Source organism: Microcebus murinus, chromosome 13 (assembly GCF_040939455.1).
Source record: "Microcebus murinus isolate Inina chromosome 13, M.murinus_Inina_mat1.0, whole genome shotgun sequence".
In the NCBI taxonomy this organism is placed as follows: Eukaryota; Metazoa; Chordata; class Mammalia; order Primates; family Cheirogaleidae; genus Microcebus; species Microcebus murinus.
Window position 1 is genome coordinate 28,301,790 of NC_134116.1, and position 144,179 is coordinate 28,445,968.

The window sequence follows — 144,179 nt, forward strand, 5'->3', positions numbered from 1 at the left end:
TAAAAGAAATAACTTTGTTGGATTGTACTATTTTTAAATTTCCTATTTCCAAACATCACTATTATAAACAATTTTAATTATTATGGATATATAATAGTGGTACATATTTATGGAGTACATGTGAAATGAAAATCGCATTGATATCATTGCCTTTTATAAAATTACATTGTAATTTTTTAAAAAATTCATACGTATTTTATTAATTGTTATGTACCTTATAGTCTTTGTTTCTAATAAAATTTGTCTTTTGATTTCATTACAAACAATTCTTAATATGCATTCATAATTCAAATGTTAACTCCTTCTTTACAATCCCCTTTAGCACTGATCATGCCTAAATTTTAACAATGAACATTGTGGTTTTTGACATGAACTACAAATTTTGAATGTGATATTCAATGATATTTAATTTATAGATGATTCTATTTATAATTTGCCATATATATAAAAGTAAATAAGAAGTAATAAATGAATTGTGAATGCATAGCAAGGCATGTTTTAAATTCATAGGCTAAAACCTGTAAGTATATATCTAAGTAATACGTAGGCATGCAGGTATTATTTCCAGAGGCAAACAATATATAAAAGACCAAAGTTAATATGAATGCCTTTATATTTTTGTAAATAATAGTTTTCCCATATTCTGCTCAGGGAAATGTTTTATATTCCAAATGTCAGGGCTACATAGTAGGAATTATATTATTGATAAAGCTAATTAAAATTATTTAATGTCTGTATTTTAGTTTTTTCATTTGTGAATGAAAATAGTAATAATGACTCTATCTTACAGTGATACCATGAGTTCTGTATGATTTAAGTTATTACAAAGGACTTTAACCACCATAGAGCATCATAGACTTAATTTAAATGTAAAGAAATGAATGATTTGAGATAAACTTTTCAGTTTACAAAGGGAGAAAGTTAAGCACAAGTAGCTTAATTTTTTTCAAAGTCACAGTAATAACATGACACTCTTTGAAAACTAATCTCCTCTGAAAACCATTTTGTAAACTATCATGATTGATTTCAGAAAAGTATATTTCAAATATATATTACATATCATGTAAATAAGACATTTAGTTTAGTTAACATATAATTCTTTAAAGTTTCAGTATTCCAGATAAATCCAGTACTGCCAAAATTAAAAACTATATATATGAAAAATATGTTTTCCATATTTCCAAAACAGAACCTTTATCCTCAGTAAATTTGAAAAATATTTTCTTTGAATTTACTTGAAAATTCCAAGTCTAGAGAATATTTTGATTATTCACACCTACAAACAAAATATTTTAAACAGGTTTACTGTAGGTTTTCCTGTCTCCATCCTACCTGAAATAGATGCTACAGGCATGGGTGACTAGGGTTTTGAATTGTTTCTTCAGTTGTCAGATTGCTGCATATAAACTTGATTGCGACCAATTTAGATTTGGATTGTGACTGACTACGCTGAACTCAAGGAATGAATTTAAACTGAAAATTATGGTTCAATCTAGTTCATCCCAGTGGGACCAGCACTGTTACAAATATATCTAGTCTTGCTACTTTCAGTTTCAACTAAACCTTGTATTCACAACATTGGTCCATGTGAAAAATCCTCTTTGTAGTCTGAGATTTCACGTCTCTAAGGAAATAGAATAGGTAAAATGAAAACTTATAAGCATAATGTAACTGAAACAGAGTCATTATCCAAAGCTATATTCAAAATGGAAAGAAGCAAATTTTGCAAAAACTGATAGTAAAACACAGAAAAAAATGATAGTAAAAAACAGAAATGATTTGAGCATTTAATAATAATTTTATCAAAGTTCATATAGATTGTCCAAATTTCATTGTTACTTTATACAATGACAGTCTTAATGTATGCTAAGTATTAGTAAAAGAGAAAGCAATATATGGAATATGTTTAGTTGCTTACAACACAGATCGTTTTTTTTTTTTACTTTTGAGTTAAAATATATGATATCAAATTAATTTTTTGTGATATATATTAACATATGACAAAAAGTAAAATGTTATAAAATACTATAGGTTGAGAGGTCTTGCTCTCATCCTTTTCTGACTCTTACTATTCTCCTAAATAGTAGGGGCTATATTTAAGAATAATGTTTTTTGTATATCAAAATGGCAAAAGGAAAAATTTTAAATGTTCTTTTCACAAAGAAATGATAAGTATATGAAGTGATAGATACATATAAATTAAGCTGATGTAATCATTCCACAATGTATACATGTAGCATAGCATCATAGTGTACCCTATAAATATATAAAGTTATCTTTTGTCAGTTAAAATAAAATATTCAAAACAGACTTAAGTAGCCTCTTTTAAAACTAACTAGACTTCATTAGTGCAAATATGGATACATTTTCTTAAACTCCCTTTTTCACATGTTAGCATATTGTATACATACTTCTGTAATTAGTTTGATTTTTTTAAATCAGTATGTCATTTTAATTTTATGTCAGTACACAGATCCCTAATTTTTTTAAGATTTATATTTTCCATTGTGTAAGTACAGCTTACTTTATTCATCAAATTTATTGTGGCATTGTGGATTGTTTCAAGTCATTTTCTATTATAAATAATATTATCATGAAGAAATGTGTATATAGACAATTATGTGCATGTGTATTTAAACCTACAGGGTACATTTTAAAAAGTGGTTGGTGATTTGATGGATAAATGCATTTGTAATATGGGTAGCTATTTCTAAGTTTATTTCTGTAATGGTTGTTCCATTTGTACTCAAAACAGCAAAATTTGAGTGTCTACTTCCTTACTGCCTTGTCAACAGGATCTGTAATTGTCAATCCAAAATTTATGACAATTTTTATTTCTTATTGTGAGTATTTTTCTCTTATAAGAGAAAGCAACAGCTATCTCTGTGAGCACTTATATTTGTGATTATAGTCATGCAAGGAATAAGCCTCAGGAATATCCATCACTGCCTGATTTGACTGCCAGTGTTGGTTCTATCTTCAAAGTACCCTTTTCTTACTGCCTTTGTCATAAAAGATCTCTCCTTGTTTTGGTCATTTACCCAGGGAATGCTACTTAAGCCACTGGTTCTCAAATTTAGGTATGTGTAATAATCATAAGAATTTCAACACTTGTAGAATCTGAGGTTTATATATCAATTAATCTAGGCAGATACTAGGAATCTTACGATTCTGCAGGGAGGTCAGATGATTGAGCTGCAAGTGTTCCATAAACTATACCTTGAGACATACTAGTTTTTGAGCAATCATTATATTAGCTTCTGATTCTGGAATATTGCAGAGCAATATTTATGTTTAATGGTTCTCAAACTAAAGGTTTGGGGTTTATTTCTCCATACACAAAATTCAAAATAAGAGTGTGTCATAAGGGGCATCATTCTCTGAAAATTTGCCACAAAATGTACACTTATATGACATAGGTAAAACTCTTGTTGATATTGCAAGGGTCAAGTGATCCCATGACTACATTTATTGCTGATGTTTTGTACTTTGTATCGATCACGATATTTTTATAATAGTTGTCTTCTAATCAATCTATATTATTAAGCATGTCTCTAAGTCTGATTAGTACTAATGATTAAGTGTTTAGCCTAGGGGATCAATATGAAGTGTTGGAATTTCAATTCATTTTCCTACATCAGACTCTAAATTGTGTTATATGGCCTTTGAGGTTAGTTTTGATAATGACAGATTTCTGGGTAACATTATTGAATGGTTACATATTTAAGATGACAAGAGAGCATGGTGTAATCTGTGTGCAGACTTGGTACTCCACAGAAGTAAATTGTCAGAATAATTTAAGACAATCACAAGTAATCAATTCAGTGATATGGTCGTAAGATTCCAAGTATCTTACAAAACATGGATTTTACATGGTTTTTACATGGATTTTACATTTATCCCAGAATATATTAGTCAAGTGTCTTGACTATAATAATTAGTTTACATTTCATGCAGTTGAATTTGATATAAAGAAGTAAAAGGATAAGGTGATATATTGATCAAAGACAGAAAAATCGTACCTTGCAATAAAGAAGAGAAGGAAAAAAAGTCATTACATATTAGGCACTTGTATGCCTAGCATTTTGTTTTTTGTTTTACTGACATAGTGGTTAACTTTAAGAAGAACCTGGAGGGTTATTACAATTAAGATTTGGAGGGTACTAAGTTTTGGTTACACAAGATGAATAAATTCTAGAGATCTACTGTACATCATAGTGCTTATAGTTAACAGTGCCGTATTGTGTACCACAAAATTTGCTGAGAATAGATCTTTTTAATTTTTTGTACTTTTGTTTATCATGGGCCTAAATATCATGGTCTAAAATATTTTGATATGTGAATCAGACAATGTACATACTTTTAAATGGTAAAACTTAGATTTGATTACAAATTTGATTACATAATAGTTGTATATCTTTCTGGGATGCTGGTGCCTTTTTGATATGGTAATACAGTGTGATTCAATCAAATCAGGGTAAGTGCAATATCTGTCACCTCAGGCATTTATCATTTCTTCATGTTAGGAACATTCCAATTCCACTCTTAATTATTTTAAAGTGTGCCCTAACTTATTGTAGATTATACGCACTTTGTTGTGCTATCAAGTATTGTTGTTCATTATAACTATATATTTGCGTCATTAACCATCCCCATTTAGACGCATTTTAGACCATCCCCATTTATTCTTTGTGTCTATATAATATTCCAAGGTGTATATGTAAGGAGGGTAGACCTTATGTTAAGTATTCTTGTCACAAAATATTATCATAAGGCAGGAGGAAACTGTAGGTGACAGATATGTTTATGGCATAGATTGTGATTATGATTTCACAGGTGTTTAGTTATCTGTAAAGTCAAGTTGCATACATTAAATATGTACAGCTCTATGTATGATAATCGCACCTCAATAAAATGATTAAGATATATATCTCTTAATATTTTTTGAAAAAAAATTTTTTTTTTGAGCCAGCATCTTGCTCTACCGCCCTGGCTAGAGTGCAGTGGTATCATCATAACTGGCCATGACCTCAAACTCTATGACCCAAGTGATCTTCCTGCCTCAGTCTCCTGAGTATCTGGGACTATAGGTGTGCTAATTTTTCTATTTTTAGTAGAGATAGGATTTTTTTGGTTTTCCAGGCTGTTCTTAAACTCCTGGCCTCAAGTGATCCTCCTGCATTGACTTCCGAAGTGCTAGGATTACAGGCACAGCCACCACACATGGCCTAAAATATTTTGATATATGAATCAGACAATGTACATACTTTTAAATGGTATATCTTAGATTTGATTACAAGCCCAAAGCCTAGGCTCATTAGATGTTTTGGCTCTTGATTCTTATTTTTATGACTATTTTTGCAAAATAATTTTGATAGTTAATTTATTTTTCTAAAAATACTCTAAAAGGTGTTTTAATTTCACATAAAACATTCAAAACAACAATAACGTCTCCAGCATTAATGCTCAAAAAATCAAACTTTGTGTGTATTCTCTTCTTCTTGGTTGCTATGTGGCATGCTAAATTATACTGGCATTGCCTGTCAAATTTATAATGAGAAATGCAAACACTGTATAAGACAAAATTGTAAAGTTCTTAGAGCATTTTTATATCTAGACGATTTACTTGGAAACCTATTTGTTAGAGAGAGAGAGATGAACTTTAAATCAGAACAGATATTTATAAAGCATTTCTAAACTAAACTGTTCAGTCATTTACTTGTTGACCCTTTCTCCCTCTTTCACGACCAGAGGAAAGTTTTCCTTGGAGTGTTTCTTCATAGGTTTAATTAAAGTGCCTCACATGTATTCTTATCATATATATAGATATTACCAAGAGTTTTATACATAAACATACATATCAAGTGAATAATGAGCACAGGATATATAATAGAATACAGATAACTGTAGCTGAGGAATGAAGGAGAGGAGATGGGAAAGGACCACGAAGTGGTTAGGTTATTTAATTGTCCTTGGTCTAGCAATCAAATATATGGTACATTTTAGAGGAATAGATAGATGACAGATAAATACATACATGCATACATACATAAATACACATACGTACATAGTCTTGCACAAAGCAATGTTGGATGTGAGTTTTGAACCTGAATTAATCCAACATTGTGAACACAATATCTGTTAAAAATTAAGGTGAATAAAAGAGAAAAATATATAGTCAAATTTTAGCTAACAAAACATAATGATGAAATCCTTGAATGAGTTTCCATGAGATTGCTGCCAGAAAACTATAATTATAATTTTAGGCTTCCCAAATTATTTAGCATACATTGATAAATGCTTTATTTACAGAGATTGTTAATAATGTCTATAGTGTCAGATTTGCCTAATTTATTTTTTTAGACGATAACTTAATTTATCTCCAAGTTCTTGGGAAGGAAATGCATTTTAATATTACCACTAGATATTCTGTCTGAAATATATCAGTTGGAAAACCTGGTCAGTAATTCAAACAGAAAAAAAAAAAATGAGGATCAGAGAAGCAAATATTGTCAGTGTTATTCAAGTAGTATAACCAGAAGAAGATGTATAACCTCACTAGTTTTGGAGGCAGGAATATCTCTACTATGGAAATAGATGCATCAGACTATCAAATTTTAATATTACTAAAAATTCTTCTCATTCAGATTTCATGACTATCAATCAATTCTTGAATAATGTATCAACTTCTAATGCAAATCTGTCTTCAATGGAGGAAATATATTAATCAGATAAGAAATAAGTTGTATTTCTCATTGCAAAATAATAAATTGACGTTTGAACCTATATATTTGCATCTGAAAGAGCTCTATTAAGTCAGCTTGCCCCTGAGAAACAAATGTACTTCCACTGTACTGGTAAAGCTGATTTCTGTCCCAATGGTGCTTATAAAATGAGGACATTTTTGCCAGAGTAAAGTTGTCCTGTGATGTCTCATGGTTGAAAGCCAAGTTATTTTTTTTTTCTGATGACACTTTGACTTCCTCTGTTCTTCCTATTCACACTTCAACAGGTTCTACTTGATTGAAGTGCCCCCTCAAGCCTGCACAAATGGATATAACACTCTTAATTAGAGGTCTCAGTGTGTGCCTGAAAATCTTCTGTAAAGTCAACAATAACAAACCTTCAAAGAAAAAGAGAATCAGAAAATGCCTACTAGTGACTGCGTCTAAGACCCCTCTTCTCCTCTGCCTCCTGTCTTCTTTTAGTTTGCTTGTTTGAGTAGTCTATATAATTTCAAATTCAGATCTTGTTTTATCTTAGATTTAATAAAAATAGTCTTAGACAAGTACATGTGAACTAGTAAAGATTGCATTCTTTGTTTCAATTATAATCCCCTAGCATTTTATTGCATTTGAATTAGGGGAAAATTTTGTTAGGTACTCATAAACTATGGCTTTTCCACATATATGAAAAATTATTCCACATTTTGAGTGACTGCATCAAACTCTACTCAGCTATTTTGTAACGAATATCTTGACTTGTAAGAAAAAAATAATTTTTACTAATTCAATGAGGCCATTTAAAGGGATAGATATATACATATATTGATATAAAACTTCTTGTGCCATAATATTTCCAAAAATATTAGGGGTCCATCACGTGGATATGGCATAAACATTTAGGTTTACAGATAGTTTTTATTTTATTTTATTTTGGACAGAATCTCTCTCTGTTGCCCAGGCTAGAGTACCGTGGCACCAACCTAGCTCACAGCAACATCAAACTCCTGGGCTCAGGCAACCCTTCTGCCTCAGCCTCCTGAGTAGCTGGGACTACAGGCATGCACCACTATGCCCAGATTATATATATATATATATATTTTTATTTATTTATTTATTTTATTTATTTTTTTTTTTTAGTTATCCAGCTAATTTCATTCTACCTTTTTAGTAGAGATGGGGTCTCACTCTTGCTAAGGCTGGTCTAGAACTGCTGAGCTCAAACTATCTACCCGCCTTGGCCTCCCAGAGTGCTAGAATTGTAGACGTGAGCCACTACACCCAGCAGGCTTAGTTTTTATTTTAAAAAGTAAGTAATGTGAATATGTGTATATGAAAAATAATTCCTCAGTATTGGTTGACAAAGATATCACTAGAGTCTCACAGAAACCTAACTGCGCTCATGTTCAGGCAACTCGAACATAGCTACTGGAAATAACTTGACTCAACTGTAAACACACACGACTTGAAAGTTTAATAAAATTTATTGTAATGGGACAGAGTCTATTTATATTAAAATGTTTTGTTTTTATCCAGGTTAGTACTTTATCTTCTATTTCCTAAATAAATTTAGAGTTTATTTGCTTAAATTATGCAATTAATAATAGATAATTTACTCAATACCAAGTGTATATAATAATAAAATATAGCAATAAAATACAACAAATATAAACTACTTATTTTAAAAATTATTTTATGGTTGGTATTGCTGCAGTTCTCCTTACTGTTCCAAATACAAAGAACCTGCTTCTTCTCAGCTTTATAAATTCTTTTCCTCTGGCCACAGCTGATTGGGCCAAGAGAAAAACTTTGACTCAAGAAAAACAACAAGGAAACCATACATAGAACATAAAAAAAAAAAATCACATGGATTGTGAAGCACTAAAATGAAGTGTTAGAACTTGCTGGTGTCTCCAAAACAACCTTAAATTTAGAAACAAACTGAATATGGCCAAGCTTATTATAGTCCTTTTACTTGGATTAAGTGAAGTTTTTCTATACATTATAATAAACTACAATTTTAGTTATTCTAATGTATGCAAATTTATGTTCTACCAAAATTTTTGGTTTTGTGCTGGACTTCTTTACATTAAAAATAGTCCTAATCAGATTTGGGTCTTTCACCAGGTGGTATTTAAATTCTAATAAAGTTGTTTCATAACTTCTCATTGAAGACTTTAGAAGGAACCAAATATATAAGATTTTGATACCTCATGTCTAAAGGAAAAACAAAAGAAATATGAAATTATGAAGCAGGAATTAGAAAATTACATTTTTTTCACACATTTAAATTATTTTACTGTTTACTACCAGGTCATGAACCATGGGATACTATCTCAGCTGCCGTATCTAAAATATGAAATGCAAAAGAAAATAACCCCCCTACTTATACTACAATATTCGTATTGAGAGTAAATTAAATAAGGAAAATGTGATATAATTCTTGATTTTATAATCATTTACTTGACATTCTCAGTTGCTTCACTCTGAATAATATGTGAGTTAATGTAATTGATGAGAAACTTTGCTCTGTTTATCCATCCATCTTACTCAATATAATAAGGTACTTGTGTGTGGTGGAAAGAAAATAAACATGAGCTAATGTAGATACGACTTTAATACACATGGACATGTGACCCTAGGCAAGTTATTTCAATTGTGATTCAACATCCTTGATGGTATGACATAACAAATAGAGCTATTCCCCATTATGCCATCATCTGTTACTCATTTATAATCACCCTTCCAATTTTCAGCTGGACAAATTAATATCCAGAATAAATACATATTTTACACTCTTTGATTAAAAGAAGGGTCATTATAGTAATACGTTCAGGCTAATAAAATATAAGTGGAAGTATTGTATTGCAGCTTAAACCTTAAACAAAGAGTCAGTATACACATTCTTCTCATTTATGCCTTATTTCTGTATGAAATTTGAACCTAGATCACGGGATCTGCAATAGATATAGAGTTTTTTTATTTCATAATATTACAGGGGTACACACGTTTTGGTTATATAATTTGCGTTTGTACAGTTTGAGTTAAAGTTTTAAGTGTGCCCTTCACCCAGGATAGTGTGCATTGTACCTGTTAGGTGTGAATTTTGCATCCCCTCCCCCCTCATCTACTTGCTTTCCATTGAGTTTTACTTCTATATGTTCACATAAGTGTTGATCTATTATTTCCAATTTAGTATTGAGAACATATATTGGACCTGATCAAATTAAAATGTTTCTGCACAGACAAGGACACAATCTACAGAGCAACTAGACAACCTACAGAAAGGGAGAAAATATTTGCATGCTATATATTCGATAAATAGCTGATAATCATAATCTACAAAGAACTCAAGCAAATTAGCAAGAAAAAAAATAAAGAACTCCATTAAAAAGTGGGCAAAAGACATGAATAGAAACTTTTCAAATGAATATAGACTAATGGCCTCTTGACCAAACCCTGGACAGCTCTGAAGGCAATCATTGCTCTAAAACTCTCTGTACTATCAGAAGACACATTTTTAACACTGTCACAGCCCAACTCATCCCAGCTCAATTCTGTTTCCTTTCTTTCCTGCTAAGACATAGATCCTAAGAGTAACTGTCAATAAATTTCTTGCACACCAATCTTTATCTCTGAGTGGATTCCAGGAAAACCCAACTTGCATGATTTTAACTATCAGAATGATGTCATCCATCAGGCTCAAGGAATAAGACCTGAGTTGCAAAGGATTTTATATGGTGGAAATGTCATAGTAGTCCCGGAATAAACAAAATCTATCTTGTTTATATCTTTTACTATAAAGCTCTATTACTCACAGGCAAACATAATCCTAAAACAATAATCATATAACATATTATTTTAAAATATTACAAAAGCCAATATTTCTAATTTACATAATACAGTATTGGGGATATAGGAAATTTTCAATGAAAATTCCCATTCTTACATCTCAATACATTTCCTATAATGCTGTACATTGAATAATTATTAGAATATTGATTGACATTTTAACATATTTAATTTTATCATAAACGTGAATAATTTAAAGGAATTTGCTTTTATTTAGGGACATATGTATTGTTTAGTTATAAGCATGCAGTAAACGTATTTATGAGTGTTCAATTGTTAATAAAATTTAGAAATATGGACCGAATTTTTAAACTAAGAAGTAGAAAGTAAATAATAACTGTAGTTTCAAATGAGTTGATTTTAAACCATAGCTCTGTCACTTACGGACTGTATGACCTCTGGCATATTATCCAAACTCTAAATCTCCATGATTTTGCCTATAAAATGAATAAAATAGTTATCTTCTTTTAAGGGGTTGTTGTGGTTATTGACATATATCCAATATATAGACATCTTTTGTACCTGTATATTTTTTATAAAAAAACTTGTAGTTAATATTTCAATATCACATCATTCTCAACCTGATTTGTAGTGAGTTGTGGGATGTAGAATACTATTTCCTAATCAAAATTGAACAACTCTCCCCAGTTTTAGAACCTGTTCAAAACTTCTATTTATTTTTTATGTATTCCTTATAGTTTGATAGACTTTATTATGTAGTATGTTCAATACATATTTAATCTATTATTAAGCTTTTAAAGGAAAGCCTGATTACTATGTTTAAAAAGCATCAAGTTCCCCTCTAATTTTAAAATTGGTATCCTAAGTTATTACTTGATTCTTAACAACTTTTTCTTTATTAATGAGCTTATAGGGAATCAAAGTAAATAAAGGCTAAAACGTTAAAAGATCAGAATTGATAAAAACAATTGCTTATAATGGGAATTCATCATTATGATGAAAAGAAGTTGTTTTCTTGAAACTAATTATTTTTCTTAAAATTTAAGAAACGACATATATATATACATATAAAAGATGTATTTTAACCTGTGTATTTAAGACAGGCAAGACATTGAGGAATGACTTGGCCAATGTCTTAAAATAGGATCAGAGCTGGAAAGCACTCTGATCGCTAATCCAGTATTTGTTCCTAGTGTTTGAAAATACATTTATTTGAACGTATTACCTCTTCGTTCAATCTTCATACCTTTAAAAAATTGTAATGAATGATGATGATATTGCATAAAACAGTAGAATAGTGGTTTTGATTACTTTCTAATGATCTTATCATTCTCTGTCTTGGAAGTAGTTTAGTTTCTTTCTTTCTTTCTTTCTTTCTTTTTTTTTTTTTTTTTTTTTTTTTTTTGAGAAGAGGGTCTTGCTTTATTGCCCAAGTTCATCTTGAACTGCCCTCAAGTGATTCTCAGCCTCCTGAGCAGCTGGAATTACAGCTGCAAGCTACTACAACCAGTTCTACTTCCAAATTTAGTTGTTTATCTAAAATAGTGCATGTATCATTCAGGGGCCAAACAAGTGACAGGAACCATAAATAAATTTCAACAGAGAAAATTTAATATGGAAAAATATTAACTAATAACTAAAGGTTAAATGTGAAGGAATTAAAAGAGCACTAATGAATAATAAAATATTAAGCATAGAGAAGAACCACTCCTTTAAGGTCCTAAACAGAACAAACAAACAAACGACAAAAATCAAATGGAAAAGCTCCTCCAAACTCAATCACAGCCTGCATCTCAGACTTTGCTAGAGTTTACAGCCATCAATTACTGCATGAGAAAATCCACCGAAGTACCACAGACTTGGACAGCCAAGCAGGAAACAGTCCTTTAGTGTGCTGTTTAAATTACCTCTGAGATACTGGTGTAACTTGCCAAGAATTCACAGAAACTCACTGGGAAGCCATCTCCTAAGGAGATGAAACTCGATGGTGTATGAGTGACAATGGCCATTCACCATACATACCAATGCAAATCATGACATATGAGGAAGAACAGGAACAAAGGCACCTTGGAACCAAGAAGAGAAACTGATTTCTCTTTCAGTGACCCTCCAATACTTTCTACTAATAAAGTTTAAAATTGTGCCAGGTAATATAGGAAAAATGTTTAGAGATCCAAGCTATATTATTGCACTGGGAACAAGGAAATAAGGATGTGGAGTTGAGATTCAATAAATTGATAAACAGCGAAGTTTAATTACATGAAATATGATGTTCTTAAAATTATAACAATGTGTATCATTAACAATATCCCTGCATACAAAAAAACCCCTTTCTTTTTAATTGTAACATTGCCTTTGCCCCTGATTATCACATAAGTAAAGTGGAATAGAGATCCTACTGAATTATAGTGGTTGAGCATCATACCATCAAAACAAAAAAGATTGTTTGCTAAAATTTAGAACTCATTAAGTTAATATTCTGCAATATCCTCAGATAACTTCAGATCCATAACTATAAACTTTTTAAATTAATAGGATACTATAATTCCAGAAACAGGCTTGACATGAAATTTATAGAAGTGCAATAAAATATAACATACTCAATTAAAAATTAAATTTATACAACTCAGTAAGGCTAATGAAAAAGTTTTAAACATATATAAATTTATAGCAGGGTGCTTATCGCATCCTCAATATGGAAATGAATGTTATTGTTGTAAATTTAAAAAATAGTATTCCTGTATGAAATGAATTATACAATACTCAAATTAGTAATGTTTTTCTGTATATATGGCTTAAAGATATTTACTTTGAGGATTTTGATACATACACTTAATAATTATGTACCAATATTCTTTTACTACTCTTATGCAAGACAAAATGGACATATGTTACTAATAAAAACCATTATTCTTATTAATTATGTATTTTAAATTAGTCTATAAGTCATTACAAAATGGATCTAGATGAATATCTGTCTCAGAGAAAAGTATCACATGTGAATTAACAATCACTTGGCTCCATGATTAATAAAATATTACATTGTTTCTTATTTTTGGATCACTAATTTATTTATAAAGGATTATCCTAAAACAAATACCATAAATTATATATATGTGCAAGTAAATTTATGAAATATTTTATTTCAAAATTATAAACTGCTGTTGCTTTTTAAACATGAAGCCGAGAATTTGATAGCATCATTGCCACTGTAAGAAATGGTTTGCAGAACAATTCATTTGCTTCTCAGATGGTTATTTTTCTGTGTAACTCCATTGGAGGTAGACACACAGATAAGCCTGAGGAAATAACAGGTCATTTTTATTTACACTCCACAGCAGGGTGACTCAAGTAGAAGCAGGGCTCCATATTATTTTGAAACTTCCTAGTTGACTACAGATACACACACACACACACACACACACACAAACACAAACACATGTTCAAAAAGGACACAAGAGGTACTTCAAGAGTAAAATAACTAGAATATTAAGTGTTTTGCTTGAAATATGATAAAATCAATTCTTAGATAATATTGTAACAATGAATTGGGCTTCATCATTTTCAATTAAGTTGATAATAGCTAATTCCAGGTATTGCAATGGCTCACTTTATATTTCTTTTAATCTGCCTACTTTTGACACAAACAAATACAAAAAGGAAGAAAAAAGAAAAGCTTTGGAAATTTCTTCATGAAAGGAATATTCTAATTAGGTAAACATTACTGTTTATAATGTAGTTAAAATATCTAAACTCTAATATCATTCTCTGTATAGTAAAATTATTTATGTTTATATTATTAATAATGTGATGTTTTAAGGTGATCGTGCAAGTCTTTCAGTAGCTGTTTATTATATCCAAAAATGAACTGAATGATTAGAAATATTTAATTAAGAAGTAACAATGCAGAAATCAGATGTCTGCTTTTAATCCAAACCCTCTGCAGAATTCCTAAGATATATCATGCAAGAAGAAAGAGACCAATAGTTAAGATGAGAAGGAATAGCTATCTAATTGGTCTAGGCAGGAAGGTAACAGTCCCAAAAGGAAATACTGTTGTGATAATAACATCCTAATGATTTTTTGAGCATGAAAAAAAAAAAAATAGGCTAAGGTTGAATAGAGGAACTTTACAAAAAGAACATCTGGAATCCTGCTTGATTTTTACACAGAGACATTGACTATAGCTTTCATATTCAAGCTTTGTTTACTGCAGATGGAAGTATCCAAAGAAGGGAAATTGCTTAAAAAGGCAGCTAGTAGAGAGAAGAGAGGTGTACCACTCCAAACTAAGTGAAAGTTGTCAAAAACAACATAGAATTAAAATAAAATTAAATAAAAAATAATTTTAGTCCTTGTACAAGATGATAAACCACTTAACTGCTACTAGCAATTTATTCAATGTTCTTCCTATTAAAATTCATTTCTGAGATGCTAAACTCCTAGGTGATGAGAGGCCTAGGAAAAGAGCAGGGAGGAAACTAATGGCAGGGTAAGAGTTCCTGATATTCACATTGAAGAATCCTGTAAAGACACCACACAGAATACCTGAGTTCTCTTGAGTTTCTGTTATATCTACAATACATGAAGTATTGGACGTCCCACCCAATAAAATAAAATTAGAGAAAAATGTATAAATGTTTAATGTCCTCCTAGGCAGGTACGAAATGGTTTGAAAACGGGCCAATCCAAAGTCTGAATATAATCCATTATAAAATCAATTCCCGGAATATCATAGTTCCTCTTTTTACTAATAAAAATATACAAAAGTACTTCTAATATTTTATTAATATAATATAGGAGTAATTATGAGCAATTACAGTAAATGTTCCTTAATATAACATAATTATCATAATCAAAACTAGAAAATGCTTACAAAAATACCACCCACTTTGTAATAGAAATATGATTTAAAGAGAATATATATATATATCCCCAAAAAGAAATGCATAGTATCATAAAATTATTTTCTGATTATTATAATAAAAACAAAATTACTGAACTTGAAAATACAGAACTAATAGTTAGCAACACTCTGTGGCAAAGCCACCATAATCAGTTTTAGTAATCTTCCATAATTCAAAATAAAAGATTCCCACAATGACACTGATGAACCAACAAATAAAGTTGTAAAATAGTTTCAGGGAATGCAGTATTTTTATAGTAGATATTACAGAAGAGAAGTAAATTCACAAATCAAGAACAATAACACAATGAAGAGCTGAAGATAATTTTCCTGTGCTAAAGAAAGATACACTTTATATGAAAACATTTTATGGGGCAATAAACAAAATCAATGAATGAGGTAGAAATCAGCAACTAGACATCTTTTGGCAAAATTTCTGAATGTCAGCATCGAAACAAATATCAGCATGACCTCAGGCTTCTCTATCATGATAGTAACTCTACATTTATAGCACAGCACATTTATAGCACAGCAAGAAAGAGAGAGAGAGAGAGAGAGAGAGAGAGAGAGAGAGAGAGAGAGGTAGTTACCATTTAGGTATACATGAAGTATAAATTAATCCTTTATTTATATCATTGTTAAATTATCAACTCATAAAAAAAAAAATATTTGGCTGGGAGCAGTGGCTCACACCTGTAATTTCAGCATTTAGGGAGGCCAAGGAGGGAGGATGTTGAGGCCAGGACCGCAATAGCAACCTGGGCAACATAGCAAGACCCATCTCTACAAAACATAAAAAAAATTAGCTGGGCTTAGTGGTGTGTGCCTGTAATTCCAGCCACTTGGGAAGCTGAGACAGGAAGATCAATTGAGCCAAGGAATTTAAGGCTTCAGTGAGCTATGATTATGCCACTGCACTCCAGCAGCTTGGGTGATGGAGTGTGACACTTTTTAAAAACAAAATAAAATAAATAAAGAACTCTTGGTACTTTACTAAAAAGGAAAGGCCTATACTTGATTGAAAAGTTATTTCATGACATTATAATAGGTACTTATTTATTTTATTTTATTTTGTTAATTTTTTATTTCATATCTTCTTCAACTACGATATCAGTATCATATGAGCGTGAACTCTGTAATTCTTTATTTAGACCAATTTCTGTCATATGATAGTCTTTACAAAAAATAGAATATATAATAAATGAAAAAACTAAAAAATACAGTAAGTTCAGAAGATGAGCTCAACAACAACAAAATGGAAGTGGCAAGAAAAGAATTGGTGAAATACAAGAAAGAACAATAGATGTTACTTAATAGGTATAACATAGGGAAAATACCGCAAGAAAAAAAAATGAAGCTCCTTGGGGACCTGTAGGAATGTGTGTAACATAAGATCTAAATTGCGATCATTGGAAAAAGAAGGGTAGGAGAAAGAGAGTGGGGGTGAAAATGTATTGTAAGAACTATGAGCTGAAAGCTTCCCAAATATGGCAAGTGATATAAAGAAAGGTACAAATTCAAGAACCAAAATAAACCCAAAGAAATCTATACTAATGTACATCATAATTAAACCTATGTAAACTATAATTAAAGATAGTACTTTGAAAATAGCTATATATAAAATGAAATCAGAGGAAAAACAATTTCTCACCAGTGGATTTCTCACCAGAAACCATGGAGTTCAGAAGGAAGTGACACCTCTTCCAGGCTTTGGACCGCTTCTTTCAAGGAAAAAATATTCAATTCTCAACAAGCTGTATAAAACGTTTTTGGCAATTTCATTTCCAGTTGCTCTCCAGGCTTCTATGCTGCTGGCATAAATGAGCTACCATTAAGATGGAAAAACTGTATTGATAGTTTAGGTTCATACTTTGATTAATTGTATTGCTTCTGGTTTGAGATTATGTTTGTAATACTCCAAAAAGAAAAAAAAAAAAAAGGAAAACAGGAACCTAAGATTACTTGGAAACTTTATGTTTCAACTGTGTCTTTTGATCACTCTGTCCTTTGTATTACTGATAAAATTTAATAATGACTAAAATCTCTAATTCCTGTGAGTCTGATTTGACAATCCAAATATGTATGTTCTATCAATGTCATTTATATACTTTTAAAGAGTGGTGACTTAATAAGGAAATTACAAATGTGGTTTTGTATTGAAAAAGCAAGAAATCTCTCTCCATAATTACCATAAGATAAGATTCCTTTTGGTAATATCTAGTCCCATTTGTATTTGAAATTCAGCAAGGAGGAAGGAGGCCTGGAAGGTTTGAAGGAGAATAACTCATTCAGTACTGCTTACGTTGACAATGTCTCTTGTACCCTTTTATAGATTCAATTAAATAAAACATAAGACTGATTATTTATAATTGAAAAATTTCTGAATTCACCATAATTGTTCTCCAAATTAGTAAATTTATTTATAAATCTGAAATTTGCCATAGAAATCAGCTTGCTTAACTTTGTGAAATATGTATACAATAATTGAGTGGGGACCAATAATTACAATGAAGAATGATAAATATTTTAAAGTGGAGGAGAATGGTTTCAACTCTTTTTATTTATTTATTTTTTAGAGATGGAGTCTCACTCTGTTGCCCAGGCAGAAGTGCAATGGCATAATCATAACTCACTATAACCTTGAACTCCTAGGCTCAAGTGATCTTCCCTCCTCAGTCTCCTAAGTAGCCAGGACTACAGGCATATGTCACTATATGCAGCTAATTTGGGGCAGGGGTTGTTTTTTATTTTTGGTGAGACAGGGGTCTCACTATGTTGCCCAGACTGGTATTGAACTCATGGTCTCAAGTGATCCTCCTGCCTCAGCATCTCAAAATGCTAAGATTATAAGAGTGAGCCATTGTGTCTATCCCCTGGTTTCAGTTAAATGTTCCAAACCCACTGTGCTTGTATAAGTTTAAATTATCCTTTATTAAGTATAGGATTGTTTTGTTAGTATCTATGAGTGTATAATTGCAACATTTGATATTATATTAACCTTTCAGTCTAGATACAGCATGAGAAAATAGACATCATGGTGAAAAGATTTCCAAAATTTTGATTCTGTGTAGGGAAGTTTTTTTTTTTTTCTTTTCTTTCCTTTTCTTTTTTTTTTTTTATCTTCACCTAACATAACAGGAGAAAATGAATGAAAATATACACAATAGAATATAGTATAATATAGGGATTGGACCATGGAAGATAAACCATAAAAACTCATTAAATTTCCAATTCTTTACATTATCTTTCAGGAAAAATTATTCAGTTATAGTTTCTTGATATTTCCAGTGACATTAAGAGAGGTTATGGAATGTTTATATTATAAATGGAAGTATAATAAAAACACCTGATATATTATATTTCTTTTATTGTTAAATATTAAATTAACATGAACTGAGCTGAGCCTTTAAAACTTACATTATGAATTATTTAACATTTTAGGGGAAAGACTGCTATGTACCAACCTAAAATTAAAAAGAGAATTTCTACTCCTTTGCATACTTAGATGGATGATTATGGCATGAGGATGTCATGTTCCAGTGTTCTTGCCTAGTTTGTTTATGACAGCAGCTGTGCTCCCTACACCAATGCCATCATGCTGTTATAGTAAAACAAGAATTAATTTATAAGATTAAGTGGTATAATCATTTTTCTCTTTTTCTTAAACATTGCAGTAAATTAACTGTATGTCAATTGGTTTTTACTCTGGTTACAGGAAAAAGGGTAGGTCCTGTACTTATAACTAGAACAGTTCTTATCACTAGGTGCTACCAACATATTTCTGCTAGAATAAAATTCAAAAAAAGTAATTTTATCTAATACACATTACTTAGCCTAATAGGAGTATGTGTAAATTAATTGGAAGGGGTATTTGAATCTGTCACATATTAGTGTCATAAGAGTTGACCCTTACTTTGAAGGAATAGGCTTCAAATATTGCAAGAAGCAATCAATATACTTGAATCTTTTCTTTATCCTACATAATTATTAGCATGCCCTATGAAAATACATATAGATAAAGCACATAAGGGTATATTATACATTGAATATCCTTTCCTATTATGCTTCATTGAAAAATCAGATGGAATTTTAAGCTAGCAAAATTTGCAGGAAGTGGGTAAATTATAAATTGGCACAAATTATTTAATGACAAAATTATTCTTAAACTCTTGATTAATCAACATATAATTTTGAAAATGTCTATTTATTTGTTCATTTGTAGCCCACTTATTCTTTTCATTTTCAGGGATTATAGATCATTAAGAAATGATCTATAATGTGCATAATGTGTAATTTTTCTTAATCACCTTAAATACAGTTCAGACCCAGGCTTATTTGGCAAATTCCATAGAAAGAACATTCTTGGTTGTACCCTTGTTTTCAGATCAGCATTTAACCTGCCTTGGGCTTCACATTTTTTATAGTGACATCAGTGATATTAGGCATGGCATAGTTTTCACTCTTGAAGAAGAATCAGAAATGATTTTTTATAATTGGGGAATTGAGGAAATATCTGAATTATTAAGTCCAGAATATTATGAGCAATATATACTTCAGGAATAAGGGAAGTTCTACAAATGGCATGAATTACTTCTATGTAGGCATTTGTTATTTATTTATTTATTTGTAGGAATCATCTAACTTATCAGCACTGAGCCTATGATGCAGAGGCCACTGAGTTTTAAAACACAGGAAATCATATTGGACTTCTCTCTTTTAGGCTGTTCAGAACTAAGTAAATTGATTTTGTTCTACCTATGGCTGGGTTTTCATCTGCCTGCATCTCAATGATCCTGAGAAACTCTGTGTGTGTGTGTGTGTGTGTGTGTGTGTTTGTGTGTGTGTATGTGTCTGTGTGTGTGTGTCTTTAGTATGGCATAAACCCCTTTTCAGAAACAGATTGCTAAAACTATCTCAGATTTATGATTATATCCTTATTACAGTATCTTGACTCATACCCACATACGGAGCATATAAAATGAAACTCTGGCCTGCCTCTTGGAGATGTTCATTTTCGTGTATCATAACAAAATTTCTAAACTAGTATTGGTGACTTTTAAAAAATATATATTCTTGAGAGGCGGAGTGAAATCGGCAAATAGAAACCTCCAGCAATTGTCCCACCATGCAAACACCAAATTCAAAAACTTTCCACACAAGGAAGCACATAAAGAAGAACCCCAAATCAGTAAGTAATCATATTACCCTGTTCTAACATTGTATCAAGAGACACTGAAGAGGGCAGAAAAGACTGCCATGCACTGCCTACACCACTCTTCAGCCACGCCTTGGCAGTGCCCCCAGAGCACGAAGTGGAGAGACAGCCTGTGTACCTGGGGGAGGGAGAGTGAAGTGACTGTGGGACTTTGCATCGGAACTCAGGGCTGCCCTCTCACAGGGGAACTTTTCAACTGTTTCTGTTGTTTCTGACAAGTTTTGGAAATAAAACTTCAAAATGTATAGACTGTATATTGTATTTGACCTTCAGAAATATTTGGTAATTCTTATACTCCAATGTAGAATTTTTATCTGTTCTAATTATTTACACATGTATTATTTTCCGTCACTATTGTTTTCTTATAATTTTACCACTTTTTAGATATGTGTTTTGTGGAGAGTTTTATTTTTTTAAATACTCTTTAAATCTTTTTGTGTAATGTCAATAGATCATTTATGAGAAACAACACAAAAAGTAGAGTTAACATTGTACTCTGGCACCTTCTTGAAGAAAGATAATTTTGGATTAACGAAAAAGTATGTGATGAACTGGGGAAAATTTACCAAGGTAATGAAGCATAGGATTCATGGATTTCTTTCCTTTTTCAGCTGCAGTATCTTATTTTGTTGTTATCCCCCCAGCTAAGTGGTTCAGTTATAGTTAATGTGGCCACTGTGCTAATCTGAACACAGCATATTATTTTATACCAACCATTTAAATCTCTCTTAAAATTTAAGACTCAATTTTTCTGTATCTCCCTTATTTATATTCATTCTTACATATTTAGAAAAATAATTTTTATCAGTGAATTACCATAAGGTAGTAAAGTCTATAATCTTTTAAAAATTTCATATGAAACTGGCTGAGCATGGTGGCTAATACCTGTAATCCTAGCACTCTAGGAGGCTGAAGCAGGGGGACCACTTGAGCTCAGGAGTTCAAGATCAGCCTGAGCAAGAGCAAGACGCTGTCTCTACTCAAAACAGAAAAAAATTACCCAGGTGTGGTGGCTCCCACCTGTAGTCCTAGTTACTCAGGAGGCTGAAGCAGGAGGATCTCTTGAGACCAGGAGTTAGACTAGACTGACACTGAGCTAGACTGACACCATGGCAGTCTAGACTGGATGAGAGTGAGACTCTGTCTCAAAAAAATAAAAAATAAAATAATAATAATAATTTCAGATAAAACCAAAGTATTTCATCTGAAAAATGTTCTGATAATCATGATTTCTAGTTTCCAATGATAAAAGCCCTATAATCAAAATAAGATAAAGAAAAAAAAAGCCTAGGAGTTCTCAAATTTTCTTATTTCATTCTTAACTTTCAAAAGAAATGAAATTCCAGTTATATAAACAGATGGTTGATCACCAGAGCAACCAGAGTCTGATAAGAGTTTTTCAGAAGCTTGTCAGGATCACAGCCCACACACTTATACCAAAAAAAAGCTGTAAAACTGCTGTAAGACTTAACACAAATTTAGAATTTGTACAGGAGCTATTAGCGGGCTTTATGATATTAATGTAGTCAATATTCTTGGAGCACTTTTGATTTATTTTCTACCAACTACTAAGTTTAACAAGTATCTAATAAAAATTTTGTTTTAAATTTTACAGCCACTATACCAAGCACAACAATGCATTAGACAGCTAGCTAGCTGTCTAGATAAAAATCTGACTGGACTTTCTTTTTAAAACTATTTAACAATCTAAATAGTGTATTAATAAGTAAATTCAGCTGCAAAAAATAATCATGTTATACATATTTTAAGATTCAACTAATATGGAACAATCTTACAAAGTAAACTTCGATATGTAATATATTTTATTGTATATTATTTATCAGGTACAATGTGATGTTTTGATATATACATACATTATGGAATGATTAAATCAAGGTAATTAATATATCCATCACCTCACTTAACATGTTTCATGGTAAAAACTACTTAAAATCTATGCACTTAGCAATTTTCAAGTATACAGTAAAGTATTATTAACTATCATCACCACATTGTACAATAGATTTCTAGAACTATAAACACTCTATAATATAAATATGATATATATCTAATTATACAACAAATACACATATATATGTATATATACATGTTGTATGCATGTGACTATAAATAATTCAATAATGCAAATAGCATATACTCTGTTACCTTTATTATTTAAACAAAGGTAAATTATTTAAATTCTTTCTCAATCACTTACCGCATTTTGTGAAAAGTGGATAGCCACAGCCACTTTAGTTTCATTGCAGGAATTAATAATGCACACAAAATAATCATGAGCAACATTCCTATATTGCTAATCTGGAGATCATTTTTATTGCTGTTACAACCTATAAAGTGTATTAAGATGCTCAGTAACAGCGAGATTACATTTCCCTGATGAGTCAGTAAAGCCTTCCATGTGTAGGTAGACTGAAGATGGATTGCTAGAACTTAAGAATGGCTATCTGATTTGAAAGAAGTCAGAGGAATTGTCTGGAAGGTACATTCCCATTGAAAGTACATTCTGTTTTTACCAAAAGCTTGTACAATTTTAAAGTTTTGTATGTACATGTGTTTTTGTGTTTACACATGTGTTGGGGAGGCTAGGAAGGGAAGTGTGAAAGTCTCTGTAATCACCTGTAAGTAATGGAGATGACTTTCAAATTTTAGAATTAGGAAAAACTATGAAGTGGAGACTTAAACAGAGACTAGGAAGGATTAGAGTGTGCTTATGATTGAGCAAGTAACTGAATCTGCCTATAAAGCAAATTCAGGGCAGTAAAGGAACATTATATAAAATGACTTAAAGTGATTTTATATGAACATTACTGTTTTGTTGCCTGCTAAACATCTAAACCCCCTTAATATATTATAATTTCCCTTTTTAATTAATGTTAAAAGTCAGTGCTCTGATATTTCAAAGAAAAACGAACTGTTGTGATGTGTCAGATTGTTCTGGAAAACATTTTTATCATAGTTCACAGGTCATTATTAATTTATAATGTGCTACAATCTTAAAGTCTATCAAGTTAAATTATTAAGACCAAGTAAAGGTTTTACAAACATCATTTATTTCAGTGTTCATTCATGTTTCTGGCACATTGTCCTTTATCTATAAGATAGTCATTAACTATATATTGAAGGAATAATTAGATAATAAATTAATACATACATGCATACATTAATAAATGTGTTGGACAAGGTTTAGGTGGCTTTTGCAACAAATAAGGGAGGTACCTTTGTTCAGAAACAAAGTTTCAGCTAGGGAAGAATTATTATATTACAGAGTTCTTGGGTATTATTCCTGAATCAAGAGTAGAGAAAAATAAACTAATAAAAATACTTGACCGAAAAGCACTTAGATGCTTCATTTAACCTTTCCATACAAAGAAGTTCTGATATACATATTTTCTCTCTTAGATATGTTACTTATACTTGAGAAAAAAAACAATACATTATATAATTTAAATTTTTGATGGAGTGATGTCTATTATCTTACCTATAGTTTATTTTGAAAGTATATTTAAACGTTGAAGATAGTAAATAAATTCTAAAAGGGGAAAATACTAAATTGGTACCTCTACCAAAATTGTAACAAACATAAAACCACATATATACATCTTTAAACATTATATGAAATCATAAATTTGGACCAACAATTAATTGTGAGTCCAACTAGCAAGTCCTATCATCTTGTGTTCTAATAAAAGGAGGTTCCATTGAACTTAACACTTGAAAAAATTAATCATAGCTCCTGCCAGATGTACAGATGTATAAACAATAATTTCCTAAGGTTTGGAAGCATTTAGTATCAAACAATACTGAGGATAATGTTGTTGCAGTTTTACACATCATTGAGTATTTTTTTTCCTGTTTTTCTCTATCACTTTAATTTGCTTTTATTCTTTTTGTTCTACATATTACCATATTATCTTTTTTTATCTACTTAATTAACCACATTTATTTAATTTTAAGTTTACTATATCTTCCCCTATAATGTAAAGTCCACAACACAACCTAGAATAGTACTTGTCATACATTAGGTACTCAATAAATAGGTGTTGAATAAATGAATGTATTAAATGAATGCATGAATATAGAAACATCACATTAAATTGGAAACATTTTTCCTGTGTGTGTGATTATGTGTGTATGTGTGTTTGTATTTGCATAATGGGAGGCAGAGAGAGAGAGAGAGAGTAAGAGAAAAAAGATATCACATATATCTTACTGCGATGACCAAAAGAAAGAATAAAAGACTTTGAGAATTCATAATATAAACTTAAATATAAATGAAAAATGATTTCTTATTCCTCACACTCAATAAACATTCAATAACTAATTTTGAATAGATGAACAAGTGTGAGAATGAAATAATAAACAATTTAATTCATATAACTAATAATATGAAATTGGAATGGGCAAAATGATTTCTATTACATATGAAAAATCAAAGTGAGTACTTCTAGGAACGGTAAAATCAAGCTTATTTAATACTGGGTCTAATAAAAAAATAGAAACTAGTAAAAATTATGACTTTATATCAGTTTAAATTATGTAATGTAGCTGAGTAAATACTTGAAGAGTATTATTCATATTAATAGGAAAAAATGCATGTGTACTGAAAAACCACTTTCTTTCTTGAAAGATTTACATATAGATCTTAACACTATAGTTGCTTTTTCACATTAAAAATAACAAAGATTTTTGTCATTTTTATTAAAAGTTAAATGTATAAAATTCAAATTCATTAATAATTCTTATTATAATTTCTCCCTATCTCTATGCATTCAATTTATATGACTTATTATATTAATAGAAAAATATAATTTTCATCTAGAAAATTATTTAATCAATATTCCTAAAGGTTCTGTCCTCATCCTCACACTAAGAAAGTTTTAACTAATTTCATTACCTTTAAATTTTTGATTTTATATGTTAAAATATATCAATCATCATTAATACATTAATAATTATATTTATGGGAAAGCATAATATGGATTTATTTTTCTTCCAAATATTTAACTTGATTATCACATTCATTTTATTAACAAAACTATAAGATAAAATGTTCTAATGGTAGCAGATATTTCATTTGTACATTATCATAGATAATTCATACCTAGTGAAGTTTGTATGTGTATATATACAGTTGATATATATGTAATAATATATGTATATAATGACATATAACTAAGTTGAGAAACTTCTGTTCATGATTTGTTTCTTTCAAAACTAATAAAAGTACTAATTTCATTAGTGTACTCAAAATTAATAATAAATAAGTTTAAATAATAATTTCAATTTAGTGTTAAGTTACAAAAGCTTTTGAAATGGTACAGACCAGGTACAATTTTATGAGCATTATATGCATTACTTAGTTAATTCTCATATATCTTTTTTATATATATGCTTCTCATTACCTGGTTTTCGAGAACAAGACATTTAGATTTCGATAGGTTAGGTAATTTACATCAGGTCGAAGAGCTATGTTGCAGCTAGCACATAGAGGTATTGTGACTCTAAAGCCAGCTTATTTTGCCACTATATATTTACTTATTTTTAAATCTATACTTCATTCTTTATTTTGATTGCTTCCATTTAAATGACAGAAGTATTTAGTTTTTATCTTGCTGAGGGAATTTGGGGATTTTTCACTTTATCACTCATAGCTAAGTTGGGAATTAATACGGGTGTTAGATCACATAGTGTGCCTAGGAAAGTGTAAGGCACTTAGTAAGTGTAGCAGTTTGAATTCCTGGCCTTGGTTCTTCACTGCCCTGTTGTAGTAGTATTATGCATTTATATGCATACCCACCCATGGGCTTTGGGATTGGCCTGTGACTTGCATTGACAGATTAGATGTTTTAGATGTGAAGTGAGCAGGCATTTGAAATATCTTTGTGCAGTTGAGTTTGCCCTGCATTTCAGCTATGGGAAAATGTGTCTCAGTTACCTGCTGATCCAGGAGAATGAGAGGCATGGGGTGCAGACCTGGATTCAATCTATAGCTTGGAACTAAGACCAGTGGAGCCTAGCCTAGATCAGATAAGCCCCAGCTGACCCAGACATAGTTCAAAATCATGCATTGCATGTAGTTGCCATGTCTCTTTTTATTCTCCTTCAATTTCAAACAATTAACCAGCCTTTAGGATCTCAACATTTTTGAGAATTACAGGTCAGTTATTCTGTAGGATGCATTTCAATTAAATCCATTTTGATTAGATTCAGGTTATGCATCTTTCACAAGAAGGCCGGAGAAGTAATCTTGTGTTATTTTCATTGCATTTTATCACATGGCACATGACTTGATTGGTTTCATTACTGATGATATTCATATTGAAACACTTGATTAATGTGCTGTCTGCCAACACTTCTTCACCATAAAATTACTCTTTTGTGATGAGTAGGTATATCGCATAGGGAATATCTGAAACTACACATGCACTTATTTATGTATTAATTTATATTAGTATTGTTAAAGCAAAATTAAAATGGAAACCAAGTCTAAAAATTCCTGAGCAAACAAAATTAATTAGGCTTTAAAAGTAGCCTTAACTTTGCTTAAATTGAAAATATAAATAAAATTTAACTTGGGTCATTTCTGTAAATGTTTGAGGTAGGACAAAACTTAACTTCAGCCAATCATGAGTAGCTAAATAACATATGGTTGTGTAAGTAGGGACTTTCCAAAGTGGCAAATCAGGCAATTTTATCAACTTTTATCAATTTTGTCTACTTCAAACTAATCAAATGTATTTTTTTATGTTGCTTCCATATTTACTTTATAAATACTTGTCTTTAATACTTTGTCATCTGGGTTTTAAACCTGTTTTAGTTTGATGTTTACCAATTCATGAATTGCTGTTTTCTTGAATACTCTTTAAAATGTCATTGTGCCTCAGATCTGTCTTATATAGTATGAAGTCATGGTTTCCATACTTTGTCATTGGGCTATATTGTGTTACTATTTATTTTAACATTTACAGTGTCCCAAATTTTACCAGTAGGATTGCCTTCAAACTGACATCTATCTTTGTTTGACATTTCTGCTTCATTTTTTTTTTTTTAGCACTTTCTTGCTTTCAGACACAAGATGTTTCAGGGTTTTTTGGTTTTTATTTTTCTTGTACTTTCCCTCCCCCAATCAGGGATTCAGCTTTTTCTCCAATATTCCATCTAGTGTTCTTTCTGTCTTGAGTCATATCTTATGAAGAGAAAAGATATGCACAACTATACCTAGTAGCTCCCCAACTTTGTTTCCGCCTTCCCATATCATTTGACTGATGTTCCTTTTCACCGTTGGACAATGAATTTCATGATAGCAGAGCCAGTTCCCCTTAGGGCTGTGATGGTACTGGCTGTGTGCCAATGAGGAGTAACTTTCTAACATATCTGTACATGTGTACCAAGTAATGGTATATTGTGGTTGCTTCCTTTTCTTACCGTTATTTTACCCTGTCCTTAAAAAGTCTCAACACCCCTTACTAATCTTCTTTTTAAAAATTATATACATATATCATATATATGTGTGACATATGTGTGTGTCTGTATATGTTAGTGTGCATGTGTCTTTTTGTGGATATTATTTATAATTAATTAAGAACTTCAAAATTAATTGTCTTTATGTACCTTAGCAGAGTTTTGCATTTTTTTTATATAGGTCCTAGATCTATTTTCTTTTTCTAAGCTAATGCTGCATTTGTAGGCTCTTCATAATAAAGCTTAAAACAAACAAACACACTTCAATTTTTTTAACTTTTTTAAATTGATTAAAATATTTTGTTATTTTAGTATTCATTTTGAGTATAGTATCATCTGCAAATTATTCATTTTGAGTACAGTATCATCTGCAAATAATCTCATTTACAGTGCTCAATTTTAAAAGTACTTTTGCTATCACTTCTGGTATAATATTAAGTAATAATGACTATTATGAATTCCTCCATTAAGAATTTTTTTTTATTTGAGCCAGATATAGCAGTTAAGAAAGTATCCTTTTTCTACTCTATTAAAAGGTAATTGTTTAATTTTAAATCACAACAAAATATTTTATTTACCATATATATATTTTGGTTACCAAGTATTTTTCTTTTGGTTAAAGTAATAATTTTATTTTTCTACCTAAACTCATTAACAATATTAGAAATAATAATAGGATTTTTACATGTTATTTTCAGAACTATTGATATAAGAATTCATAAATAATAGATTTACGTGTTAGGAAATAAGATCTTCTCTCACTATAAATTTCAGAATGAGAAAGAGATACTGGTTAAGGAAAAGAGATAATAAATTGGATAGCAGCTTTCATTTTCGGAAATGAAAAAGAAAGCCTGCCTCATTTGTGTCTGTCTTTAATATACTTTGATTATAACCCACTGCATGATATGAATGAATGATTGTGCTACATGAAGAGAAGAAAGTGTTCCCATACTTTGCTGTTTAATTCATTGTGTTGGATAAGTTGGCTTATTATTCACTATATTCTCCTTAGGGGAGAAAAATTGCTGAATATAAAAAAAAAATCTGATACTTCCATGTAAAAACACTTCAAAACTTCAACTAATGCCACATTTTTTACAACCAGTAAAATGAACAGCTCATACTCTTAGAAATGTTCATATACTATTAGATCCTGAAGTGTCTCAAAGTCATAAGTGGACATTACTAAAAACAATTATCAAAGTTATACATTGCTTTAAACTGAGCTTTCATCCTGTTACTAGGTCAACTGCATCCATCCTAACTCTTAGTGATTTTAAGAAGACGTATACTGCATTTAAGAATTCAAAAAAATATGTATTAAGCTACTCTTGGGCTAGACATTAAAGATAAGCAGAAAACAAAACAAACTCCTTTCCTTTATGGCACTTTCATCTAGTGAAATTAGTTATAGTACATCTTAAATAAAATGATTTTAGCAATAGCTAAATCACTGAGCTATTAATGTTCTCTTCTCTACCCAATATCAAGTCATATCTATGTTTTAAAATAAGTTACTATTGAAAAAGTATTAAAATATTTTTACAAAAATTAAAGTGTCTAAATTTTATCTTTTTAAATCTGTTGTCTTTTACTTCAGTAGAAACACTAGAGGAAATCCCAAATCAAAGCATTTTTGACCAAATATTATTTATTGGAAAACTCACATAATTCTAGAAAATGTGAGAGAGTAGATGATCCTCAGCATCAAATGGAACTTGAATCTTCACTGTGACTTTTTGTTTTTCACCTTATCTCTCATCACTGCTTCCTGTTCCTTATTGGCTTCATTCTCCCAGGCAAGTTTCCAACACATCAGGAAGGAAGGCCACTTGCAGAAACTGAGCATGCTTGTCTCCAGAGAAATACTTGGTCTCTTGCTTAGCTTTGGAAAATAATTTAGTCTGGCTTTGGTGAAATCATGACCCCAAGAGGGGTCTTCAATAGGTCAGTCAAGGGGACAAGAATTTTAAAAGTAATAATTATCAGATGAACCATGAGTGCAGATGCAAAAATCAATGTCTTTGAAGAGCAGCTGCTGAGCAAAGGAAGCATTATAAGTCTCAGGTAATTGCCTGAATCCTGGTTAGTTATTTAGGCTGTCTATTCTGTAGATTCATTTTGGATTTTATTCTTTATAATGGCTGGAGGTATATTGGAATACCCAAACTCAGATTTTTAAAATTTATCCACAACTGTCTTTCTCATTTGTCTCACATTTCCCTAAGAATTCCAAAGGACAGAGATATACTCTAGCTCTGCACTCTTATATTTCAAGTCAATGTAGCAAAACTATTACTTCAAATAACATCACTATCTAATATTTATTAGACATTCTATTTTAGAGAACACAATAGAAGACAGAGAAAGTTATGTTTATTTCATATCAAATCTAATCAGTTTATGACATTTGAACAGATCCTATAAAGAAATTTTAAAATCACGTAACAGAAATCATCTACCAGGAGATTAATTATGCTCTATTCCTGTGTCCACATTTTCTATAATGACAACTCCTTTGATGGCAACATCTCCCCATAATGGACCTCTTGGATATTTGAAATCACTTAATTTTCATTTTCTTCTTTAACAATTACATGCAGGAATTAAAATGAAGGGAGAAGCTCTGCCAGGTGGAATCTATTTTCTATAATATTGCTACCAGGGCATGCCAAATTTAGGACAGCCAACAGTGACCACTTCTGGTCTTACTCTAGTCCCATTTCATGCTATTCTGTCTGTATTACTTAAATCTCAGGAGAAACCCAATAAATTTTGGAATGTATTCTATTGTGTGTCTTTCTTCATTCTCCATCTTCCTTTCTCCACCTGAGTTACTTAGTCCATAAATTCAGCCTTTTTAAAAGGCTTCCCTCTTGTTGGAACATTTGTACCAGCTGGAGAATCATCATTAACAGATTCTGAACTGACGTTGCTTTCTTGATGCTTCCAAATTCTGTAACCTTATGCATCTTGTAAGAAACTACATGTACTTAGCCAGGTGGTCCTCCTCAAAGCATTGCCTTCCTCCAGCATTTAAGTTCCAGGTCTTAAATAACTTGCAATAATACATCAGTTACTGCAAAAACATTCTTTATTTGCAACATTCTTCATGATAGTAATAAAATATGCTTTTAATCTTTTTTTTTATGCTTAATTTCCCTCTGTTGTTTCTCTAATCCTTTGAAGCAGACACAGCTGTTAAAGATATTTTTTAACTTAATTTTCAATTTATCCTTATTCTACCTCTGTCACTTTTTTCCTGGATCAGAGTATTTTCCTCTCTCTTTGTGTATGGGCCAATACATTAATTTTCCTAACAAATCACACCAAATATAGCTTTGTGGAGTTGAGAGGAGGCAGTTGGCAGTTTCCCAGGTTTTGACTGCCTGTTTTCACTATGTTAGCTCTTACTCCACATGCAGGGATATAATGTGGGAGGTCTTTCAACAGTTGAGTCTATAAAGTCTACTTCTACACTATGCTCCAAGGGAAATTATCAATGGATGTGTTTATTGACACAGGGAATCCACCATAAACCCTGACATTTATTAATTGGTCCTCATAAATTCCCACTCTAATAGGAGGCCGGCCCATAGTGACACACTTGGGTCTCTTGGTACCCATGTCACCTCATAAACGTGTGTTCAGTAGTTTTCAAAATGTCTGGAGATTTTCCTTTCTTCAGTTTACAGTTAACTGAGTAAACAGCAATGGTTGCTGCTTGTTTATCTTTTTATGAAGAAGGACTGTAGGAATAAGTGTGGTATAAACTTTCTGTATAGTTGAGAATTCTTCCTCCTAAAAATCCAGTCACCTCCCAGTCAATGGATTCCAGAAGTGAAAAATCAGTTAAAATTGGGGAACCAAGTAAATGTCATTTTTTGTTGAGGTAACCACACTCGGCCACCTTCTCTACCACTATTGTTGACTGGCCCACAGCTAGTGAAGTCTTGCCTGCCTCGCTACCATCTCAGTAATTACAGCCTTCTGGCGTCTGGTAATTAAGTGCTGTCACCTGGCCTCTATTAAGTGTGGGGTCTCTGGGTATTGATGGACTCAGCACTGTAATCACACTCCTAATGTTATACCTGTCCTGCAATAGAGAGACATCAGTGAACTTCCTAGTGATGTTTGCATTTCTTCACTAACACATTCTTAACTGCCTTGGTGACTGGTGTTTTTTGTTTTGTTTTGTTTTTGTTTTTGTTTTGCCTTCCCATTAAATACAATTCTCTGGCAGTGAAGCAAAGAAAACTGTCAGAGGGTCGTGTTGATGGGTAGGCAAAAAGGACACATTATTCCCCAAGGCTGTCAAGAATGTCAGCATGCACATTTCCCTAAGCTTCTCTCTTCTTTCCTCTACTGGCAGCCAGAGCATACTTACATATTTTTGTATTCTCACCCCTTTGATTAAGCAGCCTCAATATCCAATTTATGCAATACTTCCATGATTGACTGTGATATGTGAGGGCTGAGTACTTACATACTTCCTGATTCTGTACCTCTAATTATTTGGCACTTTATTTTCTGCTCAGCTATGCTCATCTACCACTATAGGAGACAAAGTTCTGTTTGGAAGATACAAAATAGATCCTTTGACTCTCAGATTTAATCTTTTTTTTTTTTTTTTTTTTTTTGAGACAGAGTCTCGCTTTGTTGCACAGGCTAGAGTGAGTGCCGTGGTGTCAGCCTAGCTCACAGCAACCTCAAACTCCTGGGCTCAAGCAATCCTTCTGCCTCAGCCTCCCGAGTAGCTGGGACTACAGGCATGCGCCACCACGCCCGGCTAATTTTATATATATATATATATATTAGTTGGCCAATTAATTTCTTTCTATTTATAGTAGAGACGGGGTCTTGCTCTTGCTCAGGCTGGTTTCGAACTCCTGATCTCGAGCAATCCGCCCGTCTCGGCCTCCCAGAGTGCTAGGATTACAGGTTTGAGCCACCGCGCCCGGCCTCAGATTTAATCTTTATGTGGTACTCATGACCTTTAGTCTCTCATTATCTCTCTGTAGAATGTAAGCAATAACCAGCTACCAATGCTTTGGTTCAGATTTCTCAAATGGCTAAACATTTCATCTTGAAAGATAGTCTTCTATCTGTGACAATTTCCCAGAGCACCTCAATGAAGTATTTAGCAAACCTCCCCTGCCACATGATTTGTGCCATACACACGACTCTGGACATTATTCTGTTTGCCAACCAGATGATGAGTTTATGATCTCAGAATGCAGCTTTTTTGCTTCTGACCACCACTGGTGCCATATGCTTTAGTATGAGCCCTCCAAAAAGCTAACACCAAGATAGGATTAAACTGCAAGAGATTTACTGGGTGACAAATAATGGGAGAGAGAAGGAAGAGGTCAAGAAAGTCATCAAACTGCAATGCAGGTCTGACTGCTGTTGGGGAAAGAGGGGAGTGAGGAAATTGGATAGAAAAATCTTGGACTCTGGTCCAGTTTTAAAGAAGATATATTAAGGACAATTTCATCTACTAAAAATGTACCATATCTCCCAGGAATGAGCTAGCTTCAGTAACCCTGACAAAAACATGCAGGCCTTGCTGACATGACTGCCTTATTGAAAGTATGATCTCACTGAGTATGCAGTAATGGTTTTCAGGGCACAGCAACTGGGGCCAATGGTCAATTTTGACCTCCACAGTTAGAGATCTGAGAGGCAAATCTTCACAATGATTCCTGTTTTTCAAGCAGGCTTCATTGGCATGTGTCCTCTGTAGTCAATCACAGAGGGTCTCGAGCTTAGAAGGGCTTGCACTTGTTTTAATGCTCTGATGTTTCCATTCTAAATTTCTTAATGATTTTTTTTTCGGCATATTATGGGGATACAGATTTTAAGGTTTCAATAAATGCCCATTTCCCCCCCTCCTCCCACAAGTCTGAGTCTCCATCATGACCCTCCCCCAGATGGTGCACATCTCACTCATTATGTATGTATATACCCGCCCCCTCCCACCTGGCCAATACCCTATTACTGTAGTACCTATGTGACCACTTAGGTGCTGTTCAGTTAATACCAATTTGCTGGTGAGTATATGTGGTTCTTGTTTTTCCATTCTTGGGAAACTTCACTTAATAGTATGGGTTCCAGCTCTAACCAGGAAAATATAAGATGTGCTATGTCACCATTGTTTCTTAGAGCTGAAGGAACCTCACCTTGTTTTGTCCGGGCTCCAGATATTGTGTAGTTAGTCCTGTTTCTACTGCAACTATAATTAACATTCTAGATTTGTTAAAGGACACAAAATTACAGCTAAATAAGAAGGTTAATTTCTAGTATTCTGTAGCACTGTAGGATTACTATTGTTAACAATGATAATTAGATTTGCAGTCTCCAATTCCTGGTCCACGGATCGCTACAACAGGAGGTGAGCTGCCCGTGAGCCAACGAAGCTTTATTTGTATTTACAGTGGCTTCCCACTGCTCACATCACCCCAGCTCTGCCTCCTGTCAGATCAGTGGTGGCATTAGAGTCTTACAGAAGCACAAACCCAAGTGAAACTGCACATGTGAGGGGTCTAGGTAGCACACTCCTTATGAGAATCTAATGTCTGATGATCTGAGGTGGAGCTGAAGTGGTGATGCTAGCGCTGGGGAGCGGCTGCAAATACAGATTATCATTAGCAGAGATGTCATTAGCACAGTAAATGTAATGTGCTTGAATCATCTGGAAACTCACTCCACCACCTCCCCCTCTCCCACCCTGGTCTGTGAAAACATTGTCTTCCATGAAATCAGTCCCTGGTGCCAAAAGGTTGGGAACCTCTATATTAGATAGTTTCAAATAACTCAAAGGAGGATATTGAATGTACCTAACACAAACAAATGGTAAATATTTGAGATTATAGATATGCTAATTAACCTGAGTTGATCTCACTGTACAGTGCATGTATCAAACATCACTATATGTCCAATTATGTGTAAATTAAAACATTTAAATTTTTAAAAAAATTAAAACGAATAAACAAATTTCTAAGAAATTTTGCCCATTTTCACTTTCTGGAATAGGATATTTTTGAAAAAAAAGTAATCTCCACTTATCAATTCAACACATAAATCAAATCTATACTAGATCGATTATGATTTTATAGTTGTTCTGTTATTGTATTTCATATGCTTCAACTCTAAAATCTGCCTAAATATGTTTCCTCATAGAGGATATAATCCTATTTTCACACCTGCAAACATTACAAAGTTCCATCAAAGTCTGATGATCCTGCAGCAAATCTATCTTAAACTTCAAATGTGTGTAAAGCACATATTTATTCCAGTTTTCAATAATATTATTCTCAATGGATTTCATTTTTACTCCCTTTGGTGTATTTTAAGGGATTCCCTTTCCAAACTTTGCTGTTACTTTAGATTATCTTATCAGTTCATTCTAGTTTTATTTTCAGTCTTTTCTTTTTGCATTTTTTCATATTATTTTTATTTCTGAATATTACGGGAGTACAAATGTTTAGGTTACAAATATTGCCTTTGCCCTGCCTAAGTCAGAGCTTCCAGTGTGTCTATCCCCCAGATGGTGCCCATCGCACCCATTAGGTTTGAATATACCCAACCTCTCTTCCCCCATCCCATCTGCCCAACACCTGATGAAAGTTACTACTGTATGTGAACTTAAGTGATGGTCAGTTAATACCAATTTGATTGTGAGTACAGGTGGTGCTTGTTTTTCCATTCTTGTGATACTTCACTTAGTAGAATTGGCTCCAGCTCCATTCAGGATAATACAAGAGGTGCTAGATCATCATTGTTTTTGTGTCCTTTTGTATTTTAATATATCTTTGGCACAGCCTCCAAAATATAATAAAATATATTAATAACACTGCATAGTCATCTAGAACATGGCTTAGAAGTAAATAGTTTTACTACTTTTCTCTATTGTATAGTCCTAACTTTCCCTGGTTTTCACAAAAAGCGTCTTTTTTTTTTCAGAATGCTGAAAATTCTTTCTTCAAGTTTATTTTTCTTTCACAGTGTTCCTCTTCAGATCATTTATAATTTTCTTACAATTTAAGATTTCCTCTTTGTGTTTAATGTTTAATATTCTCTTTGAAAAAATTACTTAATGATTTCCTATTTCAACTTTTAGTTCTAAAGTCTTTTCATCTTCTCTTTGTGTTTTTATTTAGTTCATAAAACCAGAGTGTTTGCTTTCTTCTTAACTTCTAAAAAAATGTTATGCTAGCCCCCCATTTCTACCTCCAAATACAATAATTTATCTCTATAATAAAAGTTTCCATTTTACATACATTTTTAAATAAAATCCTTTATTGACTCCAGACTTTAGATCATTAAAATTTGTAACCATATTCAAAACTTACTTGAAGAATTAAAGCTAATTTGAAAACAAGGTGTGTGTGCAATGGGGGTAAACTGCTAGCCTGCCCATAGTCTGGAGTACACAGTCCCTGCCACCTGCAGAACATGTGGAGTGGAGTGGACTGTTGCCACAAGAAACCTGAGCGTGAGACTCTGCATTGGCATGTTTCCCATTTAACAGCAGGTTTGAGGAAACCACTGCATCATCAAGTATGTTGTATCAGTGGTGCAATTTTGGTTGGTGTTAGCCAAGCTCGAGTTGAGAACAGGATCTATCCTTTTGCAGTGGTATGATTTTGATGAAAACAAAAACTGCTTTTACATAGTAGGCCCAGTGATATATACACTGATGAGAAATCATGAAAAATACAAGCCCAGCTGCATACCTATTTTGAAATGGGGTCAGAAAAAATCCTTGTGTGTTTCTTGGCTTTTGTTGTTTGCTTCTTGCTTACTCCCATTCCTTGGCCACCATGTTTACATCACCTAAGGGACATCTAATCTCAAAAACTTTAAAGCTCTACTGACAGCCCATCTTTATTTAGTGTCATATTTAGTCTTCTTCTAAAATATATTTTAACATTTTTTACAAACTCATACCACTTTTCCAGAAGGAAGAGATTAAACTGGCTTATTTGTACTCCCTTTAATCCAGACTCATTTGCAATAAATGTAATTAAGTTATTAATTAATTTGTGTCATGATGATTTTATATTTAAAAAGTTCAAAGTAACTGAACATATTCTTCTTTATTTAATATCTGGACATTTGTGTTGTTTTACAGATGGTGAGAAGACTAAAATATAGCTCATAAGCAAGCATATGTTCTGAAAGTGTGGGGCCCAAGTAGTCATTAAGGAAACATTTTTGACTGTGGTCCAAATGATCACTATTAGAGAATCAATGAATTCCTAATTAAATAATATTTCATTTTATCTCTGATTTATAGGATAGACAGATGAATAATTAGCATCCACAAATGTTAATATGCCTGTATAACGAACTTCTAAAACTGTTAACAACATACCAATTAAAACTGCTAGTAAAAGCAAAGATTTCAAGATAACCAGGATTGTACATAGATCTATTCAATGGCATTTGCTTGGTTAATCATAAATTCTTATCTCCTCAAAAAATAAACATACACACAACCATGTTTTATTTATTTATTTTATTTATTTTTTATTTTTTTTTGTGAGACAGAGTCTCGCTTTGTTGCCCATGCTAGAGTGAGTGTCCTGGTGTCAGCCTAGCTCACAGCAACCTCAAACTCCTGGGCTCAAGCGATCCTACTGCCTCAGCCTCCCCATAGCTGGGACTACGGGCATGTGCCACCATGCCCAGCTAATTTTTTCTATATATATTAGTTGGCCAATAATTTCTTTCTATTTATAGTAGAGACGGGGTCTCGCTCTTGCTCAGGCTGGTTTGGAACTCCTGACCTCGAGCAATCCACCTGCCTCAGCCTCCCAGAGTGCTAGGATTACAGGCATGAGCCACTGTGCCCGATCGACCATGTTTTATTTAACTATGTTGTATTTTGGTTTTTATCCTTGAGTTTCTATTTTAGGAACTTTTATAATCAATATAAGAACTTATATAATCAATATAATTTCTATACTTAAAGTATAGAAATTGTTATATTCTATAATTTAAAGATTATCAAGAAAGTGGGATAATTCCAGTTATATAGGCAAAAGTTTTCTAAATTTATAATTCAGAATTAAAAAAGAAGTCATTGTAGCTGGAAATTTTGGAAGAACATTAAGAAAGTAATGTCATGATATAGAAAGGTAAAAAAAAAAGTCTTGAGTAATCAACAGCTAAGGTAAACCTAAACTGAAGCTAAAATGTTTGATTCTAATTTCTGAGAACAATTTTACATGTTCGAGTCAAAAAAGAAACCTAAACAGATAGAAAATTCTACCTTGTTAATAGATTGGTAGAATCAATATTGTTAAAATGTCAATATTACCTAAAGTGATCTACAGAATAAATGCAATCCCCATCAAAATATCATCATCATTCTTTACAGATGTAGAAAAAAATAATTCTTCACTTTGTATGGAACCAGAAAAAACCTTGTATAGCCAAAGCAATCTTACGTAAAAAGAACAAACTGGGAAGCATCAGTCTTCCTGACTTCAAGCTGTACTATAAAGCAATAATAATTAAATCAGCCTGTGAATGGCACAAGAACAAAGGCATGGATCTTTGGAACAACACTGAGATTCCAGAGATGAAACCATCTGCATATGGTAACCTAACCTTTGATAAAGCAGACAAAAATTTACATTGGGGAAAAGAATCTCTTTTCAATAAATGGTGCCAGGAAAACTGGATAGCTACAGGCAGAAGAATGAATCTGGATCCCTACCTCTCACCTCTCACAAAAATCCACTCAAGATGAATAACAGACTTAAACCTAAGGCATAAAACCTTAAGAATCCTAGAAGAAGATGTTGGGAAGACCCTTTCAGACATCAGCCTAGGCAAAGAATTCTTGAAGAAGACCTCCAAAGCAATCACTGCAGCAACAAAAATAAACAAATGGAATCTTATCAAATTAAAAAGCTTCTGCACAGCCAAAGAAGCTATCATTAGAGCAAATAGACAACCTACAGAATGGGAGAAAATATTTGCCTTCTACACTTCTGATGAAGGTCTGATAATAAGAATCCATCTAGAACACAAAAGAATTAACAAGAAAAAATCAAACAACCCCATCAAGAAATGGGCAACAGAAATGAACAGAAAATTTTCCAAAGAAGACAGAATAATGGCCAGCAAACATATAAAAAAAATTTTCAACATCTCTAATCATTAGAGAAATGCAAATCAAAACCGCAATGAGATATCACCTAACCCCAGTGAGACTGGCCTCTATCAAATAAATCCCAAAAGAACAAATGCTGACCAGGATGTGGAGGGACAGGAACACTCTTACACTGCTGGTGGGACTGAAAATTAGTGCAACTTTTGTGGAAAATAATTTGGAGATACCTCAAAGAGCTAAAAATAGAAATACCATTCGATCCAGCAATAGCATTATTATTATTATCTATGATATTATTATTGACATTATTATTATTATTATCTACCCAGAAGAGCATAAGACATTCTATAATAAAGACATCTGCACTGGAATGTTTATGGCAGCACAATTTACTATTGCAAGGATGTGGAAACAACCCAAGTGCCCGTCAATACATGAGTGGATTATTAAAATTTGGTATATATTTACAATGGAATATTACTCAATTGTAAGAAACGCGAGCTAGCACCACTTATATTATCCTGGATTGAGCTTAAGCCCATTATACAAAGTGAGGTGACACAAGATCAAAAGAATGGGTTCCACATATTCTTGCCATCAAATTGGTACTGACTGATTAACACTATAGTGCTTAAATGGTGGTGGTGTTCACCAGGGATTTGGGGGTTGAGGGTAGACCCATATCTGAGGGATGTGGTGAACATTGTGGAGGGGAAGGACATACCTCTAACCCTTGCTAGAGAGAGGCAAAGATATAAAATGCAACCAAAATGTTTGTACTCTCATATTTTCTTGAAATAAACAAAAAGAAAGAAACCTAATGCTAAGTTTATTTTTAATTTCATATGTCACATAGAGGGAAAAACATCTTTCACATTTTCTCAAATGATGCCCATGCACTTTGATATATGAAGACATTTAGTGTGTAATTTTATCTGCTATCATACTGCAGGGAGGGACACACATGTGAACACATGCAAACACACACACCCATATTGCAGTTGATTATACTCTTCCCAAGTATGATATAATTTGTGTTTTGTGACTTTTATTATAATTAATAACTAAGAATTTTTATAAAATTATTACATGAATCTTCTATTCTTTAAAGTTTTTCTTATGTAATATGGAGAGGAGAAAAGTATCAGTGTGTTTTATGAAAACAGTTACATATTTTCTATATGACTTTATATAAAATATGCAAATAATTTGACTAAATAAAAATAACAATTAAAATATTTAATAATAAATTATAAGTAATCATATCATACAAGTTGAGCATTCTTAATCTCAAAATCTGAAATCCAAAGTGTTCCAAAATTCAAAACATTTTAGGCACCAACTGTCATGGCCCATTTACAGGATGGAGGATGAACACAGAACACAAAAGAAAAACTCGGACACAAATAAAGACGATTACATGACTCAAGTGTTAATACACCAGGTCAGTTTATTTTTATACTCTAAAAAATTAAAGTTAGTTTCTTATACGTAACCATCCAGGCATTGCAGCAATGGCCATACATTCCAGAACACGTAGCCTTAAGGACACAGATGTCCCCTGACTCAAGGTATCCAGGTGGTTGCTCTGGGCACCCGGCATAGATCACAGACTGAGATTAGCAAGGATGGACAAGGCAGCCAGAGGGGGCATTTTTTGTCCCCAGTTCCTCTTAGGCTGATCCCCTGTGGCTGTGACTGGCTTAGGTCGTCCCTCTCTTGAGGGATCTTACCCGTCATTGACTAACCAGCCATCTTATGGGGCTAAACAGCAATCACAGAAACAATGTTTTTATCCTGTGGCCTCCAGACCCCCACTGCTGTGGGGCTGGGCAGCAATTGCCTTAGTGCAGAAACTCAGGTCCTTTGATATGCCTCTAGGCTGTTTGTTACAGGGATCCTGTCCAGAACACATTACTTTTAAATGCTCTGGGCAGAGCACATACATTACTCACTAAATTTAATTCTTAAACCAAGAAAGTATAATGTCAGTCCCCAACAATCAATATGACACTACAAGTGGAAAATTTTATGCCTGACCACATGTGATGAATTGTAGTCAAAATGCAATCAAAACTTTATTTTATAAAGACAATTATTTAAAATATTTCATAAAATTATGTGTATAAGGGGTATATGAAACTTAAATGAGTTTTTTTGTTTAAACTTGAGTGCCATCTCCAAGATAGCACATTATATATGTATGCAAATATTCCAAAAAATACAAGATCTAAAACACTTCTGGTTTCAAGCATTTCAGATAAGATATACTCAAACTGTACTATTGCATTTTAAATTTACTTCATGCAAGCATTGGATATAAATTGTTTTAATATTGAAAGAGAATAATGGGGTAATGACAATTAGAATTAAAGATTTACATTGTGAAATGACTAATTGAAAAATATGCTTGTTTTTATAATTTGCATAATGTTAACTATATTCTGTTTATGTAGGTAGAGCTCTCATAAAATAGATGTTTGGAAAGTAAAAGAAGAGAAGTCACATCTCTCATTGTTTTAAATAGTCACAATTCCCTTTCTTATCACACAAATACACTCAAACATATGATATCCAAAACATAATTGTAGCTTGTGGTCCCTGTGTTTTTGCTCATTAAAGAGGAGAATTCCAGAAATAGAGTATTTGGGAACTAAATATTATAGTTTTGTGAAAAATAAAAGATTCCCATTTCCAAACCAATTCTTTAACATTATTTTTCCCGAATGCATTGTATTCATAAATCTCTATAAAGTGGATTAATGATGGAAATCTCACAATTTTCCTTGATTCTAAGTTTAACAGTGTAGCATGTTTTCATCCTCTTAAAACATAAAATCATAAAATGTTTTATTTATATTAATATTTAAAAGAACATGCATATTTTGTCTATGAGAACTATACTAATGATTAGCAATAATTATTTCATTGAAAACACCCTATCAAATAAATAGAAAATAGAAGTTGAAAAGGAAAACCTTCCTCCATGTAGTCCCTGCTTATTAATTGTTTCAATTAAATGCTTCTGGGAGCCCAGATATATGTGATCCTATGGTTTCTCATATACTGATCAATGATGTGGTATTTGCCACAAAACATAAAATAAGGAATTATAGTTCTCTGTTGTGAATTTCATTCTACCAAAAAGGAATTAAAGTAAACAGGAGTAAACCACCTGAGCCCTGAATATGACAATTCCTTCTGGGTTTACAGGGAGCTGAACTAAGAAATAGACATTTAAAATCAATGAATTCATATTAATATTTTAAACTCAAATTTATTTATTTCTATTTTTTTATTTTTGGGTTACTTCAGCCAAGTAATTTATTTATTTTGCTACTTTAAAAAATATTTACTTATTTATTTTTATTTCAGCATATTACAGGGTACAAATGTTTAGTTTATATATATTGTTTTACCCCTCCTGAGTCAGAGCTTCAAGCTTGTCCATCCCCCAGACGGTGCACACCACACCCTTAAGTGTGAAGATACTCATTCCCTCCTCCCCCTCCCACCTGCCTGACACCTATAATGTAACTACTATATGTGCACATAAGTGTTGCTCAATAAATACCAATTTGATGATGAGTACATGTGGCGCTTGTTTTTCCATTTTTATGATATTTCACTTGGTAGAATGGGGTATTTCTTTTGTTTAAGAATATATTTCTTTCTTTTTTTCTTCATAGTAAAAATAATTTGTATTGAAAAGCATTAGCAGAAACACTTCTTTGCTTTATTCTACATAGAAATTTATTCTACAATAGAAATATGGAGTTTCAATATAATTATATCAATAATATCACTGTGAAATATATCCAAGTATCATTGAAGATATATCTGTGGTTTTCATTTTCCTTTCTTTTGCTCCCATAAAGATGTAGATTCAGCATACTGTATTCTCTACTGCTTGAAGTAGTTTCTTTCTCAGTGTAGTTTAATTACTAATTTCATCCATAAGATGGTTCAAGTCTTGCAACTTGGTTTCAATTTTAAGGATATTTTGATTTTCCTTAATTTTATTTATCTTAGTTACCAAATATGGAAATATATGTATATGCATTCAAAAAATCAAAGTTTCATAAACATGCTATCCATACATCTCACATTAATAATTTTTCCCCTTCCCACATATAATAGTTTTGGATTTATTGGTCCAAAAATAAGAAAATCTGTGTATAGATACATATATAAACATATATATTTATTTAATCTTCTTCTTAAATTAAAAAAGAAGCAGAATGTATACATTCTATTGATTTTGTTCTTTTGCTATACAACATTAAATCATTCTATCACTATGTAGATTTCTCATTCTAGTTTACAGCTAAATATTTCTGCATATTGTGAATATACCATCATTTATTATTTGCCATTCATAATTAATGTAAAGTTAGTTTATTTCCAATCTTTTAATATTACAAGTAAATTCAAAGTGAGGAAAAAGTATGCTTACATTACCTACTAATACACTCTTCATGGCTTTATCAACAGAATATGAATTCAATTTTTTTTGTTTGTATCAGACAAGGAATACAATTTTATTTGCATTTCTCATATGGTAAGAGAAATTAAGCTTCTTGTATATTATTACATTTTCTTTTTAAATCTCATTTTCTATCTTTTCCTCAGTATTTAATTAAAATTTTGAGTATTTTCTTTTTGACTTTAGGAGATCTTTATATTACAAGAATCAAGTCTTACCTGAAATAAGTTGTAAATAATTTTTCTATTTTATCATGGATATTGTTTTTTAAAAATTTTTAGCCTGTAAACAATACCAATACCTCTATAGTTAGCTTAATAATCTACTTAATTGCTACTGGGTTTTGCATCCCAGTTAGAAAAATTTCTGCATTTATAGTATATGAATAAATTCACTTGATTATTTCTAAATCTTGTTTATTTGAATATTGTGTTTCTTTTCTTACCTTTAGACCTCTAATCATTTTAGGTTTTTATGATGTGTATAAAGTATGCTCCCAAATTTATTTTTTCCAAGTGACAAATACCCATCATCTCCAAATTATGTATTTCAAAAAAATCTTTTCTACTAATTAAAATATGATTTTATTATATAGTAAATATTTAGTCTATTTTGGGACCTGTATTCTATTTTTCTGCCAATTTATTTCTGTGTCACTATCATATGGCCTTATTTGTAAGAGATATATGCAATAATTTCATTTTATTGTTTGAGCTAGTCCCTTTCTGCCCCAATCCCATCATTGCTCTTCTTTTTTTGAGGGATTGCCTAGTTGCCTTGACCTTGTACATTTTTCTATTTAAAAAAAAAAGAATCAGCTGGGCGCGGTGGCTCATACCTGTTGCACCCTGGGAGGCTGAGGCTACCTGTTGCACCCTGGGAGGCCGAGGAGAGTGGATTACTCAAGGTCAGGAGTTGGTAAGCAGCCTGAGCAAGAGCGAGACCACATCTCTACTAAAAAATAGAAAGAAATTAATTGGCCAATTGAAAATATATAGAAAAAATTAGCCAGGCATGGTGGTGCATACCTGTAGTCTCAGCTACTTGGGAGAATGAGGCAGGAGGATCTCTTGAGTCCAGAAGTTTGAGGTTGCTATGAGCTAGGCTGATGCCACGGCACTCACTCTAGCCTGGGGAACAGAGTGAGACTCTGTCTCAAAAAAAAAAAAAAAAAGAAAAAGAAAAGAATCAATTTTTCTCATTTCAGACACAAAAACTTGTTGCCATTTTAACAGTATTTCATCAACTATAAACTTTATTAGAAAAGAATTTTTCATTTTATTGTGTCATGATGTACGAGAGCACTGAATGTTGTTAGAGTTAACACATTTGGGTTATTTCTCCCTAGACATTGTATCTTGTTTGTTATTCCTTATAATGAAGTTGCATCTTTAATTTTTATGTAATAACTGGCTAATATTTACAATATGAATTATATTATTTTTATATTGCTCACTTGTGTTTACTATATAGAATATTGAACCATGTTAGCCATAGGCAATATTGGCCTTTAGCCTTCCTTTTTCTGTATTATCTTTCTCAGATTTGGTTCTCTGTTAGTTCTTGATCTTCCAAATAGGAGCTGGCTAGAACAGATCTACAGGCCTGCACCCTGATACTACAATAAGAAACAGAAGCTACCTGCAACTTCCACAATTTGGGGGCCAGAAGCAACAACTCTGTCTTCTAATAACTTTCTGAAGTCTAATCACAACCTAAGGAGAAGCCAGCTGGCAAGAGCTTCCAAGCCAGGAAAGGTCTCAAAAAAAAAAAAAAAAAAAAGGAAAAAAGAAATAGAAAAAGAAAGAAAGAAAACTACAGATCAATATCCCTTATGAATATAAATGCAAAAATTGTCAATAAAGTCCTAAAGTCCTAGCAAACCAAATTCAGCAGCTCATGAAAAAAATAATCCATTATGACTAAGCAGGCTTCATCCTAGAGATGCAGGGATGGTTCAACATACACAAATCTATAAATGTAATGCACTGTATAAATAGAAGCAAAATTTTGGAAACTTTAAATGATGCTATTTGAAACTCAACTATTTCTTATGAAGCAATGAAGAAGCTTATATTACTCTTTCTTTAGCTATGTTTCCTCATTTAACTTTTTGATAGTTTTATTTATACCAGCATAATTCAAAGACTAACCACTAGAATATGGATGCCAATACTCAATAGTTGTGCTCTCCTTTGCCTCAATTTTAGATCTTCTATTAAACTTATTTAATTCTAAGTCCCTTTCCTGAAGTTTTCACAGTTATTACTTAGGTAGATTAAGTTCTTACACATATTTGGCTTCCTGAAGGAAGTAAGGAGAGGGCTTCATTATTGTGATATTTTCTGAATTCTTACATTCCTAAAACTTTTTTTTTACATCTTTGATAGTTAAATAACAGGACAGCTGGATATATATTCCTTATCTCATAAATTCTTCCTTTCAGTATCAAGTAGATGTTCTACTGTTTTTTACTTTAGATATTGCTAATGACACATATTATGCTTATCTGAATTTCTTTGTCTTTGAGTATTCTATCTTATAGTCTAGGAAGAAAAGATTTAAATAAATTAAGAAAAATAAATATTTAAGGTAAAATTCATTTATATATACACAAGAATGTATATTATATACATATATATAAATATGACATTTAATTTTACTTTAAGTAATTATTTATAATTTACTGTATTTTATTTATGTACATTTAGGCATGAATATGTTTCCAAATATCCAACAGTTCAAATGTGTAATGTAAAGCTAACTATCATTTTATACTAACCTTTCAGCTCTGCTCTCAGGTGTATCTAGGTGTTAACCCTTCCTTATCATTCCAGGGGAAAAGTGTGGATTAGCATGTGCACATATGCACACAGACATTAATTATTTCACTTTTTCCATTATTCTTGCCTGAATATTTACTTTGTATTGTCATTTCCAGATGGTTCTTGAACTTCTATGTGCTAGATACCTAAATCTCATAGCAAGAAGGAGATAGGAAAAAGATAAATTGATATGTGTCTCAGAGCATACACCTGTGACACATGGCCTCTTCTATACACAAGGTAGGCTGAAAACTCATATTTTAACTTTTTAAAGAATCAATAATTTAATAAGCTATATCTTGATGAGATAGGAAATGATAGGTAAATTTAGCTTTTATAACTAATCATGATACACAACCCTTATGTTTAAAATTACTTTTATAATTAAACACACCAAAATACCTTTGTTTCTCTCTCTCTCATACACATACTCACCTACCTATGCGCACACACACACACACACACACACACAATTGCAAATAGGGTAACAACATAAATTATTGAAATTTCACTTCTTTGCTCCATACTCTTTTAATTATTCTATAATAGCTTTAAATCTCATCATATGCTTTTCCTTTCATTTTTTTTTTTTGCTCTTCTACTGTCTTAGTATTAATATGTGTCCCTGAAAAATACCTCCTCTGAAAAAAAACATTTCCAGATAGAAGGTAATATTTTGGTCAACTTTTCTATTGGAACCCAATACCATAAGGATGTTTCCTTCTTTAAAATTATTTTTCTATAAAAATAGAAGGAGTCTGTCATAATTAATCAATTTATTATAAACAAAATGAATAAAATTCCAGAAGTTTTATTGTTCTGGCATTATTTACTGAACCAATAATGACTGGACTACAGAAATGATCTGAATAGTAATTAAGAGGTATATCACCCAGTGACTCAAACAAGGGGCATGATATCACAATGATAGAGGAAATACTGTCATTGTTTTGCTGTACTTGGATGAAAATAACAAAAGAGAAAGTTTGTCCTAAATGAAAATGTAAGTCAAGTCACAAGAAGAAATCATAAAGAAAACTATCATATTCATAAGATAAAATGCACAATTAAACACAGAGTAAGACAGTGTAAATATTCCATAAGTAGGCATAAGAGCAATAGCAGTCATATTAGTCAAGAGACTAGATAATATTGTAGTAAAGACAGTAAAAATATATCATTAATTTTATAAAAGTGAATACGTCCCATCTCCATCAGACCTTGTTTTTCAACTTTGTCTGTCTTCTGATCGGGCTCCACCATTTGAAATCACACTGGCTAAGGCATCAGGAGAAGACGGCACAAACAATTAGGCAGTGGTACTTAAATATTTCCAGTGTCATTTTCTCTCATAGCTCTTTGGTCAGAGTAAGTCATGTGGACACTACTAACTTCAATGCATGTTGATGTGTGATCATCTTTTATGTCAGGAAATTGAGAAAAATATCAGTAATGTATACTGCAGCAGCAATAGTGGTGGGTGTTCTGTACCCTCCCCCTCAGATTCGTATGTTCAGAATGGGACTGTATTTGGAGATAGGACCATTAAAGAGGTAATTATGTTAAATGAGGCCATTAGGCATTAGGCAATGCAGTCTGATTGTTGTCCTAGAAGAGATTAGGACACCCAGAGGGAATCACCAGGGGTATGTATGCACAAGGAGACCCCTCATGTGAAGAGACGGGAGCAACAGGGAGATTATCTGAATTTCAGAGAGAGACCTCAGGGGAAAGCAGCCCTGCCAGAATCCTGATCTTGGACTTCTAGACTCCCAGGAGGTACAAGTTTTTAGTGAGAAAACAAATTTATATATTTTTTTAAACCTTCTAGTCTGTGATATTTGGTTATGGCAGTCCAAATAAACTAGTACACCATTTCTGCTGAAATCATTGGTCATTTGGTAGATATAGGACATGTCTGAGAACCTTATTATAAGAATCACATGAGATTCTGAAAAATGATGCAAAGAAATTTGCAAACATGTGATTAAATGACTTAATGGTTTTCTTCATTTCTTCAAAGGTAAACTGTATTTATGTGAACTTGGCATGCTGATTCCTACTTCCAGGTTTATGTGTTCTATTTCTTGTGCTATGTTAGATTCCTATTGCTGCTGTAACAAAATAGTACACAATAGTGGCTTAAACAACACGAATGTATGTATAACTCAAAGTTCTGGAGGTTAGTAGTCCAAATGGGTCTTATTGTGCAAAATTAAGATGTTGGCTGGACTGCTTCTTTGTCTGTATACTCTAGGGTAGAATCCATTTCCTTTTTCCTATTTTAGCTTCCGCAGAGCATCTGAATTCTTTGAATTGTGAACCCTTCAATCATCTTCAAAGTAAGCAGTGTAGCATCTTCAAAAATATTTTGGACTCTGAAGTCTGTTGCCACATCTCCTTTGACTCTGATATTTCTGTCTCCCTCTTGCATTTACCAGTATCCTTGCAATACGTTGGATCTGCTCAGATACTTCAGGATAACCTCCCCATCTCTATATCCTTAAATTAATCACATCTGCAAAAATGTGCCATGTAGAATAACATATTCAGAGGTTTCAAAGATTAGGGTATGAGCTCTTTTGGGGAATCGTTTTTCTGCCTACCAAATCTACCTAGAACATAATGTTGCCCTTTCACACCTTCTTACCATTTAGATCTCATATTAATTACTTCTTACTCAGGAAATCATCCCTTGCCTTAGTGAGTCAGGCCATTGTTTTAGAAATGCTTATGGAACTTTATTCTTCTCCATTATACCACTTATCATAATCCCTTGATATAAATATTTATATATTCCTTTTTTTCTTCATGTTTTCCTCAAGAGAACATGATATTTATGAGGACAGGGACAGATTCTGTCTTGCTCTGTCCAGTGTTTTGAATGCCTTGTGCAGTATATTAAACATAATAGATATTTATTAATAATGCATAAATGTTGACTAGATGAAAAAATCAAACTTTAATGAAGATGGATTAATATTTTAATTCTAACAAAATTATTTTAGGCATTTCAAATAAATATGTTCATAAATGATTAGTATTACCTCAGAAAATAAAAAAAAATGGAGTCTACAATTCCATAGCTTAAACTCAATTACTGATATCAGTCCTGGCCATACAGCCTTGTACAAGTTATGTTATGTTATATGTAAAAAGGGGCTAATAATATCCTCTAAGATTTTTTTGGTAGTAAATATGTAGAGTAGCTCCTGGAGTTACTGGCACATCTAATGTACTTAATAATTCATGGTTTTAAAAATTAACCTTATTTTGAATTTGTTTAGATATACTATGAGATATTTCTGTTCTTCAGTATCTTATTATTCAGGTTTTAAATTCTTCAAATCTTCAGTGTTATATATTGAATGATTGTGTGTAGACCTAGCCAAACAACAAGTGGTCCCTATATTAATTTTAGACATTTCCAGAACTGGACCAGTTGTAAAACTATACTTCAAATTAGGAGAAATTTATATATGTTTTTTATTAGTAAATGTAACAAATAATAAATAAAAATCTCATATTAATATGTTTAAATTTTTAAGCTTGTATGCTTATGTAGTTAATGAATCCTATGTACATTAATGAAAAATTTAGGTTGAGAGTTGGCTCAATTATTATTTGCAACATTTTTCTTCTGTTGATAGACATAGGTGTTAGGCAAATAGAAAATGGGCCCAATTAAACTGTGAATCAAAGATATATAAAACTTGGTAGATGATCAATAGATGATTGTGAATTGAATATATGACTGAACATTTTGTAATATCACAGCATATTTTATATCTTTCAAGAATCAGGGGAAAATTTTACATTTCACAAAATGGAAGGAAGAAGCTCACTCACATCTCATGATTATTTTTGGGGACATTTCTGATGTAAACAGAAAATTGTTCACATTACTGTGCTCTTGGAGAAACCTACATAAGCTATGCACAAATAAACACAAAAAAGCATTTAAAATGCTGAAACTATTTTTAAAAACGTCATGGCTTTTTCCCAAAAAACAATTGAATTTTCTCTATATATAATAGTGGGGCATCATTTTTCTATTTTAACCAATTAGTATTTATAAACAAGGTCATGTTGATGTTAGAATGTGACAGGTTTATGTTCATGTGTGTCAATGATAAATTTTATAAAATTGCGAAATATATTATTTTAGTAACTATGCTTGTATCAGTTAATATAAAATTACAGCATGTATTCCTTTTATGTAATGTGTGTTGGGGAAGAAAATTTGGAATGTAGCAAATACAGTAAAAATTAAACCAAGAAAAATAGTTCAAACAGTTGTATCCTCAGATAATTAAACTGGGGTCTTCCCCTACTAGAAGGAATCAAATAAATCTATTTATACTGTACTATAATTTAAATATAAATCATAACAAGGATAAAATATAGTTATTATAGTGGCAACTTATATATTTTCATATCTTTTCTGTAATCTTTGTTTTCCAAAGAAATAAAGATGGCAATTTAAATATATTTTTTGAAAAAATAAAATGAAGAAATCAAATTATTTTCAGTTATTTTGAAATTTATCTCTCTAGTTTTTTTCTTAAAAAATAATAATAAAGTGAAACTATTGGTCTGTTATCTGCTATATAGACACACAGCTCCTCCTAGAGCTAAATTTTATATTTAAAGTTTTAGCTAGTAGTTTTTTTTTCATATTCTTCCAATATGTAGTCTCTTTAAAATGGCAACGAAATAATAGCTTCCTGTGGTTAATAGTTTGGAATATTGTTAATATTTCAAAAAAAATGAGTATTCATTTTTACTCATTTTACTTTGCAGTTTGGGATAAATGCTATACATATTGACTATGCATTTCTCAAAGTACATAGATTTAGGTTAATAGTTAATATAGCTTCAGGCAAAATTATTATCAGAACACTTTATAAATGCTGCAACTGAGCATTTTAATATGCATCTAAAATAAGTTAAACATTTCAAGAGTTCACTCTCAAAGCTTAAAAAAAGATAGAGATAACATAAATTATAGACCAGTATTGCAGAAAGCATAGTATTATAATGTCATGGTTGTAAGAACTATAAAGCTTTAAATTTCCCTACAGGTTACTCTTGCCTGTTTGGGTATGTTGTTCAAGTTACACAATGCCTAAGGGATATACTCACTATAAACAATGCTTTCCAAACAAAATGATGTTCTATACCACAAGTTAGGATTTGATTACTGAAAATGTGTATATAATGCAATGCTAATTATAAAACCCTAAAATTGAAATACACTTTTTTCAGGAATTTAAATCTCTCCACCAATGGAGAGGATTTTTCAATATGCAGAGAACTAGCATTATGCTTCTTCTACTAAACAGTAAAAGAGCTTAAGCCAAATAACACTTTCCAATTTTTTTTTTCTAACATTTCTATGTGGCTGTAGAGCAATTCCATAATAATGCTCAGGATCATATCCTACATAATGCTTATCTCTAAATGAAAATATGCATTGCTTTTCTTAAAGAAAATCTTTTATATAGAGAGATGCTTTATTTCTAATTAGCACTTCTATAATTAGGAACCTAATTTTGGCTACTCCTGAGAAATATTAAAATGAAAACTTCATTTGCCATTTATTTCCAAGGGAATTTCCCAGCCATGCTAAATGACTGCCATGGAGCCACAGATTGAATTGAAAACAAATGTCACAACATATTTTTGTGACATGCAGAATGTATGCAGCATCAAAAAACAAAAAACACTATACTTTCTCTTGTTCTTCAAAGTATATTCTTTAATATCCAATGTGTTATGATTCTTTCTTATTACTCTTCTTTAATAAAGAATTTGTAGTTTTTCTTTTAAGGACGATCTTTATAACTTGATGAACAAGAATTTTAGAAGCTAATATAAATATTTACCTACATATGTGAAATGTTTATATCTATTTTAAAATCTTCTCTAGCTATTTTGTGGTGCTATGAATATCTAACAAAATAAAGAAGAAAACTCTGTTTTATAAACTCTACAATTTAGAACAAATTTCATAAAGGGCCATTATGTGAAAAGAACAAAGTACTTTTGGAATCAGGCTGATTTGAGTTTGGTGTGTAATCCCAATAAACTCTATAACTTTATGATCTTTCCTCTTCATGCCTCTATTTTCTCCTCTATTAAAATATGAACATCCTTTCTTAGGATTATTTATTATATGGAAAATTGCCGACTCAATGCCTAACACGTAACATTGTTGAATACTGATATTGTTTTGTTATTTAGGATATGGGAATTATGGAAAGATTCCTTAGATGCAATGTAATATTAAACCTGGGGAATGAATTGAAAATTATAGCAGAAAAGTGAATAGAAGCAAAGACAAACCACATGAAGCAGCATAGAAACAAGCAATTCCATTCTGTTAGCACAGAAAAAATGAATACAACACAAAATGAATAGACTAGAAACATCCATAGTGGTCAGATTATAAAAAGCCAGAAAAAATTATGGATCTTATACTTTAACCTGTGTTTAATACAAAAGAATGACAATAATTTATTTCCAAAATGGCTAACACTTTGATAGAATTCTCTTGCAGGTTTATTTTTTATTACTTGATCCTCAATTTATTAAATCATTCAATGTAAAGAAGGATTTCACAAGCTAAAGATAGCAAAGGAACCAGCTAGAGTTAGATTGTCATTGTCACAGTACATCTGACACATTCTGAGGGAATGAGTTTGATCTATGCTGCGGTACTAGGGAAGATGGTTATAGAGTATTCTCAAGAAATACTTAGGGTATAGTTATGCTTGAAGGATTTCAGTAAATGATAATCTCGTCTCCTCCATCGTGTATTAATTAATTTACGTAACATTCTTTGAACACCTACCATGTTACAGAATGACTTTAAGACAATTTATTTGTGATGAGACATAATTACTGCTTGCAATAATCTGATACTTTAGAAGGGTGGTGGGAAAACCAAAAAAAAAAAAAATCACTTGTGTCTATAAATACTATGATGAACAATAAAGAAACACAAACTAAAGATTATAGAATATCTATATTTTATATAGGATAATTGCAAAAATTATCTTGGGGAAGATGGTGTTTAACCATAGTCAAAAAAAATTTAAAAGAATAAGTCACACAGATACCAATGACAAGAGTGTTATAGAAAGATGAATCAACAAGGACAATGCATGTGAACCACGGAAAATATTTTTTTTTCAAGTCAGCCGTTAGATTATTAGGGCTACACCTGAATGAATATGGGTAAAAAGATGGAACAGAAAGTAATAGAAAAAGCAGGGAACCAAACAATATAAGGATTTGTATATCATGGTGAGGAATTTCATTTTTATACATAGTGAGATTACAAACTTTTGAAAGGTTTTAAGTCTATAAATTACTTTTCCTTTCATAGGGACCAGGTTGTTAGTAGACAAGCATGAAAGTGGAAATGACATCAATGATTTTTAAAATGGTGCAGGGAAGAAATGTTAGTAGCTTAGACTAGAGCATAGCAATAGATGCAGTGACAAGTGTTATTTTACATATATTTCAAAGAAACCTCCCATAGGACTTATTTGTAGATTGTTTAGAGTGATAATGAGAAGGGAGTGAAAAAGGTAGTGTCAAGAATGAATTTTGTGCTAAGAAAACAGAAATTCATTTAATTGAGATACGAGATTTTGAAAGAAAATGGTTTTGTTTATTTTTTGGGTTTTGGAAGGAAATGTTCTAAAAATTGCTTTTAGATAACTTATGATTGAGTTATCAAATATATATATCCTGTTATAATGGTATAATTTCATAACTAATCTAAAGTTCTGGGAATGAAACAGGGCTTGAAATAAGCATGAAGGAGTCATCAGCAAATAGGTTATATTTAAAGATATGAAACTAAATGAGTTCCCCTGGGAAATGAATGACAAGATGGAAAAGGTAGGCAGATAGTGATCAAAATGTAAGCTTTAATAATAAAATAACATTCAATGTCAGCAGTAGACTTTTTGTACCACCAAATAATATATTCCTTTATAAGATGCCTTTGAATGTAATTTGTCTTTTCCTCAGTGTCTGAACCTACCTTGCAAAACTTAATGCATGGCTGGGGAAAAAATATCAGAATGCTGCACCTCTCTGCATGGAGATAAGAGTCTCTTGAGAGAGAGGTGTAAGAGGAAAGTTCATAACTAGGCATCCTTTTTCCAATTTTAGTTAGGGTATTTCTCATAATGGAGTAGTGAAGGGTAGGAATATAAGCCAGGGGATTTTTCTCTAATGTTCCCAGTACGATTAGTGAAGGAATAGTGTTATAAAGCAATATCAATGTCTACTGGTATTAAAATATAATTTCATAAAGGAGGTAAAGGTGGAAAGTAATCTTGGTTAAATCTCTGATTAACATTTAGAGGGTGTTGTATAGATTGCTATTTCATTGACACTATGAGGGGACTCAGGAGAAATATTTATTTTAGAGAAACAAATTCCTAAATTGCTTAGGTCTCACGGGGGATTGGAACAGTACTTTGCAAATGCATTCATAAGATGGCACATCTAGAAATAATTAAAATTTGTATATTTATTGTAAATAAACTCAACCTTGGTCTCAGGTTTAATTGACCAGGTAAGCAGTCAATGTTGGAAATTTAAATACCCCAAAGGCTAAGAGTATCAGTGTGTTGGACATGTTTAATTTGCAATTAAGGCTTATCAGCATGCTTCAGTACCTCAACATATTATGATTAATTCCAGAATTTTCAGAAATTCCAGAACAGATAACTCTTTCAAACAATGCCCTACACAAAATGGTCCCTGCCCTACAAATAATACTGAAATTTCTAGTCATTTTATTTTAAATTTATGATAAAAATAATTTGCCCATGGCATTTATTCATCTGCAAATACTTATTTAAAGATGTCTAGTGTCTCAAAATCAGATATGTGTAACAGTAAGCAAAAATTACACTCATCATTTGGCTAGTCAAATAACACTCATTATATAACTAACAGAAATCAAGGCAATGACTATTTATCCATGGCTGACCGACCTTGAACTGAACGTATTAATACTATAACTTAAAGCATGTTGCAATATGTCCTCTTAATGCTTGATGAACTCCATCAGGTATTATCATCTGCTGGCGATGATACTCTTCTCTTGGTTTATTTTGCTAACACTGATCCTCCAGGAGTTCCAGAAAACATGTAATTATGCTGTGTGCATATCCATTGGCCTCTGCTTAATATTCTGAGGAGCCTTTGCCCAAAGAACAATAGTTCAATACTCTTTAGAGCTGCATGCCTGCCCAGTATTAAAATACTAAACTCTTCATATAAGCTGAATTGGTACACAATCTTAGGCTTGAGATTTAAACAGATACTCCTATTAGACTTGTCCACATCATTGCCAGTATTGGGACTACCATACTCAGGCCTCGCTTTGGCAAGAGAAAACAAGAGTACTGGCATTACTTTTCTGCCTAGGACCTCGAAGCCTACATTTTGAATCTTTTTCTTTATAATAACAATTGGACACATTTGTAGTTCAAGTATGATATGATATGATATTTGAATAATGTAATACTATTATATTAATAATTAAAATATATGGAGAGTGTGTACATGCATATTCTTTTTGAAGAAAGGAAACAGAAGTTTAAAAGTTTCTCTGGGCAAAGTTACAAATAAATTCTTCCACCATGGCTGATATAATGCTCCCTATGTAAAATCACTGAACACTGAGTTGGGAAAAGGTGCACACAAACTGCACTGTTACCATGAAACACTTTATATTTCCATGATTTATCACTTCTCTTCCTGTAAATATGAATAACCTTTTACACAATTAGGCAGCCTTCAAAGTTTTAATGAAGCATCACTCAGATTTGGATTCTGAACCAAAATCTTTATACTTCCATGACCTGGAAGCAGAGTCAAAAAGTAAAATAGTAAGACCATGTCTAATTTGAAGCCCACACTTCAAAGATTATGTAGAGTAATGGATCTAGGCAAATATAACATGAAAGAAAAATATACAGAAATAAGTCTTATTGAAAATCATTTTCAATATGGGATGCTATTGATATAGCTGTCTAGATTTCAATCATTTATTTGTACTTATATCTTTTCAACCTTCCTAGTACTTTCTGGTTCTCTGGGTTCCTGTTTTTGTGCCTCTGTCTAGAAATCTTGGCTTTATTTATCAAATTCTCTGGTATACTGTAGTGACTACACTCACTTCAATGGCTAAGTGCTAAAAGTACAGAGAGAGAGCTAAGTCCAATAGTGGTTTGTCCCAACCTCCTGGACCACAGCCTCATCAATCACAAAGGAATTCTAGGGTTTGACTCCTCTGGTATGCTGTTGTGATTTCTGTGACTTCTTTCACTTTGTGATCCTTAGAAGTTCACTCAGCTCTTTGAACCAAGTAAAAAGCTTTTCTTGGTATTCCCTTCCATTGTACACTAGAGCTCACTTTTGAGGTTTAGGCTGTGTTTTGTTCTGGCCCTGGAAACAGTAAAAAAAAAAAAAAAAAGAGTTGGGGGCTCATCACCAACTAATTCAGTGTTGTCTTGAATTCTTCCTCCACCAGTCTTTACTTTTCACATTCCTCAAGTAGCAGCTTCATATATTTTCAACAAGCTTTATATTTGTGTTCAGTGGGAGAGACAGCTAGAATATGTTTAATTCTTACCTGGAACCAGAACACAAAACTGCTTGATCAGAATATGTATATTCTTTATATGTTGTATTGAAGAAAAAATTGGATAATGAAATACTTTTCACACAACATTGTTAAACACCAACATTCCCCCAATTCCCATTGGTAATAAAGAGAATTTAGGTTGATAATTTGTGCTTTTTTTTATCATATTGAGTGTGCTACTTCATGGAACTAATGAATGCTTGTATCAGTATAAGATAATATACTAATCAAAATTCTGGGAATTAATTTTAAGGCATGGCTATACTATAATAGCTAACCTTTAACTTGGGATAGCTTCCACATTGTACTATTCCTTTTAGTATCAAGTCTTCATCTCCAATATTGCTTTTAAAGAACCCTAACATTCCTAAAAACCATCTCATTCATGCAAACACCTCTAGGTCTCTTCCATGAATAATTAAGAAAATTAAAATATCCCTCAATTTCAAATAGAATGTTAAATGAAAACATATTCAACGGTGTATTTCTGCCTTTTGCAGACTTAAACTTTATGACTATAGGCAGAAAAAAATGTGAGTTTCTCTGCAAATAAACTTCAATAATCTCAGTCACATATTCCCGATGCATACATACATAAAAGAAACAAGAGACATTATCTTTCTCTTTTTTTAATACATATCTTATCTCAGCCTCATAGCCATGCAAACACAACATAGAACAGAATTAAATGTTTAATAAAAAATTACTAATAAATTACTAAGTATAAACTTGTTCTTTTGGGGTATATAGTATGATGAGCAGCTAAAATTTAGTATTGTGATGAATAAATTCCCACTGAACTATTTTTGCATAACTATAAATTTGTTCTTGATGAACATCTCTTCCTGATATTAAAACTCTATTGCTTCGTAATTTGAAAATAAGTCTGAAATACAACAGTGAAGGCTGTATTTAGCCATGTTATTTTTCTGACATCAGAATGATCTGGATGATCTATTAGGATTTTTCTATGCTTCTTTTTTTAAATATTGCTTGGGGCCATTGAGATGACTTTAAATTCATCCTGCTGAGAGGCTAAGCAGAAAGGATTAATATAGGGTATGTTCTTGCATTTATAAGAGCTAAACTAGGTTGTTTAGAATCAGAACACTGCAAGTCCGAAGGTACATCTAGCAATGGCTTTAACAGATTATTACCCAATTTTAAGAAGGAGGAGAAAAACTATGTCCTCCAGCATTTTTATTCATTCAAATGTAATTGGAAAGCTATGAAATAGATTTGTATGCTGACTTCGCATGAGTAATTATTTAGTTTTTCTATTTTCAAAAGAACTAGTTGGAGAAGCAGTTGTATTATTTTGTCTTTATCATCTAAACATCTATTAAATTTTCTCCCATTAGAATTTGATCTTTTATGGGAACTGCTGTGATCAAAAATGAAACAAAGGGGCTTTTCCTCAGGTTCTTTTGCCTTATTCCAGTTTTGTAAATGAGAACTACTTAAATGTGCCAGAGAATCACAATTTCCTGCAGGGCAATTTTAGATTTAGCTGCAGAAGCAGAAAGAATTGCCTTTTTAAAGCTTATCCTTTGTTTCTCTGGGATGAGCTTTTAGTATTCTCCATTATAGATAACTCACTGTTTAAAAATATGTAGATAGGAATTTGACACTGACCATAAAGTACCAAAAGCATTTAATATTCTTTCACTTCCTAATTTTTATATTTTTTTAAATTAAATCTTAATTATCAAAGACATTTTTATGTCTCCTATTAATCTTTATTTATCTACAAGTTTAGTTAGTTTGAAAAAAATTGGATAAAATTACTTTTAATTTATGCTTCCAATGATTTCCATTTTTATTATCATTAGTACTCTGAGTAAATTGAGTTTTTTCTAGTAGAATTTTCATTTTGGTTACTCAAGACTAAGATTTTATCATACATACATATTTATTTCAAATATTCTTAAACTTTTGGTAGAGGTTTAATTAATATATAGTTGATAAATAATTTTGATTACTATATACAATATATGCAATAAGATTCTCAGTTCTCCTCTGTATTTCTTTGTTTTTTTTTTTTTTTTTTTTGAGACAGAGTCTCACTCTGTTCCCCAGGCTAGAGTGAGTGCCGTGGCGTCAGCCTAGCTCACAGCAACCTCAAACTCCTGGGCTCAAGCAATCCTACTGCCTCAGCCTCCCGAGTAGCTGGGACTACAGGCACGCGCCACCATGCCCGGCTAATTTTATATATATATATCAGTTGGCCAATTAATTTCTTTCTATTTTTATAGTAGAGACAGGGTCTTGCTCAGGCTGGTTTTGAACTCCTGACCTTGAGCAATCCACCCGCCTCGGCCTCCCAGAGTGCCAGGATTACAAGCGTGAGCCACCACGCCCGGCCTCCTCTGTATTTCTTTTAGGTGCTAGAATCTATAAGGAGATTTGCAAATATTCAACTTACTATTCCACTCCAAGATGTATTGACAATGCAGAAAATACATCCTTCCAAAATTAAATTTTATTTTTAAAAAATTAACATATCTAGTAAACAAAAATATCTGAAATGAAATTATGTAAAAGTTTTCCTTCTGAAGTACAAAGAGATGTTGAGATATTCAGTTTACCCAGTGAGAATAGCCAAGATAAGTAGAAATTAAATAGCATTAAAATATCAAAAATAAAGTTGGTTTATCAAATGAAAGAGCTTCATTGGTTTTAAACTGTGTTCTAATATTTTTTAAATGGGTATATTGAAGATTCCTTAAGACATCTTAGGGCAGAATTGGAGGCAAGCAGGTGAATTATGGCAAAAAAGTGAGACCTTGGCAAATATTAGAAATTACTTTCTAACAACTAATCCTTTCCCTTCAGACATGGAAGGCATAACAATTAGGTATGTTGTAGAGGAGTTTCAGTATTAGCAAAAAAATCACATTAAAATGATCTCTGAGGACATCTGAAACTAATAATCTATGAGTTCAATGTGTCCATTCTACATTTAATTAGCCTCAGTACATTTTTTTCTTGACTTCATTTTGTTCTTAGTTCAAAGAAGATAACAGGAATAAAATCACAACTATATGTCATTCTTTTATTTGGGAAGAAAAGCAGTTTTAATTAGGTCTACTAATAAAAGCCAAAAGTTTAAAAGGAGTGAATATCATCGTTTTCCTGTAAAAATTATTCTTCTTAATCATTGTTGCTTACCAATCAAAATGGGCCACTGTAATAAATACTACTGTATAAGGGCAACCATCAGCAAATCAAAACAATCCTTTGTTTCATAGTGTTATTTAATATTCCAAATGACTCTTTAAAATTGAATTCTACTAGAATATAACTTTTCAAATATGTTCATTGATTGCATTACATTATTATTAGTGATTGTTTGCATTGTAATACTTGAAAACAATTTAAGGGTAATATTAAACACTTTATTTTCAGCTGTAAAATATAGAAAAATTGGTAGGAATATAATAATGCTTTTGGCTAATGTCTTCAAGAATCTGTAGAAATGTACTGCTTTATACATTTCTGGTGAGAGAGTTTAAATTCTAGAGTTGATTAAAAGGAAGTTTGATGACATATATCATTTAAAAATATTAATGCTTTTTGACCCCAGAGTTTTAAGTATAGGATTTTACCTGAGAGAAATGATCATGAATGAACAGATAGAGATGGAAATAGTAGTTGATGTTACAAGATTGCTTATAGTGTTTACCATGAAAAGCATATATACTAAAAATGCAACTAGATTATCTTTAAATATACATTACCTAACTTAAAACTCACAATACTCATACACTTTAGCTAGAAATGATATTTACATTTTATAGGTGCAGAAATAGAGGCACAAAAAGGTGACATAACTTGTCCAGAATAATAAATGTATTCTAGTAAGTGGGAAGGTGAAGAATTATAGAAGGGAAAATAAATCAGATTCCTAATTTCTGGCTCTAAGTGTTCTTATAAAATTGCATGTTAATGACAAAAGCATACTCATTCAATGATGGAGGAATACTATAAGTAGTGATTTGAGAATAATATTTAATGCTTATTACAATATATTAAATATATGTTTAATAGGAATACTAAATATAGGAATAGATTTAAGAACCTTGATGTGTCAAGCCAATTAATCCTTTACCCTTATGAATTAGGCAATATTTGTATATCATATGTATGGGTAATACAACTGAGACACAGAGAGATGAATTATTAATAACTTGTAAAAGTTCAATCAGCAAGTTCAGTGAAGTTAGTTTTCAATCCAAGCACTTCTGGTAATGCAGAATTGTTTTTGACAAATTATCTCAGTTTTCATTTACCTGAAATTATGTTATTGCACACTAATTTGGCATGAAAACCTATATTTAAATGTAGAATTTTAATATCTGTATCAGCAGGTATTTAAAATTATCTTAGCCATTCCACATTTTACAATTAACTGATTTTGTTTAAGTTTTAGATAGCAATCTTATTGATGATCCTTTGGAGATAATATGTCTTTTACCCCTCAAGGTGCTTAGAAAAATTGCTTCTTCTTTTTCATTTTCTGAGATTTAACTATGAATTTTCTCATTAAGATTTTTCTTATATTTCTCCCACTTTGAATACATTAACTTCTTGAATGTATGTGTTGCTAGCTTTACAGAATTCTTATCTATTTTCATTTTTTCTTTTACTTGTACAAATGTATGGGGCACATGTGCAATATTGCTACAGGCATAGATTGCAAAGTGGTTAAGTCAGGGACTTTTTGGGGATCCATCACCTGAATAATGCACATTATACCCATTAAGTAATTTCCAATCATCCACCCCCCACACCTTTGTCATTTTGAATCTCCATTGTCTATTACTGCACCATTTTCTAGCAACTACTAAGGAGAGAGAATATGTGATATTTGACTTTCTGTGTCAGTTTGTTTCACTTAAGATAATGACCTTCATTCAGTCCTGACCCATGTTGCTGCAAAAGACATGATTTCATTCATTCTTTTTATGGCTGAATAGTATTCCATTGTGCATATATAGCACATTTTCTTTATTCATTTTTCTGTTGATGACACTTAGGTTGATTTCATATCTTTATTTTATTTTTATTTCAGCATATTATGGGGGTACAAATGTTTAGGTTACATGCATTGCCTTTCCCCTTTCTCTCTGGGAGTCAGAGCTTCAAGCTTGTCCAGCACCCTTGCATATCTTTATTATTATAAATAGTTCTGGGATAAACAAATAAGTCCATTTTTTTCTACTTTATTTTCTTTTTCTCCTCTCTGGATTTACATTTACACATACTTCAGGTTTTTATTATGTTCTCTATGTGTCATAGAGTCTGTTTCTTTTTTCTATTTTTTCTCTCTAATTTCCTTTTAGATATTTTATATTGACCTGATCTCAAGTAAATTAGTAATATTTTGAATTGCTCATTCTGCTGTTAAACCTATCCAAAAGGTTCTTATTAAGAATACTTTGTTTTTATTCATATCATGTATATGTGATTCATTTTATCGATATCACTTGTCTTCCATCTTTTCTTATATTTTTCTAGCATTTTTACTATTTTTTCCATTTAGATTATTTCAGTTATTTTAAAATTCTTATTTGCTAACCCCTATTTTTAAATTATCTATAGGTTTGATTCTCATGTTTATTTCTCTTCATTATGAGTCTCATTATCTTTTCTCTTGGCATGTATATTTTTAATAGTATTCCTGATAAATTATACAAAGGAATAGAGGAGCTCCAAGTCATATCTTCACACAGGTTCATTCTCACTTCTTAGTATTAGGCAGACAAGAAAGTATTCAATCACCTCAACACAACAGACATCTAGCTGGGTCAGAAAAAGGTTGCAATGTTAGTAAGAATCATATTTCTATCTCCTTTGGTTCTTTGCTGTTCCTTGTGTATATTCCTAACCAATTTTTGTTTGAAGATCTGTTTTCTGTCTTCTCAAATGGGGAACTTTGTGAGTATAATTATTTGGAGGTTTCAAAACTTGAAGTTTCAAGTTTTGCAGTTTGTCTTGCTTCCCCATGCAATGTTCAATCATAGTCTTTAGTAGAAATCAGGGCTGTGTTCAAGAGAGACTTCACTGCTTAGGTTGGAATATTTCTTCTAAATATTGTAAGACTTCAAGAAATGTCATTTGCCATCCAGAAACGCTTAGACTCTCACCTAGCAAAAGACTTTAGCAAATGGACCATAGAATAAAACCAATCAAGCATTTAAGGCACCCAGATTTTTAAATTTTTTTGTGCCAGAAAGAACACAAACAAGGAAATCTTTGCTAGATTATTTTCCCAGCAGAGTATCTCTTAATAGGCAAAGTTTAGTCAGCCCATGGCCAAAGTCAGCAAATACTACCTATGAAGAAAATATCTAATAATAAACTGCTCACCTTCTAAAGGCTATTTCTTTCTTTATAAATTAAGTAATATTTTATTTTCTTAGACTGTAGTCTTATTTCTTTAAAAATTTACTTTTTAAATATTTATTCCAATTTTCCTTCTCTTTGTTGCCAGGGCAACAAAGCCATCTGTAATTTCCTATATCTCTCTCAGAAACGAGTCTTTTATTAGTATTTATTTTCTATAATTATGTTCTTAATTTCTAAAAATATTATATCCTCTTTTTAAAATCTGCTTGGTTATTTTTGTAATTTCCTGATTCCTCTAGATATTTTTCCATATTGTATTTCTAAATTAAGACTTTGTGGGAATAATTATTTTTATACTATATACAACATCAAATCACAAGCAAGACAGTTTTTGCCTGTATTTTCTGCTGATTGTCACAAATCATAATTTGACTCCTTTTGTGCTTATTGTTTTTTTTTTTCCATTAAGCTGTTTTATGTTATTTTGAAAATATCTGTGGGATTCTTCTGAGGACTTGTGTAAAGCTGTATTCCTCTAGAAATGATTTCCTATCATTCTATTATCACGCTAAGTATTTCCATTGGCCACTGTTTTGAAATTTACAGGTAATGCAAATTATGTCCATGTGAGCAAAGGTCTGTGAAAAAGAAATCTGGAGGGAAAAGACTTTCTTCCAGTGAACCGTTTTCAAGGCAGGGAGATAAAGCCTTAGGTGTAAAAAGGAAGGTATGCTCCAGAGAGCAAAGGAGTGTTCATCATCATTATTATTATTATTATTATTTCAGCATATTATGGGGGTACAAATGTTTAGGTTAGGCATGTTGGCCTCCCCTCCCTTAACCCCTCCCCCACCCCACCCCCACCCCCCGAGTCAGAGCTTCAAGCGTGTCCATCTCCCAGACGGTGCGGTGCACACTGCACCTATTAGGTGTGTATATACCCATCCCCTCCTCCACCCTTCCACCTGCCCTACACCCGATAAATGTTATTCCTGTATATTTGTTTGTTATAGCAAAATTTCCCACCCAGGTTCCCAATCAAGTTTGTTTATGCAAATGAAAGATTCACCCTTACTTAGTTATGATTAATTGGTTCAGGTGAGCTCTGAAAGTGTCAAAGTTTAAAAGGTATGGGTCTTCAGGGAATTCAGTGTTCCTATGTGACCTCTAGTCATCCAATGGCTGCTTGGCTCTATTATAAATTTAGGACCAGTGAGCCACTCAAGATCCATCTTTTTTTTTTTTTTTTTTTTTTTTTTTTTTTTTTTTGAGACAGAGTCTCACTTTGTTGTCCAGGCTAGAGTGAGTGCCGTGGCGTCAGCCTAGCTCACAGCAACCTCAAACTCCTGGGCTCGAGTGATCCTTCTGCCTCAGCCTCCCAGGTAGCTGGGACTACAGGCATGCGCCACCATGCCCGGCTAATTTTTATATATATATATCAGTTGGCCAATTAATTTCTTTCTATTTATAGTAGAGACGGGGTCTCGCTCTTGCTCAGGCTGGTTTTGAACTCCTGACCTTGAGCAATCCGCCCGCCTCGGCCTCCCAAGAGCTAGGATTACAGGCGTGAGCCACAGCGCCCGGCCCTCAAGATCCATCTTGAAAGATTGGCTATTTCAGGTTCACTTTTCTTCATATCTGTAAAGATCTTTGAATTCCTGCCTTGTTTTAGTATTTCCCTAGAACTACCCCATCCCACCTACTCTGCATAATGCCAAAACTTTTTTTTCTGTCAATGCTTTAAAGATGGGGAGAAGCCCTTAGGAATTCCAACTTTATGAGCAAGAGTCTTATTAGACTCCTCATATGTACTGGCATAATAGTTGTGTACCTTTTCATAAAACCTGAGTCTATGAAAAACAATGTTTAAGTCTGTCTTCCTTATCAGACACCTTAGGACAAGAGCAACACTAATAACCTCTTTACTGGGTTTGATTTTTCCATATAGGCTTATTAGCTCGTACATAGATTTAAAATATATATTGTAAAATATTTGTAGGTGTTTTATATGTCTGGATTAATTGCACCCCACAATATCAAAAATAACATCCCTTTCCAACAACTCATTCATCCACTACACTCTTCTTCAACTTACATTTATTAAGTTTATCAATGATCACAATTTGGTCAAATCCAATTGGTGCTTTCTGACATGGTTTTACTTCACCCAGCAGCACATTTGGACGTATTCCACCATCCCATCTCATGAGAATGTTTTACCTTTGTTTTTGTGCATCTTTACTGTCTGGTTTCTCTCTTCACTTATCTTTTGTCTTTTGTATTTTTTCTTTCTTCCTACTTTGTTTTTCCTCTTGGTCTCCTTTTCTGACTCTTCTACTTATTAAAGTCTGGGAAACTTCAGGAATGGATCTGAATGCACTGAAATGAAATGTCATCATACTTAAAAAAAATGTAATTACTCTAATTCTATTATATTACGCTGATCATAAACAGCTTTGCTGTTGTTCCTTGGAAATTACATGGGTGTCAGTGTGCATGCTTTTAACACTTAACAAAAAATTATACTGAAAGGTGGGAGTCTAAGTGGGGGCTCTAAGTTGGAACTGCCCTGGGGGAATAAAACCACACAGGGCGGGTCAGTAAAAGCATGGGCTCCGACTAAACAGGTGGTCGGGCAGGTGGCGCCGTGGAGGAACCTACTGGGTGTCCTATTGAACCAGGCCCGCAATCCGGCACCAGCTGCGCCTTAATCAGTCGCCCCCAGTACTGGTGCCCCACGAGTGGGCTAACAATAGCCATTGAGGGTGTCCACAGCCTAGCCGTTAGCGGGCAAGTCCCCTGCCCCTGCCCCCACCCAGACTAGAGTCTCTCCTGGCAAATCCCGCCCCTACACAATCTGTGATTGGCTTGTCAGGCCTGGCTCCATCAAGGATCTACTGAGAAGTATAGCAGCAAGAGGAGTTACAGCCACTGGGGTACAGGGCATGCAGGGAAGACTGGGGAGATACGGCCTTCCCTCAGCCCAAATATCTCTTGCCGAAAGTGGTAGGCTCCACCCCTGGAGGCGGGGCGAGACAAGAAAACCCACTTTCCCCAAAAGCTACCCCTGTCAGGGGAACCTTCCAAGTGTGTGGAAGAGCTCTCCCTAGTGGTTGATCAAGAAACTACAAAAAGTAGACGACTGAGCTCTAACAATTGACCCAGATGGGGAGGGCCCAATGCAATTCAAAAAATCAAGCCAAAAATACTCCCCCTAGGAGATACACCAGCTCTCAAGAAATGGAATCTGAAAAAACCCCAAACACTAAAATGACAGAAGAAGAATTCCAAAATTGGATTGTAAAAAAGCTCAATGAAATGCAAGAAAAAATGGATAACCAACACAAAGAAACTACAAAGAAGATACAAGAATTGAAAGAAATATTCACTAAGGAGATCAACATTGAAGAAGAAGAATCAATCAGACATCCTCGATATGAAGAATTTATTCAGGGAAATTCAAAACACAGTGGAAAGCCTCAAAAATAGGTGGACCAAACAAAAGAAATAATCTCAGAGCTGGAAGACAACTTATTCAAATCAAATAAGTTAATCACAGAGTTAGAGCAGAAAAATAAGAGACATGAGCAAAGCTTACAAGAATTGTGGGATGATACGAAGAAAAATAACCTGCAGGTCCACTGGATCCCGGAGAAGGAGGAAGAAAAAACCCAAGGGTTGGATAAGCTTTTTGAAGAAATAATTGGGGAAAACTTTCCAGGTCTAACCAGTAACCTAGAATTAGAAACACAATAGGCCAAAACACTCCTGGGAGATACAATGCAAACAGGAAAACACCACACCATGTAGTCATCAGACTGACCAAAATATCAACAAAAGAGACGCTTCTATAAGCTGTTAGATGCAGGAAGGAAGTTATATACAAAGGAAAACCGATCCGAATAACTCCAGATTTCTCAACTGAAACAATACAAGCAAGGAGGAAATGGGGACCCACTCTCACTCTTTTAAAACAAAATAACACCCAGCCTAGAATCTTATTCCCTGCAAAACTAAGCTTCATATATGAAGCAGAAATAAAGACATTCTCAGATAAGCAAAGTCTCAGAGAATTCACCAAGACAAGACCAGGCCTACAAGAAGTACTCAAAACAGTGATAATCATGGAACACCATAATAAAAACTCACGAATACAAAAAAAAACCAAAACCCAAAGATTAAAGACCAGATATTACAATGGCTCAAGAGAGAAATCAAAGCAACAACATCCAACCCAACAGAATGAACAGTAATATACCTTATCTATCAGTTCTCTCAATAAATGTGAATGGCTTAAACTCTCCACTCAAGAGACATAGGCTGGCTGAATGGATAAGAAAATACAGGTCAAGTATATGCTGTCTCCAGGAAACACATCTAACCTGCAAGGATGCATGTAGATTAAAAGTAAAAGGGTGGAGATCAGTATTCCAAGCAAGTGGAAACCAAAAGAAGGCTGGTGTGGCAGTTCTAATTTCAGACAATTTAGTTTTAAACCAACAAAAGTAGTGAACGACAAAGATGGTCATTATATAACGGTGAAGGGCACAGTTCAACTAGAAGAGATAATAATTTTAACTATATATGCATACAACTTAGGTGCCCCCAGATTAATAAAGCAAACCTTACTGGATCTAAGCAAATGGAATAATAGCAACTCCATAATTACCAGAGATTTCAACACCCCACTGATGGCACAAGACAGATCCTCCAAACAGAAAATTAATAAAGAAATAATAGACTTAAAAAAATTCTAGAACAAGTAGGTCTGACTGACATTTACAGGACATTCTACCAAAAATCCACTGAATATACATTCTTCTCATCAGCTCACGGGACATTCTCTAAGATTGACCATATCCTAGGACACAAAGGAAACCTCAAGAAATTTAAAAAAATAGAAATCATACCATGTATCTTCTCAGATCACAGTGTAATAAAAGTAGAAATCAATCCTAACAGAAACTCACACTTCTACACAAAAACGTGGAAATTAAACAACCTCCTATTAAACGATTACTTCATAAATGAAGAAATCAAGATGGAAATAAAAAAATTCTTTGAACAAAATGACAATGGAGAGACAAGTTATCAAATCCTCTGGGACACAGCTAAAGCAGTTCTGAGAGGAAAGTTTATTTCTATAAATGCCTATAACCAAAAGTCAAAAAGATCACAAATAGACAATCTAATGAAATGACTCAAAGATCTGGAAAAAGAAGAACAGACCAACCCCAAACCCAGCAGAAGTGAAATCAACAAGTTCACATCAGAACTAAATGAAATTGAAAACAGGGAAGCTATTCAGGAGATTAATAAAGCAAAAAGTCGGTTCTTTGAAAAAATAAAAAAAATTGACACGCCATTACCTAGGCTATTGAAAAGCAGAAAAGAGAAATCTCTAATAAGCTCCATCAAGAACAAAAAAGGAGATATCACAACTGATCCCAAGGAAATACAAGATATAATTTACGAATACTACAAAAATCTTTATGCACACAAACTGGAAAATGTGGAGGAAATGGACAAATTTCTAGAAACACACAGCCTCCCTAGACTCAACCAGGAAGAAATAGATTTCCAGAACAGACCAATTTCAAGAGCTGAAATAGAAACAGCAATTAAAAATCTCCCTAAAAAGAAAAGACCTGGTCCAGATGGTTTCACGCCTGAATTTTACCACACTTACAAAGAAGAACTAGTACCTATCTTGCAGAAACTATTCCACAACATTAGAAGAAAGGAAACCTCCCCAACAGCTTTTATGAAGCGAATATTACTCTGATACCAAAACCAGGAAAGGATGCAACAAAAAAAGAAAACTACAGACCAATATCCCTAATGAATATAGATGCAAACATTTTCAACAAAATCCTAGCTAACTGAATCCAGATGCTTATCAAAAAAATAATCCATAACGACCAAGTGGGCTTCATCCCAGGGATGCAGGGATGGTTCAACATACGTAAATCTATAAATGCAATTCACTACATAAACAGAAGCAAAAACAAAGACCAAATGCTTCTTTCAATAGATGCAGAAAAAGATTTTGACAAAATTCAACACCCCTTCATGATATGAACACTTAATAAAATAGGCATAGAAGGAACATATCTAAAAATGATACAAGCCATATATGACAGACCCATAGCCAACATCATACTGAATGGGGAAAAACTGAAAGCATTCCTATTTAGAATTGGAACCAAACAAAGTTGCCCACTATCTCACCTTCTATTCCACATTATGCTGGAAGTCCTGGCTACAACAATCAGACAGGAAAGTGGAATTAAATGTATCCAAATAGGGGCAGAAGAGATCAAACTTTTAATTTTTGCTGATGATATGATATTATATTTAGAAAACCCGAAAGATTCAACCAAGAAACTCCTGGAACTGATAAATGAATTTAGTAAAGTCTCAGTATACAAAATTAATACACAGAAATCAGAGGCATTATATATGCCAACAACAATCTAATTGAGAACCAAATCAAAGACTCAATTCCCTTCACAATAGCAACAAAGAAATTAAGGTACCTAGGAATATACTTAACCAAGGAGGTAAAAGACTTCTACAAGGAGAACTATGAAACACTGAGGAAGGAAATAGCAGAGGATGTAAACAGATGGAAATCCATACCATGCTAGTGGGTAGGCAGACTCAACATCATTAAAATGTCGATACCACCCAACCCAAACTGATCTACAGATTCAATGAAATACCTATTAAAATCCCATCAGCATTCTTCACAGATATAGAAAAAATAATTTTATGCTTCATATGGAATCAAAGAAGACCCCAAATATCAAAGCAATCCTAGGCAACAAAAACAAAATTGGAGGTATTAATATGCCAGATATCAAACTATACTACAAAGCTGCAGTAATTAAATAAATCTAGTATTGGCACAAAAATAGGAATATTGATGAGTGGAACAGATCTGAGAACTCTGATAAAACCATCATCATATAGCCATCTAATCTTTGACAAATTCAGACAAAAACATACGCTAGGGAAAAGAATCCCTTTTCAATAAATGGTGCTGGGAAAACTGGATAGCCACTTGTAGAAGGCTAAAGCAGGACCCACACCTTTCACCTCTCACAAAAATCAATTCACGCTGGATAACAGACTTAAACCTAAGGTATGAAACTATTAGAATTCTAGAGGAAAATGTTGACAACACTCTCCTAGACATCAGCCTGGGCAAAGAGTTTATGAAGAAGTCCCCAAAGGCAATCAAAGCAGCAACAAAAATAAGTAAATGGGACATGATCAAACTAAAAAGCTTCTGCACAGCCAAAGAAATAGTCATGAAAGTAAACAGACAACCTACAGAGTGAGAGAAAATTTTTGCATCCTACGCATCCTATAAGAGGCTGATAACTAAAATATACTTACAACTCACGAAAATCAGCAAGAAAAAATCAAATAACCCTATTAAAAAGTGGGCAAAGGACTTGAACAGAAACTTTTCTAAAGAAGACAGAAGAATGGCCAACAAACATGAAAAAATGCTCAACATCTCTAATCATCAGGGAAATGCAAATCAAAACCACAGTGACATATCACTTAACTCCAGTTTGAATGGCCTTTATCAAAAAGTCTCTAAACAATAAATGCTGGGGTAGATGCGGAGAAAGAGGAACACTCCCACACTGCTGGTGGGACTGCAAACTAGTTCAACCTCTGTGGAAAGTAATATGGAGATACCTTAAAGCAATACAAGTGGATCTACCATTTGATCCAGCAATCCCATTACTGGGCATCTACCCAAAAGGTCCAATGACACTCTACAAAAAAGACACCTGTACCCGAATATTTATAGCAGCACAATTCATAATCTCAAGGCTGTGGAAACAGCCCAAGTGCCCATCAATCCAAGAATGGATTAATAAAATGTGGTATATGTATACCATGGAGTACTATTCAGCTCTAAGAAATAGTACATAGTACAATAGATATAGCACATCTTATATTTTCCTGGTTAGAGCTGGAACCCATACTACTAAGTGAAGTATCCCAAGAATGGAAAAACAAGCACCAGATATATTCTCCAGCAAACTGGTATTAACTGAGTAGCACCTAAGTGGACACATAGGTACTACAGTAAAAAAATAAATAAATTCCGATAATCAGGGTCACCATAAAACATTAAAAAATTAAAAAAACAGAATCATCAGAGGGAGTAAAGATGCCTAACATGAAGACCTATTTAATTCATATAAGGATATTTGACCTTAAACTAAAGGCTAGTCGGTAGAAACAGAAGTGATTTATGCAGAAAATAACACATAAAAGTTACATTTCAAAAATGTTTATCTAACTTAACCTTCAGAAAGTCTACTGGAAGAAGTGTATTATTGGAAAACATAATTATAAGGATAAGACCAGAATATTGGTCAGATATAATGCCACTGTAGTCTAGAATAGTGGCACTGATCATGGGGAAAACATATCTCTTTAGAATTTGAAATGGTTTGGAATGAAGAGGTGAAGTAGAGGAATGATTTATTAATGTCCTGTAGGTTTCTAGAAAGAACACTGCATCAAAGACTTTACTGTGATAAATGACAATAACGTATGAATAAATTTGGTGTGAAAATCAAGATCCAGTTGGAACATTTTAAACTTGATATATCTCTTATATGTTCCTGATTTTATGAAGTTCCACAACCAGGTGGAGGATGAAAATTAAATTTAGCCGGTGTAAATGTGTTTAAAATTATGTGGGTTAGTATTAGGTTATTAAGTATGGAATGTCTGATTTCCTTAAGTACTAAGTTTGACAGTTCTTATCTCTGACATCTCCCTTTGACACGTCTTGTTTTTATTGTTTGTGTGTTTGTTTGTTTATTGTAAAGGTACATCCTTAGTCTTCAAAATGCACATTTTTGCTTGTGATTATTTTTCAAAAATTTTAAAGCAATTTTTATGAAACCATGGATAAGTAAAAACTTCATGTTATTTTTGAATATGAGTTCCATTGTGAAACCAATGCAGCACAGACAGCTTGAAATATCAACAAACTGGGAAGGATGTGGCTAATGAACACACAGAGGGTTTTTTTAATCTTGAAAATGAGCCACATAGGTGACCTGACACCAGGGTGGATAATGATGAGCTGAAAGCTGTAGTGGAAGCTAATCCATCTCATCCTATGCAAGAATTAGCAGCAAGGTTTGACGTTACTATTCCAACAATATTGGGTCATTTGAAACAAATTGGCAAGGTAAAGAAGCTGGATAGATGGGCTCTGCATGAATTAAAGGAGCATTAGAAGGGAAATCATCTGGAAGCTTGCCTTTCTTTGCTGTCACGATATAAATGCGAACCATTTTCACACCAGATTGTTATATGTGATGAAAAATGGATTATTTTTTACAATCGCACGTGTTCAGAACAATATTGCATAAAGATGAAGTGCCAAAACAGCCCAAAACTGAATATTCTTCAAAAAAAGCTAATGGTGTCGGTTTGGTGGTCCAGCGCTAGTATTATCCATTATGGCTTCATGAATCCTGGTCAATCAATTACAGTGGATTTCTACTACAACCAATTGGGTGAAATTATGAGGGTGCTTGTGATTAAGCGGCCAAGATTTGTCAATAGAGACAGGCCAATCCTTTTGCAAGACCACGTGCTGCAAAACAACGCTTGAAGCTGGGCTTGGAAACTCTCTTGTCATCCACTACATTCACAAGACCTTGTACCAACTGACTACCACTTCTTTCAGTCTCTGGACTACTTCTTGCAAGGAAAAATATTCAATTTTCAACAAACTGTGGAAAACGCCTTTCGTGACTTCATTGTCAACTTGCTCTCCAGGCTTTTTCACTGCTGGCATAAACACATTATCATTAAGATGGCAAAACTGTGTTGTTAGTTTAGGTGCATACTTTGATTCATTGTACAGCTTCTTGTTTGAGATATAATAAACTAAAGTTTTGATTCTGAATTGGACATTTTTTTACTTAATGACCTAATAATATCTCTATAAAGACATCATAGAAGAAAAAAAAAGTGATTGGGAGAAAGCTCTAAAGACCATGATAGCATAAGAGTTGGTAAAAAAGATATAAAGAAAAGATATGTGCAAAGAAAGAGAATATCAGTATGAAAAATAAAAAGCAAACATAGGAATTCTTTGAAATATTTAAAAATTTTGAAATATTAAATTCATAAAAATTGCTAAATAATATACTACCACAGTTGAAAAGTTAAGTAGTGTTCTTAAAGATATATTTGAAGTATTTTCCAGGATATATAATAAAAAGACAATGAAGGTGAAATATGAGAGAAAAAAATTTAGGTAGATACAGGGAATACATATGTGTATGTGTATATGTATTAATATACATAATTATCTTATATATAATTTCTTTTATATCTATATCTATCTATCTATATATATAATGTCTCTGAAGTTAAAATCAAGCTCTAGTTTCAAAATTTCCATTGAATACCTCATAAGAGTATGAAAATAAAATGGGAAGTATCAACCAGAAATTCTGGTGAAATACTTGATAATAAAAATAACAAGAACAAGTAAAACAAAGCCTTCTAGAAAGAGAAAAAACATAATTTGGAATAAATAATATGTGACAGTTTGATTATTCTGGCATCAAGTATTTTATGTACAACAAAGAGTATATGTGTGTGTGTTTGTTATATATAAATCACAGTAAAAACTCAAAACTTTAGAATCTATCTTATTAGAAGTTTGTTAAGGTTAGTATTCTAAAGAATAGTCACTATATACTCTCTAAGGTAAAAAAACAGTTTACTTTACCTTGTACCACTACAAAGCCATGATTATCAGTAGGACTTTTTGAATACCTGGCCAATTTTTTTTCAGATTTAAATAGAGCATTTAGTGTGCAATAATAAGTATGCCAGTTTTGAATGGGTAGAAGAATGAGAGAAATCTCCACAACCATCTAGGCTACACTGTACTCTGTTGTTGCATTTGGTAACAATAAACCAGCAGATCTCATAGTACTTAAAGAGTGTGTGGCCAAGTAGGGTACTGTATAGAGCATCAGGCAAGTATGAGTGGGGAAATGAGAATATATCTATGACCTCATTTGCCAAAACAATGCTTTTTTTGAGAAGCAGACTGTCTTGCTACTAGAATCATATAAAGTCTAAAAATGGAACTAAGGGACATAAAATGACCATCCAATCTGAACTACTCATTACAAACTGGATGATATCTGACACAGAAAGTCATAAGGATGAGAATATGCATCAGTGATCTACACTCAATTGGAAATGGTGTGAAAGAGTTCTGACTCAACTATAATTTATTGTTCAAACTTCAACATTCATTCCTGAAGCATTGCCTCCTCTCCTTCTATCTATACCTACAACTTTAAGGAATGTTTCTCATAACCAGTTTAGTGAGGAGGAAAGAACTCATGCCTCGTTTATAGACAAGTCCAAAAGATAGGCTGGAACCAAGCAAGAGTAGATGGTAGCAGTGTTATAACTCTACACAGGGCTGCATGAAATATTAGTAGTAAATTTAAATTCTTCAAGATGTAAATTTGGTTGTCCAATTTTTCTGGTACTATATATGGCTAGCAGCACAGATCTATGGCAGTCCATGTACAGTTGCCAAGGTTTTGGCTATTGGGAAAGAATACGCTTGAAAGATAAATAACACAGAGGTCTTGGAAAATTTTTTATGTGCCTCTCCAGTTGGGCACATACTATGAAGATATTTGTGTCCCAGGTAAATGTTTACCAAATGGTTTTCAATGCAGAAGATGTTCACATAATAAGGAGGATAAGATGTCATGTTCTGTGAATATCAGTCACTTCATTTTCCCAGTCACCCCTGGGCTTCCACAATGGGAACATGAACAAAGTGATCATAATGACAAGGTGGAGACTCCCCATGGGCTCAATGACATGGGCTTCCTCACATGAGGATTAAAGATTAAACCACAATTTAAGATGTATAATTTGTTTTCACACAGTCTCTGAATGGTAGTAGGTTACATGATATAGATTTCTACTTTTATTATAAAAAAATGAAAGATTATTTTCAAGCAAGAAAATACTTAAAAGTTCTAATTATTTAATTATATTTCAATTAAGAATCAGAATAAAGTCTATTTCTTGCCCTAAGAAAAATATGAAATCTAATTGTTTTACTCTATATCCTCAAACATTACTCTAGGAGAGTATTTGCTACAATGCACTTGTTGAAAGTTTAAATGAGCATATAAAAATACATTATTTGACAGTCAATTTTTATTTGTAATTTAAATATTCTTTGTGTCTAATTATATGTACTAATCATTTTTAGATATGAAATTTATCATATTAATTATTAATCTTTACACTTAAAAACTTGTCAAAGCTTCATCTAATAAGAATACCATAGTAGTTAAGAATGACACAATTTACTACATATTGCTCTAAACATTAGATTATATATTTTTAGTATAATGATCTAAATACTTGCTAAAATACATTTCTGTATTTTCTATTCAATCATTGTCTTTCAGTAAATAAAATTTTTTGCAAGGTATAGGTAAAAAACAAATTAGAGAGATTGGTGATTGTCATAGCAATGATTAAAAAGTAACACATTCACCCCAATAAAATATGAAGTTAATATTAAAATATGACATTAACTTATCATTAAATTGATATACTTTTCTTATACAGTTATACACTGTATAATTGCCTTCTGATAAATGTGTTAAATTATTTTTGGTAATAACACCTTTGAATAGTGAACAATGACTCAAACAAATACGCAAAGTTTTATTTTACCTTGCTTGTTTCCAGAGAGATTAAAAGGTATATTTTAAAGTTCATAAGACTATATAAATTAAATTTATAATTGAGAGAGTTAATAATGGTTTTTAAAAGTCATGAGCCAAATAAAAGCAAATGTACTTAACATTAATACTTAAGGTAGACACATACACTTGTCAAATACTATTTGGGGAAAATTATATTTATAAGCTTTCTAATATTGGATGACTTTTTATGCCATGGATTATGCTTAAAGTGTTAGTTAAATCAGCCATAAATGTCAACAATTGATTGATGGTTGGATTTATATGAAAACATGTGGATAGTTAAAATGCTGGGGGACACGTAGCCTAGTTGACCTATCATAATTTTATGTCTCCTTTTATTTTTCCACATGCCAAAGAAATGAAAATTACATTATGTGCAAAAAATTATATTTCCAAATTAAGGTTTTTTCCTCTGTTTAATCATACAACTCACTGTTCTTTATTGATAAAAACTAAACCATCCTGTTGTATAATACACTGCAATACTTGATCACCCTCCATGCTTTTATTGTCTCTGCCCTTTATCCAATAGTCTTACATTCTATTACCTACAGACTACACGGTTTCATCTCAATTTCTCTTGTACTTCAATCCCAACATATTTTTTAGAACTTGTGTACTTCAGTCCTTAGTTCCGTGACTGTTCATATCCTTACTCCCTTCTTAGTAACCTTGCATTTCAGTATATTTCAGTACTTCCCATTTGCCTTCAATTTCAAAGATGCTGACTCTCTTCTTCCTCTCTCATACTCAGTAGTCAAAGCTACAAATCTAGTTAGATTTTTTTTCTCTCTGATTTCTGTGCCTCGCTTGAGCTGCTGAATAGTGCTTGAGGAAACACACATATACATACACACACACACACACACACACACACACACCACAAACACAAACATACACGAAGATGATATGCCTTATTTTAAAATAATGACCACAAACTTAAAGATTTCTTCGTGAAGTGTTTGGAAGTCCTACAATAATCAAATGAATCTATCCATCACAGTGCAGAAAAACTATTTCATATCTTCTCTCTTCAAGTTTCTAACAGCCACCCTTCTCACTCTCAACTCATGACCTCCTTCTTACTTTCCTGAGACTATAAAGGTAATTATGAGAGAAGTTTCTCATTCTCCCATCAACAATCTATGCATCAGCTTCTATGTGTCACGTTCTGCCAGTATAACCCACCATTCGCCTATCTTAGCTCTGAATACCATCTCCACTCATCTTGTTAAGATCCTACCCCTGAAATTGTGTCTTAATTCTCTGCATTACAAATTTCTTACTCATAGGTTTAGCACACAAACATATTGTAATATTTTTATTTAAAATGTGCAAGTAAAACAAAATCTGTGTATTGTCACATTGACTTTTACCTCTTTTCATCTCCCTTTTGCAACAATCCCAAATAAAGGATTATGTACTTAGGGACACAAAGTCTTTACTTTCTTTTCCCTGGATCTCACTCACTTAAACACAACCCAAACTTTTGCTCTAGAATTCTAATAGTTTCACACATAAGGTTCAAGTCTGTTACCCAGCATGAGTTGATTTTTGTGAGAGGTGAAAAGTGTGGGTCTTATTTCAGTTTTCTACATGTGGCTATCCAGTTTTCCCAATACCATTTATTGAAATAAAAAATAAGTAAATAAAAACCATAACCCAACAATGCTTTGCTTCCCATTATTCCAATGAATCCCTTTGCATTAAAGACATCCATTAGCTTCCTGTAAGCCAAATGCATAAATTATTTTCTGGACTCATTGCAGTTGTTAGTTGTTTCTGTTTCACCACTACGTTGTTTTAGAAAACACTTTCATTTCTCTTCTACCTTTATTTCTTATAAAATACACACATTTATATGCACAGGGACAAAACATCTACATAGTTTTTATCTATCTCAAGAAATTGGGTCAAATAATATTATTCCTTTGATCTTCTATTGAATGCCTTCCCAATCACACTATCCTTCTATTATTCCCAAGGGTAGACACTATTCCAAATTTTGTTTTTTATCATCATTTTGCTTATCTTCATCATATATGAATTTATTATGCTACATGTATTAATTTTAAGCTTTGACTGTGTGCTATTTTGTGAGATCCATCCAGATTCTACAAAGAGATAAGTTGCTTATTTTTATTGCAGTATAGAATTATTATATGAATGTGTCACAATCTATTTGCTCATTATTTTGTGTATTCATAATATGGTCCCTTCCAATATTGTTAATTAAATTAGAACAAATGCTGACATGAATATTCTTCCTGATGTACATGTAGAAGAGCTTCCCTGGACTTTTTAACTAGAAGTAGAATTTGTGGCTCAGTTGCAGTTGTGAATTGTGCTGCAGTATACATTCAAGTACAACTGTCTTTTTGATAAAATGACTTCTTTTCCTTTAGGTAGATACCCAGTGGTAGAATTGCTGGATTGAATGGAAGGTCTACTTTTATTTCTTTGTGAAATCTTCATACCATTTTCCATAGTGATTACAGTGCCACCAACAATGTATAAGCATTCTTTTCTCTCTTCATCCACACCATTATCTATTGTCTTTTTTACTTTTTAATAATAGCCATTCTGACAGGCGTAAGGTGACGTCTCATGGTGGTTTTAATTTGCATTTCCCTGAGAATTAGTGATGTTGAGAATTTTTTCATGTTTTCTATCCATTTGTATATCTTCTTTGAAAAGCTTCTGTTGATGTCTTTTTCCAACTTTTTAATGGGTTTAATTGCCTTTTTCTTGCTGATTTGTTTGAATTCTTTGTAGATTCTGGATATTAGCCCTTCATCTGATATAGAATTTGATAATATTTTCTCCTATTCTGTAGGTTATCTAGTTGCTCTGCTGATCATTTCCTTTGATGTGTGGAAGATTTTTAATTTCATCAAGTCCCATTTGTTTATTTTTGTTGTTGTTATAATTGCCTTTGGGTTCTTAGTCATAAATTCTTTGCGTAGGCCGATATCTAGAATAATTTTTTCTACCTTTTCTTCTAGAATTTTTAGGTTTCATGCCTTACAGTTAAGTCTTTTATCCATCTTGAATTAATTTTTGTAAGCGTTGAGAGATAGGGGCCCTATTTCATTCTTCTGGATGTGGCTATCCAATTATACCAGAACCACTTATCCAATAGGGCTTCTTTTCTACAGTATATGTGGCTATATGCTTTGTCAAAGATCAGTTGGTTGTAGGCAGTTGGTTTTATATCTGGGTTCTTTGTTCAGTTCCATGGTCTGTATCTCCATTTTTGTACCAATGCCATGCTGTTATTGTTACTATACCTTAATATAATAGTTTGAAGACTATACCATTCACAATAGCTACAAAGAAAATAAAATACTTAGGAATATATTTAACCAAGGAGGTGAAAGATCTCTATAAAGAGAACTGTGAAAAGCTGACAAAAGTAATTGCAGATGAGTGTATGCCTAATTTCCCTACTACCCTGGAGGCTGAGGCAAGAGGATCACTTGAGCCCAGGAGTTTGGGGTTGCTGTGAGCTAGGCTGATGCCACAGTACTCTAGCCCTGGAGATAGAGTGAGACTGTCTCAAAAAAGAAAGAAAGAAAAGAAAGCAAATTGCAGATGACACAAACAAATGGAAAAACATATCATGTTCATGGATTGGTAGAACCAACACTGTTTAACTATCCATACTGCTTAAAGTGATTTACATATCAAACACAATTACCATCAAAATACCAATATCATATTACACAGATCTAGAAAAAATAATTCTACACTTCATTTGGAACCAAAAAGAGCCTAAATAGCCAAAGCAATATTATGAAAAAAGAACAAATCTAGATGCATCACATTGCCTTTTATTTTTCTGTTGATTATTCCCATGTCGAAGTTCTTGGTCCTCTTAGCTTTGCTAATTCCATTTACTCTGGAGTGATTTCATTTAGTCTGAAAGATTTAAAAACCATCTATGCATGATGACACCTTATTTCATTAAGGCATTTTTTTCCTTCAAGTTCCTGCTGCCAAATACTCTTCTGTCAAATCTTTTGTCCTAATTTATTCTATCCTAAATGTCTCTACTGCTTCGAATGTCATTCAAAACATATCTCCTCTGTCCTGGATCACAGGAATAAGTTCATAACTGCTATTCTACTTCTACTCTTGCTGCCTTGCAGTTTATTCTTAGCATGAAAATCAGAATATTCTTTATAAAACATATCAGATCATGTCACTACTCTGTTCAAATTCAAATTTAACATTTTAATTTCTGTTCAAATGCATTTTTTAATAAATCCTTCTTGGCCATCATATTTGACATGAAAAATTTACTTCTGTTGCTCCTATTTGGCCTTCCCAATTCTCTTTACCTTACTCTCCTTTTTTTTTTTTTTTGTACTTTGTTCTCTTTGCAAATTCTATATCAAATACTTCTGTGCATTGGTTAACCTCCACAGTAAGAATGTAAGCTCCATGAGAGTATGGGTCTTTACTTCTATATTCACTGTCTAGTCTAGAGGTGACAAGAGTAACACATAGCATGTAGGTGGTACACACTAATTGTACTAACCTGTTAAGTGCATAAATAAATCAGTTCTGTTAACAAATATGCTGCATCTCAAACATGTAACATTTTTGACATCATTTTTTAGACTAATAAAATAGTATGACATATTGATCTTGGTTTGCACCTCTCTGTTTATTAGTATGAATATCTCTCTATATATTTATTATTCAAATGTGTTTGTATATCGTTAATGTTACCTCTTTTCAATTATATATGTTGCAAATGTCTTCTCTAAATTGGCAATTTACTTTTTCATTTTCTTTAAGATGTCTTTTGGTGAACAAAAATGCTTAAATTGAGCATATGTTTAGTTTGCTTTTTAAGTAAATCTGTGCTATGCTTATACATTATGTCCCTCTTCAAAGACGGAAATATATTCATCTATATTTTCTCCAAAAGTTTTAGAAAGTGTTGCTTTTAATATTTAAATTCTTGAACTATTTTAATTGCTATTGTGTATAGTTGAGACCAGGAGTTTTTTGTTTTTTTTTCAGATGTATTTGTTGATTATTCATTTAATGAATAGCTCCTCTTTTTCTCCTTTGCTGTATCATATGCTACCTTGTCATTTATCAGAGTTTCATAGATGTACAAGCTTACTTTTGAGTGTTTGATCTTATACAAATGGCTTATTTGTCTAATTCTGTTTTACTACCATATACCCTTAATTATCATAGTTTCAAAATTAACAATGATATTCGCTAGGGAATGTTCACTCATATGCATTTGGATTCCTATGTGTCTTTGTATTTTACTTCTTGTTAATATTTTGGTTTTTTTAAATCTTCTTTTATGAATAGCCCTGGTCTGCAATTGTTAACTCTTTTTGTTTTATTTTCATATGAAGACTCACACAATGCACCAGGAAATTAAGTTTTTTGTATTCTTCAGAATGCAAAAGGTTTTTTAATATTAGAACTACAGATTTACACAATATTTAGGATAAGTTTTCTCTATAGCCATAGGGAATTTGTCCAGTGTTTCATTTTTGGTTTGATTTTCAGCACTTGCTTTCTAAAGTAAATGATTGCAGAAAATTACAATTTTGGTATTTCTGCTTAGATTATTTTTGGTCAATTTTATGTTTCAAAACATGTCTTCATTTACTGGTTTGAAATTTATCAATGCTACTTATGTTCTTTTAAATGCCATTTTTGTATTTCATATGCTTATTTAACATAAAATCTAAGGTTAATATAAAATTTTCAACTATTCCTAATATTTCAAGAATTCTAGGATGGTGTATTGCTACCCCATAGTATTAATAGTTCCCAAAGTTTAGTGAGCATTACAATCACCCAGCAGGGTTGTTAAAACACAATTAGCTGGGCTCTACCTCTGGGAGGTCTGATTCATTAGGCAAAGTCAGAGAACATGAATCTCTCAGAAATTCATTGGTGATATTGATGCTGCTGGTCTAAGGATCACATTTTGTGAACTTCATTGGTAGAAAATTCTATTACTGATTTGTTCATGTTCCAGGGGTGCACCCTGAGTTCTCCCAGGAATACTGGGAGTTTCCTGTATCAATAGTCACCTGTCCATCTCAAGGACACATTTTTCTGCCTGAGGTATATCTCCAGAGCCAAAAGGTCTCCTTTGCCAATCTATAAGGTACCTTGAAGTCCCCAGAGATGTTTGATGGTAGCCTTCAACCAATAAAGGCTACAATAATTCTCCTGAGGGTCACTAACTAGTATGAGCTCCAGTTATTCATAGTAATGACTCATTTGCTAAACCACACTTTATTGTCCTTATTCCTTTCTGGTCTCCTTTCTCTACTTTTACACTATGTTTCCTAGAATTACCTTCAAATAAACTGGCTACTACCCATACTCAAGTCCAGTCTTATCCTCTGCTTTTGAGAGAACACAACAAAGGCAATTTTATCAGTGTGAGCCTAGAAAACCATATCTTCATGTTGGAGATCTGGAACTGCAGCAATTGATGAAATTAAAAACTAAGGCCTTATTGGTATAAGTAAAAAGATATGATAACCATAGTCTCTGTAGCATAAGAGTTTGTAAAACCCTAACATGTGAGTGATTCAGATAAGGTACAAGTGGAAGACTATGAACTAGCTTATGTGAAACCTTTGGCTCTCTAAACATATGGGTACAATGGTAACTTTCAACATTTTGAGTTGTGTTGCTTTTGTTAACTGCCCAGAAGACTTGAGGAAGTAGAATGCCCAAGAAAACATGCAAATAGACCTTCGATGCTTGACTTGGTGGGGGTGGCTGTGCTAAAAATCAAACATTTAAAAGTAGCAGAGCTACAAAGCAGACTTATTTTAATGCAGTTTTGACAAGTCTCTATTCTAAGTTCTGCTGACTGATTCCAGTGTAACACCCATGTGTCCTGTTATGGAACATGTAAATGAAATGTTTTTGTGAACACTAGGTATCCAAGTTAACCAAATGTCTCCTGAAACAGTGAAGAATCATCCATTATCTGAAGATCATACAAAGGCCTCACATAAGGTGGATGTCTCACATGATGATACATGTATTTCAAAGTCCACTGCCACTCCACTGCATTGTCTCTATAACAATAATTAGTGACAGTTCTCAGCATGGTCAAATTTTGAAAAGCAGTCCCTGTTACTGGAATAAATAACTACGTACCAAAAACCCTATAGTATCTTGTTAATATATACTGACAGGAAGACTAGAACCAGGAGAATGTCTTATGAATGTGTTTGAGTGTGCTGGATGTAGGGGGACCCAATATTAAGCTAAAAAGGAAGCATCTGTGGATATAGGAAACTTTCCTGTGACTCAAGATTCAATGTCCTGACTAAATCACCTGTAATTGGCCGTGATATACTATATCATAGATATTTGCAATTTAGACATAACTCCAGTTAATTAGGTTAAGATTATTAAGCTGCCTTGAAAGAATGCATAGCAAGGGTTCAGAGAGTTTAAGAGAAGTGTGAATTTTAAAATAAGAATATTGCCAGAAAGCAAAGAAACAACCAGATGGCTATGTTCCCTGAAAGGTACAGATAGTACAATAAGAAATATACAAGGGAATGATGTAACAGAATTATATATGATATTAGACACATGAAGCAACGGGCAATGGAATAGTGATATTTCTTGGGGGGGGGATAGATTAATAGAAAACAAGAATGTATGGCCACAAAAAGACCAAAATATTGCAAGATGAAGGCTGATGTCAACAGATATAATGGAAAATACCACAATTTTTCACACAGGTTTGAAATTTGAACCAATTTCTAGACCAAGAGCATATCAATTGAAAGGGAAGTTGGGTTTTCTTGAGGACAGAACCTGTAACCAAATATATATATATATATATATATATATATATATATATATATATACACACATATATATATGTGTGTGTGTGTGTGTACACAATAAACATTCTTCCAACCGGAGGGGTAAATGGAACCTGACTCTACAAGCTTTCAGGAGTTTATTATTAATATCTTTGCTCAGCTCCATGTTTAATATTGCCATATTGATAACTTAAAATCAGCTATGGTGGGTGTATTTACACCATGGAATTAAAGCAAATGCTAACAAATTAAGGTGATAATTCCCCACTCCCCCACCCCTGCCTACCCTCCAGGAGGTAGGTTGTTAGGAAATTGTCAGCACACCAGTTTCCATCAGTTTCCCAGCATAATTTTACACTGAGAGAAGGGAAATACCGAGTTCTTTAAACAACTATTGGGAATGAATTGACTCCTTCACACTGATTTAGTTCCACTGAACACTGATCCTGTGTTCAGTGCTTCTGCCACAGCCTGGTTGCATAATCGAAATGTTATATTGAAAACTGTCAGGAACTTTATATCACTTGCCAATCTATGGATTAAGAGCCATTATAATGAAATAAACTAGGAGAAGCCCCTAAAAATCACTCCCTGGGATAAGACAGTAAATCAGAATTACTACCACATTTCATATGAAATGTGAATGGTTAAGTGGCACCATATCAAATTGAAATAATACAGGGGTAGTCAGTCCCATTCAGTTAGTGGGTTTAAGTTATAAAGGCTAAATAAATAAAAACAGAAAAAGAAACAAATAGTGAAAGGCTAATGATATTGCATGACTGCAAAGTTATCTAATTAATAATTTGGGTATAAACTTCTATGCAAGATGTGTTATGTTTAATTTTATAGATTTATAAATTAATAGCCTCTGGCACCTGGTATGCAGATATGTTGAAGCAATCCCTTAAATACTATTCAAGAAAGATACTCAAAAAGTGTTCACAGTAGCATGGAATGCAAAGCAATACATACCCACTTAGTTGTCCCATGGTTATTTTTCATTTTGTTGGTTTTAATTTTTTTTGTACTTCTTTCATATTTAAATTTTTTAATATATAATAGATGTTCATATTTTGGGGGCACATGTGCTACTTTAATACGTTCATGTAATTTGTTAAGATCAGTGTAATTGAGATATCCATCACTTTAAATATTTATCTTTTCCTTATGCTAGAAAGATTCAAATTATTCTATTCTAGCTATATTGGGTTTCTAACTTTTTTTTATTTTTAATCACTATGGATATATAATAGATTTCAATGTAAGGAACTGAATAGTAATTTTTATCGGCAGCTTTAGGAGGAAATATGGCTAATGCCTCAAATTTATCATAAACAAAGGATAAATTACATCAGAGATTGTTTAAAAACTACACCAAGGGATTGGTTTGCTCCCTAATATTTGCCTGCAACATGCTATTAGGTTGGACTGAGTGGGCTCCTGTGGTCAGAGGAAGTGTCTCAGGTGCTTGAAGTTGTAAGTCAAACAATGTTAGACCTAAAGAAGTACATCATTATCTGCGACCTTTCCCCAGGATAACTGCGCACTAACAAAAGGGGAAAGCTTTTTAAAAGGCTATTGAAATTGGGCTTTAAACTAACATGAATATACCAAGAGAGCTGAAATGGCATCATGAAATCCTCCTTATACCCCTTGCATTTGGAAGCTGAAAAATACGGGGATGCTCTTGTGAATGTGGAGAGGTGAGTGATATGAGAGAAAAGTGAAGTACTTGCTGAACATCCCTCACCTTACACATCGACTGTTTTACCACATAGTAAGTCCTGCAAAAAATCTATTTATTAATTAATAAATTTTCAGCAACTGTAAACCATAAAACAAATCACTTCTTTGAAATAAAATCAACAATGATTAAAATTTTTGAAATCATGAATCTATTTTTCAAATTTGTAATTCCATTTTCATAAACTTTGAAGCTATCTGTTAAAAATGCACTCACTAGATATAAATATTTCTGGCCCCTGCAGTGATTCAGAGCATAAGATTAAACTTTAATAAGGCCACTGAGCTATAAAAACCATAGGCTCTGAAATAAGTATAGGCATGTGACACTTAATGATGGGGATACATTCTGAAAAATACATTGTTAGGAAATTTTGTCCTTGTGCAAACATCATGGAACATACACAAACTTTGATGGAGTGCCCTACTATACATCTATGCAATATAGTGTAGCCTAGCACTTCTAGGCTACAAACTGTAACAGTATGTGTATATGTGTACCTAAACATATTTAAATATAGAAAAGGTACAGTAAAATATGTTATAAAAGATAAAAATTTGTAAACATGCATAGGACACTTTATCATGAGTGCAGCTTAAAAATTGGAAGTTGCTCTTGGTGAGTAAGTGAGTGAGGAGTGAGAAAATGTGAAGACCTACATTATTGTACACTACTGTAGACTTTATATAAACTGCTTTTAGGCTATTCATTTATTTATTTACACATTTATTCTAAAAAGTTATTTCTTCAATGGTAAATGAACCTTAGCTTTCTATAATTTTCTTATATTATAAACAATTTTTTAGCTTTTTGACTTTTTTTAATGACATAGCTTAAAACACAAACACATTGGTATAGCTGTAAAAAAATTTTCTTTCCTTATATTCTGATTTTACAAGCTTTTCTATTTTTATTTCTTTTACTTTTTAAAATTTTTGTTGACAACTAAGACAGAAACACACACTTTATCCTCAGCCTATACAAAGACAGGATCGTCAGTTTAACTCTCTTCCACCTCCACATTTTGTCCCACTGGAAGGACTTCAGGGGCAATAACATCCATAGAGCATATACTAAGATAGCAATGCCTTCTTCTGGAATTACCTCATGAAGGACTTCCTGAGGCTGTTTTACACTTAATGTTTTCTTTTTAAGAATAATAAATAATGATAAAAAGTATAGTATAGTAGATACATAAACCAGTAACAGACATTTGTTATCATTGTCAAGCGTTATGTACTATACATAATTGCATGTGCTATGCTTTTATATTAATATAACTGGCTGCATAGTAGATTTGTTTACACCAGCATTGCCACAAACATGTAATGAATTACATTATCATGTTATAACGGTTACAGCATCACTAGGTGATAGGAATTTTCAGCTCCATTTTAATCTTGCAGTACTGCCCTCCTATATGTAGTTAGTCCTTGATCAAAATGTCATTATGAGGCACATCACTGTACAAGTACTAATACCCAATTAAGTATTGGAGATGAGTTAGTTGGATACATACAATTAAATGCTACTAATTCATCCATTGTATTTCTTAAGCATGTTTATCAGAAAATAAAAGCCTGCCAAATGCTAGAGAGTAGGCTCATAATCTCAGACTCACTTTCCCTCTCCCCTTAACAGCATTTATCTCTAGCATTAAATATCCCCAGAAAAGCCCATGGCAAAACATCTCTGGTCCTTGGAGAATCCGTGGATCTATCTCTTCTACCTCACATCTCTACATTCCCTTGAACCTACCTCCACTCAGTCACAAAGATATATATGTGACAGATATTCAGCTTTAAAGTCCTGTTATTTTTACTCAAGTAAATTTATTTCTCCCAAGGATTAATTTTAATAGCTACATGCTATCACTGACATAATATTATTTTCTGTTCCCAATATCTTGTAACATAATTTGCATTTTAGTGAGCTATAATTTTCATAGACAAAATTATATCTTTTTTAAATGCATACTTTGATGAGCTGGACAAATGTATTATTATCATCACATTGATCAAGATATAGAATATTTCTCTTATCACAGAGAGTTCCCTCAGCGACATTTTTCGGTTCATCCATTCCCTGTACCACCACCTTCAAATCTCCAAAGTAACCCCTTTCTGATATCTATCACCATGGATTAATTTACCCCCCCATTTTAAACTTCATATAAGTGTAAAAATGCAGGAATTTCTCTTTTCTGTTGTCTTCTTTTATACAACTTAATGGTTTTGAGCTGCATACATGGCATTTTGTGTATCACTACTGTGTTTTTTGTGTTCAGTAATATTTCATTAGATGAATATATTACAGTGTGTTTATCATTCTCCTGTTGTTGAATATTTGGGTTGTTTTCGGACTTTGACTATAATGAATACCTGTTATGAACATTCTTGTATGAATATTTTGTGTTCATATGTTTTTCTATGCCCACAAAGTCTCTATGAAGTAGAATTGCTGGTTAATTGAGCAGATACATTTTTACCTTTAAAAAGCTCAAAAAAGTTTTTAACATCAGTTCTGTTTTACAATAGCACCAGGAATGTGTTAATATTTTGGTTATTCTAATTTTTTCTCAACATTTGAAATTATCACTTTTTCACATTTACAGTAGGTGATATTTCATGCTAATTTAATATGAAGTTATCTGAAGAATAATGAAGTTATTTGTTTTTGTATTTATTAGTCAATTTTATATTGAGATAGAGAAAGTGTTTTTATAAGTCCTTACTCATTTTAATTGGATTGTTTGATGTTTAAAAGTAATTATATACTGGTACAAATCCTTTGTTGTATAAATGTATTAGAAATATTTTCAATATCCTTTCAGTCTACATATTACTGTTTCTTATTTAATAGAGCCTTTGATAAATAGAAGTTGCCATTATTTTGATGAAATTTATCTTTATTATTATGGTTGATATTTTGACCCTATCTAAGAAATATGTGCCTAATTGAAACTTGTAAAACTATGTATACTATGTAAGAAATATAGTATGTACTTGTATTCATTATTGAAGAATAAACAGCTTTCTACTTCTCTGTGAAGGGCTTAATCTTTGTGTAATTCAGCCCTTTGGGGATTTCCAATGTTGACTTTTTTTATAATATCATGAACTATATGGTCTTTATCTTTTAAATATATTTTCATGAGTAAGTGTAGTTTTATACCTCTGCATCCTAATCTGATGTAGAAGATCCTATTTATTCTAATTTTAATAGTAATCTTTTGCATATATCACTGTCCAATACAATAATGCGTGTTTATAATTTTGTATTAGGATACTTAGAAAACAGAAATATTGTGTTTTAAGTAACAGGAAAATATTCAGGACATTTGATTAAAAAGCAGTGATAGCAAGCTTTCACAATTAATAAACTATGTTTTAATTATATATAAAATTACAGCATTTGTAAAAGCTCATGTTCTGATACTGTTGGAGAAAGTAATTTTATTCTATCAAGTATATGTAACTTTTGTAAAAAGTTCAGCAATAAAGTTTAGTTAAATTTTAAAATTTCAAAATAGAAATTTCTGTCTAACAGTTTCATGTACAGTATGACTAAATAATTACCTTTTACTAAAAGACTGACAATGAAATGTAGGATTGGGATTTTAAAATAATGATTGGTTTTAATTTAAGAGAGGAGTTTCACCTTCATTTTATGCTGAATAAAATGAACCTAATTAGCCTTTGCATTTTGTATTAGTGGTTAGGTCATCTGAAACCAATTTTAATATTTGCATTCATTTATATCACTAATCTAGCTCCAAGAAGTATCAAATATGGTAATTAATTTCTGTCATTGAATATAACACTGCGGCTATACATTAAGTTTATTGAAATCTCATAGGTCTTATAATTGTAATAAAATGTCATCACAAGCAAAATTTCACTTTAATACATGTTCTAGTGTCATTATTTGTGCAACATGATTAGTTACAAGATAATTTATTCAAATACCATAATTCCTTCTTGTTATTATGGTTTTGAATTTTGTAAATTGTTATTAAACATTAAATATTCATGAGTTTGTTTTATTTTTTAGTTGTCATCAATGATGCAGTGTGGTGCTGTGGGCTACTCTTTCTTATGAACACTGTTATTAGTCAAGAAATGCAATAAAATGTTCTTTGAAGAATAAACTATATAAAATAATAAGAATGTATATTTTAAATTCTATTAGTCATTCTAGGGAAAGTCCATCAAGTATTTCATCAATATTATTCATTAAAAATGAAGTTAAATTCATGAATCAATTAAAAAATACGACAGTTAATCTAGCTCTGATAAAGATTAACCTAGACTAAATATTTTCTATGCGATTTTATTGCACATTTATTTAGCATATTTGAAATCTATTTTTGAGGTATATTTTCAAAATCATTTTACCCTTAAAGAACATTTAGCCTCAAGATAAATTTGAGAAGACCTGGGCCAAAGAAACAACAATACCCTTTGTGCACTTCTGTGTCCTAAAACATGTACATTAATATTAACATAGACTCAACTCTAGTGTATATGAACAATATTCTATATGTAATTGTGCTTAGAAATAATTTCAAAATGTGGGTATGGAGGCATATGTATAGGAAAGTAGTAAATGGTAAAGTACTTATTCTACAATAATAATTATAATAACATGATTAAATCAAAATATAAATCAGTTTAAATATCTATAGACCCAACATTGTGTTCCATCCTTTAAAATTTCATAATTAAATTGTACAGAATTTTTCACACTATCCTATACTTCATTTTGAGTAGTTTTAATGCCTGAGCTACATTGAGTTCTGCTAGCAAGAAAGTAACTGTTATTGTGAAGTAACACATCTTGATAATCCTGACATCCTTATTCACAGAGTAACATTAAATACAGATAAAATATTAATATATTTCATGGACCAAATCATTCCTGCTGTGTCATTTCATCAATCAAGCTGTACAGGTTTCCCGCAACTAGATAATGCTCAAAATTCTTACTGATTCTTGTGCACCGAGCCCCATCCCCTACTTTCTTTCTGGGCCTTTGGCTTCCATGAAGAAAGGCTCTGTACAAGGCACATTCTGTTACAGGTACTGTATTAAACTGAAGCAGAGAGACAGATCTTGATTTAAGTTTATGTAACTTAGGGAAATACAATTTTTCATTAACAGAAATAAAAATATTTTGACTAGATCAAATTCACTAATTCCAAAGAATCTCCAATCATGCATACATTTTAAATCAAAACATCAATTCCTGAACTCTGAACCTATGTAGGATTTGCGTCTTTCTTTCAAGGCAGTTTCATTGTGAAATGTTAAGAAATGCCTGTGAAAATATTTCTAAATATGAATAGTTACATCTTTTTGCACTGTCCTCATATTAATTAAAATTTAGTGTCACAGACAGTCTTAGAAAATATTATAATCCTCTATTATAAAGGTTAAAATAAATTATTCAAGAGAATCTCATGAAATAGTAGGCAATCTTAGTTTGATTTCCTATTCACTTCTATGGGAAATCGAAAGATTAATGAGAAGACAAAAAAGTTTCCTAAAATGGTGAGAACCAAATGAAGGAAGTATTTTAATTAGGCAGGATGAGCCAGAAATACATTCAACTTCTAATTTTATTCTATTGAAAGTGAATAGGAAAACATCACTTTTCTTTGATGAGTCTTTAATTGTGTGGTATAAATATTTGCATTTAACACTTTCAATATCAGAAAAGTGAGGATTAGAGTGAGTTAGGGACTTTTCCTAGACTTCATAAATAATAAAAAGGAAAGTTTTGTTTTACATAGGACTTATCATTTAACCAAGGTATCAGTCAGACCAGTATCTTAGTAGTTTAATTTTTTAAAAAAATATTTTTAACTCATAGTACAGATTCACTACAGTTTAGTTGGAGGCTGTGATTCACTACCAGGACCCAGGCTGAAGGATTTATTATCTGGAACAAGATCAGTCATTTTCACAGAAAAAAATTTCACAGAGAGAAAATTTCATGAGCTGAATACTGAGTCTTAAGAGCTTCTGCTTTAAGGAACCCTCAAGTAATAATTATCAGAGTGTAAATTCATGCAACCTCTTTAGAAAGCAAATTGAAACTATCTATTGAAATTTAAAATGCATATATTATTTGATACCAAAACTCTTCTAGAATTTTTTTATGCAGATATACTCGCAACACTTCAATATTCATTGGCCAAAGCAATCACACAGGTGTACCACCTTCATGTTGGCAGGGAATGCAAATTACATTTGCCCAAAGAAGGACTGAGGTGTATATCTAACTCATTTGCTGTATTTGAATGTATATGTGTATTTATATGTGAGAATTTGTGGATGTGAAATACCTCTTATATCCATTTCTATAAATATTATTCTATCAGTATGATGGGAAGAAATCTTGTTACTGCAGATTCACTACTAGGTATTCAGAGATTTGTAATTTTAGTAGCCATGTATGCTGCAAACAAACATGTTTTTGCCTCAATTACATAAATGTATGTGTATGTATGTGTATATGTAGAACATATTAAATATACAACTACATATTTGATATTTTATATGTATTTAATTTTCTTTGTTTGAGCTTTCCACTGTGCCTTATTTTTGCCTTGTAAGTTTTTAAAAGAATTTTATCTGTCCAATTTAATAGTCCTTTCATTGATAGCTTCTGGGATTTCTTTATTATTGAAAGGCCTTTTTCCAAGTCCCTGTAGTCTGTCATGCCTTTTTTGTGACATTAAGTTTAGATCATTCATTCATGAAGAATTTATTGGGATCATGGATTGAAGTAGATATCTAGCCTTATTTATTTTTCACAATGACTACTTCCAAATAGCAATGGACAGCCCATCTCTATCTTTACTGGCATAAGGCATACATTCTTCTCCCACTCTGAAGACAAATTGTTTTTTATCTCAGTTCAGATAATAAAAGTCTCAGGAAGAGTAAGTAAATGATTAGCCAGGTTGTAAACACAGTGTACAAATAAAATATAAATGTAAACAAAGCCTCTAAGTACGAAAGGGCAGCTAGATTTCATTATAGACTGGTGTGAAAGCTGCCCACACAACAGTCTTCTGTTAGAGCAACAAGGGCAATTTAACACAGGCAAAAAAGAAGAAAAGGAAAGATGACAAAGGATGAATGTATACCAAATTGTGTTTTGAAGGAGCAAGTTAACTAACTTTATGTCTTGGTAAGTTTCCCCAGGAATAAAATTAACAAACTAATTTTTAGTTTATTCTCAATTATTTGGTACAGTAAAAAGAATGAAGAGGCTAAAAATGATAAGCAAATATAAGATTTTTTTCAATTTTAGGATATTACAGGGGTACAAACGTTTTGGTTACATAAATTGCTTTTGTATTGTTTGAGTCAAAGTTATAAGTGTGCCCATCCCCCAGATAGTGTGCATGGTGCTAGTTAGGTGTGATTTTATCCTTCCCCTCCTTACCCAACCCACCTGCTTGATTTCCAACGAATGTTATTTCTATATGTGCACATAAGTGCTGGTCGATTAGTTCCAATTTAACTGTAAGTACATGTGGTGTTTGTCTTTCCATTCTTGTGACACATTAATTTATTTCAAATATTTACTGTTTTTAAAACTGTAAATCAAGAATATATTCAATATTAGAGCTGAAACTTAATTTTGTCCCTCCTTATTTATGCATTAATCATCTCAGAATTCTATAGCTACTATATTATACAGAGAAAGCTTTTATATTATAATTTAAAAAATTTATTATTACCACCTGAATATTGAATTTATTATATGGGTATTAAAGTATTGTCTATATCTGCTTTTTGTCAATTGAATGATTGTATGCTTTCCTCAACTACTTGAAAATATTACATTTCCTCTAGCTTTTCTGCAAATCAATAGTATTCCCCATAAATAGCTATTGACTGTATATGGCAACTAAGCATATAATTTAGAAATTAATAATGCAGAATATAATCCTTTGAAATGCAAATAATTAATAACTTTTTAGAAAGAAAAATGCCCCACTTAATGATCAAATAATGACAAATTTCTCTCTCAAATTAGAATTGAAGGAAACATGTCCTTTCAAATAATTTCTATTCAACAATGTAATAAGGCATGAAAAACTAATTGAAGTATAAAGATCAGAAATAAAGAAACTTAATTTTATTTTCACAATATAGGATTATGCACTTAAAAATATAAATGAATAAATTGAAATAAATACATTTGAAAAGTAAATTTAGCAATTAAGTAGTGAAATTTAGTATTAAAACTTGTTTGCTACTATAAATTCAATATATGGAAGTCAATTTTAATTCTCTATATCAACAATATTTTGATAATGAAATTTCAAAATAGATGTCATTTATGCTAACATCAAAAAGTACTTTATATGTAGGAATAAATTTGAAAAAAGATGTACAAACCTGCTGAATATAACATTGTTAAGAGAAATGTCAAAAAAGAAATGAATGAAAGTAGAAGACCACATGGATCCATTATTAAAATGGAAATTTAATTAAGAAAACACATTATTAGATATAGATATTTATTAGAATGTATCAGTAATTAAGAATGCATATTTTGTAAAGATAGCCAAATCAGCCTATGTAGCAAATTAGAAAATAGAGAGTTAAGGAAACATTTTAATTGTGTCAAACACTTAATAACAAAGTTAATTCTTTCAGCATGCCATGGAGGAGTGGCTTGTATTTTAAATAAATTGTTTCAGGTCAATTAAGTACACATAAGTAAGAAGGGAAAGGGAAGAAGGGTAAAGGGAAAGGAGAGGGTAAGAAGTGATAGAATGTGAGGACAGAGAAGAAAAGAGAGAAAAGAAAAGCAAAAACTTGACCCCACTGTATATCATACAAAATATTTCATGTAGACTGTAAGTCTAAATGTTAATAGCAAAACAATAAATCTCTGAAAGATAGGACTATAGAAAACTTATAATATGTGTTTAATGAGAGTAAAAGAGTTTTTAATCAGGAACTAATGCTATTGAAATACATACCATGACAATGAGTTGAATACAACTACTAGGAATACTATTATTAATAATAATTTAAAATACTAACTATGTTTATATTTCTCAATGAAATTAGCCTGGTTAACATACAGGATGTGTAAATTAAATAAAGCAAAAAAAAGTTAAATTAAATTACAATTTAAAAAACTTGAAAAATCATTGAAATGATAACACACTTTCTTTGTTTTAGATAATTAGTTGCAAAACATATTTAAACATCTATTCAACGTGTATCTATTGACATTTAATTAAAATACTGGCTGGCAGAACACACATGTTGGAAATTCTAATTAAACTCAACTCAGTCTGATTTGAAATAATTTGTCAAGAGCAAAGAATACTGAGACAAAATTTTTTAAAGTAAAAAATAACAGTAAGTGAAGTATCCCAAGAATGGAAAAATAAGCACCAGATATATTCTCCAGCAAACTGGTATTAACTGAGTAGCACCTAAGTGGACACACAGGTGCTACAGTAATAGGGTATTGGGGAGGTGGGAGGGGGGAGGGGGCGGGTATATACATACATAATGAGTGAGATGTGCACCATCTGGGGGATGGTCATGATGGAGACTCAGACTTTTGGGGGGAGGGGGGGAAATGGGCATTTATTGAAACCTTAAAATCTGTACCCCCATAATATGCCAAAATAAAAAAAAAAATCAAAAAAAAAATAACAGTAAGATGAATATGGTGACTGCGGCAGTGGTAAAAGAAAAACATGGTTTTATGTATTATAAAATATTTTGTTGGGTTTATATTTTGCTCTTTGTACCTGGGGTGAATGCTCGTTTTTGTCATGCCAATTATTTATATTTGTCAACATTATTTATAGATTTCTGATGGATAAATTATAACATTGCTATGTGACAACTCAAAAGTACATCCTGCAATAACTGTGATTGTGTGACTATACAGTGGTGTGTGGGAGGTAGTATTATTTTCTTTTCTTTTTAAAACTAATGTAAGGTTTATACAGATCATACCATAAACTGAATGATTTTATTGATTACAGTTACATTAATAGTAACACTTTTATAGAATCAGGTAAAACTCACCAGAATCATGATTTAGGAAATTTTTATCCCTCTATTAAAAAAAAAACAACTCATTTTATCATTTCATAATCATATCATAAACACACCAACACACACACACACACACACACTTAACCCACGTCAACCACAGATCTGTTCTCTGACATTGAATTTTATCTTTTAGAGATTGTATTATAAATGGAATAATAAATATAACTGAAACTCAATGCTTTTCTTTAACATAATGCTTTGAAGATACATCCAAGTTGTTGGATGTATCAAAAGTTGCCTCTTTTTTATTCCTGAATTATATTATATTATACAAATAGAACTGCCATAAACATTCATGTGCAGATTGATATGTGAACAGAGTTTTTATTTCTGAAAATGTATGAATAGGTTTGCTTGGTCATATACTGAGTATACGCTTAATCTTATAAAAAAATTTCCAAGTTGTTTTCCAGAGTGGCTATATAATTTTGTATTTTCACTAGAAATGTATGCTATTTCCAGTTACTCCACAGACTTGTTTGCACTTAATGTTGTCAGTATTTTGCTTTTAACCATTAAAAGGCATCAACTTATCACATTGTACCCCATAAATACATACATTTATTATTTTTCAATTAAAACTGAGTAAATAAAAAGATAAAAATATTTTATATTAAAACCATGCTTAATTTTATAAGAAGTATACTCAAATATTTTGTTTGTAATGCAATGTTAAATCGTAAAATCATCATGTATAATTAAATAACATTGTATTTGTAACATTGTTTCTACTCTATTCGTTGCTTGTATTCCAAGAAAAAAGAGAACATGATTATATTTACTAATACGTACTTATATTGCATATAATAAGTAGCATTTTGGAGAATGAGAAACAGCTGTCAACTTATTTGACTTCATTAACGTGATAAGAAATATTAGAGAAGCTTTTAAAATATTTTCCAAGTCCTACATCTTACATTTATGTAGATTTAAGGAAGACCCTTCTAAAATTATAATAAACATTCTTATATACATGTTTTGCATAATATCATGTGCACTTTTATAATGGTGAGCTCATGTAAATTCTTAATTTCTCACACCACTGTTTTAATCTAATTTTGTTGTGATTTTCAAGAGAATCCAGGATTTCTCTTGTTAAAGCCATATTTTTCTTAAAATTTGAAGGTTTTCATTGTGGAGTGACATGTGGCACTTCTGGTTAGCTAAAGAGATGAAAGATTACAAGATTCAAAATTTCCAATATTTTCTCTAAAAACAATAAAGAACAATAAAAAAAAACTGGATGAAAATTATGCCATCAGTATAAATAGAAAGAGAATAGCCAAACTCCAAAATAAACACTAACTATAAAAGCAAACACTGTAAATCCCAGCAAGCATTCTCCCAGGTTTCGACCTTTCCACAAAACTTCATGGAAGGCATACCCAGGATGATAAAAATTGCAGTGACATTGTAGCAGGCAATTGATCTCAAATCACCGTCATAAAAAAATAAGTCCATCCTAGGGCTTAAGCTGCTTGGGGTGGGGGTGGAAATCCTCGAAAGTCTTAATATGGAATAGTCTTATAAGAACTCTGATTGCAAGTGTGTAGACAAATGTACTGAGGTATAAATGAACTGTATCTTTCCCCTGAATGAATTAATCCTGTAACCTCTACTATCAATTTTATCTGTGATAGATTCTATGAATTCATTCATTATTTTTGAAAATGTTATTACCTAATTGCTATGAGCCAGACAGAACCAGGAAGTAGCAGAAAATAAAAGATGAAAAGGAAAAGTTTCCTTTTATTAAAAAAATTAAATACAATGACAAAACAAATAATTTTTCAAATGGTTATGAAAATATTCATATGGCATGGTGTGACTACTCTAGATGAAAACTTGATAAATAGTAAATGACTCAGCTTATCCTCTACTCTCTGAAGCAGAGTAGTAATGCAATCTATATTAATGAGCTCTCATCTAAAATAGCTAAAAATTAACACAGCCTACAGTTAATCATCCTAAAACACAATTATTCTAGTGGAGTTCTTTTTCTAATTAATATTTCTGCAATTAGAAATATTTTGTCATTGTATTATTTTTATGTATTTTGGGCAGTTTTAATTTGTTTTTACTCATGGATAATTTAATAGATATCTCCTGCTGGCATAATTAATAAAATTGATTATGATGGTTAAATACTCCCTTAATGCAAAATACTGAAAGTCACCTGAAAAATATAAATAAATTTTTAGTATAAGAATCCATCATTATTTTCCAGACGATACTATTGAATACAATAGGCACATAGGCATAAAGCTAAAATATCTATTTGGCTAGGAGGAAGGAATAAATTAACATAAGCAAATCACTAAAATTTACACATGTGCACATGAATTGATATTGGAATTGTGTCATTACAAAAGCAACATCTAAAGCATGTGTACTTCAACAATCAATACATGTAAAACAATTTATGAATGTTAATAGGGATATTTCTTAAAGTATATTGGATAAAAACTTATTTATATGGCTTTTTTTAGACAGATTAAAGTAGAAAAAGGACAGTTTAACATTTACAGTTTTATTTTTAACAATACATTGGAGTACTAAAGATTATTTTCATATCTTCGTATTCCTCAATTATGTCTCAAAATCATTGTAAACTAAATAAAGAGATTAGCAAGAATATAAAATGAATTCAATATTGGGATAATGCATTAAAGCATAGATTATCAGAGTCAATTTATTCCCCGAGAACTCTTAGTTGGATGAAATAAATTCTAAAATAGTTTATATTAAATTAAAGAATGCTTCATGGAGATTCTAATTTTTTATTACATAAACCTAGTATTTTCTTCCACATAAAATGTGATATATACTCTATTAATTTCACCTTCATATTTTTCTTCTATATTTTACAAATAAATGCTTATATTGGTGTGATTTTACTTACCAGGACTTTTAGCTTTTATGGGAAATAGAAATATCATAGCATCTTAAGAATAAATAGAGAAGTAAAAGGAGAAAAATCAAGTTTTTATTGAAAAGTGTCACAAGTGTCACAGAAGTAACTTTTTTTTTTTGGACCTATTGACTAAAAGATGCTAAATAAGTTTGAATGCAGAAAGTCATTTTGCCTGATTCATTTCACCCTATTGGTGAAGAGAAATTAGTTGTTTTTCTGAGTTTAAAAAAGAGTATCAAACCTGGAAAAGTTACCTTTTGTTTTCTTAAAGTAATAAAGGTATAAACTAGGCCCTTATGTCTCAACAAATGAAAAATAAAAAAAATTCTTTAGTCAGAAGAAATGTTTAATTTATCTCTGCATATATTTATTATATACTTAAGTAATATATACTCTTCTTACTGTTTTTATATATTTTGATTTACATCTACAACAATTCAATGATTAAGAAAGTATTATCCCATTTTATGATTGAGAAAACTAAGGCAAAGAAAGGTAAAGTAGCTTGTTTGGTGTCCCCACATTTAATTATAGATGGAGCCAGTGGCTTACCAAAAAAATCTGACTGAAGAGCCAACACTCTTAACCACTCAACTGTATCAGTGATCATTTCAATTCTCTGTATAAAATAATAGGATATCAAAATACGTAAAAGGAATCCATAAATAATATAGCATTAAAATGCATTATACCATTTAAATGCAGTATGTGTTTAATAGCATGTGATGAATTATGACAACATACGGTACATTCATCTATATAGACTACTATAAGAATAACATCTGGAATGCATATGCGAAATACTTACTTGTTTCAGTGAGCCATCCTCCAATGAGCTTTATTCTGGATCAACATACAATTTTACATACCATACATATGACAGATAAACACATTAATAACAAACTTCTCTTATTAATTGCACAAACATCATAAACTTAAGTTGTAAAATGGTAGTGTATTGTCAGAAAGTCCTTGATTAATTTTCAGCATTTATGAAAGAAATATTGAAAGTGTCTAACTTATAGACTACCATTGCACATTGCATTATTATATCGATTTTTGTTTCTACTTTTAGGTTTATGATGAATAAACATGATATAATTTATATAAAAACACCATGCCTGGAAAGTGAAGAAGCCACAAAATGTTGATTTTCCTTTCAGTACTACATGATGTCTAGATTAAACATGCCTGTAGCATTATAACACAATTTCCAACACTAGCAGTATTTTGTTGCTTTGTCTTTGCTAATAAAGAAGGAAAAATATTATTTTTGTTTGTGCTAGCAAAAAAGCATTACACACAACAAAGCTTGTACCCCCAAATCTCCCTGCAACTCTTCAGCTAATGGACATTGTTTTGTGAAGTGTCTAGTTAATCAGCACTCACTAAAGTTTGTCTTAAAATTTCCTGAGAGACATGTAGGATGTAGTTATGGTGTACAGGTGCAGCATAATCAAGTGAAGATCCCTCAGTCCTTGCTGAACATTGGAGCAATCAGAGTGGAGAGTGAATTGAAAGAGAAAATAGAAATAATTGCATTGTGTAATTGAAACAAAAACCTGAATTTTAAATAAAATTGTGTTAGCACTTAAATTATAGCATTTTTAATGTAATTAACAACCTAATATTAATATCACTATAATTCAGTTTCCTACTCATATTACCAGGTAAGAAATATAAACATATTTAAAATATTTGATACATACTGCTAGAAGGCCAATTAAAATGTGTAAAACTTATGTGTGAATTATAAATCTTCTTATGAATGAATTCTCATTAAAATAATTATTTTAACTAAAAAATTATATTGACATCTTAAAATTCATCATATTTCTCTTGAAATTTAAAGTTACTTAATTTCCAATGAAGTTGAATATTTTTTATGTAATTATACTCAGGATGGCTTTTGGCAATTTTTCTACTGAATTTATATACTAAAATTTTATTTTAGATAGCTTTTAATCAGATATGTTACAAATATGTCAGTAGATTGTAATATAGTTTAAACTAGGCCCTTATGTCTCAACAAATGAAAAATAAAAGAATTCTTTAGTCAGAAGAAATGTTTAATTTATCTCTGCATTTTATTATATCTATTTTTTATATATGCATTTTTTAAAATCTATTATATCTATGTTTTTATTATATCTGTTTTTATATTCAAGAAGAAAAAAAGCAAATTAAAGAATAGTATAAAGCTAAAATATTTTTTTAATAAAATGGAATCATTTTTGCATTTTCATATACATAGAATAAGTGTGTAATGTATCCCCAGGTTTTGACATTCGTTTGGCTTTTGAGATGCGTTTATTTTTAATAACATTTTTTAAAATTATATTTTTATTTAGATTATTTAAAATGGATTGCCCTTTACCTCAAGAATATATGATGTGAATATGATTTTTATTAACATTGTTTTGATTTTTGTTTTGAATTCAGTTTTCATTTAATGTTATATTTATTACATTTGAGACTTTATAGTTAATTTACTTTTACCTTAACATGATTAAGAAATTTTCCTAAAGCTTTCCCAAATAGTTAACACTTTATGGGTTTAGGTTGTCTGAAAAGACAAAAAGAAATTTCAAGAATATAGATTGATCAGGATAAATTATTAATATTTTAGATAGATATAGATGGGTTATGTTTTATTTAATAAAACAAACCTTTGAAAGTTGTTCAAAGACTCATAAATCTTGAGCAATATTTTATAATATATTAATGTAGAATAAAGCAACAAAAGGATTTTGATCAGTACATAATGCTGGATGGAGAAGGAAAGAATGTTCTCTTTTAACAGAAGATAGAAAATTAGACATCCTGAGCCTTTTATTTATGTAAGGATGGAAGCTCATACTGAAGCAGGAAGAATAATCTGTTGGAGACTAAACATTTTCAAGTAAACCAAAGTAAACCAAGTAAACCTATCTCTTGTATTTCTATTCCTTGGATGTTTGCCTACAATACAGGATTTCTAAAAATCATCTCTGAAAATACGTCTTTTATCCTACAATTAATTAGTGATTGTTTCACTAACTTAAAATTCCATTTTTATATATTTCTGAACATTTGATGTTGTATTCTCCTCCACTAATATTTATGTTTCTATTTCTGTGGTCAGAAAAAAAAAAAACACCCATATTGTTGTAGCTTTATATTGCATTTTGATATGTAGTATTAGAAAATTTCTCTTATATTTCATTATCAATATTTTAAAATTATTTTATTACTCAAAAATTAAAAAATAACATCTTACATTAAAATGTAAAATCATACAATAGTATATTCTATTTTCTGGCATCTTATTTGCTTTATTTTTTTCACATACTTTAATTATACATATATTCTGCACTTACATGTCAAGCACTGTTATTTTGGCTTTAAACTATGTTATATTTTATATTATGTATGTGCAATATGAATATATAGTCATATGAATTTTTATATACATATTCATCTGAAACATATGTATTTCTATTTCTGAGAGAAGTTACAGGTAATTAATCACTCATTTCTCTGGAAAAATAAATAAATAATACACTGTAATTAAAATAGGAACTTTGAAAGATAGAAAAATCCAATTTCTTTTTAACAGTACTTTTTATTAAGAAGAATATAATTTTCATTGGTCTGCCTTATAAATATCTTGAGAATTGACAAAATAGCAATGGTAAACGGAAGAAAAATTTAAAATGAGAAGAACAGTCCTAGGGTGAAATAAAACGAAAAACAAAGCAAGGAACTCTTTTTAAGGGAGACAATGTTGATTACAGGGGGAAGTTGCTAGGAATATCTGACGAACCACCTTAAATACACTTCTTATGCCATAGAAATCCAGGCACACTATTAGACTACAACTGGCCCTGAACAAACTTTCTGAAACATCCTGATTTCCAATGTATTCAAGCTGTCACTTTTTCATTTAAATATTATTAAAGTCATGGCATTTAATTTCCCTAACTTTATAAAATGTAATGAAATCAATGACATTCTGTGTTTTATCTTCTCCCATCTTCACCTCTATCATAATTCACATAATCATTTTCTAAATAATACTGTCTACTTTTATTGATTGCTCTTTCAATTAATTAACTTTTTGTGATTTAAAATATTAGTTCTCTCTCATTCTGTAGCAATTTAAGCTCTATTTTCTCAATTAGAAGTTATAGCTATGAGCAATATACAATTATTACGAGGGTTCATAGGTTATAGATTACAATTTTCTTCAAAACATGATATGACTCTTTAGATGGCATTTGCATGGTAAAAAAAGACACAGATTTATTAGTTTTTTTTCTTTTTCTTTTTTTTTTTTTTTTTATTTTATTTTATTTTGAGACAGAGTCTCACTTTTGTTGCCCAGGCTAGAGTGAGTGCCATGGCGTCAGCCTAGCTCACAGCAACCTCAAACTCCTGGGCTCAAACGATCCTCCTGCCTGAGCCTCCCAAGTAGCTGGGGCTACAGGCATGTGCCACCATGCCCGGCTAGTTTTTTGTATATATATTTTTAGTTGGTCAATTAATTTCTTTCTATTTTTAGTAGAGACGGGGTCTCGCTCAGGATGGTTTCGAACTCCCAACCTCGAGCAATCCGCCCGCCTCGGCCTCCCAGAGTGCTAGGATTACAGGCGTGAGCCACCGCGCCCGGCCTTTTTCTTTTTTATATCTTCCTTCAGGTTTCTAGCAGATTTAATTATGTCAATACAACAAATGTTTCAAGCACAAAATTCCTGTAAGAAAACTAGGATAGAAGTAGTTGATAATTATAAAGTCTGCCTGGAATTACTCTTTTAAAAAAAGTCAGCCCTGATGGAACTAAAGGGATGGGGCACTATATTTTGGCTTTGCAGTTTCTTAATTTGTTAATCTGACACAAATTTAATTTATAGTTCGGAATAAAACTAATTCTCTTATTAACTTCTATAGAATTGCTTTATAGTTTATTTCATTTTTTAATAAAAAGTTCATCGAAAGTAACTTTAAAAATATTGCATTTTGTAAAAAAAAATAAGAAAATCTATTGTTAAAGATACTGGACAACTCATTTAATCTGTGGTAAAGTTGAAATATTACCAGAAACGAGGGATCAGAACTTTCAGAAAAAAAAAAAAGTCATTATAATGAATAATTGCCAACCATTGTCAACATTTGCTTTCCAAAAAATACCATTGAATCAGCCTAACTGATTTTTATCATAGTTGTTCCCTATGTTCAAAAAAAGATGTACACCTTACCTTCTTTAAGGGTATGCATGATGACATGAAAAGTATTTTCCTACCTGAAAGAAAATTTGAATGTTATTATCAAAAGATACATTGTGGCTAGTGAAAATAATTCACTACCATAGAAACCCTTTCACTTCCCAATATCCCTTTGAACAATTATCTCTGAAAACTTATTAGTTGCACAATTATTTATTCTCTTGGTGGCCATAGCAGACATTTTTATTTTATGTAGGCAGAAGAAATAGACTCAGATGAAATTCATCAGAAAATAACTTTATATGTTAATGTTGAGTTAACTAAAACATCAACAGACTTGAACAAAGTAAACCTCAGATGATGGGTAATGGAATTATAATCAATATAATGCAAGGCATTATTTTAGTGAAGATATAATTGCCACTAATGCTGAGTACTCTGCATTACAGGTTTTACCATTTGAATTGGATATGGACACTGTTGCAAGCCCCACTGCTACCACACTTCATCAAAAGGATAAAATACACACACACACATACACACACACAGAGACATATATATCTATATAAATTAGGCTATGACAAATTAAAATTTTTTTGTAAATTATATCATCAAAAAAGTGAAAAGGCAATCCATTGTTGAGAAAAATATTTTCAAATCATATGTTACATAAGGTACTTAGATCCTAGAACATATAAAGGACCCTAACAACTCAGTAATAAAAAGACCAATTAATAATGGGCAGGTAATTTTACTTTACACATAATGAAAGAAGACATACAAGGGGCCAGCAAACATATGAGAAGGTGTACATTATCATTAGTCATTAGTGAAATAAAAATCACAACCACAATGCAATGCTATAATACTTCATATGCACTAGGTTGGTTAAAATCAAAAGAAATAATATAATAAATATTGGTGATAATGTGGGAAAATTGGAACACTTACGCAAGGCTATTAAAATTTAAATTGGTGCAATAAATTTGGAAAGCTGTGTAGCAGTTCTCAAAAATTTTAGGCATGGATTCACCATATGTACCAGTCATTCAACTTCTAGTTATATACACAAAAGAAATGAAAACATATATTCACAAAATATCCTGTACACAAATTTTTATATCAGCATTATTTATAATCACATAAAGTTAAAATAATTAAAATGTTCATAAGTAAGTGAATGGATAAATAAAATGTACTATAGCCATACAATAGAATGTTACCCAGCAATAAAAAGAAATAAAGTGTTTTCACATACTATATAACATGGATGAGCTTCTAAACATCATTCTAAATGCAAGAAGACTGTAACAGATGATGACATATTGTATGATTCCATTTGAATGAAATGCCTAGGAAAGACAAATATATGCAAAAAAGTAGATTAGTGGTTGTGGTTGCCCATGGCTAGGGAGGGAAGAAATAGGGAGTGACTACTAGTGGGTACATTAGAAGTGATGAAAATGTTCTAAAATTAGGTTTTGGTAAGGATTATGGAATTCTATGAATAGTCTAATAAAATATTGAATTGTGTTATATCCCAATAAAATGCAATATTACATCCCAATAAAGCTATTAGAAACACATGGTCCATGATAAAGTATGCTGTTGGGAATATATGAAAAAATAGTATGTTTTTGCAAATGACAGAATTTCAAATCCATAAGCACTCAATAAATATTAGTAATTATAATGTTAATAATATGAGTCTGATATGGAGGAGGAAGATGAACCAGGCATGACTAGTTACCAAAGTCATGAAGAAGACAAGTCTTTTTACTACATTTTTCACTAAGTCCTTTTTACTGTTTTTAAAAATGCACATACTAATAAAGCAACACAATGTTTGAAGGACTATGTTTAATTTATTCCAAAAGTATATGAAACACTAAGATAATAAGTTTTCATTTCCACTGGTGGATGGAAAAGCCATAAAACCTTTTAATAGGAGAATTTTTGAAAGATGAGAACTTTCCCGCCAGAGTAAGTAAAAACACTGAAGAATAAATAGCATCATGTGATTGAGGTGTTTGATATTGATTATTATGACTGAGGCCCAGTTGCAAGGAGATAAATGAATAATTTATGAAAAATCTTGTTCATCATGCTACAGAGCATTTATTATAGTGTAATTTTAGTAACCTAATCTGGTTTCTCTTTCATCTAATAAAAGTATCTATTTGGAAACTATTAAAATAATATAGGTAAAAGATGAGAGATGAAAAGATATTTTACAAATGGGATTATTTGTGGTAAAATAATGGTACATATGAGATGGAGCATATGAGGAATATTTAAGAATTATAGTCAATACAACTTATCACTGAATGTATGTGAAATAAAAGGAGAAGCAATTTAGAAAGAAATGGGAAAGGAAAATGAATGTGTTCTGAACTTCTGGCTGAGTAAATTAGTCTATGATGGATTTACTCATACAGATAGGAAACAACGTACTATGATTAAATTGAAAGGCAACTATATAAGTAAAATATTGTCCAAGTTGAATTTTGAGATCCAAATATGCATCAAATCATTTTGTTACATGAATATAAGTGAAATTACCATGCAGATCCTTACAAGTGAGAAAAGTGATGGTCAAGAAAGTGAATGATTATTATTTCCAATGTACAAATTCCTAATATTTGTTGGGCATTAATTAATTGTCTTACTATTTCACATGTAATAATAAACCTGACCTATTCAACACATAACGAAACTAAGAAACGGAAATTTTAAATCACTTCATCAATGTCACAGAGCTCTAGAGCCTTTGTTTTTAATCACTCTATCATATTACTTCTCAAATAGAAATAATCATGGAGGAAGTAATATTCAGTTGTAACATTTAAATACATTTGCAAGAGAGAACTGTATTTCATAATGAATCATAACAATCTTGGAAAGATTTTTTAAATGTAATGAGAAGCAATATTGTGTGGAAGAGTGAAATGATTGCAATATATGTAGGATTTATTTTTCCACAGTTCTGTAGCAGTGCAAAAAGAGATTTGGGGTTAGATCTTGGGGCTCAGAGTTTAACATCCATCCAAAGTGCTGTGAGACTCTGGGGAACAAATTAGTAGAGAGAGACTGAAGTTATGTGAGAAAGAGTCGGGGTGGGAGGATCCCAGTCCTGAAAAAAATAGAAGCAGCTAAAATAGCAGAAGTGGTGGGATTAATGCTGAACTAAAGAAAATAAATCACTTTCTCTGAGTCTTAAAAAAAGGAAATAAGTGAATGAAGAAGTAGTTTTGGATTTAGTTTCACTTCTTGTATGGAGAAGGTAGTTGACAGATTTGTTGGCTAAATTGAGTATTTTATCATATTTCTTGATCAATGTTGTAATTTAATATTAATAAAAATATACCTTTGAAAACAATTGGCAATGAGTCACCCACCTTATTTGAGAGAGTAATATTAATACATAAATTTATTTATATACAATACACATAAATTCTAACTTTTATTATTTTTGTTCTTCTAAAGAAATTAAAAAGTATATACTAGAGTTTTTTTTCATAAGCATGACTCTTTCCTGATGATGATAACGTGATAAAAAGCAGAAAAAAATCATACTATGAACTCCATCCCTTCTTTCATATTTTTGTGAAAATATTAACTCATATCACAACACATTGTCTACATTTGAAAATTATCTATTCCCTTGCCTTTGTACATATTTGTTGTAAAAAAATAACCCTGCAGCATTTGAGTAAGGTTGAGGTAAACTTTCCACATCACTTTTAGGAGCTCAACTGACTCAGTCCTCTGTGAAACTGGTACAACAAACAAACAGACAAAACAACCATAATACAAGGCCTTGTGTGTGTGTAGAAAAGTGATTATACACACTGGGTCCTTGTCTTATCCAACTAAATAAGAGTTGAAGTATTAGGGGGAAGAAGCACTCAGGGCATATAGCACCTGCTCCAAGAATTAAATTTTCTACAAGCCCAGCTATTGAAACGGCTCTCTGTAATCTTAAAACCAGTTTTACCTACTAGCTGTTGAAACAGCCTGGTGTTACTTTAAGACCAGTTTTACCTATCACTGTCACTCACCAATCAAAGATCACTATCCCCTCAAAGCGTCTCTAGGGCCAATAAAATTTATTTCAAAACTATACATGGTATTTTCTATTAATAAACTCCCAACCTTCTGTTTGTTCTTTGGACATACAGAAGATTACTCAGTGTGTGTGTATGCCCCATATTGCAGGGCTTGCTTTCAAAGACATTACATTTTTTTCCTTTTTTTCATTTCTATGTTTTAACATAGACATAATATATTTAAATGTAGAGATTTGTCCCTATATTTTATTTTACTTTGATAATATAGTATCAGGTATTCATATCCTTGAACCTCATATGAATTCATTTAAATAAAATTTAGTAAAAGATAAATTATTTGCTTACCTTTATGCACTTAATAATAGTATATTTTACTTAAAGGATATTTAAGATCCAATTTTTATACAAAATATCTGATTAATTTGAAAAAAAATGCATTTACACATATACATACTCGACTCACACAGTCAGAAGTGTTATGTGCCTAGTCATTTGTATTGCTGATGCAGTGATATTTAACATAAATTTCATTCAAATAATTCAAATAATTTCATTCAAATAATTTTATGCCAGGACCCAGGTTACCTTAGTCAGCTGGTGAAGGAGGTAGCCTGAATTCAGACTCATATGTTGGACCAGAGGATCCCCCTCTTTCTGGCCATTGCTGGTATAAATGCTCCCTCCATCGGCACTAGAAGAATTCTGCCCTGTATTGTGTTCTGAGATAGGGTGGCCCTCAGTTCCAATGAAAAGTCGAATAATCATTTCACTTTCCCTCTCCCTTTCTACCAAGTGCTGGTGCCGTGCAACAGGGGAATGGAGGAAGTGTGGTCTAGGCAATGCAAGGCTGTTTTGCCTGCCTTCTAACGTGCCTCTTTCCTTGATACGATGTTAAAACCAGGGACTGTGATTGTTCACTTGATTTTTGGTTCTCGTGAATGTGCTTTCTTACCTGAGTAGTTGTTCAATTTGGTGTTCTCATAGGGGGGCTATCGTTGGAATGTTCTATAATATTTGTCCATCTTTCTCTACCTTCCTCTGATCAAGACTTTGAGCTTTAAAGGAATAAGCTAGACTAACCAAAGGACACTTTTCCTGTATTTTCAGTATTGTCTCAATAATTTAAACGCAACTGGTTCAAGATATTTCAGAGACCCAGAACTTATATTACATTCACTTGAAAATTCATGTTATTTATTCTAGAATGAAAAACTACTTTGCTTCCCCTAATACTCTAACTTATTCCCTAGGTATCATTTGTCTCCCGATTTATTGAGTAAATAATATGTTCTCAAGCTTATAGCTAAAACAAAGTGAGATACAAATTTCAATGTTTTAAAACCATTTTAGACACATGAGGCACAAGAGAGCTAATAAATGTCGATCTGGGATTGATTTTGATACTTTTGAAGAAGAAGTAGTATATGGTAAAGTTTTTATAGCAAAGACTGATGTACTGGTGGAAAGATTGAGAATTATGTAAACAAATTGAAGTCCATGATGTATTACTTATGCTTTAATATTATTTTTAGTTTTGTCAGAGAAAATATATATTAAATTCAAATCCCAAATTTCAAATGACACCTTGAATTATTAAATGGCATATGGTATATTTTAACATGATGTTATTCTTCATAAAAATAATATTACAAATAAGTTCAAGGAAATGTTATTTTAACTGTGACAAATGTCTACTTTTATTCAGTGTTTACAATATGTCATATACTTTGTTACTTTAGTAAGTTATCTAATTTAATTTTCAAAATTATCTTATAGTATTATGCCCATTTTATTGCAAATTATCACTGAGAAATCATACAGCTTGTTTCTACAGCTCATAAATGCTTTATCCATACTTTGCTCTTGATAAACTCACAATATTTTGTGAAATAACATCATTATTTCCATTTTCTAGATTGAGTTGGCATGGATACAGAGAGATAGGAACATTCATACACTGCTGGTGGGACTGCGAACTAGTGCAACCTCTGTGGAAAACAAGATGGAGATACCTTAAAGAGATACAAGTAGATCTGCCATTTGATCCAGCAATCCCATTACTGGGCATCTACCCAAAAGAACAAGACATTCTATAAAAAAGACATCTGCACTCGAATGTTTATAGCAGCACAAGTCACAATTGCAAAGATGTGGAAACAACCCAAGTGCTCATCAATACATGAGTGGATTAATAAAATGTGGCATCTATCTATCTATCTATCTATCTATCTATCTATCTATCTATCTATCTATCTAACTATCTATCTACCTATCTATCTATCTACCATGGAGTACTATTCAGCTATAAGAAACAATGGTGATATAGCACCTCTTGTATTTTCCTGGATAGAGCTAGAACCCATATAACCCACTTAGTATCTGGGGATACTAAGTGAAGTATCCCAAGAATGGAAAAATAAGCACCACATGTATTCACCAGCAAATTAGTTTCACTGACCAACACCTAAGTGCACATATAGGAATTAAATTTATCAGGCATCGGGCAGATGGGAGGGTGAAGGAGGGGCTGGGTATATACATACATAATGAATGTGATGAGCACTATCTGGGTGATGGACATGCTTGAAGCTCTGATGCTGGGGAGGGGGAGAAGAGGTAGGAAGGCAACATATGTGACCTAAAAATTTGTACTCCCATAATATTTTGAAATAAAAAAAATTAGGGGCATTTTTTAAGAAAAGAAACAGAGATAACTACTTAGCATAAATGCAAGGAAAATTGGGGATTTTTTATTAACATCTGCTTTAACAGTTCTTTTTTAAATTTCAAAGTGTTATGGAGATACAAATATTTTTGGTTATGTGGATCAATTTTATAATACTTGAGTCATGGTTATAAGGGTACTGTTCACCCAGATTCTGTGCATTGTTCCCATTAGGTAGGTTTTCACCCATTCCCTCCTTCCCTCTCCCCCTTGCTTGATTTTCACTGTGTTTTACTTCCTTATATGCACATGTGTGCTCATTGGTTAGCTTCGATTTAGCAGTGAATACCTGTGGTGCTTGTTTTACCATTCTTTAGGTACTTTACTTAGGATAATGGTCTCCAATTCCATTCAAACTATTGCAAAAGCATTAAGTCCTTAACCTTCTTCATGGCTAAGTAGTAGTCCATGGTATACATATACCACATGTTGTTAATCTACTCACAAATTGATGGGCACATGAGTTGATTCCACATCTTTGCAATTGCAAATGTTGCTGTAATAAACATTCGAATACTGGTGTCTTTTTGATAAAATGATTTCTTTTCCTTTGGGTACTCAGTAGTGGGATTGCTGGATTAAATGGTAGGTCAACTTTTAGTTCTTTGGTGTCTCTCCATACTGTTTTTCATAGAGTTCGTACTAATTTGCAGTCCTATCAACAGTACAGAAGTGTTCCTTTCTGTCTATATCCATGCCAGCATCTGTTACTTTTGAACTTTATAATAAAAGCCACTCTAACAGAGGTAAGGTGATATATCCTTGTAGTTTTGATTAGCATTTCCCTGAAGATTAATGACTTTAGTCTTGTTTTTATATGTCTGTTAGGCATTTGTCTATCTTCTTTTGAAAAGCTCTGGTCTTTTGCCCACTTTTTGATGGAGTTGTTTGATTTTTTTCTTGCTGATTTGCTTGAGTTCCTTGTAGATTCATCCTTTAGTTGATATATAGCTTGTGAATTATTTTCTCCCATTCTGTTGGTTGTTTATTTGCTCTGTTGATTATTTCCTTCACTATGCAGAAACTTTTTGATTTAATCAAGTTCCATTTATTTATTTTAGTTGTTGCTGTAATTGCCATTGTGGATCTTCTTCATAAATATTTGCCTAGACTGATATTCTAACCATGCTACCTCTCATATTTATCACTCCCTTTATGTATATCCAATGATATTTGAACCACTTGTAATATACAGATCATTTTCTCTCTTATATTAAATAATAAATTGGGTGTGACAAAATAATTAAAAGTCTTTATTGTAAAGATGGGCGGTAAATTGAAAGATTCCTTAAATTTTGAGCTTATCCATTCTTCTATTGAACATTGATTACCAAGACAGTCTGTGATTTTAATGACATTTTACAAAATAATTTCAGCTTGAATGAGATTTTGAATATTTTAATAAGCGATGTAGTATTTCTATTAAAATCTATAATTGACATCTCAAAGTAAAACTTTCCCTTTATATTCTTTATGCTTGACCAAGTTTTAAAAGAACATTTATATGAAATGCATTTCAACATTTTAATTATTGATATTAATGTTTGACATTAAAAGTTGGTAAGTTCAGTTTCCTAGAGTACAACTCTCTTCAAAGAGAATCTTTAAAGGATATATTGACCTAAATAAGCAGGTCAGCTTTTCAAAAGAGTTTTTAGAACTACTGTGTAATTGCTCCCAGGAATGTGTTTTTTTAATGTATTTAGTGTGAGGAGATTTTTATTCTATCAAAGCTGAAATTTATTCTTTGAAATAGCCAAAAGCCATTGTGATTTATTAATAACACTCTAATACAATTGAGTCTTGAACAATATAGGGGTTAGGAGTGCCAATTCCATGCAGTTGAAAATGTGCATATAACTTTTGACTACCTGAAAACTTAACTAATAGCCTACTGTTGACAGAAGCCATATTGATAACATAGTCAATTAATACATATATTATACATTATGTATATAATATATTATATTCTTAGAATAAAGTAAGCTAAAAAAATAAAATGTTATTAATAAAATCCTAAGGGAGAGAAAATATATTTCCTATTCATTAGGTGGGAATAGATCATTTATAAGAGTCTTCATCCTCTTTGCCTTTTTAAAAATTTTATTTATTTATTATTTCAGCATATTATGGGGGTACAAATGTTTAGGTTACATATACTGCCTTTGCCCCACCCAAGTCAGACCTTCCAGCAAGTCCATCCCCCAAACAATGCGCACCACACCCATTAGATGTGAATATACCCATCCCCTCCTCCCTGCTTCCACCTGCCCCACACCGGATGAATGTTACTATTATATAGGCATGTAAGTGTTCATCAGTTAATACCAATTTGATGGTGAGTACGTATGGTGCTTGTTTTTCCATTCTTGTGATACTTCACTTAGTAGAATGGGCTCCAGTTCTATCCAGAATAATACAAGAGGTGTTAGATCTTCATTGTTTTTTGTGGCTGAGTAAAACTCCATGGTATACATATATCACATTTTATTAATCCACTCATGTATTGATGGGCACTTGGGTGTTCCCACATCTTTGCAATTTTGGATTGTGCTGCTGTAAACATTCAAGTGCAGATGCCTTTTTTATAGAATGTCTTTTGTTCCTTTGGACAGATGCCCAGTAATGGAATTGCTGGATCAAATGGTAATTCTACTTATTTTTTTTTTTTTTGAGATATCGCCATATATATCGCCTATTTCTTTCCACAGAGGTTGTACTAGTTTGCAGTCCCACCAGAAGTGTATAAGTGTTCCTATCTCTCTGCATCCACACCAACATTTATCGTTTGGAGATTTTCTGATAAAAGCCATTCTTACTGGAGTTAACCATTGTCTTCACATTGAGTAGTCTGAGGAGAAGGAGGAAGAGGAAGGGTAGGCCTAGCTGTTTCAGTGGTGACAGAGGCAGAAAAAATTCTGCATTTAGGTGGGCCCATACAATTCAACCTGTGTTGTTCAAGGGTCAACTGCAAATGCCAGTTATTTACCAAATCAAGTTTTAAATTTTAATCATTATTAATCATATAAGCTGTGTTTACATGTCTCTCTTGTGTCCAGTCTATCCCAAAATATATTCTAATATATATATTTATTCTCCAAGTTGTTGTTATGGTAAGATTCATTTCTGTTTATAATGGAATAAATGATTTATATAGAAGTATTTTTTTCTACTACTTCTCTCTTTGAATTATTTATAATTTATAAAATATATTTAATTAATTTTTTAAATATTTTAGTTGCAAAGTTAGATGGGATGGTGTACAAACAATTGACAAGTTAAATTGTACCCATGCCTTCTGATGTTTTACTTAAAGTGAACATTTTAAAAAGTGCAATAAAACAAATGTGGGAGTCAAAGCATCATTTTCCACTTAGCAAATAAATATGAAAGAAGGGCTTCAAAGAATATTTATAACTTTAAGAGTCGTAAAATGTTTCCATTATGATAATGAAGAAACATTAATAAATTCTCTAGACTAAACAAGTCATGTGAGATAATTTCCATGAGAACCCTCTCTTTCAGAGATGCCTACTAAGATTAAATTTCTTGGTGTGCCAATAAAGAGTTCTTCTTGGTGTACCTCTTAAATTAGATAATCAGGAAGCCATTAGACTGTGACTGTCTCCATACTTTGAGTGCCTAAGTAACGAACTGCAATCTGAGTTAGAGGTATAGCAAACAGGTGAGTTTTAACAAATCACAAGTCACTGGGTTTCATTCAGTCACAGCCAGCCAACTCATTGCACTATGCACAAATAAGGCAGACATCTAAATGTAGCTAATCAAATGATTTCTCTACTTTAATTTGGTGTCTCGCCTATGAAAGTTTATTGCTCACAATGCAGGGTAGAGTTCTCAGAACATCTTCTGAGTGCTGCCTTACCCATGGATTGTTCTTTGCTCACATAAATGCCACTTCATTTAATTTACTTAAAGTTTTTCTTATAATACATCAGATGCAGTCCATGCAATTTAACATTAACTGAGTGGAACAGTGTATATCACGTCTAGTTCTGTACCATCAACATTCACACACAGCAATGATGTGTCCATGAGAAATCCCGTATCTCTGAAACAAAATGCTAAAAGGAAGAATGACAGAGAATGAGAGCAATATTTTATGTTGACAGAGCTTACATTTTTAAACCTCGCATAACTTGGAAAGAACACTAGAAATAAAGAACAGTATTGTAACTATTTTTCATCTTTACATAGATATAAATTGTTATACCTTAAATGGAGCATCCTACTTTAATACCATTTCTCAGAAAATTTCTATAATTATCTTATCTTGCCAACAAATGCTGCCTCATCAGTGCCACTTCTTATTCTTAAATTCAGTGGCACAGCCAAACTTTAATTGAAATTCCCAAGTACCCCATTTATCTCACCTGCAGGTATTTTTTCCCTCATGTTGTGGTATTCTTCTTTCTTCATCTGAATAATGATCATGTATTCCTCATGTCTGAGTGTCTGGTAATTACTCAAGAAAAAAGAAATTCTTAGTTATTCATAAAATCTGCCTTAGTTCATTGCATCCCCCATTCCCTGTGTTTATTTCCATATTAGCATTTATGGCTCTTGGCTGTAAACCTCTTTACAAGGCAGGTGTAAATATATTTTGCTTCAACACAGGACAGCAAGGAAACTCTCTTAACCTCCTTTGGCATCTGACCATGTGAAGAAAAAACATGTTATTACAAATACATCTTTTAATATTTTACCCTACAAAATATTAAACTTGTCCAAACTTTAGAAATAATGTAGTTTTATTCTCTTAAGGGAAGGAACTTGATAATAGAAACGTTATATAACATCAAACATCAAATCACTAGTGATTGATGGATCAAACATAAAAATTCATCTCCTGACTCCAAGTTTGGTGATTTTAATTTTTTCAGTGATTACTGACCTATTTATTTAATAACAACAATAATATAGGTAGAGAAAATTCCTCAGTTCTTGTCCCAACTCTTTCAGTTGCTAGCAGTGTAATCTCATCACGAGCTAACCTGGGCATATTCAATTCAAATATTAAATAAGAATAACATTCTGATTTTAAAAACCTATCCAATAATTTTTAAAATTTTAACTCATATAATATCTTTATATCTTAGAGTATAATTAATGTCTCTCACATCTAAGAATGGGTGATTACTTTGTATATGTTTCAATTTGATCAGGACAAAGAAGAGTGTGGTACTAGAATTTCCAGGAATTACCTTGAGTGTGAATAAAATTGTGTGCCGATAGCTACAGATATCATTCAAGCTTTATTGGCCAGCTTTCTTACTCTTAATACAGAATCTCTGTTTATACTCAATTTCCACTCTAAACATTTCCTAGGAGTGTTCTCTGCAGGATCACAAATAGGTCCAATCAAACTGGTCATGGCCAGAGTTCCAACCTTTCCCATTACATATTTTAAGTTTCACTGGGATCTGCTACTGCTTCTATTGTCATCAGCACCAGGGGTTCCTTAAAGTTTCAGTTCACACTTTATTTGGGACTACTTTGCCTTGTGTAATGTATCACTATTGTGCAAATTGCAGTGGTTTCCTACCAGAGACGTTAGTGTGAATAGACTCGATCTAATTTGCACAACCAATTCTACTAGCTACAGTTTGATACAAGATAAATGAATTGATAAGATAAATGAATTAAAATGAAATACAATAAGCTATCAGAGATAAAATAAAATGATATTCAGTGCAATATATTGAGCCCAGTCTCTGGGACCATAAACTCTGGATTCATATCCTAAATTTTTGAACTATGTTGTTGTGTGATCCTGGGCGATTAACATTATCTGTCTGTGCCTCAGTATTCTTACTGATGGAATAGAGATAAAAATTATATTTCCCTCACAGCTTTGTTAATAGGCTTAACCAGTTAATATTTATAAAGTGTTTAGAACGCTAACATATAACACTTAATAAATATGTGCTAAATTTTTAAAAATTGGCTTTAAATGAGCATAACAGAAAGTGCAATCCCCTAAGACTACAAAATAATATTTTGTAAATTAACCACAGTCATATTGTGACAAAATAATTCCGCACTAAATTGATTTAGGCAATATCATCTCAACTATATTAAGTGCATTTTTGGCTCAGATTATTTATTATAGTTTTTAATAATAGGAAATAAATATTATAAATCATCAAGAGGGTTATAGTATGTATTGTTTATCTGTTTAATCCTCTTTTTGCTAAAAATTTTATTAAAATCTTTCATATCTTGTACCCTAGGTAACACAGATGTGAGATTGTGTCTTAAAAACATCATGTTAATAAGGAGTATTTCTATATTCTGTTCAACTATATGTAATATTTATGAATTATCATTAAGAAATCATTGCTATTTAATTACAATGTCTCCCAGTGCATAAATTATAAATAATGCAGTTGCAATGCATAAAAAGCATAGTTTGGAAATAACATTTATTACTTTTAACATTGAAAATTATTGAACTATATTTGATATTCTCAAAGCATTAAATAGGCTGGTTTCCCAGATATATGGACTACACCACTGGGAATTAATTAGAGCTAAATGCAATTCAGCAAGTAAGCAATACCAGTTAAATTCTGTTCCCTTTTATATTATCTTTAGAAAAATAGTAGGTTATAGCTTTTGAAATGCTTTATCAGTAAATTTAGTTCACATTTAGTAACAGTTCAATAATCATTACAGATATTAAATACTAAATAGATAATAGTATATTTTTGCATGAAGATGTGAATTATATTTTTTACCTCACTTAGACACACCAGAAAAACCTTAAATTGGTATTATACAGTAATAAGAGCTGTCATATTAAAATTTCTACTGTTGCTCACTCACCATCAGTTAATACCCTACATTGTAATGACAAAGTACACAAATTACATTAAATTATTTTCATATTAAAATAAGTACTTTATGAGGGTTTTTTGCTAAAATGTTCTACTTTTGTGTTTATCATTATTACAAGACAAAAAGTTTAATGAAATGAAATAACATATGACATATATTTCCTTCTGAAAGTTAAATAAAAAACACTAATTTATATAAATATGTTTGTGAGTACGTGCATGTGTTTGCATTTGTACATATTTGTCTATGTGCTTGACATTCTAGTTAAAAGAACACTGTATAATAGTTTAATTTAATTTTTACAAAAATCCTACAAATATATGCATGACATTATCTTTAGTTTAGAGATGAGATTCAATTTTAAAAATTTGATTCAAATTCAAATATTTCATTCTGTATATAGACCTCTGCAAACTACACTGGAAGTCTCTTTATTATGACCTATATATGAAAAATAAAATCAAGTGTGAATTTCAAATACTCAGAAACCTCATGGGGACTGTGATAATCTGTTAAAAACTTTGATTTCTTATTTTATATATATAGGCAATTCCTATCAGTGAAAGGTATTTTTTGGGATATCAATATTTATCCACTCTGTAAGAATGTTCTATCATATTGGGTAAATTGATATAATTTTATAAAAAATTTTTGGTGATTAAATATGAACAATATAGGGATAAATAGCATTTAATTATGCATTTTTACAGTCACAGTGTGTAGCTAATCAGATACTAAGTAATAGTTTTTCAAGGAAACCAACTATCAACTATCCAAACATTATAAACAATAATAAATGAAATTATAGATTTGATTCTGAGATGACTTCTTGGCTTCATAAATTCAACTGGAAAATATATGGTTATATGAAACTTTAAGTAGAAATTATTTCCTGTTGTGCAAATATTCTATGGATAAATTAATACATTTGTACATTTTTTTAGTTTGTCCTTTGGCCACTTTTTAACTTTCCCATGCTTCATTTTATGCTCTGGCCTATGGTTAAAAGGCAATATTTTGTTTGACTTCTCCATCATTTTATAAACTCTACATCTCCTTTGAGCTGTGTGCTATTAGGACACACAATTCTCCCTCTATTCGTATCATTCCATCAACTTTAATTTTTTCCTTTATTTTTCTTCCTTTTATTTTATCATATTATGGGGGTACAAATATTGTTAGGGTTACAAGTATTGCCCCTGCTCCCCCTCCCCCCGATGTGCCAGAGATTCAAGAGTGTCCAATCCCCAGTGATGTGCACCGCACACATTATGTAAGTACATACCTTCTTCTCCTCCCCCCCACCTGCCCACCACCAGATAAAAAGTATTTTTGTTTGTTTGTTTGTTTTTTTCATTTTGTTTACATTGTATGTCTTTGCCTCTCCCTAAGAAGGGTTGGAGTTATGCTCTTTCCCTCCAAAATGCTCACAACACCCCTAAGATTGGGTCTCTCCAGCCCCCCCCCCCCAATCCCTGGTGAACATTACCACCATTTGAGAACCATAGTTTTAATCAGTCAGTACCAATATGATGGTGAGTAGATGTGGGGCCCATTTTCCATGTCTTGTGTCATCTCACTTGGATAACGGGCTTGAACTTAATCCAGGATAGCATAAACGGTGCTACCTCACTGAAATTTCTTAGAATTGACTAATATTCCATTGTGAGCATATACCACATCTTAATTATCCACTCATGAATTGACAGGCACTTGGGTTGTTTCCATGACTGTGTAATAGTGAATTATGCTGCTATAAACATTTGGGTGCAGATGTCTTTATAATAGAATGTCTTATGCTTTTTCGGGTAGATGCACAACAATGCAATTGCTGGGTCCAATGGTATTTCTATTTCTAGCTGTTTGAGGAATCTCCAAATTCTTTTCCACAAAGGTTGCACTAATTTGCAGTCCCACCAGCAGTGTAAGTTCTGGTTGTCCTATTGCACACTAGGATAACTACTATTGTCATATATTGTATATTTCACAATACCTAGAGAAAAGTTTATAATGTCCTCATCACAAATTAAGGTAATAGATATACTAATTACGTTGAATTGGTCATTACACAATGTATACATGTATTATAACAACACATTGTACCCATAAATCTTACAATTGTACAACATACAATTATGTGTCAATCGTTTTGTTAAAAGAAACTACAGCAAATACACTAATGTAATAGTTTCCAAGTTCCACATATCATTTTACATAAAGTATCACATGATTTTATTATATTTCTCATTGTTAATATGTCTAACAGTTAATAAATCCAATTTCTGGTCAGTTACTGTTATCTAAAGTATGGCCTAAAAATAAGCTGATATTTTATGCTAACTAATTGGCTCTGATTAGAAAATATATATGAAATGAAATGATATATGTGATTACCAGATCATTTTTTGGCAGTTGTTATTAGTGTAATGCAACATTTTTAAAGGTGAAATAAGATTTGAATGCCAATTAGATAAAAGAACTATGATATTTCTAAATTTAGAAAACCAATATTAGCTACAAGAAAACATTGTTGAATGTTGTAATCCCAGTTATTATGTTGCCTCTTACCAACTTATTTTTTACATTGATTTCTATATCCTTCCATTTAAATTAGAAGAAAAAAGTATAATTTATCTTAACCTTGCAAAAGTATTTTTATTTAACTCTCAAATAGAATAAGAGATTCATGTAAATTTTGTTATATTCTAATTTGATATAGGGTTTAAATTCACATTTAGACATTTTCTGTAAAATAAAATTATAAAATTTTAAGTCATTAATAAAATTGTCTCCTTATTTATAAAATATATTGTACCTAGATTTCTAGATCACAGTTGGATTATTTTTCAAACTAAGTGAGTACCTAACCTAGGCTATGGTTCATCAAGGATTTAACTATATCACCTTGACACTGCTGACTCTAAATGTTTACCTTTAAATTCAATTCTTTATCATGTTCCCATCTCAATCTGGATGCCTAAAAATGTTCATTACTTTCTCAAAACAAGCTCTTCTTTAACTCATTTTTTGTGATTCTATTGCACCAATAGCCATTTGGAAAATCAGATTTTGGAATGGAAAGATCTTTTGATTTAGTTTACTTCTATGCCTCTCACCCTGTAGGTAGCCAAGCCTGTATTAGATGCAGGCATTGAAAGTCCTTAAGAAGCAAAGATATTAAAACTATGGTGCTCAAATGGTGGTAAAGTTCACCAAGGATTGGGGCAGGGAGACCCTCAATTTAGGGATGTGGCGAGCATTGTGGGGAGGAAGGGCCTAACTCTAACCCTCCTTAGGGAGAGGCAAAGATATACAATGTAACCAAAATGTAAAAAAAAACAACAAAACTTTTATCAGTGGAGGGCAGGTGGGAGGGGGGAGGAGGAGAAGGGTGTTTCCTTACATAATGAGTGTGGTGCGCACCACCTGGGGGTTGGACACGCTTGAAGCTCTGGCATATGGTTGGGGAGGGGTGGCAAGGGCAATATATGTAACCCTAACAATATCTGTACCCCCATAATATGATGAAATAAAAGGAAAAAAAAAAGAAAATACATTTATTTTATAAAATTACAAATTCAAAAAAAAAAAAAAAAGATGCAAAGAGGAAATGCAGGTACCAACCAAAAATGACCTAAGAAAAAGTGAAAACACTGTCTCATGTCTCCCTTTCCAATAGATTCTACCTCAAAAAAATCCTACTCAATTTTATTCTTGACATTATCTATGCAACTAACTTCTTCAGATTCACCTTGTTGCTTGAATGTAAAGTTGTACATGATGTTTTCATTGAGTGCTTTATTTTCCTTTTCTTGCACATGTAATTTTATTCTTTTCCCATGAGAACTAGGCTTGCCCATGTTACATTCTTTAACTAATAAACCATGAGTTGAAGCAATGTGTCACCCTTCTGGGCATGTTAGTGTTATTCACTTCTTTCTCTTTTCCTTGCTTCTGTAATCATGGTAGTATATTTAGAGTTGCAACCTCTTTCAGCCTCAATTACCATGATACACGAAGACTTCTGACTAATCTCTGATATAAAAAAAAGCAGTATGAAGTAATACTTTTGTTTTAATCCATTAAAATTTGTGTCTTTTTTCCTTTTAGATACTCAAATCTTTTCTGATTTAAACTTTCCACTCCAAATTCCATTATGACCTTGCTCAAACTTTTCTGTACGTTATCATTTTAACCATATCTTTAAAACTCAGCTCTTACCAAGACTTCAAAATATATTTTCCTAATACTTGTTATGTTAAATACAAACACCTGGACTGAATTTGAGATTATTATTATATTTACATCATTGCCACTTTGGAAGAAGCTGTGAAATATATTCACTATATCAAATAAGACCTGAAAAAGAGAAAGTCACAAGTTGGCATGTTTTTATTTCATAACATACGTTGACATGAGGGAGAAGAACTACTTGTATGGCCTTTAAGACTGACACTAAGTCAAAAGGATTCTAAAAACAGAATTACTGTTATGGTGAATATATCATAAACATGTTATGTAATCAGATGTATAGGGATAGATAATTAGGAATCTAGCTGAAAGGCAATGAAGTCAAAGGGACTGGTGGTAATCCTGTTTTCAGTGTGTAGTCAATATCCTCCTGCAGAGTGGGTAATCGATGAAAGTGAAGCTTAGGACAGTACTAGCATCTCATAAAGTTAGATAAGCAGGTAAGTTAACAAAATAGTGAAATTTTGTAGAAAACCAGTATTTTGGAATAAATAAGGAAAGTGAAATAAACCATGATGTGCAGACCTACATTTTTAACATCTGGTATTACTTTCTTCTTAAACTCATAACTAATCTTCTTAAAATAAAAAGAAAATGATTTATTTTTGCTTTCTTCCTGATAGAGTTATTTACATAGAGATTATACATAGAGATTTATTTACTGTGTCATCAGTTGTTTCACACTCTAAGTTCTCATAGCACTTTTTTATTTCCAGTCTTACTATGACACTTATGCACATTGTAAGTTTGCCCTATACATTTTTGATATCTTAAAAGATGTCATATGTTAATCTTATCTAAGTTAAACCTAGCAATTTTTGTTACTGTAATCATTTAATAAATATATACCAAATTGATATTGTTTATTTAACTGAAAATTTAAATTACTGTTTAAAATGAGTGTATATAGAGATTGTACTATATATATCATGGAGTACTACTCAGCTGTATAAAAGAGTGAAATGAGATCTTTTGCAGCTACTTGGATGTAACTGGAGACCATTATCCTAAGTGAAGTATCTCAGGAATGGAAAAAGCAAATACCACATGTTCTCCCTTATATGTGGGAGCTAAATGATGAGTATATTTTATGATAAAGAGGTACAATGGACACTGGAAACTAAGAAAAGGGGAGGGTAGCAGGGTGAGGGATCAAAAATTACTTATTGGGTACAATGTGCACTGTTCTGGTGATGGGTAAACTAAAAGCCCTGACTTCACCACTATACCATTCATCCATGTAACAACAACAACAACAAAAAAAAAACCCACACACACTTGTATCCCTTAAATCTATTGAAATAAAAATAAATAAATAAAACACAATCGTAAGCATAAAAATCAATGGAGTGTCACGTGTGTTTCCTTTTGCAGCCGGCATCTCTTCTCCATTCTTCATCTATCCTTTCCTGAATATTAAAGTGGCTGACCTGTATGAGCTCTCTCAACCAGCACCCTTAAACTCTAGTTTCCAGTTTGCTTTGCTCAACAGGAAGTCCTGGAAGAACAACAAAGAAAGGGAATAAATGCAAATTCAATTATTAATTCTATGAGTCTTCCCTGTGCAATAACCACGGGTCTGTTGTGTTCCTTGTGTGTAATTCACTATATCCATCTCAGTTACACTGTTCTGTATTTCTGGACTTTGGTAAGAAGCATGATTCCTCTTCCCCTAGCAGGCAGCCACTGCTCTATGTGGCTAAACACGAGTAACTACATTATCCTTTGCTCTCCTCTATACCTCATCCACTCATTTGTAAGTTGCCCTTTAAGTTATCTTACTAATTATTTTGAGTGGGCTATGTGTTTTATGATGGGATGAATGGCATAGCAGGCTTGGATAAATACTGCCTCGTTGCAGAATATTTGTAGTTATAAAGGACTATTATAGGGTAATATTTAAATTTGAAAAACTATTTTGAAATAAAAGTATTTCAGGCTAGAATGTTAAAATAATATGTAAAGAAAATCTCTTAACAATTAGCTGTTGACTCATTATGAAATAAAATAATTATTTAAATATCAATGAAATTTCGCATTGGAAATCATCTGTGGGAATATTCCTATTATAAATTGTATCAAACGCTAGAATGAGACTGCAAACCTTAAAAAACAAACATTGAAATTAGAATATCTAGAATTTAGTCCAACTTCTTTTGCCATGACACTCTTATATATCCTGTTCTTTTTCAAGTCTAGTGTTTGTCCGAACTTCTCTCTGTCAATAACCCTAGCCAACAATGATTTTCTCTTTGAGGAACCATAAGCATTACTTTTCTCATGTACCAAGATAATGTGAATATAAAAATGATTGTTATTAAAATAAAATAACCATTATCTTTGTATAAGTTGCACCATTTTGTCTAGTTATAGTGGAAATTCGAATATAATGAAAAAGTCTCACTCCTCAGGTTTTGCTTTGATACCGAAGAGAAATTAACAAGAGTAAAATAACACATTTCTTAGCATAAAATATATTCACAAGGGATATTAAAATTTGTCTTTCTGGACTCTCCTGGTTTGCCGAATGGCCCCTGTATACTGAATTATTTTCTAATATAAGAGTAAGTAAGTGGCGTATCTGATATGAACATTTTAAAAAGAAGAAGAAAAAAGCCAACACCTCCCTCAAACTCATTTAAAAATGCTTAGCCCTTTTTCTTGTTTTAGAGATACAGTCATTTAGCAGTGGGAATTAGAACATGCTTTGTATTATTTCTCACTTGATTAAATGTTTTGGATAACAACTATAATTTTAGAACCTACAGTAATTTTAGAATTTTTATATGCTTATAAGAGTTGTCACAATCCAACTATTATCTAAATATTTTTATTCATATATGAGGAAAGAATAAGTATGTATGTTGCTATGTATTCTTATCTATTTATTAATATTTTGGTCCCTAAATATATTTTAAGCTGCTTTATAAAATAAGAAACTTTATTATACCTTGCTTTCATTTAATATTTGATCTGATATAGTGTAACACACATACAACAAAACTATAATTCATAATAATATTTATAAATATAAATGAAGTGAATATTTCATAAATTCCATTAAATCTTAATAGGCAGCATAGTTACATTTTTTTTAATGCCAAATGTCGCGCCCGCCTCACCAGCAAGGAAGACGCGGCAACCGGAGTTCTTCTGACAGCGCTTTATTGGGGAATCTGAAGATGACTAAAGCGGAAGACCCCGAGGAGCTCTCCGAGCGGGCTTATATAGGCACTAAGTACATTAGGCAGAATCTGATTGGCTCACGCAAGAGCCCTCATTAGCATACTTGATGAGAGACAGGAAAAAGCCCCTACACATGCGCGGTTCACCCTGTTTATCAGTCTTGTGGTATGGGTGTGACCAGGAAGTCGGGGCCATCTTGCAATGGCGTTAACACCGCGCCCCACAGCCAAAGCTATGAAAAAGTTACTTGATTTTAGGAAAATTAGAATGGTTTGCTTAAGAAATGAGGCTCACTGGGATTCAGAAACTTGTCCAACTTTATTAATAACACAGTTTTCAAATAAATAAGCCCTATAATGTTGATGATGTTTGTAAATATGTGATGGGGCTATTAGAGAAAATGGTATATTTTACTTTCCCAAAAAGAATGCAGTGGACTTTGACTCTTCTTTTGTTTTTTTTTAACTTTCTCAGATAAAAGTTTTCCAATCATCTGCAGCAGTAAAAGTTCTTGACATGAGTCCTAGCCCATTTGGTGCTGCTAAATGATTTATAAAGAAAATAATTTATTTGTGTCAGTGTTCTGATGGCTGAAAAGTTCGAGATTGGGTATCTGCATTTGGTGAGGGCCTCAGGCTGCTGCAGCTCATGGCAGAAAGTGGCAGAGGAGCAAAGAGTTCATGTCGCCAGTGAGGACGAAGGAAAGAGAAAAGGAAGAAACCAGACTCTAAAAAAAAAAGCTTGCTCTCAAGAGAGCAAGAAATCACCCGTCGCCTGTGGTAGAGAATTAATTTCTTCATGAGGGATCTGCCCCCATGACCAAAACACCTCCCACTAGGACCCACCTTCCAACATTGCTACAGTGGGGAACAAATCTCAGCTAAGTTTTGGTGGGGGCAAACCCAAACAGCAACACCTTAAGTCTTTGCTGCCATAATTAGAAATGTTTACAAATAATACCAATACTGTCATAATGTATCTGTGATTTCATTTATTTCAAACTTAAGAAAATGAATATTAATCAACCACAATTTTGTATAATACACAGAGTTTCAAAGGTTCAGCATTATTTCTATAATTAATTAAAATAACATCAATTAGGCTATGGCACAAATATAATTATTTATGATCTGTTTATAAGTATTTGTGCATATCTGAATTTCTATTTTGTACCAATAAAATGAAAATATAACAACTTTAGTTTGTCTCTTATCTCTTAGACATCTGATGATCATACAAAAATAATTTTGCTGAGAATAATGAAATATAACAGTATGTATAATATGAAGTTTCTTGTAATTTTCCTTAAATGACTTAAATTACAGCTTAAATTGATCATCTTATTCAGTAATATTTAAAATAATTTTGGATTAAAGCAATTCAAGAAAGGATGTACAGTATTTTTCCATAGCTATTAACATTCACCAGCACTATAAGCATATTGAAAATTCAGCATAATTAAGTCAAAAATAATTCAGCATTCTCTTTTTTCACTTTTGACTTACCATTTACTATTCTTTCAATTGTTAAGGTTAACATATATAGAAACAAAATATAAATAAAATATGTTCAATTCCAATGTAAAAATAAACTTTTTCAAGCGATATTTTTCTAATTCTTTTCATCAAAAAAACTGGGAGAATATATTGTGCAGGTCTGTTCAAGAGAGGGTTACACAATGTACAGTAATAAGAATGTGGCACACAAATACCCAACTTCTGTTTATGAATCCATAAAACTAGTAACCATCCTTTAATGTTGGGAGTTGCAATTAAATTTGTTAAAACTATCTAAATTTTTACTTAAATGAATCATCTTCTCCATAAAGTTGTGTGATGAGTAGATTGTGGATTACTCTTTTCCTAACTTATTTTCAGATATCTAATTCTTCCTGCCACATTCTTAGCAATCAAATTGGAATAATAAGAAAAAAATAACAGCAATAAATAATACTTTCTGGAGAAAAATATTGGTATATAATAAAGCATTTTTCTTAAAGAATAAAAGAAAATAATGTAAATCTAATGGCATGAAAATTGCTTTTTAATGTCCCCTATCATTATAGCACATGACATCAGAGAATATTTATATTAATATTTACATTTTTATTGGAGGAGCAATGATATTTATAGTAAGACAAATAACTGTTCAACCATACTATAAACTCGGACATGAGTAATGTCTGACAATAACAGATACTCAATCAATATATATGCAATGAGTGAATTGATTTGCAAAAAATATGGCAGACATATAACATCCTTTGCAAATTATGCTAAATATGATTGATCTCTTTTTGTATTCTACTCAAAACTATTGATATATAGCATTATAAGTCAATCCACAATTTAAAATGTGTCTTTAGGATAAATCATAACTTTCAACTTAACAGTATTAATTATAAATAACTTTTTAAAATATACATAATAATTTTAATCATAGTCTAACTCAGTGTTGTACAAAGGAAAATAGTGTCTGATATTGAGATAGCATCAAATTTTTGGCATGTAGGAAAATTAAATTACCAGGGCATTGTGCAGCAATTGAAACAATTTCATATAAGGTAGAAAATCAAATCAGAATTGGAATTCTCCATGTTATACGAGAGACATTGAAACTTGTCAACGAAAAGTATTTTGCAACAGTTTTTTATACTTGCCCTTTTCTATTGTGCATTCATAACTCTAGCAAATATTTTACTTATTCTTAGTATCTAAAACTGCAAAACATTGGAATAATAATTCCGTTTATATGGAGTCAGAGATTTCAAGCATTTTAAGAGCTGCAAATATGATGATAGCCATATTTCAGAATGAATAAAGGAGATTCTAAGAAATGAAGTTGTGCAAAGGAAAACCCTGAGGACAGATGAATCAGGAGTTCATTGCAATAGCATAAACAATTCAAAAGAGAGTTCCTGAGCTAAGGCAGTGAAGAATAAATTATTTGGATGAATTTCCTTTTTGACAATCAGCTAAAATTCCAGGACCAATTAGATGAAGGGTTTGAGGAAACTTAAACTCTCTCATACAAGTGTGAGAATAGGTCAGATTACATGCTGCCATGTAATATGACTTTGTCTAAACATGTGCATGCATTTGGCAGGGCTTGGAACTGATTATGTGTCCAATTGAAGCTCATAAAAAAAATAATAAAATTTCTGTGGGTCTAATTAATCTGTTAAATTAATTTCAAATCTTAGGTAAATAGCTGCCAAGATTAAACATCATGACAGTGAATAGTGGCACAGAATATAAATTTTTGAATTTCAAATGGAGTAATTTTTGTTCTTCTTATTTGCTCTGTGGTTTATCTGTCTGTTCAGCTATATATATTTCTCAAGTCATAGCTAGTTATTATTTTTTATTGTTGTTGCTGATTTTATTAAAGCCTGGAATTGAATAAAGATGCCAGAAAGTAAATCTAAACGGAAAATTATGATTCATCATGGTTTATACAAAGCAGGTATCTGGATCAAATGAAAAATATTAGTTTTTATACATTTTGATCAATTCCTAGTTTTAGTAGAGACAACCATCTGCTGTTTGACTGAAAGTTTGCAATGAAGTATTATTTTAGTAATATAGGTGACATGTTAATGACACATGTAACTTTGCTAAATGATTATAATTACATCATTATGTAATATATTTATTATGAAAAGAATTTAAAAGAAATATAGTAGTTAAATATTTGATACCATTTAAAATAATTTTAAAATGTTTTGAAAATCAAACTACTTTAGAAAATGTTTTGTATTTGAAACTAGACATAGCCTATGGCCATATGTATGTGTGCAAATTTATATATAGGGGTAAAAAAGACATTTACAGAATGTAAGTATGTAAATACTAATAATTCAAACTGGAAACAAGTCAAATAACAGAATAGTTATAATGCACATATCTTATATGCATAATATATGTTATAGACTGTTATGTGTTATTAACAATGGATGTACATATGAGACATAGGTATAAAAATAATTATGAAAAGCATGTATAGAAATAAGTATAGATATCTTACCAATGTTATAGTGGATAAATACATCAAAAATAAACAGTAGCATGTTAGCGCATGTTAGCAGTGGTTTGTTCCTTTTCATGAATGAATTTTTAAGCTATTGTTTACTAACCTTAATTGCCCCATTTCACTTAAAAATGTACACACTTAAGTGCACATATAGTAGTATCATTCATTGAGTGTCAGGCAGATAAGAGGGGGGTGGAGGGGTTGGGTATATACACACCTAAAGGGTGTGGTGCACACTGTCTGGGGGATGGACACACTTGAAGCTCTGACTCAGGTGGGGTAAAGGCAATATATGTAACCTAAACATTTGAATCCCCATAATACACTGAAATAAAAAATAAAATAAAATTTTTTTAAAGTGTATGTACTATAATTACAATCTCATGTATCTATTCAGGGCAGGAAAATGCTCACACATGTATATTTACATTTCCTCTTTCTCATTCTTTCAATACTTAGTTTTCCAACTAAATGAAATTATGTGACCTACGGTATAATAGACAAAACAATCTGTGAACTCATTCTACTTCCCTTCTTCTTCATCCTTCCTTAGCTAATTTGTTTTAATTTTTATCATGTCTACTTGGTTAGAAGATATAGCATTTTTATTCTTTCATTTTAAAATGCACATTTATTTTAATATTAATATTTACTCTTCGTATAAGTATATTCACTTATCACTGCTAGCTCTTTTACTGTAATTTCCCAAGTCATTTTTTAGTTGCTTGAAGCTCTCCCCAAGAGAGACTCATGGGTACAAAATGAGTTATTGCATGTTTAAAACCATTTTCATATTGCCTTTATATCAAAGAAATTTGAACTGATTATAAAATCCACTGATCACATGCTCCTTTTCTATCAAGCAGGAGGAGTTCAATTGGGTTGTGATTTTGAATATTTCTTTTGAGGAAATTCAGGCTAGCTGATTATTTTCCCTTTCCCTATGTGATTTTTTTTTTCCAAAAATGATGCCTTTTATCTTTAGAGTCCAGTAGCATTATCTGAATTGACAAAGAGTTAACCATTTTATTTTTTCTTGGTACATTGTATATGTTTCAATATACAGATTCATATTTCCCTTTTATAATTTTAGAAAATGTACAAAGAATTCTTTGAGTTTTTTAATAGTTCATCAGATCCACCCTTTTCAGCAAATAAAATGATTTCAAAATCAATTAAATATATACATTGAAATAAACAACCACACTTATTTACAGAAGTCTAATATACAATAGTATTGAAGTAAGTATACCTGGTATAATTAATAAAGTAGTTTTATAAATTGTTCTCCTCTTGCCAAATATATAAATAAATAATTTTCTAATATAGCCATTGTATCCAGTTTGAAAATATGATTCAAAAATATAATAATTACATATCAGGTATATGTCAAGCTTAGGTGAGATTCCAATCATATATATTCATATCAGGCAATTTCACCGGATTTTCTGTCAAAGACTGGTGTCAAATAACCTCTTAACCTCCTGCTTTGGTTCTGGACACATGTTGGAAATTGATAAGACAGCTTAACCAAAATTTGTATGAATGAGCCTGGAAATTCTCCTGAGAGAAAAAGCAACTTAAGACAGAATCATAGCATTCAAAATAATTGGTTCATTTAGAAATTTAGTTATAGGATTGATGTATCATATTCAAAAGTGATATTCTTTCATTCATCTTGCAGTGCTGGCATTCCCAAGAATCACTGCTTTAATTGAAGTAGGGAAAAGAGTACCACCCAATACTGATGTAGAACTTTGTTGGTTAGGTAGAAAGCAGTTTATGGTTAGTTTAGAGGACCATATTTACAGAATACTTAGCAATGTCCAGCATAGATCTTAAAAAACATGTTTCTATTAATGCATGGCGTAAACGGGATATAGTTAGAAATACGTTACTAAGATTTTGCCTCGGAGATTTCATCTCACCTAAATCAGAAAGGGAAGGAAAACAAAAGTGACTCATTACTGTTAACTTTATCTTATATCCACTGGTTGGAAGAAGCTACAAAATTTACATTAAACCAAAAAGAAAACACAAAAGATTTTGTAATATTAAATAATGAAAAATAGACCACATACACCATTATGTACTATTAAGATATACACAAGATTATACTTGGCTCACTATTACTTGGACTTGTCTTATGAAAGGGTAACAACTTTCAGACAAAGAATTAAAATAAATTAGTGAAAACAACACATTTTGCAGTGTGGTAGTTGAACTTAAAACTTTAATTCAAGAAATACCTCCTGGCCGGGCGCTGTGGCTCACGCCTGTAATCCTAGCTCTTGGGAGGCCGAGGCGGGAGGATTGCTCAAGGTCAGGAGTTCAAAACCAGCCTGAGCAAGAGCGAGACCCCGTCTCTACTATAAATAGAAAGAAATTAATTGGCCAACTGATATATATATAAAAAAATTAGCCGGGCATGGTGGCGCATGCCTGTAGTCCCAGCTACCCGGGAGGCTGAGGCAGAAGGATCACTGGAGCCCAGGAGTTTGAGGTTGCTGTGAGCTAGGCTGACGCCACGGCACTCACTCTAGCCTGGGCGACAAAGCGAGACTCTGTCTCAAAAAAAAAAAAAAAAAGAAATACCTCCTGAAAATCAATTGCCTTTCATTCCGGGGGTACTATTTTCTTGTTTAATAAATAAAGATAACAAAATACAACTCCTCATATGTGCTAAATGAAAATCATGACCACATATTTAGTTATCCCTAAGTAGTAACTATTATTATTCTTCAACCATCTTTTTTACATAAAAATTTACATTGTCACTATACTTGAAAAAAAACACATGATTTTACTGATTCACAGTAATTTTAATTGTTTATTATTATTTGTAGATACTTATCCATGCATCATGATTATGTAAATTATTCATTACTTTCTATTTTCCACATATGATAGTATATAAGACATATTTTCTCGTTTTTGGATGCATTCAAACTCGTGGGAGACTGAGAAGTTAAGAGGGAATTCAATTAATTATAATCTATTTTATTATCAATATTAGCAAAAAGTTCTTCATAATCACAGAGTAAGGTCACCTCCTCAGTTTTTTAAGCCATTTAAAAGTGTGGCCTATACTGATTACAACAAAATGAAATGATGATAGCTAGCCATTTGGAAGGGAACAAGAGTGTTGCAGACAAGGAGAGCATGAAAAAACAGAAATTCTACAAGTAGTTAATTATGGCTGGATCATGTAAGTTATGGTAACCAGGATTCTTGCCTTTAATGTCATGTTCTTCATAAAAAGTGGATATTATGCTAAAGGTTAGAAGGTACTGACAGATTTTAAAAAGAAAGGCGGAGAACTGAAGTATTAAATTATGTAATTTAGAATAATCAATCTGAGTTCATGCTGAAGGAATTGAATGGAGAGCAGCTTGGCTAAAGTCAGAGAGATTTAATAACAGGCCATTTTAATTATTTAGGCAGAAGATGACAATAAGCTAAATTTGGGGGAAAAAAAGAAAATCAAATAAAATTAGATGATTTCAAGAGACATAATTTTTTCATAAATTATTGGTTTACAAGTATAAAAGACTATGTGGAAATCTTTCAGTAGTTTAAAACTTTAATTTAAAAAGAACATTATAAGGGTCACATAATGTCTGAATTTTGTGAGAATATGTCAAAGGTAGAGAAAAGTTTCTCTAAAGTCAGGTATTAAGACAGTAATTCTAGGCAAATTCCAGTCACACTGAGAAGACTACTTAAAGTTTTGGATTTAAAATTTTATAATGAAAATTAAATATAACTTTCTAAACCAATTTGCAGATTCAGTTAAAGTTAAAATAATGTACAATATAGTGGTTTCAGCTAAGTCACTTCTTTTCATTCCTGAGATTGAAAAAGTATGATCAACTTAAAAAAAATAATGTTTATGTTCAAAATTAGTGTGGTAACCAAGGATAGAACTATATAACTCATTTTCGTTTGGAATCCCTGCTATGGCAATATTTGAGAGAACAATCTTTGGTTAAGGTAGTTGGAGAGATGAACAAAGAAAAAGGGGATGAGGGTTGAATGGGAGGAGATATTAAAAGTGTTTATTTCAAGTTTACTAACACAAAATACACAATTAGTGCAAGGAGATCACTTAAGTAAAATTAAGAATTTAAATGAGTCTAGCAGAAATACAAGTAGTCATAGATGAGAAATGGGAAATTCTCAAAAACATTGACAATTTAACATGAAATTCTTATTCAATTTGGTTTAAAGTGTTAACATAGACAGGTTTGGGACTAAAAATGCATACAGAAATTTAAGGGGGAATTATGGAATTGAGAGAGCTGCAGAGATAGCATGCCCTACATTTGTGTATACTATCTAACCAATGTCTTGCCTGCAGACTAAACAATGCGTTTGCATGAAAACCCCCAGAGGCCTAGTGAAAAATTAGTAGCTGAAAGCTGAAAAATCTGAGTTTAGACGCCAGATTTTGCATACTACTGGGGGACAAGAATCTGTAGTATACATCAAGTCAAGAAAACTGTCTGCTTTTAACGGAACATAATAGAATCTTGAGAACCTACAGGATATTAATCATACTGGGCCTCCACAGCAAAAACTAGATAGAAGACAAGACAGGGAAGTGTGACTCATTTTCAACAAAAAGCCAGTCAATATAAAATGACACTAAGAAAACCCCAATGCTTTAATTATAAGATGAATGTTTATAAAGATAGATTATACATATGTTCCAGGCATGAGAAAGGATAAAAAAGCAATGAATGACTAAATGTAAACTTTCAGTAAGGAAATAGAAACTGTAAATTAAATAATAACAAAAAAAATTATACCTAAATGTGCTACAACTGAAGTATATATCCTCCTGGATGGATTAGTGCAGAACTGTAGATGGCTAAACCTGGGGTCAGTGATCTTGAAGCTAGAGCAATAAAAACTATCCATTTTGAAGAAGAAAAAAAAAAAAAATGAAAGATTGAAAAAAGTAGCTGGAGCCTAAGAGTCTCAGAGCTTACATGGCATTTGAGTTTCCAAAGCAGAGAAGTAAGAGAATGAGGCAGAAATATATCTGAAGATCCAATGACCAAAGACTTCTTAAATGTAGTGGAAAATAGCAACTTATATATCCAAGAAGCTTTATAAATCTCCAGCAAGTCAAACACACAAAAAAATACTACCACCATGTATAAAGTCAAATTGCTAAAATCTAAAGATAAATAATAAAAATCGTGAAAACATGCAAAAATATGTAATGACTGTGGAACCATACGCTATATGCAGAGAAAAGACAATACACACCATGGCTAAATTGCATAAGAAGTGACAATACAATGAAGAGGCATATTTAAAATGCATAAATAACTTTTTTCCATTTCAATTCTCTAGGTCCAGTTAACTTATACTTTAAAAATAAAGGTGAAATGGAGACATTTTAAGACAAACAAAAACTTAGTAAATGTATTGCAATCAGAAAATAATTACAAGAATTGCTAAAAAGAATAGTTAACTTAGAATGAATGTATATAGGATGAAGACCATGAGACAGTAAACACATGAACACATATTAAATACTACTTTTCTTCTTAATTTTTTAAAATAAAAACCTTTTTAGCAAATGTTTTAATAACTGATTTATTCATATGGGGAAAAAAGTAATATTAATCCCTAATTCACACTATACATGCAAACTAATTTGAAATGGATCATAGTCTAAAATACAAATGGTAAAATATATAGCTTTTATGAAAAATACCAGGGAGATCTTTGCACACTGGAAATAAGAATATACTTCTTTGAGAAACATAAAAACAAATATATGAAAGTCAAAAATTAAGTCTAATTATCATTAGAATCTTTATCATCGAAATTCACATTAAGAAAATGAATGAGAAAGCCACACACAGGAAGATAATTTAGACCATACATCTGACATAAGACTTATATCCAGAATATGGAAACAACTTCTACAACTCAAGACTAAAAAGATGACAGCCCAGTTTAAAAATATGGACAACAGAATTGCATTGAAATCTTAGAAAAGATGACATATGTATGGCCATTAAACACATGAAAAAGTGCTCAAAAACATTAAATATCAAATAAATGTGATTTAAAAGCATATTTATGTTATATAAGAAATCTATTATGGTTAATTTTATGTGTCAGCTTAACTGGGCCACAGGGTGCCCAGATATTTGGTCTAATTTCATTGAATGTATTTGCTATAATGAAATTAACAGTTGCATTGGAGGACTGAGTAAAGCAAGTTGCCCTCCTTAATGTGAGTAAGCATGGTCCAATCAGTTGAAGACCTAATTAGAACAAAAGCATTGAGTAAAATAAAACTTCTTATGCCTGTTTTGCTGGAACATCTGTCTTCTGATATTATACTGGAACTTACCCTGCCAGCTTTCTTGGGTCTCTAGTTTGCCAACTGTAGATCTTGGGACTTTTCAAATTCTCTAATTGCATGAGCCAATTCCTTACTTATAATATCTGCATTCTCTCTCTCTCTCTCTCTCTCTCTCTCTCTCTTGCTCTCGCTCTCTCTCTATACACACACACATACACACACACACACACACACACACACACACATGCAAAGTTGTTTCCAAGAACATCCATGCAAGAATATTCTTAGCATCTTTATTCATAGGCAAGACTGAAAATAACAAGAAAGCCTATCAAGTGAAGGTTGGATAGACCAATTGTTTTGCAGTCATACAAAGAAATATTACTTAGCAGTAAAAAGAGGGCTATTGATAAAGGTAACTTGATTGATGAATCTCACATATATTATATGGACTGAAAGATACATACAGAAACAAGAACATTACAGTAGGACTAAATTTATATGAAATTACATAACTGGAAAAACTTATTATATGATAAATAAAAACTCAGTTGTCTCTGTAGAATGGAATGTGAGCAAAAGTAATTGGCAAAGTACATAAAAATATGAATAATTGAAAATAGTTTATTATCATAGGCATGAAGGTCAAATTGCTATACTCATTTTTAAAAATCATACAGCCAAGAATTATATACTTCAAAGTATGAAATTTAAAATGTTTAAAAATCTGTAAAACATTAACTGCTATTATTTACAGAGGACTGAAGCATTGATATAAGTGTGGCAGGATGGAAGAATATTCCTAATTATTGAACTTGGTTTATGAATAAATTTTGTAACTGGCACTATATTATATGCAATTATGTTTATTCTTATTTGATTAAAATTTTCCAAAACAATGGTTAAAATAACTTAAAAGAAAACCTAGTTAGAGTAATTTAACTTGTCTCTGAAAATTAAGATAATACTAATATTACAAAACTAATACTGTCTTTCCATAGATATGTCCTGTGTTGTAGGCATGAGACTTACCATATTGCATAGATAATAGCATCAATCTGGAAAACAGCTTTATAAGGTCAACCATGTCATCATTTGTAAACTGTACATGAGGTAAACAAGATAAAGCCTAATTCCAGAGTCCATATTTTTAACCAATATTCTCTGAGGCCTTACTCATTATTATTAAAAATACCCTTACTTAATAAAGCCCTATCTCACAAAATTTATAGTCTTTTCATGAATTTACACATATTTGTTTGTTTAAAGAAGTAAATGAAGCTCAGAGACAGTGAAGTATTTTTCTAAACATTTAATATTTTGTCTGAACTATATTTTTAAAGAATAAATATTGCCAAAAATATAAAGCAAACTAAGTATTCTGTTATAAGCTGTATTTTTAAAAACAAAAATTGCAATGCCAACTAATAAAGCAAAAAGACACTTTATACATTACAAAGAAAGCACGATTTAAAAAGATCTTATTGTTGAAGATTGGAATTTGTTATGGGTTACTGAGTCTTTCATAAAACGAAGCATGAAGTGTGAATAAATAAGTCAGATTTGTATGGCCAATATTTATGGAAAAAATAATTTTCCAAATGTTTCATCTGTAGAAGCTTTGAACCAAGGACCTTAAAAATGTCTAAAACTATCTTAGTTTTACTCTATTTGTCAATCCTCTAATTTACAAGAGAAAATTGCTCCTCAAATCATTTATTCATGTGATTGTACTTGCTTCTTGCCTCTGGTTTTGCAAGTTTACTTTAGGCAATTCCAATGAAGCTAAAAAAGGAAAGGAAATGAAGAATAAAAATGTGAAATGCAAAGAAAAAAATTTAAATGTCTTAAACCAAGTAACTTGTCAGTGTTCTGAATATTGGGAGAAAAACCATGCAACATTTTTAACAAAAGCTAACATGGTTAAAAAAAAAATACAAGGAAATATACAAGAGAATCATTTTGTTTACAATTCCAGAGGAAAATAAGTGAATGTAGATGTTCCAACATTATCGCCAATTGGCTAACTTCTTTGACTCTGGGGTCTCTTTTACCTAAAAATGAGTTCAAATCAGATGATTTATAAGTTCCTTTCCAGGTCAAATACTCTGGGATTTTGCTCTTAATGTAAATAACTTTAGAAAAGGGAGCTCTCTGGTGATGTGCATGGATCATTACTTCTTTTATGTACTCCATCTCAATCTCTTATCTATCAACTATGTTTCATTTTATTTTCCACTGCCATCTTGTTTCATATCTCTAAACAAGTAATAAACAACTTGATATATAATTTTAGTAGACTAAAATTTTCAAAAATATAATTTACATAAGGAAGGAAAATAAGCAAGAAAATTAATTTTTACCTAAGTAAGAATTAGTTCTTGCCTGTTTTCATTCCTGTAGAAACAGATTTCACTAAAGTGTGTGTGCGTGTCTGTGTCAGTGTGTGGATATATGTTTGTATGTGCTAAATACACACCTGAAAAATGCTTAACATCATCAACAATTGGAGAGGTACAAATTAAAACCAAAATGACGTACCATTGTGCCAGTTGGAATGATTTCAATTTAAAAAATTGATCTAGGCCGGGCGCCGTGGCTCATGCCTGTCATCCTAGCACTCTGGAAGGCTGAGGCTGGCGGATTGCTCGAGGTCAGGAGTTTGAAACCAGCCTGAGCAAGAGACAGACCCCGTCTCTACTATGAATAGAAAGAAATTAATTCTAACCCTAAAAATATATAGAAAAAATTAGCCAGGCATGGTGGCGCATGCCTGTAGTTGCAGCTACTTGGGAGGCTGAGGCAGCAGGATTGCTTGAGGCCAGGAGTTTGAGGTTGCTGTGAGCTAGGCTGACGCCACTGGCACTCACTCTAGCCTGGGCAACAAAGTGAGACTCTGTCTCAAAAATAAATAAATAAATAAATAAAAGATTGATCTAATGGACAGCAAAGTGACTATAGTTGATGATATATTGTATTCTTGAAAAGTGCTAAGGGAGTGGACGTTATGTGTTCTCACCTCAAAAATGATAACTATGTGATGTAATGTATATGGTAATTAGCTAGATTTAACCATTTCATAATGTATAGATACTTTAAAAGATCATGATGTACACACTATAGATCCCTTTTAACACTTTTTTTTTACCTTACTGAAATGGTTAGAACCTAAAATAAAATGTTGATGAAGCATTATGCGATCAGAAATAGTTGCCTTACTCTAGATGTTAGGGGGAAATAATTCATAATTTAAATGGTAAGTATTATAGTAGATATGTTTTTTATAGATGCCATTTATCAAGTTGAGAATATTCATACTTTGAGGAAAGTGTTCTATCAGGAATTGATGTTGGATTTTGACAATTCCTTTGAATGTATTCAAATAATCAGATTAATTCTTTCTTAGCTTATAACTATATTGAATTACATTGATTTTCAAATGATAAGCCAACTTTGCATTAACTGTACTTGATCATGATGCATATACATTTTACATAATGTTATATTTGATTTGTTAAAATTTTGTTAAGAATTTTGCATTTAAATTAATGAGTGAAAATAGTATATAGTTTTCTTGTAATGTCTTTGTCTGATTTTGGTAGTAGAGTGTTTTTTGTAATTATTTATTAAAATGTGCTTTTTGCTCTTCCATTTTTTTCTCTTCTTTGTTCATAACAATTAGATATTTTTAATGCTTTTTGTGATTTCTCCAATCTTCATTCATATTCCTTTTATTGTTGAATTTGTTTCTTCTTTCTGTATCATTTTGTGTGGTTTCTATTTCCATTTTCAAGTACATTATTCTTTTTTCCAAAAAATCCATTCTGCCCTTAATTCCCTCCATTGTAATTTCAATTTCATAATTTAAAATTTTCATTTCTAGAAGTTTGATTTGTATATTTTATATTTTCCATGTCTCTGTTTAACATTTTCAATGTTTTCTCTAGCTTTTCAAGTTTATAGATAAGACTTTTAATAATTATAATGAAGTCCCCACATGCAACATAGTATCTTTATCAATTTGGAGATAGTTTTTATTGGTTGATTTTTCTCCTCATTATGTGTCATGTTTTTCTACTTTGTTTATTGCTTCAATAAATAGTGGTAATTGTTTATTGGATAGCAGACATAGTGAATTTTACATATGAATGTTATAAATTTTTGTATGTATATTTTTGTATGTATATGCCTGTGTGTGTGTGTTGGAGATGTGTTTTGTTCTATCAATTCCTGATAGAACACTTTCCTCAAAGTATGAATAATCTCAACTTGGATAAAAGGCATCTATAAAAAACATATCTACTATAATACTTACCATTTAAATTATGAATGCTTTCCCCCTAACATCTAGAGTAAGGCAACTATTTCTGATCACATCATGCTTTGGAGATGCAGTTAAATTATTTCAAACTTTGAAAGTATTTTGATCCTTTCAGTCCATACCTTTCAGATTTTTTAGGTGGGACCATGGCAACATTTACTCTTAGCCTAATCATTCCAAATACTAACTCTAGATTCTTCTCAGTATTCTATTTCTGCTCCCTGAGATGTAAGGTTTTCTACTTGGTTGGTGGAACCAGGCATTCTTTCAAGCCTTATGTCAATTCCAGATATTAATTCCTGCTATTCTTTTGGGTTATGTTTTCCCTAGCTTTGACATTTTTCTTTTCTTAAATGCATGCGCTGATCAGTACTCTGCTGAATACTTGAGGAAGAACACTTGTAGATAATCATAGTTTTCTCTTTGTGCTTTTACTCTCTCTCTCTGCTACCCTGTTGTCCAGTTTCTATCTACTTCGTTCTCCCTGAATTTTGAGCCATGCATTTTGATCTTGGGGAGTTGACTGGGTTCTCTCTCCCTTTGCCAAGGTTTGGAAAATCCATCAAGGCAGTAATCTCACCAATCAGAGGGCTCATCTCTTTTTGTTTCTCTCTCTCCAGGATCAGTGTCCTTCTTTCCATGTCTTCCAGTATTTGAAAGCTGTGTTTTTTATTTCTTTTATATGTTTTGTTTTTAGTTGTTTCACATGGTGGTAGGTACAGTGTAATTTTCATCCTTGTTACCTTATCCTGTTCAAAAGCAGAAGTGTACTGTATTGATTTTTATTATGTGCTTCTGGTCTTTCATTTTGGAAAATTTGAAACTCCTTTTTTATGTGGTCAGACCAAAGTTTCTTTGCTTCTTGTTTTTGCACATCATATCTGTCCATGAGCAAATCCTGTGGGCTCTATCATCAAAACTTACTAAGATTTGACAGCTTTTTTAAAATTTTACTTTATTTTGAGACAGAGTCTTACTTTGTTGCCCAGGCTAGAGTGCCCTGGCGTCAGCCTAGGTCACAGCAACCTCAAACTCCTGGCCTCAAGCAATCCTGCTGCCTCAGCCTCCCGAGTAGCTGGGACTATAGGCATGCGCCACCATGCCCGACTAATTTTTCTATATATATATTTAGCTGTCCAAGTAATTTCTTTCTATTTTTAGTAGAGACGGGGTCTGTCTCTTGCTCAGGCTGGTCTCAAACTCCTGAGCTCAAACAATCCACCCACCTCTTCCTCCCAGAGTGCTAGGATTACAGGTGTTAACCACCACACCTGGCCAAGATTTGACAGCTTTAAATCATACTCTCCTTACATTTTTTCTAAGTCAACATTATTGCTTATAAAGACTAAAAAAAGGAGAATATTGATATTTCCTTATTCTCATTTATCCCCTTACATTTAACTACCCTCACAGTAGGTATAATGATATTCATAAAACATTGTTCATTACTTATCCACTTAAGCTGAGTGAACCACAAAGTCTCTTTTCTACCCTAACTGTTCTCTGTGATATTGACTTATTACTCTTCTCTGCTCATTTTCCTCCAGTTGCCCTGGCATGTTCTTTCCCACTCAGACATACCAAGCATGCTACTAAATTTCCTCAGAAGCACAGAATCTCAATTCCTTCAGGTATCCCTCATCATAGTTTTTCCGTTGGCACACTTTTAAATGCAAATTCCCAACACTTTCTAACCCACCTTAGAATATTTTTATTTTTTACCATACCCATTAGCACAATTTAAAATATTAAAAACGTATTTACAATCCTATATTTTCTCCATTTGAGTGTAAAAAGCAGTACTTTTAAAAATGTTGTTCCTTGCCATAATTCCACCCCCACCCCAGGATCCAGGACCCACTCTCCAGTACACTGTAGTCAATAAGCAAATGTTTTTTACTTGTATGGAAGGAATGAGCCCCTTCAATATTTACAATATTTGTGATGTAGAGTCCATAAATCTGAGAAGTAATGAAAAATGATTCATAATGTTCACATTGCCGAATTAATAAGTTGAAGAGCTGAGAATTTAATTCAGAAGAAAATAAATTATATATTATTAAGTATGAAATGTCTGATTTCCTTAAATACTAATTTAAATAGTTGGTATCTTTGACATTTCCCTCGGATACTTCTTGTTTTATTGTTATTGTGAAGCTATATCTTCATTCTTTCAAATGCACCTTTTAGCTTGTGATTGTCTTTCAGAATTTTTTTACAACATTTTTTATGAAGCCATAAATATAAGTCAAAATGTGTGTTATTTTCCAATGAGTTCCATCTTGGAAACAATGCAGTACAGGCAGCTCAAAATATTAATGAAATGTTTGGGAAGGATGTGGCTAATGAATGCACAGTATGTTGATGGTTTGAGAAGTTCCCTTCTGGTGATTTTAATCTTGAAAATAAGCCACATGGGCAACCTGAGACCAAGGTGGATAATGATGAACTGAAAGCTGTAGTGCAAGCGAATCCATCTCAACTGGCAGCAAGGTTTGACATTACTATTCCAACAATACTGGACCATTTGAAGCAAATCAACAACATAAAGAAGCTAGATAGATGGGTTCTACGTGAATTAAACAAGCTTCAGAAGAGAAATCATCTGGAAGCATGCATTTCTTTGCTGTCATGAAATAAAGGTGAACAATTTCAATACCATATTTTTATGTGTGATGAAAAATGATTCTTTTTGATAGTCACAAGCATTGGACACAATGGTTGGATAAAGATTAAGTCCCAAATCACAGTCCAAAACCAAATATTCATCAAAAAAAGCTAATGGTGTCTGTTTGGTGGTCCAGCAGTAGTATTAATATTATCCAGTACTGCTTCAAAAACTCGGTCAAAGAATTACAGTGCATGTCTACCAAAAGCAACTGGATGAAATTATGAGGATGGTGGAGACTAAGCAGTCGAGTTTGATCAATAGAGATAGGTCAATCCCCTTGCAAGACAATGCTTGACCACATGTTGCACAAACAACACCTCAAACTACAGAAGCCGGACTCGGAAACTCTCTGTCTTCTACCATATTCACCAGACCTTGTGCCAACTGACTACCACTTCTTCCAGACTTTGGATCACTTCTTGTAAGGAAAAATATTCAATTCTCAACAAGCTGTGGAAAACATCTTTTGCTATTTCATTGCCACTCGCTCTCCAGAATTCTTTGCTGCTGGCATAAACAAGCTATCATTAAGATGGTAAAACTGTGTTGATGGTTTAGGTATATACTTTGATTAATTGTACTGCTTCTGGTTTGAGATATAATTAAACTATATAATAAACTAAACTTTTGCTTGCAAATTGGACATTTCATATTTAATGATATAATATGTATATGTATATTTTCTATTATCTATAGCTACTAAGATATATAAAGGTAAATCATTCGCCAGGTACATAGGTAGTTAGGATTAATTTTAGTTTTATATAAATAGGTCAGTAAATATTGGTTATTATTTTTACAATTACATATTGAATTTCTTTATATTATAACTTTCTATCAGTGCATGACATAGTTTACATTAGTATTCAAGACATTTTACAAACACTGTATTTGTTCTTTGGAATCCTATCAGTCATCAGCTATACCTAATAAAAAGAATGGATGCTTTCTATGTGGGAAACTACTGCAATCATTAAAGGAAAGTGAGAAATAGTATAGATAGTTGATAACATATATTTCTGTTGTTCAAAATACCTAATAAAATATTTCATTATATTTACTTACCATTCAGTGCAAAAATATCCTCATTTGCTGAATATAGGATTTAATATATTCATTAGGTTAATGATGTTAATCGAGGTTTTTCAAATCCTCTGTCCTTATTCATCATTTTCTCACCTTTATCTATGAAGTTCTAAAGTATAACTATGTATAGATGATTTTTTAAAATTATCCATTTTGTTCTGTCATTTTACTGTATATATCTGAACATATATTTTTGAAATGTTAGAATTATGGAATTATTATATTTCATGGTGAAATGTCTTTTTATTATGCAGAAACAATATCTCCATTAATAACTGTACCTCCAGGATCTATTTTGTCTATTAGATGCATAAGCTTTCTTTGCATTATTATTTATTTGGTATACATCTTTCACCATTTATACTTTCAACATTTTGTGTCT